Below are 137,469 nucleotides of genomic sequence, written 5' to 3' on the forward strand. Positions count from 1 at the left end.
TCTCCAACTAAATACATAACTTCAGTTTTTCTGGGGGTTTTGTTTTAGAAAAATGGTATCACTTTATATTGTCTCCAATTATATCGTTTTGTTTATCTTAATACCTAGGATCAAGATCGGACTTGTTCAGCTCCATGAACGCTGTTGACTGATTGAAGAAATGAATAAAGGTGGCAGGAAAAGGTTTATGAGAGTGGAAGAGAAAGAAGAGCTTCCAGTCAGTTCAGTACATTCACCAAAAGCTAGCCAGCCAAAGAGATAAGACAAAGCTAAAAGAGTCCCCTCTCTGTTAGGACTTGTGCAGTTAGTCTTCTTGGAAAGCACTTCAAGAACTCATCAAAATATGCACACCTTTGGACGTGATAACCCCATACCTAGGAAATTATCTTAAAAATGAAAAACTGGGGCTCAGTCAGTTAAGTGTCCGACTCTTGATTTCAGCTCAGGTCATGATCTTAGGGTTGTAAGATCGAGCCCCACGTCAGGCTTCATGCTGAGCATGGAACCTGCTTAAGATTCTCTCTCTTCAAAAAAAAAAAGAAAAAAGATTCTCTCTCCCCCTTTCCCTCTGCCCTCCCCTCCAAACGAAAAACCATTGTGCAAATATATGACTAACTAAATAACTTTTGCTTTGTTCCTCTGAAGGCATAGTGGGCATCCATTATAAATTGTGGTTATAACTGGAGAATGGAATTATAAGGTAATTCCTGCTTTTCACCTTATAAGCTTAAAAAAAAATCATACAGCCATGTATTCATTCTGTCAATAGGGAAAAAAAGACGTTTCCCTTTTGAAAAAAATGAATGGTTACAAAGACCATGAAAAGTTACGCGGGATACCAAATTGTGTATCCGGCACAGTTTGCAAGCCCATTTCTCTGCATAGGAAAAAGGACTAGGATAGTCACCAATATATTTACAGAGATTAGTTCCTGTGCTGATTATGGATGTTTTTCTTGCATATTTCCCTCATCTCCCAAACATTTTAAATGTATATAATTTTCATATATATGAAAATATATTATGATTTAACAATAGCAGGGCATCAATTTTGTGTCCATTACAACTGCTTAACTACACCAAAAACCCAACAAACATGCAGAGAAGGAAAAGGAAATGCAAACCATAAGAGAAAAGGAACAGAGCCTAACCCCACAGCCAGGGTCACCAGCTGAGTCCTGCAAGAGGCTGGTCAATCTGATAGCCATTTAGCTTTGAACATGGGTGTGTTAGAGACTCTGACTGGAACATTACAGCATTTCTGTCAAAACACTGAAACCACCATGTGAGTACCTGATTCAAGGTGAACTAGGCTTTCTGTGGAAGGGAAGTATAATTCAAATATTCTCCGGCTACACACTAGAGATATTCAAAAGAGAACACTTATCATTTTTCCTTGAAAAGCTATCTAGGTTGCTGTTCAAATATTCCAAAATATTAAAGTTCATGGAAAAGAGACCAAAGTGAAGAGAGCTGGGGTAAGGGAACCATTTTAAGGCCCACATTTTAACACCCAGCCCCCTGAGGTAAATGACTTCCTCTCCACGCCAGCTGTAAATGGGCTCTCTGATCCCACGGCTCTCAAGCGACGCTCACGTCTTCTCTGTTGACCGTAGCACACCACCACCACCAAAACAGAATGATGTCCACTTGAGGTAGGTAGGATCACGGCCCCCAAGATGTCCATGTCCTAATCCTCAGAGTTTATTGGACATGTTACCTTATGCAGCAAAGAAGACTTTGCAGATATGAATAAGGTTAGGCACCTTGAGCTGAAAAGATCATCCTGGATTATTCAGGCCCAAACTAATCACATGAGTCCTTAAAATCAGAGCACCTTTCCCTGCTGTGTGAACCAGAGACACAGCAGTGTGAGGACTCAGTCAACTGTTGCTGAAGATGGAGGGAGAAGACTATGAGCCACGGAGTGTGAGTGGCTCCTAAAAGCTGGAAAAGGCAGGGAAACAGGGTCTCCCCTAGGGCCTCCAGAAAGAAATGCAACGCTGCTGACATCTTGCTTTCAGCGTGGTGAGACCTGTGTTGGATTTTTGACCTCCAGAAATATGTGCTAAGAAATTTGTGTTGTTTTAAACCACTACGTTTGTGGTAATTTGTTGCAGCAGCCCTAGAAAACTCGCATCTGGATAAAATTACAAGTTTTCCCCTAGAACTTGTCCTTGTACCTCTGATGTTGCTACTGTCCTGTCAGCCAAGGAACGCTGGGGAGCAACAACAGAAAACCAGAGTGGCGTCCTGCTGGGAGCCCCTCCCATTCCTGCCCGATGTTCTGTCAACTGAACAAGTTTGAGAACCACTGACCCAACTACCACAAAGCCTTGGGGAGCAGTTGAAGGTGGTGGCTCTGTTCCGACGGGCTCTGCTGGCAGCTAAAGCTGACTGTCCATTCCCAGGAACCGGAAGTTCTAAAAAGCTTCTACCCTGCTGCTGGCTGCCAGGGATACAAAAGCAGACATGGTCCCAACATCAAGGAGCCCACAGAGTGATCAACACTATGACATCAGGAAGTTCAGGGTGACAGAAAAGCACGGGAAGAGTAAGCATCTAAGCCAGACTTATCTTTTGCGAGACGATTACAGTTATAGAATATATACAATGAGCCTCGTCCACAGGGTGAGTGGGCATACTGAATTCAAGCACTGTCTTCCCAGGAATGGGTTGCCCAGATTTTGCTTTCCCTAACCAGCCCACGGAGTTAGACCTGGCTTTGCACACTCACCTGTTTCCACATCGTTGGCATTGGCCGAGTCCCTCAGCCTCTTCAGAGCTGTAAAGAGAGGAAAAGAGTTCCAGTTAAAAACAAAATAAAACAGTCATGATGAAGCTGAAAGTGGATGGCTGCCTAGTTAATCCACAGTTCACCCACGACAGCATCTAAAGGGAAAGAAAGGCACCAGGATACGAGAGACACTGGGAACAAGGAAAGACCGGAAACGTGGCAGAGCTAGTGAAAAAAGCCACATTCTGTAGCAAATCCTTCAAGGCCTTTGGAGCCAGATCTTGGCTCTGCCACTTATAGTAGCTGGGTGACCTTGAGCAAGTGAGTTAACCCTCCTGGGCCTCAGATTTATCATCTGAAGAAAAAAGAAAAAAAAAAAAAAAAAGCTGAGCCCTGCCCTAAGAGCCCGGAGTTGTAAAAACAAAATGAAATGTTTAGATTGAAGCTCTGTGTGAGTCGGTTACACGGATAATCTTAGATTCTCCAAAAGAGGCCATTCCCAAATAACTTACTTAAATTTGGTAATTCCTAAGCAGAAACGTTTTTCTACTACAATGACACTACCTCTGTATTAGCGGCTAATAGAGAACAATGCCTTTGTCATTGAAGCAATGGTCAAAATTGCAACCCAGATACATTTAATGATTCCTTACTTTTGTATAGCACTTTATGGTTTATATAGCACTTTCAAAGTCTCATTTAATTTCTACAGCATCACTAAGATATGGGTGGAATCACAGATAGTCCTAAAGGGGACACTAAAAGGCCCCATTCTTAAATCTTTCAGGGCCTTGGTTTCCATGTCATCCACAACATGTGAAAAACAGTACAGTGGACATCAAAGAACAGGAGTTTGAGTCTGGCAGAGGTGGGTTCTGATTCCAGCACAGCCACTTACTAGCTCTGTAACCAGGAGCAAGGCAATCTCTCCGAGCCTCAGTTTCCTCTTCCATATAATGGGGACAGTATCTGGATCTCATTGAGTTACTGTGAGGATTAAAAATGATCACATACCACCCAACAGTGTTTGGCACACAACAAAAGCAGAATAATCGCTACGGATTCATCACCTTACTTAACTCTGGCAACATCCCTGTAAAGCAAGTATTGTACTCATGTACAGACGAGAAAACTAAGGCTGAAAGGTTCTACAGTTTGCCTGAGGCTTCAGCGAGGTAGAGGAGTCCAATCCCGGTCTGTGCATTTAAACAAGTTGGTAGAACTTGGCTACAGGCTCTGGCCTCCCTTCTCTGATAATAAAAGCATTCGCCAGTACCCCAACCTTTTTTTTTTTTTTTTAATCTAATAAACGCCTGGAGTCATGAAAAGTTTCTATTCAGGAATTACCAAGTGCTTCAAGACCGTCTCTTTCACATTCACGGTCCTTAGCCGCTCTACATCCTGATTACTACTAAAAGGAGACTCAGGGGTCACTGTGGGCCCGGAGCTCAGTCGTGCGACGACCCCGTCCTGGTCGGGGTCGGGGGAGGTCAGGGCCCCGCCTCCCGCCGCGCTCCTCACCGTGCACCTCCTTGCCCGTGGGCCCGAGCCGCCGGTGGGGCCTGGCGGCGCGCCTCAGCCGCCCGGCGGGAATCTTACAGCGCAGCTCATCGCGGGGCTCCGCGTCCTGCTGCCACAGGACATGGAGGTAGCGCAGCGGGGACTGGGCCCCGCCGGACGCCCGGCCCGGGAGGCCCGCGCCGCCGCCCAGCGCGGATCCGAAGTCCGCGAAGGAGAAGAGGCCCTCGGGGCCCGTCAGCGGCTCCGGCGCCACGGCGCACTCGCCCTCCGAGCTTGAGTGGCCCGAGCGCGGCTCGTCGTCCGCGCCCCCGGCGGCGGCTGCCATGGCAACGGCTCTGCGCGGGCCTGGCCGCGGGAGCCTCGTTCCCGACCGACCAACCGACCCGCTTCCTCCGCCCAAAGCCTCGCTGTCAGCGGGCGAGCGGGCGGGTCCGGCCTGCAACCACGGCAACCGAGCGAGGGGCGGGCTCCCGTCTCCAACAGCCAACCGGGCGTAGTTCGGGCGAGAGACTTGAGTTCCGGCAGCATGATTGACGGACATAAGAACCAATCACAAATTTGAACCGCCCACGCCCTCGCCGTACGTCCCCACCGGAGCCAATAAAACAGCTAAGTTTATGACACTCTCTCTCTCTTCCCCCCACCATTTCCCCCACCGGGTCCTGGGAAAGATAACGGGCAGATACTTTAACCAATAACGTTAAGATGATCTGCAGCCAATCACTAAGGAAAATGAAGAAGCCGCACTATAGGGGTAAATACAGATACATTTTAAAGCAATGAACGTAAAAAAAGGACTTCCTGATGGGACGTGCATAGTGTGACCAGGAAAGTGAGGGTCAGACTCGACGCTCGCTGAGGTGCTCACAGCCCTATGGGAGAGGACGGAGCCGCAAACACGGAAGGGTTCCGTGCGCAGTGGATGAGCTTCGCAACCCCTCTGACAGCCAGGACCCCATAAACACTTCTCTAAGGTGGACAAGGAGGACCATCCCTATTCTACAGATGAGGAGTTGAAGCAAGAGAGACAAGGGACTTGTTATGGATGCCCAGCTCTCTTTGGACCAGGGCTTTTGTCCAGGAGAAGTTCTTCCTTCTCATTCAACCCAGTAAAAATATAATCTTTCTCTGACAGTTGAAAACCACTTTCAAAATTTGTAGTGCTCTCAGAACACCACTGTGAGGTTTCTCATGGTGCTGTATGGAGACAAACGCTGTTTATTTGATCTCCTCTGCCCCGTAACAGGTAAGTACATATATGCCAACTCCACTTGTAGCTACAAGGAAACCGAGGAAAGAAATGAACACTGAATATGTGTCATATTCCATATACCAAGTGCTTGATATATATTACACCATTTATTTCTCCCTTACGAGAACCTTAGCAGGTAGATATATATATATATTTTTAAAGATTTTATTTATTTGACACAGAGCGAGAGCAGGAACACAAGCAGGGGGAGTGGGAGAGGGAGAAGCAGGCTTCCTGCCGAGCGGGGAGCCCGATGTGGGACTCGATCCCAGGACCCTGGGATCATGACCTGAGCCGAAGGCAGACGCTTAACGACTGAGCCACCCAGGCGCCCGCAGGTAGATATTATTATACCCACTTTGCCAATCAGGAAATTGAGGTTCTGAGATGTTATATGTACCCTTGCACGGGGTTAGAAAGTTGAAGAACTAGGATTTGAGCCCCCAAAAGTCCTCTCTTTCCATCACACTATTTTCTTTAATGAAGAGCCTGCTGGAAACCTGGTTCCAGAGAGTTTAAGTGACAATCTGGGTATTTATACTTTACTCCTGCTGAATGTACCTGGAAATAATTTCATTACTCATTCCTCCTCTTTTTCCACGTAATAACCTCCCAAGTAGCCTTCATCCCTCCAGTCTCTCTTTGTAGAATTCAAGGTGCACCTGCTGGCTAAGGCACAATTCTCTTTGTGTCTGTAGGATTTGTCTACCCACTGAGTTCAGGTTTAAAGTGCAAACCCTTTATCCTCGCAGTCAGCCATTGTATTCCTCCTACTAGTGGGGCTGGTCCTCAGTCAATCTAGTCTACTAAATATGTGTGCGTTGGCACAGTCTTTTCATTTGAACAGGATCTCTAAACATTTAGAGGTGATTGTTACTTCTCATTTTTAAATCAACTTTGTTGGGGCGCCTGGGTGGCTCAGTCGACTGTTAAGCGTCTGCCTTCGGCTCAGGTCATGATCCCAGGGTCCTGGAATCGAGCCCCGCATTGGGCTCCCTGCTCTGCGGGAAGCCTGTTTCTCTCTCTCCCACTCCCCCTGCTTGTGTTCCTGCTTTCGCTATCTCTCTCTCTGTCAAATGAATAAATAAAATCTTTAAAAATAAATAAATAAATGAACTTTGTTGAAGTATAAATTACATAGCCCAACCTTCTGTGTGTTTTAAGAGCCACTTGTTATTTGGATTTGAAGAATAGGATGTGCGTTGAATATGAATCCAGTTAGCCTCAGCCTCCGGGCTTTAGACTGGAACTTGAGCCGTATTCCCCCATAATGCCTGGCTTAGCATCTGGCACCACCACATTGTAACTATTTGACTGACTGAGTGACTGACCTATTCATTGAATGAATGAATGAATGAATGAGTTAACGATAGTATAGCCCAGTGGTTAAAACCATCAACTTTGGAGCCATAAATATGGGGGGCTATGGCTTTGAGCAAGTGACTTTACTTTTCTTTTCTTTTTTTTTTTTAATGTTTTATTTATTTATTCATGAGAGTCAGAGAGAGAGAGAGAGAGAGGCAGAGGCAGAGGGAGAAGCAGGCTCCCCGCCGAGCAGGGAGCCCGATGCGGGACTCGATCCCAGGACCCTGGGATCATGACCTGAGCCGAAGGCAGACGCTTAACCATCTGAGCCACCCAGGCGCCCCGTGACTTTACTTTTCTGAGCCTCAATGGAGGTAATAGTAGTACCTATATCATATGGTTATCACAAGACTAAATGATATGATGTGAGTAAAACACAGAGCTTGGCACAGAACTAGTGCTCAAAAAATGGTAGCTAGTGCTATTATTATAATAAATAAGGGTAGAATGCAGGCTAGGGCCCATGCAAATCCTATGCAACAGTGGGCCCATCACACTGGCTTGAACTTTTACTTAAGGGTACTACAAGCATTCATACTAGTCATTTTTATTTGGTTAGTCAGCAAATAAAACATGAAGCACTTGGTGGGAGACAAAGGAAATACTTAAAATGTTTGCCTTTCGGAAAAACCTTCTACCTGGGAATCCAGGGACTTGGGCTCAAAGTCCCATCTGGCCCAAACTCACCTCATGGTGTGAGGTTAAGTGTTTCCCTTCTTGAGGCCTCAGTCTTCCTGTAAGAAGGTGTTGTTCTAGGTCAGATAGTGACACTGGCTCAGGCTAGATTCAGTAGGACTTTCCTTTCATTCTTTCCCTCATTCTGTTGGCCTTCACAGTATTTTAGAGCAATTTGAACTGATTGCCAACATTTAAAAATTGAGAGCTTTCACAGACATTTTTTAAATGTCCAGATGCTTTTTCTTTTTTTTTAAGATTTTATTTATTTATTTGACAGAGAGAGACACAGCGAGAGAGGGAACACAAGCAGGGGGAGCAGGAGAGGGAGAAGCAGGCTTCCCGCCAAGCAGGGAGCCCAATGCGGGGCTCGATCCCAGGACCCCGGGACCACGACCCGAGCCAAAGGCAGACGCCCAACGACTGAGCCACCCAGGCGCCCCTAAATGTCCAGATTCTTTTAAAAATGGGGAGATATGGCAATACAGGACCAGCCCTCCCACATGGCAACAGATGGCTGGAGCTGCACAGCAACTTTCCCCTTTAGATGGGACATGGTGTTGTGGCTTGCCACAGTCCCCACCACTCCCTGTTGAGGCTTAAAGGCAGTTGGCATTTATTGCCATATTGTGCTGTTGTTTTTCTTAGGCAGAGTTAACAGGAAATGAATATATTTCTTGTCTTCATTAAACATGGAATATGAAAACTAGTGTGGAGGGAAATGATCTAGTATCTGAAAATATGTCATATGGTGATTGCGTGGCTTTTTAATATCATGCTAGAGAATTGCTCGTAAACCCACATAAGAGCCATCTGACTCTCTGGGGAAATTTAACTTTGACTAACAATTGATTAGCATCCAGTGATGTTTTCTAACTCTGTAAAGTTAGAAGTTAGCTTGTAGGAAACTAATATGATGCAATAATTTTTGCGTGTCTGATGAAGGAAATAATCCCAAAGATTACAGTTGTATTATCCTATAGGGCATGAAATATGATCAGCAATCATAACTCAGTATTCTTTACTCTTCCCAAATTCATTCCAAACCAGCTCTGTCATGCTGTTGGTTCCTTCATTAACAATTAAATAAGCTTGCTGTTTATTGGTATGAGAATTATTTCTTTAATTTCTTAAAGGTATTAATCTTTTGACAATGACATTTTTAACAATGTGAGAATTGTTCTTTTAGGCTAGAGACAGCCCTGTGTTTTCAGAAATGTAAGTGATCATTGGGGTGCCTGGGTGGCTCAGTCAGCCAAGGGTCTGACTCTTTTTTTTTTTTTTTTTTTAAGGAGAGAGAGAATGAGAGAGAGAGTACATGAGAGGGGGGAGGGTCAGAGGGAGAAGCAGGCTCCTCGCTGAGCAGGGAGCCCGATGCGGGACTTGATCCCAGGACCCCGGGATCATGACCTGAGCTGAAGGCAGTCGCTTAACCAACTGAGCCACCCAGGCGCCCCTGACTCTTTTTTTTTTTTTAAAGATTTTATTTATTTATTTGACAGAGAGACACAGCGAGAGAGGGAACACAAGCAGGGGGAGTGGGAGAGGGAGAAGCAGGCTTCCCGCCGAGCAGGGAGCCTGATTCGGGGCTTGATCCCAGGACCCAGGGATCGTGACCTGAGCCAAAGGCAGATGCTTAACGACTGAGCCACCCAGGCGCCCCAAGGGTCTGACTCTTGATTTGGGCTCAGGTCATGATCTTGGGGTCCTGGGATCAAGCCCCATGTCAAGCTCCAAGCTCAGTGGGGAGCCTGCTTGGGGATTTTCTTTCCTTCTCCCTCTGCCCCTTCCCCCCCACCCCGCTCATGGTCTCTCTTTCTCTCTCTCAAATAAATACATCTAAAAAAAAAAAAGTGATTATTTATTGTGTTAAAAAAGAGACAACAGGGGCGCCTGGGTGGCTCAGTCGGTTAAGCATCTGCCTTTGGCTCAGGTCATGATCCCAGGGTCCTGGGATCAAGTCCCACATCGGGCTCTCTGCTCACTGGGGAGCCTGCATCTCCCTCTCTCTCTGCCTGCCACTCTGCCTACTTGTGCTCTCTCTAATAAATAAATAAAATCTTAAAAAAAGAGAGAGACAACAGGTTCCAAAGGGAGTCACTTGTGCTAAGCCCTACATCAGCAAACCAAAACTTAATACCTAACCTAATTGCAGCTTCAAACCCGCCCCCCACCCCCCAGAATGTAGCCTTTAACCAGTCACCATAGGGTTACCTGGTCAGCACTAGTGAAATAATCTGCCGGATAGAGCCCTTCTGTTCTCCTTAGGGAGGAGACCTTGCCTGCAAGTATACATTCTTTGCAAATAATTTATTTTTACTGTCCCCTTTCTGCTTTAAAAAAAAAAATTTTTTTTAATTTACATTATTTCTCTTAAAGTTGTAAATCTTACTTTTTTAAAAAAGATTTTATTTGAGAGAGGAGAGAGAACACAAGTGGGGGGAGGGCCAGAGGAGTGGAGCTGACACAGGGCCCAATCCCAGGACCCCGAGATAATGATCTGAACAGAAATCCAGAGTCAGACAGTTAACCGAGCCACCCAGGCAACCCCCACCTTCTGCCTTTTAAAACTTTTCCTTTTCTTTTTTTTTTTTTTTTTTTTAAGATTTTATTTATTTATTTGACAGAGAGAGAGAGACACAGCGAGAGAGGGAACACAAGCAGGGGGAGTGGGAGAGGGAGAAGCAGGCTTCCCGCTGAGCAGGGAGCCCGACGTGGGGCTCGATCCCAGGACGCTGGGATCATGACCTGAGCCAAGGCAGACACTTAACGACTGAGCCACCCAGGTGCCCCAAAACTTTTCCTTTTCTACAGCTCAGCAGAACTCTTTTCTATTGCTAGATGGGCTACTGCCCCATACATGAGTTGTTGAATAAAGCCAACTTGATCCTTAAATTTACTCAGTTCAATTTGTGTTGTGAACAGTGGGCAAGAACAATAGTCTTAATGTCCGCAGTGAAAGAAGAGATACAACTTAGCATGTCAGGAAACAGCCTGCTACTTCACTGTTTCTGTTTTTTGTTTTTTTTTGTTTTTTGTTTTTTTGGTCTAGTGGATTCCTTGTACCAGATGACCCCTAAGGAACCTCTAGTTCTGCCTTGTAGAGACTGAGCTACTGCTCTCCCAGGGCCCACATAATACTGCAGTAAAGGAGAGTGGCAGGAGTTTGTGAGACCATGCTCAAGAGATCGAAATAAGCAGGACAGTAAGTGAACTATAGACAAATGCAGGTTTCTTGGGAAGAGGAGCTTGAAATGAACCCTGTTGAAGAGATCAGGCAGACTGTAAAATGTAATGGTTTTTCTGAGTTAGAGAGTTTCCTGCCTCGAATCCCAGGCAAAAGAAGATCAAGAGAATCAGGGCAGCTTTTCAGCTGCTGAATCCTCTCAACGACTCCCCCAGGTAAAATTATTCCAGGAGCTTTGGTCTGTCCACAGTTTCTTTGCTTTTGAACTACTGCTTTTCCATTAACAAGGGAGCCTTGCAAAATCAAACACTCTGTGATCAGACCTTTCATAGTCTGTAATGGGGTTCTGGCTGCTTTCAGGTCAGGTTGCGTTTCTTTCTTCCTTCCTTCCTTCCATTATTTATTTTTTTCAAAGTTGTGTTTCTAAGCAGGCTTAAGGTGCTGCCAAGCAATGGCCTAAGTTTCATTTCAAATGCAGTTCTACAAATATGGATTGAGAATTGCAAGCAGGAAGTGTGAAGTAGTATTACAATACTAATGAGATGATAGTGGTTTGGACAAGAATGATGGAAACAAGGTGGTAAGAATTGAGAGGGAATATTTTGAAGGCAGAGCCAGCAAAATGCAGATGCACTGAAATGTGTGGTATGAGAGTCAAGTCCATGGTGGTTCTGAAGGCTTTGGCCTGAGCAACTGAACGAATTGAAGTTGCCCTTGACTAAGATGGGGAATACTGTGGGAGGAACAAGGGTGAGGTAGAAAACCAGAAGCTCCATTGGGACATGTTAAGTTTGAAGTGCCTTCAGACATGCAGGTACTTACATGGGCCATTGAGCCCACTTCTAGGGTGGGATCTGGGATGGAGATATAAATGTGGGGAGTCAACAGCATATGAGTGATATTTAAACCTACTGGACCAGACAACCCACCCAGAGAGTAAAGGGAGATAGAGAAGAGACCAAGCCCAGGGAGAAGAAGCAGTCCACTAGTTAGTGATTGGAGAGGTGAGGAGAAATCAACAAAAGAAAGTGAGAAAGAGGGGCGCCTGGGTGGCTCAGATGGTTGGGGCAGTTGCCTTCGACTCAGGTCATGATCTCTAGGTCCTGGGATCGAGTCCTACGTCTGGCTCCTGGCTTGGCGGGGAGTCTGCTTCTCCCTCTCCCTCTGCCTCTCCCTCTCCCTCTGCTCATGCTCTCTCTCTCTGTATCTCAATGAATCTCTGTCTCAAATGAATAACTAAAATCTTAAAAAAAAAAAAAAAGTGAGAAAGAGTAGCCAGTGAGGAAGGTCCTCTCAGAGCCTTACTATTCTTTAAGTTAGAGTGTACATCCTGGAAGAGGTAGAAAGTAACAAATACATACATGTACATGAATATACACACACACATACACATAATTAGATGGTTATAAACAAGGGATCCAAGTTTCTGGTGACTGAAGCTTACCCGAGGAATAATAAAGAATAAGAAATTACAGGCGCCTGTGTGGCTCAGTTGTTAAGCGTCTGCCTTTGGCTCGGGTCATGATCCCAGGGTCCTGGGATCGAGCCCCACATCGGGCTCCCCGCTCAGTGGGAAGCCTGCTTCTCCCTCTCCCGCTCCCCCTGCTTGTGTTCCCTTTTTTGCTGTGTCTCTCTCTGTCAAATAAATAAATAAAATATTTTTTTTAATTTTTTTTAAAGATTTTATTATTTATTTGAGAGAGAGAGAGGGATAGAGCACAAGCAGGGGGAGCAGCAGAGAGAGAGGGAGAAGCAGGCTCCCCGCCGAGCAGGGAGCCCGATGCGGGGCTCGATCCCAGGACCCTGGGACCATGACCTGAGCCGAAGGCAGACGCTTAACTGACTGAGCCACCCAGGCGCCCCTAAATAAAATCTTTTTAAAAAAAGAATAAGAAATTACAAAAACCAAACTAGGTAAGAAAGAGAATGTTTATTTAGTACAAGAAATCACAACACAAATTGTGGGAGAAATCAGCCCATTACAAATTGCAATTTGTAACTTCACCCAAAAAGCTGACAAATGACACAAACATCACAAAGTCCAGAAAAGAAACATGTTTGTTAGTTTTCTTAAACACCTCCATAATACTTTTTCTTTTTCAGGCTGAATATGCTTTGATCACCTCTTTATATGACAACAATTTTGATCATTTTCCATAATGAGAATGGAAAAATAATTTCTTCTAGCATGTTAGATCAACATTTTTTATTTTTATTTTAAATTCCAGTATAGTTAACATACAATGTTAGATTAGGTTCAGGTGTAAAAAGCAAAGCAAAAAAGCGACCCAAGAGGCGGGGCAGGGCATCGCAATTCTAAACAGGATGCTCAGAGAACTGAAGGTGACAGAGCCAGCCTTGCAGATATCTGGGAGGAATGCATTGTATAATCTACACCAGTAAATGTGAATGCGAAAGACCACAGGCTGACTGTGCCTCACAGGGAAAAGAAGGAAGAGCTGTTTTGACAAGAAGCAGCGGAGGCTGGGTCCTAAGATGGGTTATACAAATTCCTTGGTCACACAGCAAATCAGTAGCAGAGCAGGGACTGGAATCCAGATTTCTATCAGGTGTTGTGGATGGGCAGACGACCGTACGAACGCCCTTGATTCACATGCTGGTTTCTGCTGGTTTTAAAACCCCATCCCTAACTCGAGGGTTCTCTGGGCTGCGAACCTACCCCACCTCCCGATGGGAAAAGGACCTCAGCCTGAGCGTGGATGCTGCGGGGGTGGGTCCCAGGACTGCCTCCTGGGCCCCACACCACAGCTGGCCTCACACTGCCTGCTCCAACCTTATTGTCCAAAGTCGGCAGGCGCCTTTTCTCAATGACCTCTCGCTGCATGGGACCAGTTCTCAACTTTTACACCAGTAAGTTTAAGTTTACCCTTCTGAGGCCGAATATTTCAAGACATGTCTTGCCGCAGGCAAACTTAACTTACACCTAAAACCAACAATAGGCCCCCATACCCGAATTTCCCTTCTCGCGAGAAATCGCCTGAGGAGGCTGTCAGCCATCTTTTGTGTGGCATTATTTCTGGTGTCTCTTACTTTGCCCATTTGTTATGCCGAAGTAGTTCAACCTTGTTTCTGTATTTACGCAAGCGCTAAAGAGTTACGCTCCTTTGTAGAGCCCCTGTTTGAAGAAAGAAGAAAAATTCAGGGGTTTGTCGTCTTCGTCCTTCTTAATGTGGCGGTCTCATATCGCTAGCTGCTTCCTAAGGACTTCCGGCTTCCCGGCGGGCCCAGGAGGGCTAAACTTCCGGCCTCACGACGCAGGCGCGGGCCGCACTTTTCGTTTTTTCCGGCGGTGTTCGTGAGCCCCGCAGCCATGTCTTATCCGGCTGATGATTACGAGTCCGAGGTAAGCGGGCCCTGCGCGTGTACTGGGCTCCGCCACGGAGGCAGGGTTCTCTGAATGCGGGGCCCCGCGGTGAGACGGTGTCCGGGCCTCTGTGCCAGGCTCCACGGGCCGCGACCAGCTGCGGTCTGCCTTCCGGCGTGCGCGGCCCTCACGCTGTTTCCACTGCTTGCGGCTCCTCACCGGCCGGGTCTCTGCCCGCCCACTTCGCAAGCCCGGTCTCCTCGTCCTCTCGTTTTCCGAGATCGGAGACGGAGGCTGGTTATGGGGTTGTTTCTGTAACTTAGCTCCTGTGGGCTTGGCTCACTTTTGTCAATCCCCGTTGGTTCCCACAGCCTCTTGTGCTTTGCTTTGCTTTGTTGCACGCGTAACGTTGTATTTTCTGCTAATTCTCCTTTCTCTCACGGGCATGTGAGTTTCTCAAAGGTCGGGATTGTGTTTTATCCACTTTTGAATCCTTAGTACTTGGCACATAGGTCCTCGAACGAGCATTTTGGATTCATGAATTGGTGACTGTTCCTATCTCTCTTTCGTTAATAGACTGCTTATGATCCCTATGCATACCCAGGCGACTATGATATGCACACAGGTGAGACTACGGGCTTGTCTGGCTAGCTGGGTACTTCTAGGGTTTGGCACCTTTTTGAATGTCTCAGAACAGCTCTGACGGGCATCTGTGAAACACTGCTTCTCCATGGTCCAGGTTTGGAGTCAGTTATTAGTTCTTAGAAGGAGGGTGGGATAGAGCCTAATAAATCAGGCCTTTTTCATGGTCCATCTCAAAGTCTCAGAAGGGAAGGCTTACTATCCTGGCTGTGGTTTCCTTATTAAACTACTTGCTGAAGAAGAAAATCTTGTGAAAAATTAGTGATTCATACCAAGCCCAGATGAAATCTTTTTGGAAGGTTTTGAGGTTTCCTGAAATATTATAATGAGTTGGCTTGGCTTAGCATTTTGTAAGTGCCATGCATTTTTACAGGTATTTTGTGCGAAGTGTTTCGTTTAGTCCTTATGACAAGTACCTAAATTAACGTTGTCTCCATTTTCTCAGATGAGAAAACTGAGCAGAGAAGTTTAGTAACTTGCACTGTTGTATAGGTAGAAAATAGCAGTCATTCATTCAATGAATATTAAGTGCTGGGACACTGGGTGGCTCAGTTGGTTAAGCGTCCAACTCTTGATCTCAGCTCAGGTCTTGATCTCAGGGTCTTGAGTTCAAGCCCTCTGTTGGGCTCTATGCTGGGCATGGAGCCTACTTAAAAAATATATAATTTATATATTTAAAATGTATGTGTATAAGGTGTCTCCTACTTACTTCCCCTTCCCACAGTTTTCCCCTCTCTTCCAACACACATATAACTGTTTTAGGTGCGAGGGTATACCTGAGTACGAGGCAGACAAGGTTCTTGCCCTCATAGGATTTAGGTTCTAGTGGAAGTAACAGATAATAAGCAAATATGTAATTGTAAATAGTGGTAAATGTTCTGAAGAAACAGGACGATGGGATTGAGAGTGAGTTGGGGACAATTATATATCTTTGAATGTTTAAAAGGGAATTGTACCTGATTTTATAGACTTGAGTTTTGTTTGGGGGATGGTATTGCCCTTTTGTTTTGTAACATATGTGGGTTTGAAAACACTTGGTAAAGTATTTATTATATCCAACCTCTAGGAGATCCAAAGCAGGATCTGGCTTATGAACGTCAGTATGAACAGCAGACCTATCAGGTGATCCCCGAAGTGATCAAAAACTTCATCCAATATTTCCACAAAACCGTCTCAGATTTGATTGACCAGAAGGTGTATGAGCTGCAGGCCAGTCGTGTATCCAGCGATGTCATTGATCAGAAGGTATATGAGATCCAGGACATCTATGAGAACAGGTACAGAGTGCTGACTGAAATGACCCTCTTTCTGGGTGGGACTGGTTTACTGATACAGCCCCTAAGGGGGGGGGGGTGCTGTTTAGTCATTTCTCTGTAAAGAGAGTGCCCAAGGAGTTTCTGTAATTCCTTGTGAGGAGACATGTTATTTTGTTGGACTGTATTGCTAGAACTTGTATAGGGCCTAAAATAATAACATCATTATCAGTAATCGTAGCAGCAATTAGTATGTCTGACCAGTATAGATCAGGCAGTGTTCAGAAAGCTTTTCCTGTATTTACTCATTACTCTTCACAGTAACCCCATGGAGTAGGTAGTATTATTTTCTTTATCTTACAGCTCATCTGTAAGCATAGAAAGGGTAAGTCATATAGCTAGTTGAGTGCATATGTTGAGTTTTGAACCTGCATAGCCTGACATCAGAGCCTAATTTTTTTAAAGATTTTATTTATTTATCTGAGAGAGAGAGAAGGAGCAGGGAGAGGGGCAGAGGGAGAGGGAGAAAGCAGACTTCCCGCTGAGCAGAGACCTGGAGACCTGGGGTTGGATACAGGGACTCCAGGATCATGACCTGAGCCAAAGGCAGACACTTAACTGACTGAGCTGCCCAGGTGCCCCCAGAGTCTAATTTTTAAGTTACTGTACAAGTTAATGCATAACAGGGTGAGCCAAACTTTGAGTGGTTGCTTCTGTTTTGAGGGGATTGCCCTTGTGTAATTGCATTAGAGATGAGACAGGTTAGTTAGGGTTGAGATAGTCAGAAAAGACTTCACCAGGGATATAGAATTTAAACCATTCCTGGGAGGGGTGCCTTGCTGGCTCAGTTGGAAGAGCACGTGACTCTTGATCTCAGGGTCGTGAGTTTGAGCTCCATGTTGCGTGTAGTGATTACTTAAAAATAAGTAAATAAATTTAAAATAATTAATTAATTCTTGGGAGGGTGCGTGGACAAAATGAATAGCCAAAGGCTTTTTGGATTAATGAATAGAATTAATCCCTGAACTGTTTTTTCCTTCATCTCCAGGTCTTTCTAGTTGAAGTATGTAGATCAGTGCTGTCCCATAGAAATAATAACACTAGCCACAGGTGTGATTTAATTTTTTTCATCAGCTACGTTTAAAAAATGTAGAAAGAGGGGTGCCTGGCTGTCTCAAATCAGTGGAGTGTACCACTCGGTCTCAGGGTTGTGAGTTTGAGCACCACATTGGGTATAGAGATTACTTAAAAAAAAAAAAGGTGAAATTAATTTTCATAACTTCTTTCTTTTTTTTTTTTTTAAGATTTATTTATTCGAGAGAGAGAGAGAATGAGAGAGCACATGAGAGGGGGGAGGGTCAGAGGGAGGAGGGTCAGAGGGAGAAGCAGACTCCCCGCCGAGCAGGGAGCCCGATGCGGGACTCGATCCAGGGACTCCAGGATCATGACCTGAGCCGAAGGCAGTCGCCTAACCAACTGAGCCACCCAGGCGCCCCAACTTATTTCGACATCTAAAATATTACCACACGTAATCAGTATTAAACTGTTAGTGAGTTATTTTACTTTTTTTTCACGCTAAGTCTTCTAAACCCTGTCTTTTGTATTTATACCACATCTCAGTTCGTGTATGTTGGAAATACGTGATCTCTGTTTAGATTTCATAGCATTTACAATAGAAAAAGCAGATTCACATACCCAGGTAACTTAAATTTACTTGAATGTTTTCCAGTAACTAAGTATTGGTTTTTTGGTTAAAATTAACAAAAATGTGAAATTCAGTTCTTTAGTCACAATAATCACATGTGGCAAATAATTACTGTATTGGACAGTACAGGCAGATATAGACTAGTTGAAGCCAAGCATGTGGTAGATCTTTCTGTAGGAGAATGTGTGGTGAGAAGAATGGCTGGTGCCTTGGAAAATACAGTGTTACTGAGATGCTTTGTGTTTTTTTATATATTTTGAAGTGGGGACTTGAATATGTTTCTATGCTAAACTGAAAGATCTGGAGAAGAGGAGAGGTGGGGCTTAAGGAGAGTGGGAGAAAGCTGAAGTCGCTCCTGAGGGGATCAGGGCTGTGAGGCATCTTGGGCACCAGTGTTTGGGTTGGGTGCTGTGGGTCTGTTGTGGCATCAGACTGCAACAAACAGACTGATTTTCTTCCAAGTTTGGATAGGGGGAGGAGGCACAGTGCTCTGGGAAAGTAGGGAAAATATTGCTAAGGGGGGAAGGGTGGGAGTGTCTAAAAAGTAGTTACCAGATCAGGGAACAGTAAGCTGTTTTGTATGAGTAGAGTTCATGATACAGAGGCAGGAAATGATCCTGAAGAGCATGGTGGTTGCATAACTGATAAAAAGGAGAGTGTTCACCGTATTAAGAAAAGTTGAGGTGTAGCTTTGGGTTGAGGAAAGTTGTAAACTTGGAGGGCTCTGGCCCTGACTTTGTTTCTGTGACATCTTCCTCTTTATGAGCCTGGGACCTTATCCATAAAATGTGTGGGTTGCCTCTTTGGTGCTTCCTGTTTTGGGGTTCTAGAATTTTTCTGCTTGATTTTCAGCTGGACCAAGTTGACTGAAAGATTCTTCAAGAATACACCTTGGCCTGAGGCTGAAGCCATTGCTCCACAGGTTGGCAATGGTAGGTATGCGTTCTTTGCGTTCTGTATGCTGGATGGGATTCTGTGACTGAGGGGTCATGAGGAAGCTCAGAATAGTATGTCTGTTTTGCTCACTGTTTTGTTTCCTCAGGGCTTGGTACATAGTAGACCCTTAGTAAAGAACTTGTTGAGTGAAGGCGGAATAAACAAAGGGGACAGAGACCTCTCACATGTGATGAAGCTGAAATTGAGATCTTTGTCCTGACTTGTTTCCATTTCCCCCTATGATTTTGGGGGTCATTACATTCACTTGGGAATGGGCTGTCTGGCTTCCTCCCACCTTTCACTTTATGATGGTGTTTGTTATATATGGTGTAAAATAGGAAGATCCAGCTTCATGCTTTTGCATGTACATATCTAGTTGTCCCAGACCAGTTTTTGGAAAGACTATTCTTTTTCCACTGGATTGTCTTGGCACCTTTGTTGAAATTGGTTATCACGTAAATGTAAGGATTTATGTCTGGACTCTCAGTTTAACTCCACTGATATGTGTCTATCCTGATGCCTGTGCCATACTGTCTGGATTATTGTAGCTTTGTGGTAAGTTTTGAAACCGGGAGGTGTTAAGTTCTCCAACTGTGTTCTTCTTTTTCAAAATTGTTGTTGGTCTTCTGAGTCCCTTGGATTTCCATATGAATTTTAGGATCAGTTTGTCAGTTTCCGCAAAGAAGTTAGTTGGGATTTTGATAGTGATTGTATTGAATCTGAAGATAAATTAGGGGAATATTCCCATCATATTAGGCCCTCTAATTTATGGACATGCGATGTCTTCCCATTTATTTAGGTGTTTGTATTAATGACATTTTATAGTTTTCAGTGTACGAGTCTTGTACTTCTTTGATATAGCTAGCATTTTGGGGGAACACTTTATTTTTAGTATTATTGGTACACAAGTTTAGAACTCATTTTGTAGGAGGTGTTATTTTCTGTGTTGCTCAGACCATAAGCTCTGTTTAATATGTTGTCTATAAAGAATGTAATATTGTGTGTGTTAACAGTAGCAATCTCGAAATACAGTTGACCCTTGAACAGCATGGGTTTGAACTGGGTGAGGCCATGTACACATGGATTTTTTTTGATACAGTCCTCCTTAAGATGTTCTTAACATTTTCTCCTCTTTAGATTACTTACATATTGTATAGCGTGGTAATACAGTATATAATATGTATACCATACAAAATATGTGTTGACTGTTTATGTTTTTGGTAAGGCTCCTGGTCAGCAGTAGGCTGCTAAAGTTAACAGTTAAATATTTGGGGACTCAAAAGGAGTATGTGGGTTTTTGACTGTGCGGGGTGGGGGGGGGTCTGTGGCCCTGACCTCCACATTGTTCAGGGTCAGCTGTGTATAATTTTAAACAGGTAAGTAATCACAGGGCTTAATAGTATAAAAGGAGATTTGATGTAAAAATCCTCCTCCCACTTCCCTCCTCAAGTCTTCAGTTTCTCTAGAGCCATCTAGTGTTAACACTTTCTTTTTTATCCTTTCTGTTATAGTCTATGCATACGTAAGCAAATAGGAATGACTTGTTTCTTTTTTACATAGACCAAATGCCATTTTCTTCCCTTTTTAAAGTTTATTATATTTTTGGAGAGTATTCTGCATCTCCAGGATTCCCAAGACCACCCCCAGGTTTGATGATTTGCCAGGACTCCGGGTATAGCTGTACCCACAGCTACAGAGCAAAGTCAGTAAAGGGAAAGGGCACACAGAGTGGAATCCAAAGGAAACCAGGTGCATGTATGTTATCAACAGTCCTTTCCTGTGGAATCACTTGGGATGTGCTTAATTCCTTGAGCAAAGAATTGTGACGTGTGAAAAGTTGTCTATCAGAGAAGCCTATAACACATTCAGTGTTCGAGGATTTTATTGGGTGCTTGTCTTGTGGGTACACCCTCTGCCTAGCATGTACCAAAATTCCAGGCTCCCAGAAGGAAGGCAGGAGTTCAGCATAAACCATAGTGTTGCACAGTTTAGGCTGAGCAGATTGCCCTTGTTGGGGTACTGGGGACCCTCCTGAAATCCAGGTTCCCAGATGCCAGCCAAGGACCAACTTTACTAGCCAAAGGATAGAAGTCTCAGACCTACTTTGTTAATTCTTTTCTGTACAGCGTCTGTACCCAAAGAACTTTTTTTCCTCCTTTCTTTTTACTGGTTGTATCATGTCAATAGGATAAATTCTTTAGAATTTCTAAGTCAAAGATACCCATGTGTTTGCAATTTTGATAATGTGACATTGCCTTTTTTGGAGCTATTACAATTTATTTATGTGTTGGTTTGGTAAGCAACTGGATAGCAAAAATCTAAGTGGCTAAGGGAAATGGGTCTGAATGAGATTAAGATGAGGTTGAAAGATAAAACGAGGGGCGCCTGGGTGGCTCAGTCGTTAAGCGTTTGCTTTTGGCTCAGGTCGTGGTCCTGGGATTGAGCCCCGCATCGGGCTCCCTGCTCCATGGGAAGCCTGCTTCTCCCTCTCCCACTCCCCTTGCTTGTGTTCCCTCTCTCGCTGTTTCTGTCTGTCAAATAAATAAAATCTTAAAAAAAATGTTTTAAAAAAATGATAAAAACGAGAGCTGAATTTTCCTGTTGCATGTATTCTTGGGGTGTATTAGAATTTAGATTTCATTTTGTGTCTTAAATCATGTTTATCCCTCTATTCCCTTCAAAAGGCTAAAACTGCCTTGTTTTGTGGATTACTAAAGCAGCTCTTTGCCATCTCTTTCAGATGCCGTCTTCCTAATTTTGTACAAAGAATTATACTACAGGCACATATATGCCAAAGTCAGTGTGAGTATCTAACTGTTGTTGGTTCTATGCCATTTTTGCCTTTGGAACACAATCATCAGTTTCTATTGGTTCAGTGTCCAAGAGTGGTTGGCATGTGTTTTGAGTGTTAAGAAATGACAGAGGGAATGATTGAATCCAACAAGCTGGGTGTCTGTCCCAGACAAACTATGGTATGGCATAGCTTGTCTGTCCTTTTCAATTTCTCCATCCCCACAGTTCCTGACTCGGCACTCATCACATTGATTGGGTTGCAGGATGCCATCCTAATGGTGTGTTCCCAAACACCTTCTACTGCCTCAGCTTGTGATGCCCTTGCTTTTTACCTTCAGTGCATGACTGTGAGCCTTCTGCTCTCTGAAACACACATGAAACTGTCGCTGTGTGCCAGGCATAATACTAGGTACTTGGCAGGCATCTATACTCTAATCCTCACAGTAGTCCTGCAAGGCAGGCAAACTGAGGTGCAAAGAGGTTGCTTTTTCTCAAATTCATGCAACGAGTAGGTGGCAAAACACCTTATACCCAGGCCTGGCTTATTGTGATGCCAGTGTTCTTTCTACTGTACTCTCCCAGCTTTGGGCAGTTGTTTGATTCTTCTCTCATTTCTGAATTTTAGAATGCGCAAGTCTCTTAAAATAACTGTACTGTTTATATACACCATGACTGAAAATCTCTATTTTTAGCCCCTGTTTATCCAAATCCATACTTGTATATCCAGCTGCCTATTCCACATCTCCACTTGGCTGTCTGATAGTCATCTCAAATTTGGGTGTTTTGTTTTAAGATTTTATTTTGGGGTGCCTGGGTAGCTCAGTCAGTTAAGCATCTGCCTTTGGCTCAGGTCATGGTCCTGGGGTCGTGGGATTGAACCCCACGTCAGACTCCCTGCTTGTCAGGGAGTCTGCTTCTCCCTCTTCCCCTTCCTACCTTTTGCTCTCTCACTTGCATGTACTCTCTCAAAGTTTTTCTTTTTTTTTTTTTAAGATTTTATTTATTTGACAGAGACCGTGAGAGAGGGAACACAAGCAGGGGGGTAGGAGAGGGAGAAGCAGGCTTCCCGCGGAGCAGGGAGCCCCATGTGGGGCTCGATCTCGGGACCCTGGGATCATGACCTGAGCCGAAGGCAGACGCTTAACGACTGAGCCACCCAGGCGCCCCAATAAAGTCTTTAAAAAGGTTTTATTTATTTGAGAGAGAGAGAGAGAGTACTAGCAGGGGGAGGGGCAGACAGACAAGCACACTCCCCAGTGAGCAGGGAGCCTGACGAGGGTCTCTATCCCAGGGCCTGGAGATCATGACCTGAGTCGAAGGCAGATGCTTAACTGACTGAGCCACCCAGGCACGTCATATCAAGTTTAACAAACCCCAAACGGAAGTCTTATTTTCCCTCTAAGCCTGTTCTTCTCATGTCAACCAACTCAATAAATAATACCACCATCCACCCAAGTGACTTAGAATAAAAACCTTGGTGGTGGTCTTGACTTTTCTCTCACTTCCAGCCTTGTAGCAAATCCTGTTCAATTCTGTCTTCAACATACTTCTTGAAACCACCCACTTCTCACCTCCATCACTGCTGCTACCCTAGTTCAAGGTGTTATGTCATCTCTTGCCTGAACCATGTAGCTGCTTCTGGTATCAGTTTCCACTCTTCACTTGAGTTTATTCTCAGCCTAGTAACCTGCATGATCCCTTTGAAACATAGTGTCGTCAGGTCATGCTCTCCGTCACAATCCTACCATGACTTATCATCACACTTAGAATAAAATCCCAGGTCTTCGTCATAGTCCTGCTTGATCTGGCCCCTGACTCCCTTGCTGGTCTTTCTTAAAACTTTCCCTCCTTTCTTGGGCTCCTGGCCATACTCTGGCCCTGCAGAGCACACATCACTGGCTGACACTGTAGTGTTTGTTTACTTGGGTTTTGTTTGCTACCTGCACTAGAGGGTAAAACACCACCAGGGCATGGACTTCATCTTGTCACTGCTATAATCTGCTGCCTAATCCTTGATGGTGACAGGTTAATTGTTGGAGCTTGTATGTGTACGTGTAAATGAAGGAACCTGGCACCATGATCTCTCCTTAGAGTATTTCCACCTTCTCACAGTCAACTTTCATCTCTCTGAAGACCACCAGACCTGGCTAGAGCTCCTGCCTTGCCACAGGAGCCACCGTCAGTGGTAGCTGGAGGAGTTCCGGTTGTCAAAGTAATGCAGGGGGCCATGTTTTTCTGGCATCCCAGTGAGATTTCTGACTACCTCATCTGATAGAAAGTCAAGGTTCCCTCCTACCGTTGCTGCTCTAGCTCAGGTACTTTGTGGGCTAGGTTGAGAATCTAGCTAACCTGTGTAACATCGCTTCTTTGGGAAGACCATGGCATCAGAACCCACAGTACAGTTGGTTTTACCACCTCTCATCTTCCCTTTGGTCCCTAATGAAGATTCAGCAGAAGTTTATTGACTGTATAACCTCTTTGTTAGGTACCAAAGTACTTTCATATATATGACCCGTTTTAAACCCGGTGCGGGGCAGGGGGGGAGCTTATTGAAAGAGCATTTATTATATTGGGCTCTTTCACTACATAGTCTCATGCTACAGAGGGATTGGATACTGTGTCAGAAGCTCATAGTTAGTAAGCACTGGGGCTAAAACTCCAGGGCTGTGTTCTTTCTAGCTCATCACAAATAGTATCATGTTGTTCCCCAGCTCAGAAATCTTCAGTGGTTTTCAGTTGCCAGCAACATCAAGTCTAGATTGGGGGGTCAACAGCCTTCTGTGTAAAGGGCCAGATAGTTTTTTGGATTTGAGGCCATAGTGGTCTCTGTTGAATCTTCAGCTCTGCCTTTGTAGCAGCCATAGACAGTGAGTGTATATGGCTATATTCCAGCTGAGCTTTTTATTTGCAAGAAGCAGGTGATGGTGGATTTGCTGATCTCCCTGGCCTAGATTCCTGTTTGGCACTGAAAGACCTCTACATTCCTAGCCTGTTGTAGTCTAGTCGAGCATAGTAGCGTTATCTGCGCTTACTCACCATCCTTTGAGCACCATGATTTTAGTTCTTTGCTTTTTTTTTTTAAGATTTTATTTATTTATTTGACATAGAGATAGTACAAGTAGGCAGAGAGGCAGGCAGAGGGAGAGGGAGAAGCAGACTCCCCGCTGAGCAGGGAGCCCGACGTGGGGCTCGATCCCAGGACCCCGGGATCATGACCCGAGCCGAAGGCAGCCGCCTAACCGACTGAGCCACCCAGGCGCCCCAGTTCTTTGCTTTTGTTAGTACTTCTGTCTGCTTCACCAGATCTGCATGCATGTTCTCAAATGGTCAGTTGAGGTTGTTTGCCATAAAGCCTAATCATTGTGGTCAGGTACTCAGTGCCCTTTTGAACTGCTCTAGTACTGCTGTCTTCCCTCTGACTTGAGTGCTCTTTGCGTACTAAGAAGGGGAGATTAGGCCTTGGTTCTCATGTGTGTTCAGCTGTCATGGCAGACCATGAGTAAAACATTTAAATTACATATCTGTCCTGATGTCTCTGTTCTCTTTACAGGGAGGGCCTTCCTTGGAGCAGAGGTTTGAATCCTACTACAACTACTGCAATCTCTTCAACTACATTCTTAGTGAGTTTGAGGTTTGGCCAGGGTGTGAGGCTACGATGAGGCCTAGTGTTAGCCTCGAGCTCTTTTTAGCAGGATTTTAATATGGGAGTGGGAAGGAGGGATGTCGCATGATTCATAGTTCTTTCAAGAGAAAAATTACAAAATGCATTCTGTAGGCTTACTAAGTGAGCATAGTCATTGCTTTGCGTCTGACTTTTCTGTGATCTCCTGCACAGATGCTGATGGTCCTGCTCCCCTTGAACTACCCAACCAGTGGCTCTGGGATATCATTGATGAGTTCATCTATCAGGTATCTGGTCAGCCTTGGTCTAATTTGAAATAACTAGTCCAACAAAAGAGCAGCTGTTATCATTGTTTGCGTTGTTAAAAACATGCTTGGGATAAAAATGTCCCATCACCGTGGGAACTATCCCACTGTGGTGGTCTTTGATGTCATGGTTTTCTGAAGAGCCAGGCCTAAGAGCTCTGGATATGAGCTTGGAAGGCAGCAGAGTTGAGCTGACTTGAGAGTTGATCTGGTTAGAAAAATAAAGGCATCATAAGCTTTGGAGTCAGTTACTTTGTTTTTAAGTCTATATTCTATTTCTGAAGAATAAATGTGAGGGACACCTGGGTTCTTGGTTGAGTGGCCAACTCTTGATTTTGGCTCAGGTCATTATTTCGGGGTCCTGGGATCGAGCCCCGTGTCTGCTGCACGCTCAGAGCGGAGTCTGTGCACCTGAGCCCTCTCTCTCTTAAATAAATAAAATCTTAAAAAAACAAACCCAGAACAATTGAATTTGGAAAAATACTTGTTTTCCATGAGTTTTATGGGGATGGTATAACTCTCATTGGGTATTTCAGGAGAAATGAGTTTCTTAATAAAGCTGTTACTGGAGCTGCACAGACCAAAGAGACTTACAGAGTGCTGGCAGATTGCGATTGGTATGCTGAAAAAGCCCCCCTAAGGCCCATTGAGAGAGAGGCTTATGAGGCTTCGGTGCCTTTGCACAGAGAAGGCCACAAAACCACACTGGCCTTGTTTGCCTTTTCTGGCTCCTTGGTTTGTGTCAGCCCCTTTGGCATAATTTTAGAAGGTTGGCGGTCCTGTTGACTAATAGCAAGTCAAAGGAGGATCATCTGTGCTAAGGTTCTTCATCCTTCTTAAGATTATCATAATCCCTTGGGTTTAGCTGGTGTTCTCTTAAGGGGCTTAAAGTGCTCTCACTCTAACAAAGACTGGCCCTCAAGAGCCAGGTGTGACTCCTCCCGGCCAGGTAGATGTCACACGGGGTAAGTGGCTTTTCCCTGCCACTCCGCTTTCATTTATTTTTATCAGTACAGGTAATGTGTGAATGTGTCATTACTGTTTAAAAACTTTGTGTTTTTCAAACTGCAGATAAAGTATATTTTTATCTTTATTGTTTTTAAGATTATTTTCTTATATGAGAGAGAGCGAGCGCCACAAATGCGCCCGAACCTCTGGGGAGAGAGGCATAGGGAGAGGGAGAAGCAGACTCCCTGCTGAGCAGGGACCCTGATGTGGGGCTTGATCCCAGGACCCTGGGATCATGACCTGACCCGAAGGCAGACGCCCAACCCGCTGAGCCACTCAGGTGGCCCCAAACTGCAGATAAAGTTTAAAGTGTCTTCCTTGGGGCGCCTGGGTGGCTCAGTCGTTGGGCGTCTGCCTTCGGCTCAGGTCATGATCCCAGGGTCCTGGGATCGAGCCCTGCATCGGGCTCCCCGCTCGGTGGGAGGCCTGCTTCTCCCTCTCCCACTCCCCCTGCTTGTGTTTCTGCTCTCGCTACCTCTCTCTCTCTAACAAATAAATAAAATCTTTAAAAAAATAAATAAAGTGTCTTCCTTGCCTTTGCGGAGGCATCGGTTATTGTCTGGAAAGATAGGCATTACATTCATGCTTCTCGGGCATTTTGTATAAATGTACGTTAAAATACACCATTTAAAAATGGTATTATGTTGTGTAATTTGCTGTGATATGGAACACTTAACATGTCTACGTAGAGATGGCTTTATTTTCTGCCGTGTACATGATACAGATATACCACTGTTTTTGTGATGAACCTGTGGGTATTCAGTTTCCACTATTATAAACAGTGAGTCCCTGAATATTCCTGTATGTGTTACACATAGGTCTGTCTGTAGAGATCACCAGAGGTAGAATTGTTGGTTGAAGAATTTTTGCTTTGTACGTTTTTTTTTGTTTGTTTTTGAGAGAGTGAGAGAGTGTCTGCGGGAGGAGGGGGGCAGGGGCAGAGGGAGAGAGAATCCCAAGCAGGTTCCACATCTAGCGCAGAACCGACACTGGGCTTGATCTGACAACCCTGAGATTGTGACCTGAGCTGAAATCAGGAGTCAGATGTTTGACGGAGCCACCCGTAGGTGCCCCGCTTTTTAAGTTTTTTAAAATCAGCTTTATAGAGTCAAAATTTGCATACAGTGAAATACTGATTTTAAGTGTGCTGTTGATGAGATATAACAAATGTGTATACACCACCACAGTCAAGATGCAGAACACTTCAATCACTTTGGACTTTAATAAATAGTAATACCTTGTCCTCTCCAAGGGCTGTATCAAATTACATTGCTATCTGCAGCATTTGAGAGTTTTTCTCTGCTATGGATGTTATTGGCCTAATTTTTGTCTGTTTGATGGGAAAGAAATGGTAATCTCATTTTAATATGCATTTCTCTGATATGTGAAGAGATTAGGTATTTTCCCTGTTAATTAACCAATTTTGGTTTTCTTTGAAGTGATCCTCAGTATCCTTTGTTCATTTTTCTATCGGATTATCTTGTTCTTACTGAATTATGAGAATTCCTTCTGTATTCTGGATACTCTTCTGTTTATTATAAATCTGGAAACTTTTCTGTGTTCTTAGAGGAAGGTGCTAATTTGGACTTAATTTGAAGAGCATTTTTGGGTCAGGTCGTCTAGGACCTTGATTCTGGGTCACTGGTTTCCAAACTTGGTGTGCACCAAAATCGACCAAGGAACTTTTAAAAACTGGTCGAGAGGTGCCTGGGTGGCTCAGTCAGTTAAGCGGCTGCCTTCGGCTCGGGTCATGATCCCGGCGTCCTGAGATCGAGTCCCACATCGGGCTCCTTGCTCGGCGGGGAGCCTGCTTCCTCCTCTCCTTCTGCCCCTCTCCCTGCTCATGCTCACTCTCTCTCTGTCTGTCAAATAAGTAAATAAAGTCTTAAAAAAAAAAAAAAAACTGGTTGAGTGGGTAGGTCTTTTGTGCTGTTCTCTGGGTGACTGAAGGAACCAGCCCATTCCTGGTCCCAGATAGAACCACTGCCTTAAGGAATACCTGTGGTGTGGGCCCTACATGTGCCTTCCACTTGGTGAGGCCCTGTGGTCGGTACAGAGGTGACTCACCCTGGGTTCCTGTCCCTGGTGAATGGATGGTCAGCTCCAGTAGGCAAGACTCACACATACAGACACCTAACCCTGTCTCCACCATGTTGTCATTCGTAATCCTGACTCGGGCATGGCACAGCCTAAGAGAAAAAGATCTATTACAAGCCACCCGGTTCTGACAGCCAGATTGACTGCATTGTGAAGCCCAGAGACATTAAATGACTCTAGGCTGTGTTTGACTCCAAATCGAATGTTTTTTCATAAACTACCTTTCATCTTAGAGATTTTTATTTAGCTGTGGAAGAAGTGACATACTCAGTAATGAACACAATTCAGTGTAATCAAAGATGGGTTTGCAAAAACAAGTAGCATACAGAACAGTTTAGCATGAGATGCGGTGCTGTGCCCTCCCCCTCGGACCCCAGGCACTGTCCCCCCATTTCAACATCGTGCGCCACTCCTGCCTCTCTCCCTTCTTCCCCACAGTTCCAGTCATTCAGTCAGTACCGCTGCAAGACTGCCAAGAAGTCGGAGGAGGAGATCGACTTCCTTCGCTCCAATCCCAAAATCTGGAATGTTCACAGTGTCCTCAATGTCCTTCACTCCCTGGTAGACAAGTCCAACATTAACCGGCAGCTGGAGGTGTATACAAGTGGAGGTGAGTGCTGCTTGCCATCTGTTCCAGAGGAAGAGCGGCCGTGGGGAGCGCGGGGGAGCGCGGGGGAGCCACGGCGGATTAGGTAAGGGGCTGCGTGTCTTTGGTATTGGCTGTGAACAGCAGCCAAGGGCGGGTGCTGAGGGCTGTCGGGCTTGGCCGTCTCTTGGCCAGCACACTGAACCAGCCGGCACTCACGAGGTCTGATTTGCAGACACTTCTGAATCTCCAGGGCCTTCGTGTAGGTAAGCGCTTCTCACACTTTTTGGTGTCAGGACCGCTTTACGGTCTTTAAAGACTGAGAATCACAGAGTTTATCCATATACATTTTTTTCCCTGTGAGAAGAGTGCCATTTTTGCAAATCTCCTTAGCGCCTGGCATAGTAAGAGAGCTGGATTCTCATTCTGCCCCTGCCTTCAGTCTGTTAGAATTACAATACGCGGTTTGGGTTGAAGTATATGAGGGAGACCTGGCCTCACCCAGACATGGAGTTGGGAAAGGGAGGAGTATCTTAACAGCCTTTTCAGGTAGTTCTGATGTTCTTTGCTACTGCATCCAAACTTGACAATGGGGGTTTCATACTGGTAAATTGCAGTGAGGAATCCGAAAACTTAGCAATGAACTTCTACTTGGTTATGTTAAGGTTTACTGGTTTATCCTGCAGCTTGAATGGATCTTTTTACTCGGGCACAATTTTGTAAAATACTGGTTCATTGAGTTATAAAGATTTTCTAAATGTTGACATATTTTATTATACAACCTAGAAAAACCACTTTCATCATCAGCCTCATCAGATAAGTCTTTATTTAGGAGCTGTTGGGCTCATAGTGGCAGATACACGTTTTAAAATTAGAATTTGCCTAAAAGCTCACATTTTCATTGGCAGTGAGCACTCTCCGTTGTTTTTATTGAAGTGTAACAGGCTCACCTCATTCATTTTTTTTTTTTTTAGAATAACAAAAAATATTTTACTAAAACGTAAGATTTACAGAAGTTTCCAGATAAGCCATACAAAATGGTCACAAGCTTTTTCTTGAAGGAAGGATTCTACACTTGACAGCAAAGTCACAATGTTGTTAGTGAGGGCTGTGATGTTTGTTTAATGTTCCCATTTTGGTTCAAACAATCAAGCTTGTCCATCTACAGCGTCTAAATAAAGTTAGACTTGGCTAGAGAGCATATTCTAAAGAACTGGTTAGCTGCTTTTAACCAATGCAATTAGATCACCATAAAAAGGGGGAAAGGAGCCCATAAAATTAAAATAAAACTACCTCTCCCCCTCAAAAAAAGTAATAAAGAAAAACACTCACAGCCCTGCAGCTAACCCTGACAGCTACCTTCATTCACAGTGCTTTATACTCAAACCATGAGGGGGGAAATGAATAAAAGCAGAGAAGGGCCACTGCTTTTAAACATTTCACAACAATTCAGATGGTACTTCTAGCCTCTGCTCATGCTTTACAACAATGAATCAGGACAAGACATAGATTTGCTAACGTGCATTTAATCACCAAAGGACTGAAGATGTCTGGGCTTTTATTCTGTAATGTTTCTAAGACTGTGTCCATTAAATGCAAACAAAAAAGGAAGAAGTCTTGGCAGAACAGGAGAAGTGATGCACACTTGATGATCAGATCGATTTTATATATTATTCATGGTATACAGCCTAGTCCACGCTCTAGCTGTTTCTATGCCTTGGGCTTCGTTGGTCTTCCACTGCTCCGCTACATCATTTGCTAATGGATCATCTGGATTGGGAGCACTTAACGAAGCCTGGATCGATAGCAGAACTGTGCGGATCTGCAGTGCTGGGGACCACTTACCTTTCAAAATATCTAAACATATTCTTCCCAACTTGTCTACATTAGGATGATAAATTTTGGTCATGAAACGTACTTTAGGGGCTGCCATCGGGTATTCTTCTGGTAGGAATAGTTCAGGCTTAAAAGTCCCTCCCTCAAAGGGGGAATCCTGGGGGCCAGCAATGACCACATGAAAATAATGGGCGTTGCTCTCATCTGGTTCTGCTTTAATGCCAGGAACTGGTTCTGCCAGCAAACGGTGGGTTTCCTTGATAATCCTGCGGGGCAGCCCGGCCATCTTGTCAGATCCCGAGTTCGGCCTCTGGTCTCGACTCCGCTCACCTCATTCATTTTTGAAAAAACGTCTGCTAAATACCCAAATCTAAGTAACCGTAATTTGTGTGTCAATCATTCAAGTAAAAATGGTGTTTTGTGGAAAAGTGGCTGGTTCTTTTACCACATATAGTGGGAAAGAACACAGTAATTACTGATAGAGTTTGCTGCCACTGCCTGGTTTATGCTAGGTTGTCCGTGGTTTTACCCACTGTTGTTTCTGCACCATCAGTGCAAATGGCATTTCAGTGAGAAAGACAAATAGCATCTAAGTGTTATTAGGAAAGTAGCTTTGACCTTATGAACTTCCTGAAAGTAGTGGCCTTGATGAGTAACTGCTCCTGATAAAAGGGGCCATTTCAGTAATCTCAGGTGTCTTGGAACCAACCAAACAAACAAAAACCTGGCCCCTCGCCCCCACAACTCTCCTTGGTAAATTTAAGGTTAGTATAAGGCCAAGGACACTTGGCCGGTCAGTCGGTATAGAGTATGTGACTCTTGATCTTGGGGTCATGAGTGAGTTTGAGCCTCACGTTGGGTGTAGATTACCTTTAAAAAGAAAAAAAAAAGATGCAGGTCAGGCATGCTGCTTCTGGGTATTCCTTTGAAGGCAGTTATTCCCTATTGTCCCTATTGCAGGAAGCTTTAGAGGCCAGTAGTAGGTGAAGAGTCGACTGAGTGACACTCAAGGCTTAGGTTTACCTTCCTTCACCTGCCCCTATGGTCACAGTGTCTGTTTCTTTCAGGTGATCCCGAGAGTGTGGCTGGCGAGTATGGACGGCACTCCCTTTACAAGATGCTTGGGTATTTCAGCCTGGTGGGGCTTCTGCGTCTGCACTCTCTATTGGGGGATTACTACCAGGCCATCAAGGTGCTGGAGAATATCGAACTGAATAAGAAGGTGATTACCTGTTTCCCCCTGCCCCCCTACCCAGAGCCAGAGTCTGCTTTCAGAGACTCTGATCTATAAGGACAAATTTCAGGGATCAAAAAGAGGATTCTTCCCCAGGCTAGTTGAAAATTGAGACGTGGGGGAAGCACTGTAGTGAACATCTGCACGTAGACAAGGTGCTTTCTTTTTGTTGCTTAGTAACACTCAAAATGTTCAGTCTTTGATTCTACTTTCAGAACAATGATAATGGCAGATTTTTACTTTTCATATTTTTACTATTCAAATTTCACTAGTAAAGGGATTAGTAAGAGACTTAGTTCTAAGATGGTATAGACAATGATGATTAGCTGTGGTGGTTTTTCTTAGCCACAGAAAAATCAGTACTTTTTTGTTTGTGTGTGTCTTTGTCTTTGTCTTCCTTGTTTATCTGTCTTTATCGGGTTTATCTGGAAAAGCAAGGAGGAATACACACCTGAGGTGTGGAGGGATTTGGAGCTGAAAGAAATGTTAGGGTCACCTGATCCAGTGCTTTTCTGTTACATCTAACAATATGGAGTTCTCAGGTCATATAACTTGATCAGTAAATGGTATGGTCTGCACTCAGAGCCTCTAACTCCGGAGCCAGGGCTTCCCTGGGTAGTTCAGGGCCTCTGTAAGGGGCTTCCACCTCAGCTGACACTGGGCCCTGCCAGCTTCCAGACTCTCTCTGGGATGAATTGGTTTTAGGACTCATGGGTGCTTTTCCCTCCCTGCACAGAGCATGTATTCTCGGGTGCCTGAGTGCCAGGTCACCACATACTACTACGTCGGTTTTGCATATTTGATGATGCGTCGCTACCAGGATGCCATCCGGGTCTTTGCCAACATCCTCCTCTACATCCAGAGGACCAAGAGCATGTTCCAGAGGACCACCTACAAGTATGAGATGGTAAGGAAGCCTCTGACCAGCTTGACCCCTTGGCACCTAATCCCGACAGTTTTTGGTAAACACTATCCAAAATTTTGCTTTTTGTATGTCTTTTCAATAGGATGATTTCTTAATGGCTGGCCTACTCTTAAGTTTCTTTTGTTGTACCTATTATTTCAGATCATTAACTCCTTGACGATAAGGACAGTATCTTTTGTTTTACTTTTGTCCCCCAGCATTTATTCAGCAACAATTTGAGTGTTCACTGGGCTCTGGGTATTTAAAAAGGAGTTAGATGTAGGTACCATCCTCAAGCAGTTTGCCATGGAGGAGGGAGGGTCCAAGACGTGCATAGAATTGGGAGGTTTCTTTTCTTTTTTTAAGATTTTATTTATTTGACAGAAGGAGATATCGAGAGCAGGAACACAAGCAGAGGGAGTGGGAGAGGGAGAAGCAGGCTTCCCGCCGAGCAGGGAGCCCGACACAGGGCTCGATCCCAGGACCCTGGGATCATGACCTGAGGCGAAGGCAGACGCTTAACAACTGAGCCACCCAGGCGCCCCAAATTGGGAGGTTTCTAGGCAGAGCAAAAGTGTTGAGACTTGGAAGTATGGTGATGTAGCAGGACAATGAACAGTTTTGTTGGAGGGTTGTAGAGTAGTCAAATTGGGGTGTTAGGTTCTGGGGTAACCTTCATTACCTAGCTGAAGTATTTAATTTTTATAGGCATTATGGTGCCATCAAAATTTCTGGATGACTCAGTCATAATAGTGTGGGAGGATTGATCTGCTGGTGAAGGATGGGGTGGACCAGGGAGAATTAGAAGGAGGCCCCAGTGAAGAATCCAGGAGCCAGCTGAGGAGGCCCCAGAAGTGGGCTGGAAGTTCAATAGAGCTAGAGGGCGGATTAGGAGAGACTTCGGGAAAGTTAACTGACCAGTGCAAGACCAGGGAGAAATCAGAGGTCTGTGCAGCGTGTACTTGGGAGAGTGGTAGGGCCACGTTGGCAGTGGGGACCTCAGAAAGTCCATCTCATTTGATCCTGCACCAATTTCTCGCACCCCCAGATTAACAAGCAGAATGAGCAGATGCACGCGCTGCTGGCCATCGCCCTCACCATGTACCCCATGCGAATCGATGAAAGCATTCACCTGCAGCTGCGGGAGAAATACGGGGACAAGATGCTCCGCATGCAAAAGGGTGACCCACAGGTCTATGAGGAACTTTTCAGCTACTCATGCCCCAAATTCCTGTCGCCTGTGGTCCCCAACTATGACAACGTGCACCCCAACTACCACAAGGAGCCCTTCCTGCAGCAGCTGAAGGTGTTTTCCGATGAAGTGCAGCAGCAGGCCCAGCTCTCCACCATCCGCAGCTTCCTCAAGCTCTACACCACCATGCCTGTGGCCAAGCTGGCTGGCTTCCTGGACCTCACAGAGCAGGAGTTCCGGATCCAGCTCCTTGTCTTCAAGCACAAGATGAAGAACCTGGTGTGGACCAGTGGCATCTCTGCCCTCGATGGCGAATTTCAGTCGGCCTCTGAGGTTGACTTCTACATTGATAAGGTATGGCTGCCTTCCATCCTAGGCCTCTGGGGCCCTCTCTCTTCATCTGTTCAGCAGTCAGTGTTTACTAAGCGCCCACTCTTCTGAGCATTTGGGACTTAGCAGTGAACAAAATCAGCAAAGGTTTCTGTCCTCACACTGACATTCTAATGTAAAAAAGTGGACAATAAACATTATAATGAAGCAGACCCTGTAGTAGGTGTCAATGCAAAATGAACAAACCTTTTAAAAATTTTTTAAAGAAAAGGGCACCTGGGTGGCTCAGTCGGTTAAGCATCTGCCTTTGGTTTGGGTCATGATCCCAGAGTCCTAGGATCAAGCCCCACATTGGGCTCCCTGCTCAGTGGGGAATGTGCACCTCTCTCCCTCCCTTTCCCGCTCGTGCTCGCTCGCTCTCAAAATCTTTAAAAAAATTTTTTTAAAGATTTATTTCATTTTTGAGAGAGAACGAGCCGGGGGAGGGGCAGAGGGAGAAGCAGCAGGGAGCTCGATGTGGGACTCGACCCCAGGACCTGGGATCGTGACCCGAAGGCAGACCCTTCACCGACTGAGCCACCCAGGCACTCCAACATTTTTTTTGAAGAAAAAAAAAGTTTCATTCTAGTCCAAGTTAAGATAGCTGCCTGGGATACAGTCTTCACAAAGAGGAGAGTGCTCCAGGGAAGGAATAGTTGGTGCAAGAGTCATATATGGTTTTGTTTTTGTTTTCGTTCTTGTTTTACATAGAGTTAGAAGTTGTGATGAAAGACTTTCCAGAAAGGCTGTAAAACTGGAATCTTATGGGAATCAGCAAGTTGTTTTTTATCTTTATGTTTGGAATGTTCCTTTTTGGTGGGTTTTTGTTTTTTTTAATGAAGCAGATGTACAGTGTGTATTTGGGACAGGAATAGAGCCCATGTTTTGAGGTTTTGCCAAGTCATTTTGACCTTGGGTAAATGTTTTACCAGGAGCAGGGCCTACAAACATGAAAAATTAAAAGTTTCCTTTATTTTATCACAGGTTAGAAATTGCCAAGTGCCGTGCAGTTAAGGGTAGTGGTAGTGGAAGGCAGAGGTTGCAGTATTACATAAGGTGCTCAGGGTAGCCTTTGTCGAGGAAGTGAAATTGCAGCTAAGACTTGAAGGAGGTGAAGAAATTCGCCAAACACATATCTGAGGGAGCAGCATTCCAAGTAGCGGGAGTGGTAAGGGCAAAGGCCCTGGGGCAGGAGTGGATCCAGTATGTTTGAGGGACAGCTTCATTGTGGCTGCAGCGACCTGGGAGAAGAGGCTGTGGCAGAAGAGAAGATCAGAGAAGAAAGCGGGAAGGTGAGGTTAGACTTTCAGAAGTAGTTTAGCGAGTGGGAGCCATTGTCCTGACTTGTCCACCCTAGATTAGTGCTGTCTAGTTTTGAACTTCATGTAATGGACTGACAACAGCATGTGCTCTTTTTTTGTGTCTGGCTTCTTTTCCTCAGTGTTAGATTTGAGAGCATTGCCGTCCAGCGTTGCCGTGCCCAGCAATAGTCCGTTGGTGCTTCCTGTTCTGCGCTTGGCCCCCTGCTGTTGCAGGAGTCGGCTGCGATTTTCCCATTCTAACGCGGATGGACTTTTGAGTGGTTTTGGTTATTACAGAAAGCGTACATGGTTTTAGAAAGTGGCTGTCAGTGGTGGTTCATTGAAGGTGTTTTTTTAAGTGATTCATTTATATCTGCTTGGGAATGCAGAGTTATTTCTGGAAGGAGGCACAAGCAACGTCCTAGGCTCCTCTCAGGGGGAGGGGCAGGTTGAGGGGCAGTGTGAGTTTTCACTGTTGGATTTTAAGTTCAAGGTAACATCTTAATGTCCTAATGAGGTTTTTAAAAGAACTAAGTTCTGTTTTGTTTTCCTAGGTGAGTCTTTTTTCTGACTTAAAATATGCTAGACTCCTAGAATTGTTCTTTCCATGAAGTAACACCCTCCCCTCTTTGTTAACCCATGTGCGTACACTCAGAAGTAAAGAAGATGTACTACTCAGACACATGTGGAACCCCAATATGGACTTAAAACAGTCTGCTGAAATGAGTAGGCTGGTGTCTTTCATCTCTTCTAGAATATTTTTAGCTAATATCTCTTATTGACTCTGCTCTGTTTTCTTCTGGAGTTCTTACTTGATATATGTTAGACCTCATTCTGTCTTCCGTGTTGCTTAAACCCTTCTTCCATCTTTTTTTTGTCTCTGTTCTGGATAATATTCTTTTGATTGATTACTGTATCCTTTTTGATCTCTACAGCTCTGTTTTTGCTTTCTCTAATTTTTTAAAAATTCATGATCAAGTGTTTCCTTAATGTGCTTGGTTATTTATTTTTTTTACTACATACAGTTCATTGTTCTTGAAAAACTTTGTTGGCATTTTTTGAAGTGTGGGATGAAGATGAACATTCATTCTTCTAGAAGGGATTTGCTTTTGCTTCTTCAAAGTGCCTGGGAATAAGCCCAGGCTACAGATTGTCAGAAGAATCACCTTGTGTTTATAATGTCCCGGGAATGGGTCTCTCTCTTTCCTTTTTTATGTTCCTCCGCCAACTTCGTGAGTGTTGCTTGGTGTCTGGAGTGGGATGGCTGCCCAGTCCTGGTCTGCCTTTAGCTTGAGGGTGTAGCCCTGTAGGGACCCAGCAGTGCACACAGGGTCTTCTGTAAGACTGGCCCTGGCCTTGGTTTGTCCCTCTGCTCAAGTCTTCTGGGATTGATGAGCAAATGCCCTCTGCGCAGAGCAGGCTTCTTTGTTTTGCTTAGAATGGTTTATTTTCTCTTAAGTAGCTCTTTACTGTCAGCTCTTCGATGCTGTGAGGAGATTTTTAAAAATTATTTATTCTGTATTTTTAGTTGTTTTGAGAAAAGTGTTGGTCTAAACATACTATTTTTTTGGGCAGTTTTTTTTTTTTTTTAAAGATTTTATTTATTTATTTATTTGACAGAGAGAGACACAGCGAGAGAGGGAACACAAGCAGGGGGAGTGGGAGAGGGAGAAGCAGGCTTCCTGTGGAGCAGGGAGCCCGATGCGGGGCTTGATCCCAGGACCCCGGGATCATGACCTGAGCCGAAGGCAGACGCTTAACGACTGAGCCACCCAGGTGCCCCTGGGCAGTTTTTTAAAGGTATAACTTGTATAGCATAAACTTCACCATTTTATTTTATTTATTTATTTATTTTTAAAGATTTTATTTATTTATTCATAAGAGGCAGAGGCAGAGGGAGAAGCAGGCACCCCGCTGAGCAGGGAGCCCGATGCGGGACTCGATCCCAGGACTCTGGGATCGTGACCTGAGCTGAAGGCAGACGCTGAACCATCTGAGCCACCCAGGTGCCCTAAACTTCACCATTTTAAAGGATGTAATTCTGTGGTTAGTAATATATTCACAATGTGACACAACCATTTCCACTGTCTAATTCCACATGTGCACAACTGCCTACTCATTAGCAGTCATGCTCAAGTCCCCTTGTCCCCTAATCCTTGGCAAACCAGTAATCTGCTTTCTGTCTCTCTGGATTTGTCTGTTTTTGATATTTGGTATGATAAAATATGTGGCCTTTTCAAGTTTGACTTCTTTCATTGGGCACGTTTTCGGGTCTAATCCAGGTTGTGGTGCATATCAGTACTTTATTCCTTTTTATGGCCAGGAAATACTCCACTGTATGGATACACCACTTTATCCATTCATTAGTTGATGGACAGTTGAGTTGTTTTCACCTTTTGACTATTGTGGATAACACCGCTATGAATTTTTATGTACAAGTTTTTGTGTGAACATATTCTCTTGGGTGTATACCTACTTGGGGAATTGCTGGGTCAGTTTGGGTAGTTTATTTTGAAAACTCATCTTGCTAAACCAAACCCTCTCATTTAGAGTTTATGGCTTTTGGAAGACTTGATGTTTGGCAGAACTTAGCTATCTCTGACATGAACAGTCTCACTGAAAGTAGAAACATGTCAATAGGGAAGTTTTCCAGTGTTTTATTCATGCTTTTAAAAATCAAAACTATCCCTTGTAGTATCACATCAACTAGCTAAAGTCCTTTTAGAATTTATTCTCAGTGCCTAACATACATTCTTTGGCAGTATCGGTAATCTGCTCCATTCCCCTGTCATCACTTTGTAACCCCGCTGAAGTAGACCCAATTATCTGGATGGTCTTTAACAAAACACTTCTCGGGGCGCCTGGGTGGCTCAGTTGTTAAGCGTCTGCCTTCGGCTCAGGCCATGATCCCAGGGTCCTGGGATCAAGCCCCGCATCAGGCTCCCTGCTCGGCAGGAGGCCTGCTTCTCCCTCTCCCACTCCCCTTGTTTGTGTTCCTTCTCACGCTGGGTCTCTCTGTCAAATAAATAAATAAAAATCTTAAAAAAACCAAAAAACAAAAAATACCCACTTCTCCTGGGATGCCTGGTGGGTGCAGTTGGTAGAACATGTGATTCTTGATCCTCAGCGTCATGAGTTCAAGCTCCACCTTGTGTAAAGCTTTGCTTCAAAATAAATAAATAAAATACTTCTCCCAAGAATTAACAATTTGGTTATTACAAATAAAATTTTTATGAGGTTGTATTCATGTATGTATTAAATTACAAAATAATTAAATATTAATAATGTGATTCAAAAGTCCACACGTGAAAAAGTATTGTTTTTTTTTAAGATTTTATTTATTCGTTTGAGAGAAAGAGAGCCACAGCAGGGGCAGAAGGAGAGGAGGAGGGAGAAGCAGGCTCCTCCCTGAGCAGGGAGCCCAAAGTAGGGCTTGATCCCAGGACCCTGGGATCATGACCTGAGCCGAAGGCAGACGCTTAACTGACTGAGCCACCCAGGCGCCCCATGAAAATGTTTTTGATTGCATGTTTTTGGGGTTTTTTATTATTCCTCTTAACTGGTTCACGTTTGTCTTTGGCAAAATGCTGCTTTCTGGGTTGTTGTTGTTGTTGTTTTGGTAAAGATTTTATTTTTATGTAACTCATGACCCAAGATCAAGAGTTGCATGCTCTGCTGACTGAGCCAGCCGGGCATCCCTGCTTTCTTTCTGGCTTTTCTTTTTTCATCCTTGATTTAAAAAAATCCAGTCAGGGGCACCTGGGTGTCTCAGTCGTTAAGCGTCTGCCTTTAGCTCAGGTCATGATCCCAGGGTCCTGGGATCGAGGCCTGGCATTGGGCTCCCTGCTCAGCAGGAGGCCTGCTTCTCCCTCTCCCAGTCCCCCTGCTTGTGTTCCCTCTCTCACTGTGTCTCTCTCTGTCAAATAAATAAATAAAATCTTAAAAAAAAAAAAAATCCAAAGAGATTCAGAGAGTTCTTGGGCCTTAACCTAGATTATGCAGGAATTTACAAGTAAAATGGTGTTCAACCACATTTGAGCTAAAAAACAAAATTTAGAATCTGGACTCATTTGCATCCTTACACCCCTAAACAGTATATGAGAATAAAATGCTGTCTTAAATGTTTTTATTGCTGAAAGATTTGTGTTCATTAAAAAAGACTTGAAAATAAAAATAGGGGCGCCTCGGTGGCTCAGTAGGTTAAGCACCTGCCTTCAGGTCATGATCTCCAGGTCCTGGGATCAAGCCCCGAGCTGGGCTCCCTGCTGGGGATGGGGGTCTGTTTGTCCATCCCCCGCCAAATAAATAAAATAAATGGGTTAACAAGAAAATAAAAATCAAGCATCTGGAAAGAAAGAGCTGCTATCAACTGGTAATGCTCACAGGGTTCCCCCCCCCCCCCCCCCCCCCGTTTGCTTTTGAAAAGCACTGTAGGGGTTTATGTAGCACTTAGCAGCATGGTTACTTGCAAGTCTTAAGTGGCTGTACCTCACTGCTCGCCTCTGACTCTGCTTTGCTCTTCCCATAGGACATGATCCACATCGCAGACACCAAGGTCGCCAGGCGCTATGGGGATTTCTTTATCCGGCAGATTCACAAATTTGAGGAGGTGAGAAGTCAGAGAGTGGTGTGTGGGTTGGAGACAGAGGTTAGGAACTAGTGGGGAGTTTTGAAATTTTTTATTTTTCACTTCAAGAAAGCCTCGAGTTGGCCCTTTAAAAAGTTTCTGAGCGAGGCTGGCTGGCTGCTTGGGGTTTGGGGAGTGGGGCTGGGCCTGTAGCATTTGCTGTGTCAGCCTTCTCTAGAGCATCTCTTTCCAAGATCTCTCTCTGCGGGTGGCCAGCTCTCCTCTCCCTCCCTGGTATTTCCTAATATGGGTGGATTCCCTGCCTGCTCTTACCCATCCCTCCCCATTTGGCAGTTATTCTCCGACCTAGACAGGTCTGGCCAGTTCTTGCAGGCAGAGGACTGGAAAGCTGTGTTTTGACAGACTTCATGCGTTTCACGTCTTGCCCTAGGAGAGGTCTTGTGGGTCAGGCCAACGCTCCGAGGATGCAGGGTGTGTGCGTGTGGGTCTCCCTGTGGCCATAGTTGGAGCCACTTCATCCTGGTGTTCTGAGTTCTCCAGCAGAGGTCACTGCTATGCTCTGGTCCAGCCACGAGGCTCCTTCTGCAGGAATAATGCAGCCCTGGCAAGTTCAGCCTCTCTGAGCCTCGTGTCTTATAAAATGGACAGAGCAGTGTAGGGGGGTGGTGTGTGTGTGTGTGTGTGTGTGTGTGTGTGTGTGTGTGTGTGTCAGGTAGAAGAACGGTCTGCATGAATTGTGTAGGGCCATAGGAGTGTCAGGAGTGGAGCACCTGACTGGGGCTTTATGCACCCAAGGTGGACACCCGTGCCCACATCAGAGACACCCCTTCCTGACTTCAGAGGGGCGGCCCAGGGGTCTGTCCTGGTGATTGTGCACACTGGAGGAAAAGGGTTGGTGAAATCTCCATATTTAATTTTGCTTTTCTTTTTCTTCTAGCTCAACCGAACCCTGAAGAAGATGGGACAGAGACCCTGAGTACATTCACACTCTCGTTAGGAACTTATTTTGAGGTCTTTGTAGGTGGGCATATTTTTGTCACCGTGAAGCCTTTACCTAGATCAGCCATGAGCCATTCAGCTGAATTGAAGTTTATTTGAATTAAGGACTGAAATGCTTTAAATAGGTCTCAGTAAAAGATCTTTGGAGCCAGATTTGTCATCTCATCATTGTTGGGGGGAATCTGTGGTCGAGGGCGACAATATGTGATTTCCTGTGACACTTTTCTCCTGATGCGTCAGTTGTTGGTGTTTCAGTTGAATTTGCAGTTCGCAGGACATTCTCACATTCAGTATCTTATTTGCACCTCACAAGAATCCTGTGAGCATTAAGTGACCTGCTATGATATGCACGCATGTTAGCAGAGGTGCTGGGTCTTAGGCAGAAACGTGAACACCTCCTGCGGCCATGAACCGAGCTGAGAGGAAGCCAGGTACGCTGCTGACACCTCACGGCGCAGGCTTAGCAGTCGTAGGCCCACTTCGCTGATGAGGAATCGCACTCAGGTTGTAAAGTGACTGCTCAAGGCTGTGTAGTTCTTTTTTTTTTTTTTTTAAGATTTTATTTATTTGTTAGAACGAGAGAGAGGGAGATAGTTCTAAAAAAGCTCCCAGCGACTAATTTTTTCTACCATTTTCTGCTGCCCATGTCTTTGATGCCTCACACTGAAAACCGTGACTTATGTTGCGTGCAGCCTCTCCCACCCTCAGTGAGTTTGATAACAGCTGCTTGTCAGCACCTTCACGGCCAGTCACAACTGAGTTGTGTGCTTTTCACTCTCTGCAACTCCTTCCTTAAACGCCCAGAGGGTGTCTGCCATCTTGGGAACTTCCCTGGGAAGAGCCACCTCAAAACCTGGCAGCCCACACTATTTACTATCAGAGCCAATTTCTAACCTTCTTTTTTTTTTTTTTTAAAGATTTTATTTATTTATTTGACAGAGACACACAGTGAGAGGGAACACAAGCAGGGGGAGTGGGAGAGGGAGAAGCAGGCTCCCCGCGGAGCAGGAAGCCCGATGCGGGGCTTGATCCCAGGACCCTGGGATCATGACCTGAGCTGAAGGCAGACGCTTAACGACTGGGCCACCCAGGTGCCCCAATTTCTAACCTTTTAACAAAACACAGACACAAATCTATCATTGTTGAAAATTTAGATCGTTGAAAACTTCACTGAAGCTGGTTGCCTCAGGCATCTCACCGGACCTACTCAACAACGTTTACACGTTCTTGTTCTTGTCGCTGCAGAAGCTTTGTATTCAGGAGTAAATCCTTGGGGAGGTCTGCATAAAGTTTATGCATCATCTCATTTATTCTGCAGCCAGGTAGACTTGGTATCCTGATTTTATTAATGAGGAAATTGAGGTTTGTGATAATCACATAGTTTGTCCAAGATCAAGGTAATAGTGAAAACAGGTCTTTTGTTTCCCCAATCTACTTTTACTTTACAAAGTCCTGCCCTAAGACTGGTAGGAAGAGATGAAGGAGCAATAGCCCGTAAAAATCTGCATGGTCTATAAGCCCTAAAGCGAAGGCGTATTTCCTGGAACTTGGCAGGACAGGACTGGCGAGGCTGCTCTGTGTGTCCTGGTAACAGGGTTGCTAGGAATTCTTGAGCTAGACTTTGTGCTCACCTGGTATGCAGTGGGTTTTGTTTGAGTTTTCGGATTACGAGCTTAAGAACGTGGAAAGAGCCGCTGACACCTGGATTCGAGTCTGAATCGTGTCACTCATGCCATGTAGCCCCTCTGGGCTGGTAGCCTAGTCTGAAAATGAAGGTGCTTCCCCAGGTTGTGAGGGGTGAATGTGGAAGTGCGATGTTGCCTGCTGATGTGCAGTGCCCTTGAGGGGTCTTCATGCCCGCCCCCAGGCAGAGCTGGGCCTGCTGCAGGGGCTGTCGTGGGGATTTGGATGGTAGGCATTTGCTGGAGTGAGCTGCATGGCTTCCTCCTTACCCTCGGTGTTAGCGCGGTCCCTACCACCCTGAGGTGGGTGCCAGTATGGCTCTCGGTGGAAGGCCCTCCTTGTAAGTCAAGGGTAGGAGTTAGCATTTTGAATAGGGTAGCAAAGACCACACTGATGGGTGTCATTTGGGCAGAGACCTGAAGGGGGCGAGGAGGCAACCGTTGAGCTACCTGGGGGAAGTGTTCCAGAAAGAGGAAACTGCAAGTGCGGGCCATGAGGCCAGAGCATGTTTTGTGTGTTGAGAGAACGTAGCGAAGGGGCCAGTTGGAGCGGAGTGAGCCAGGGAGGGAGGGAGAAAGGGGCCAGAGACGGGGGAAGCTTCCCAGTCATCTCTAGGCTACAAGGACTGTGACTGAGTCTGAGTGAGGTGGGAGGTTTTCACCAGGCAGGTCACGGAACTTGGCCAAGAGCTAGAGTGGAGCCAGGATTTGAACCCGGGTCAGCCCAGTGTTCGAGCCTGTGCTGTCTCTAGGACAACCATCCTACCACTCCGCCCCACCCCCCAAAGGGGGAAAAAACAAAAGCAGCCTGTGTTAATGTGTAGTAAGTCCAAACATTCATGGAGCTCTTGGTAGCCTTCCAAGCACTTACTCATCTGTTACCTTGCTGGATCCTGACAAGTGGCAGAGTCTGGATCCTGCCATGCGTTTTGATTGCCAGGCCAGTGCCAGCCAGACCTTACCCCTGCGGTGCCAGTCTGTGGTTCCCCGGCCTCCTAAAGGATGGCCTATCCAGCACCGGCCCTTAGGCTCTTCCCCCACCGTGAGTACTGAAGTTCGGCTCTGATGGCTCAGGAATTTAGACCCACCTGAGCAGCCCCCTGGGCTTAACTTGTTTTACATTCAACTCCAGAGTCTCGTAGTTCATGTCAGTCTCTTGTCTCCATCATTAAAACTACGCCAGGTCAAGGTGTGTGGTGTCTGACACAGCCTTTCAGCACTCTCCTTACTGTGCCCGGGACAGGCCATTTCAGGAGCTCAAGGTCACACAGACCCAGTGTGTGAGCGCCTGGCTTGGGGCCACTTCCCAGTAGCTTGGTCCGGGCCCAGCAGCAGTGCTGGGCACCCAGCAGCCCTCGGGGGCGGGGGGGGGGAGGCACAGCTGAACTCTGCCTGGTACCGCTCGAGGAATGCAGGGCATTCAGCAGCTGCGGCCAGCTTGCAGCAGTTTTATTCCAGCTTGCCCAGAATGGAAGAAGCAGGGTTATGGGCCTCCCACACATATAGGGAGTGCGGGTTTTGTGAGGGAATGGGGAGCCCCGGGTGGTGCCCATTACCAAAGTTCTGCACCAACAAGACAAGGCGGCATAGCAAAGTGCGTGGGGTTGGGCTTGGGCCAATCTGGGTTTGAATCCCAACTCCATATATATGGGCCTGTGTAATCTTGGGCCAAGTTACTTAGCACCTCACTGTCTCACACACCTGCCTTAGAACTGTTCTGTTGATTAAATTATGCAAAGTACTTAGCCCAGCACCTGGCCATAGTGTGTTTAGGGATTAGCTGGCCGTGACCTTGGAAGTCAGAGTGCTAGATTACAGGGGCAGAAAGGTCTTGTGTAGATTCGCGTGGCTAGTTCGGGGTGGAGCTGGGACTCCCAGCCTCCAGATGCACCCAGGGGCTTTCTCCACTCCCTGTTCTCGGTGCCCTCAGCGGCAGGCCTGTGTAAAGGCACTGAAGAGACCGGTTCACAGAAAGGCTGAGGCACCTGTCTAGAGAGCCCAGCCACAGAGGAATGGGCCCTCATGCAGTGGCAGCTGCAGGCATGGGGGGAAGTGGGAGACTTCGAGAGTGATTTGGGGAAGTCACAGAGGACGGGACTTGGTAGTTGGCTGGAGGTGGAGGCGGAGGGGAGAGAGCTGGCCAGTCCTCTGGCTTTTGCAGCTGGGGAGATAGTGAACTCTGAGATGGGGGAGTAGGTGGAGCAGGTTTGGAACAGGAGGCATGTGCAGGTGGGTAGAGAACTGGGTTCGGGCCTGAGTTTGAGGGTCCTGTGGGGCATCCAGGTGGAGATGCCCAGGGTGTAAGAATTTAGGCAGAGGCAGTGAACAGCTGGGGCTGGAACCCTGATCTTCAGACGCCAAGGCTAGAGCTGGTTCCTCGGTACATAGACCAGCCTCTGGCGGCCTTGGCTACCATTCCACGGTGTCTCTGTTTGGCTTCCTATACACTGGGCTGCAAACCGAAGATGGGGTTTGACCGGCCTTGACCTTGGGTGGCTACTGATCACCTCCTCATCTGCCTAATGAGGTAGTGAGCCCAGCTGTTCGAGGGCTGCAGCATTCTGCGTAACATCCTAGGACTCAAAGGGGCCGGGAGTCCCTCGAACACTAGAGGCAAGAGAAGCAGGACTTAGGAGCCGTGTCCTTTGCAGTAGAGAGAATAAGCTGAGTGAATGATGAGTGCCTGAAGTGAGTGAAAGAGCATTGAATGAAACAATGTAAGTGTATGAATAAGTGATGGGAGTGTGCTTTACATCCTTTCTGGAACGGAGAGGCAGAGAATGAATAAATGATGAATGTGCGTACTATCTGGCAGGCTTCAGCCGGTGGGAGCTGTGTGCCCGTGCTGACTCCTCACAGCGGCCTTTCCTCCCCACCCCCAGCCTGCCTGCAGCCTGCGGAGCTGGGGGTCTGGGTCCGGATGGCTCTGGGTCCGGAGCCGCGCTGGTGTCGGGGGGAGGGCGTCAGGAAGAGGCTGCGGGGGAGGGGCACTCTGAAGGTCCAAAGCCTAACCAGCAATTTCCTGATGTTTTCCGGAGGGCAGGGGCTATGGGAAGCTGCAAATCATCCTGGTTCCTGTGGCTCCACATTCCTGTCCAGCCGGCAGCTGAAAATCCCAGCTTTTCCTTATTTCTGGCCCCACCCTGTCCCTATCGAGCCACTTGACCAAGATCAAGGTACCTCCCTTCTGCCCCCACCCCCACCCCCTTATGTTCCCCTGGGGCCAGTGGACATGGGATGGTGGCCGCCTCTCTGGTCATGGTTAGGAAGTGGCAGGGAGCCTAGGTCCCAGTCCTGACACCGCCCCCCCTCACAAGCAGGGACATACCTGGCGCGTCAGTTAACTTGTCTGAGCCTCGGCTTCCTCTTCGGTCAAATCCCCCACCTGCCTCCTGTGTCCTCTTAGTCTTAGCATATAAAGCTGGGGAGTGTGCTGCGAGTGTTGGGTTTACATCCGTCCCCAGGCGTGTTGTGTTGTGTCACCTGGAGGAGAGGCGTACCCTCTCTAACCTCTGTTCTATTTAGAGGAAAAAGCAACTCCCTCTCAGAGCTTCCACAGCAAAGTCTCACTTTCTGTTTCAGACAGGAAGAGCTGCCTTGCTCACAGTTCCGTGTAGATAGGTAAGTGGGAGACCAGCAGTCCTTTTCTGGCGTCTGACAGCCTTGTCAAGTGGTCTGACCTCTGGCTAACCGAACTCTCGCCAGCCTGATAGCCCCTCCCTTGTCACTCGGTCCTCAGAGGAGAGGTGACCGTCCAGTGTCGGAAAGGCTCTGAGTCCATTTTCTGCTCTGCCTGCTTTTCATCTGCAGAGCTGGCCAGGTAGATAAAGAGGTGTCACGGGGAGGGCTCCAGCATTCCTCATCTCCACCAGAACCCCCGGTCACCCCTGAAGAGTCAGAGCATAAGCAGGGCGGGCTTTGCAGACTCAACTCTGAGTCAGGCCTTCCAGTCTCCCTCCTGCTCCTTCCTGTGCACTTTCAGCCCTGAGCCCCTCCTGTGGACTGTTAGGATCTTGAATACCATATCAGCACCCAAGCACGAACCCTGCTAGAAGAATCCTAGTACCAGTCATGTTGACTGCAGTTGGAAGTGAGATGGAAAGTCACAAGCACAGCAAGGCTGGAGGCCTTGGGGGCTCCCTGTCCAGGGTTGGTCTCCAGCCTTGTGGACAGGGCCTCCGGAGGCTCCGGGGAGGGTTCTTGCTCACCAAGCTCACAGGTAGATAAGAAGGAGTGAATCCGTAGTACAAACGAGGTGTGCGGTGGTGAACTGGACACAGAGCCTGCCTCAATACACCAGTGACACATCTTTGTGGTGAAAGTTCTTGGTGAAGTCAGAGCTAGGCAGAATGGCTTCAAACAGGCTTTAACCTCTCAAAGCCTTCTCTTTATCAGCAAATGGGGATCCTGTGATAGGCCCTAGCCCATAGATAGAGGTGCTGTGAGGAGTCAAAGAGGTAATGCACTTTAACAACAAAAACACGTGCGTTACGGATCTCACAGTCCACTGGGGAGAGACATATATGCCCAAATAAATGCCACACAATGTGAGCAACTGTTCAAATGCCACCTCCTCCATGTGGCCCTTGGGGATGTACCCTGAGTCCCCAGGCAGGAGATGAGAGGTTCCTTCTGGAAGCCCTGTTGCCCTTTGCTCATTTCTCCATCGCATCCCTTGTCTTTCTGTGAATGTTTATTGCAGTTGTTTACATATCTGTCTTCTACACGGTCTGCCAGTCCCTCCAGGGGAGGCATGTGGAAATTCCTTCCTGAAATCGGCAAGGATAGCCCCTCTAGGTTCCATCTAATAGCAAGGTTGGGATTCTGTGAGAAGGCCTGGAGTTGTGGTTTCTGTCTGGGCCTATCATGGAAGGCTTCAGGGAGGAGGTGATGTCTGCACTGGGCCTTGAAGCCTGTGCAGGATTTAGAACAACAGCCATAGGCATTTCAGGGGCAGCCGAAAGGGATGAGGGATCGGGTGACAGCCTGTAGCACAGAGAGTGAGGGTCAGGGGGATGGGGTTCAGTCCCAGTTTCCCCTCCAAGTACCTCTACCACCCTGGGCAAACACCTCCCCTCCCTGGGCTCTAGTCTCCTCTGTCAGTATAATGAGGGGGCTTTGCTAACTAGCCCCTAGTAGTCCTTGCCAGCTTGGATATTTAGTGGCTTCTTTGACCCGCCTCCCCTCCTGGGATAGACCCAGATGGCAAAGTAGGAGTATTTCCTGGCTCAGAGAGCACCCTCCCAGTGACAGGCAGCATGTGGTCCTCTCTGTTCAGGAGAGTTTAGTGGGAAGGTTGTTTGGTTTTAGGGTAAGGATAGAAGCCCTCATGCCTAGTCCCAGATGGATTTTGCCGAATGTGTGTATGTGGGGAGAGGCATGGCCTTTGAAGAAAGGTCTGGGATAGCTGCCTATCCTCAGACATAGCTGGGATTCCAGGGGACCGAGCTCACCCTGGCAGGCCGGGGTCAGGGCTCAGGATGCTGTCCTGGCTTGCTCAGGGCATGCTTCTGGCCCAGTGAGGACGAAGAGCAATGAGCAATGAAGCACCTGCCGCTTCTGCCACCCGAGCCTCCCACACACCTCCTGCTGCTCCCAGGCCCCAGCTCTGAGGTCCCACAATACTCCCATTGTCCACCAGCTCTGCCAGGCCGCCCCAGGGAGCAGCTCGGAGCCAAGGGCCTGGGCAGGGCCCTGATTCCTGGGGGCACAGCCTGGGCAGAAACGCACAGCCGTCACACCTACATGGAACTTGGAGAATCGTAGAATCTGGCAGAGAAGCTTAGAAGAAGGAAATCTTAGAATGAGAACAGCACGGGTGCTGAGGCTCCAGGCTCAGGGAGGGATGGCCCAGTTCCATGGCCCCACTCCCTTGTGTTATTTTAGTTGTTAATCTATAAATTTATACTTGCCCCACCTGACCTACCCAGATTTCTCGTCTTTCCTGTGATCTGCCCCGTGGTCCTGGCGTCATGTGGACAAATTTCGTCTTGCTGAGGTGGGGCTGGTTTTGCTTGAAAATCAGAGCCCTGTTTTCTTCTAGCAGTGTTGATTACATTGCAAACAATGTTGTGTTGGTATGAGAAAGTTAAAGTGAGTGTTTTCAAGTGATTGGTTAATACCGTGACCAGAACAAGAGTTTAAAAATTAACCAGTATTGCATGACCCACTTATAGGAGGTAACTAGTGTGGTCAAATACACAGAAAGTAAAATGGTGCTCGAGCGCCAGTGGGTACAGAGTTTGGGGCATGATGAAAATGTTCTAAATAGGGGCACCCGGGTGGCTCAGTCGGTTAAGTGTCTGCCTTCAGCTCAGGTCATGATCCCAGGGTCCTGGGATCGAGCCCCACGTCAGGCTCCCTGCTCAGCAGAGAGCCTGCTTCTCTCTCTCCCTCTGCCTGCCGCTCTGCCTACTTGTACTCACTGTCTGTCAAATAAATAAATAAAATCTTTTAAAAAAAATGTTCTAAATAGTGGTGATGGCTGCACAACTCTGTGAATATATTAAAAACCACTGAACTGTACACTTGAAAAGAATGATTTTATGGTATGTGAATTATATCTCAAAGCTGTTATTTTAAAAAGTTATACCTCCTATTGTCATAAATTCAAAGCATAATGACTTTTTTTTTAAGAGTTGACTCCATTTTTTGCTCTGATACGGAGTTCAAGTTTTTTTTTTTTTTTTTTTTTAAGATTTTATTTATTTGACAGACAGAGACAGCGAGAGAGGGAACACAAGCAGGGGGAGTGGGATAGGGAGAAGCAGGCTCCCCGCAGAGCAGGGAGCCTGATGTGGGACTCGATCCCAGGACCCTGGGATCATGACCTGAGCTGAAGGCAGACACTTAATGACTGAGCCACCCAGGCACCCCTCTTCCTGATGTTTAAAAATTCCATATGTATGCTCATGGAAATGTTTAGATACATAAATATATATGATATGAAATATCTATCACATACATATAAGTTTTGTTTTGCAAAAATGGGATCCTTTTATACCTATTATTCTGCAGCTTGCTTTTTTCACTTCTTTCGAGGATGTATTTCCATGACATTCTTTTTAACAGTTGTGTGGTTTTCTGTCATGTAGCTGTGCTGAATCGTAATTACCCAGTCCCTTACTAATGAATATTTAGGATGTTTCCAGTGCTTTGCTGTTAGCAAACAAAGACCATATTTGTGTGTGCATCTCAAGGCCCCTGGGATAGTATTTTGGAGGACAGAATCCTCCACCTTTTATAGATGTTGACGTTGAACTTGGGCAGATGACATCTTTGTCCAGGATCTTCAGGCAAGTGTGTGGCAGAGAGGGGTGGTGGGTGAAATGGGGCCAACCAGGCCTCCCCTCCCACCCCCAGGAACTGCACATACATACATGGAGTTCTCTGGCTCTGAGAGAGAAGCAATCCACCAGCCTCTGAGCAGGTGCAGAATCAGATGAACTCAACAGCTAGAGGTGCCTAGTGGCATCCCCTCTAAGGCTGTCTTTTTTTTTTTATTTCCAATCTCTCTGCCCAACATGGGGCTCAAACTCAACCAAAGATCAAGAGTCACATGCTCTACCGACTGAGCCAGCCAGGCGCCCCCAATCCCTCTCCCTTTTATCTTTCTGAAAGTGACCGTGAGATCTGCATGGGAAGACAAATGTAAACCTTAGGCCCTGGTCATTCCCTCACTCTTCGTTCCCACCAGTGTTCATCCTATATTAGCTTCTCCTACCCCAGTGGGTTCTGGTTTTTCATCCTGTCTTTGCCTCTGTCTCCTCCACAGCCCTCCTGCAAAACAGGTTGGTAGAAAGAATGGCCAGTGGAGAAAGCAAGGTGCTCTTTCCCGAAGTAGTCCGGGAGCTCCCCTGGACACCTTCCTTTCCCTTGCCGTTTATCATGCTGGACAAAGATCACCCAGTAGTCTGTCTCACTCACCAGACTAGTCCTGCCCCACCACTGGGACCCCTGCAGCTGTTAGCCTGGATTAAACCAGAAAAGATTCAAACTCTACCTGCAAGGACATCTCTCACTGGCTTGCATTCAATGTGCTTTTTTGTGGGATGGGTGTTCTTCAGCTCAAATGTCCCCACCTCAAAGATGCCTTCCCTGATGGCCCTGTCTGTCTCCACGCCTCTCTCACAGCGTCTTTTCTATTTTTTGCCCCAGCACCACTCACCATCTGAAATTATCTTCGTTGATTTGTTTTCTTGTTCCCTGCCTGTCTTCCCTGCTAGAAAGTTAATTCCATGAGGGAAGGAACCCTGTCTTGTTTACTCTTCTTTCCCCTTGAATGCCCAAGCTGGGAAGCGGGTGCTCAGGAAATCTGTGTTGAATCCATGTGTGAATACAAATGCATGTACAAGGTCCAAAAGGATAAGTTTCAAACTGACAACTGTGCCTACCTCTTAGAAGGGGACTGGGACTGAGGGAGGCAACTAGGAACTTTAGCTTTTATTTTTCAATTTTTGATGAGGAGAATGGGATCCCTTAATTGGTAGTTAAAAAAATAAAGAAAAACACTGAATTAAGGGCCCAGATCCCTCAGTCCTAATCCTGAAATTATGGTATAATTTGGGGCCAGTGACTTGACTTGCCTAGCCGTCTGTGGCTTCTGACCTCACCTGTAAACGCAGTCCCAACACTCACCTGAACCCTAGATTTAGTCTGCCCAGCACTTTTCCTTTTTTTTTAAAGCAAGTTCTATGCCCAGTGTGCGGCTTGTACATACCACCCTGAAGATCAAGAGTCGAGCGCTCTACCGACTGAGCCAGTCAGGTGCCCCGTGTGCAAGTTTGTCGTCCATTATCTCAGCTGATGACCCACACCCCTGGGTTGCAGGCAAGGCAAAGATTATTATCCCCATGTTATAAGGTAGGAAATTGGGGTTCCTAGGGGCGAGCTGTCTGGCCTGCAGACACAGCTGTGCTCATGCAGGTCCTTATTTCCTATCGCGGTGAGCTGACTCAGATAATGAGTTTATAAAGCCCACAGATGGGTTAACGGGGACCCAGAGGGCTGTACCATATAAGTTATTATTACGGCAATGGGATTAAGGTCTGCTCCGGAGCTGTCTTCGGGGACCTGGAGGGAGCCCCTTAGGCTGGTGAGGACAGGGATATAATCCCTCCTGGGTTTTAAGGAAAGAGTCCTGGTGGTCTTTGAAGGCCAAAGTGGGTCCTGAGGACGAGTCTCTGATTTAATGAAAGGAACCTTCCTTTCCTGGAGTTGCTTTCTCAAAGGGGACAGGGCAGGAGGTGGCAAGCACAGGCTGGTGAGGGGCCAAGAGGGTTCGCTAGGCCACCTGGCCCACGGCAGCCACTTCCTAGGTGGCCTGAGAGAGTCCACATTCTGGGCCAAGAATGGGCCTTCCAGCCTTGAACAGATCTAAGATGGCAGGCTGGCCCAGTTGGGGTCATAACGGCATTCTGGACTTGGGGCTTAGGAAGTCCTTGAGGAGGTAGCAATCCCCAAGTGGGCTTCTCTCCTCCATAATTTCCTCAAAAGGCCCACGTGAGAAGCTGGGTACAAAATGTTTTCAGGGGTGCCTGAGTGGCTAAAGTCGTTAGGCGTCTGCCTTTGGTTCAGGTCCCAGGGTCCTGGAATCGAGCCCCACATCGGGCTCCCTGCTCCGCGGGAAGCCTGCCTCTCCCACTCCCGCTCCCCCTGCTTGTGTTCCCTCTCTCGCTGTGTCTCTCCCTGTCAAGTAAATAAATAAAATCTTTTAAAAAAATGTTTTCAATCCATTTTGCCACACGTTTAAATACCGGGTTACCAGGTAACAAGAATTAGAATTTATGAGTGATGACTGAAAGGTCAGGCACGTTATATCTTAATCCTCTCAGCCACTTTGTAAAGCTAGAGTTATGCCTATTTTTTTTTTATTGGAGAATAATTAACATGCAGTGTTATATTACTTTCAGGTGTACAATATAATGATTCAACAATTCTATACATTACTCAGGAATTATCCCTATTTTTAAGGTATGGAAACAGGTTCAGGGAGGCACAAGATCACACGGCTGAGGGAGTGGGGAAAGACAGGATTCCAGCCTGGGTGCCTAGGACTCCCAAAGCCCTGCTCTTTCCAACCTCCGAGGGCTGAGGGGTGACAGAGGTGACTAAGACCCTGCTCCTTCCCATTGGGGGTGGAGCGACAGACCCACCCCAGCTCACTATTATACTGGTCAGAGTGATGTCACCACCAGCGCAGCCAGAGTGGAAGGCTGATTCATCTGAGGTCAGGAGGGACCTCTGGGGAGAAGCGGCTGAGCCAGGTCTTGGGGAGGGAAGCAGAACGAGGCTTGGGGTTCCAACGCCTGAGACCCAGAGCCCCACCGGACAAGAGCCTGCTTCCTATGGGTTCTGCCCACAGGGGCCCCACCCACCACCCTTCTAATGGGGCGGGAGGAGATCCCTGAGCCTACACAGAGGCAGAGGAGAACTCTGAAGGACCAGTCGACAGGCTCACTACATCGCGGAGTGCACACCTGGACTGATGGGGGTGGGGTGGGAGCATGAAGTCTCCCTGGCAGGCGATGGGGGAAGGGGATAGTGGCAGATAGAACTACGGAGCTCAGGGGCGTTTTGGAGTGGTGAGACTGCGTCAGGGAAGGGCCCTGGATCAGGCCATCTGGGGTGCTTTGGGGTCAGCGGGGGAACTGCCCGATTGGCCTGAGGTGGGGGGGAATGCCTGCCCAAAGTTTCAGGCAGGAGAGGTGAGTGGGTTTAGGGAAGTCAGTGTGGGGGATCTGCACGTCCTTAGGCCAAAGAGTGGGAAGAGGGCAGGCTGGGAGAAAGAATTCCAGGTGGGCAGCGTGGTGGAGGTAGTCGGGTGGAAGACGTCATTGTGGGACGGGCGAGTTCGCAGTGGGTGAGGGGTCCAGGGGCTGTCCCGGAGTTCTTTGAGGGGTTCCCGAGGAAAAGCGGTAACCGCGATCGCCCAGCAGAGGGGCTGCGGGGTGTCCGGCCCTCGCGTGGGCGGGGGCGCGTCTGGGGGCGGAGCCGCCGCTGGGTGGGGCGCCAGGCCCCCGGGGCTCCCGGCGGCGGCGGGCGGGGACCGAAGCCAGCGGGACGCCCGCGCTCGCGGCCGGCCCACAGCGAGGGGGGCGGGCGGCGGTGAGTAGGCGGCGGCCGGCCGGGCCGGGCCACGCGGGCGGCGGCTGCTCGGGCAGGTCCGGGCAGGGCCGGGCGGGGAGCAGCGAGCCCAGCCGGGACCCCGCGCCGGAGCCCGAGCGCGGACACCGAGGCCGCGGCCCCGCCTCCTCCCCGCCCTGCGCCCGCCGCCCGCGGGTCGGCGCCCGCAGCTCGGAGCGCCGCCGGAGTCGGAGCTGGAGCCGCCGCCGGAAACCGGCCGGAGTCGGGCCCGGGGGTGAAGCCTGATCCCAGAGGCGCCCGGAGCCTGTCCCGAGCCCCGCGCGGCTCATGGCGGGGCCGCGGGGCGCGCTGCTGGCCTGGTGCCGCCGCCAGTGCGAGGGCTACGGCGGCGTGGACATCCGCGACCTGAGCAGCTCCTTCCGGGACGGCCTGGCCTTCTGCGCCATCCTGCACCGGCACCGGCCCGACCTGCTGTGAGTGCTGGGGGCGGGGGGAGGGGCGGCGGGCGGGCCGGGGCGCAGGGCGGCGCGGGCCCGAGCTGGGGACCCCCGCCCCCCTCAGTGACGCGGAGCTCGGGCGGTGGCAGGCGCCGCCCCCACGGAGACCGAGACGCCGACCCTACCGACGGGCCCTCAACGACTCGCGGGTCACCGAGCACCCGTTCCCCCCCCGGGGGACCCCTTCCTCACGAGGCCCCGCCCCCGCCCACTGGGACACTGAACCTGCCCCCCATACTGGTCCCTGCACCGAGGGCCCTGGCCCCGCCCACAGGGCACTGATTTCCGCCAAAGAGACACCTTAGCCCGCCTTGGGGACCCTGGGCCTTTCCCGCACCACTCAAACAGGCGCACTGAGCAACCCCGTCTCCGCGAGGCATTGAGGCTCGGCCCTCTGGGAGGGGGGTCCTCTGGCTCACTTCTCTGATCCCCCCCGTGCCATCTTGTGTCCAGGGCACTAGCATAGTGCCTGGCACAGAGGAGACCCTAGGTTAATAGTGGTTGGATGAATGGATCCACACCCCCTACCTCCCACCCCAGTTAGGACACAGATCTGCCTCCCAAGTGTGTACCCACAGCCCTACGGTCCTCAATGGGGCAGGGAGGCTGAGGGAAGATTCCCAAGGTCTGACTGACAGCCCCCGCGGCGCTGCTCCAGGGTGTGAAATGGCCCCTTCTTGCCCCCAGCTGCCAGGTGAGGTTCTCATGGAGATATTTATTCAGACCCCCAGAGCAGTCCACTTGGGGCTTCTCTCTCAGCTCCCCCTGCCTTGAACTCTGGAACCTCTTCATTTATTCACTCATTCACTCATTCATCAAACACGGAGTGAAAATTAAGCTGGGGCCCACCATTCCTTGGGCTTCCTGTCTCATCTGCAACTTGAGACCCAGAGACCTGGTCTTTGCCTCTTTTGCCAACAGTGCCCCCGACAGGGCTCCCCGAGCCTGGCCGGGTCTGGGGTCTTTGGGTGTCTGTCCCACTGCAGACCTGTGCTCCCGCTAATGGCACCTGGCAGGGCCCTGATGGAGGCAACAAGGGAGGAGAGAATGGCCTCAAGGATCCCATCTGTGTGCTACCGTGTCTGGGTGCTGGGGCGGGCCCTGTGTTGGGCCATGGAGGAGAGGGTTTTGGGGGGGTGCGGCTGCAGAAGCGAAGGAAGACGAGGTGGAGACGTCCATGGGCGCCTGCCCGCTGTGGGGTGGGTGGCAGCCGCTCTAACACAACCATGGGCTGGGGGCGGGGGAGCTCAGGAGCGGGAGTTGGAAGGCTGGAGGAAGGGCGCCCAGATTGGACCCCTGTGTTGGAGCAGAGGGCTCAAGGGGCCTTCGGTTGCGGCTGGGGAGCAGACAGTGAGGCAGGAGGCAAGGGACAGGGCCAGTGTGTGAAGGGACCTCAGGGTCAGGCTAAGGTGATCGGTGGACCTGAGCTGGCCAGCATTAAAGAGCAGGCTGTTTGGCTTCGTTCAGCCACTCCGTGTTCTAGATGTGCGAGCTGGGGTAAATCACTGGACCCCTCCAGACATCAGTTTCCTCATCTGTACAGTGGGGTTGATAATAGGATCTATGTCACAGAATTGTTGTGAGGATTATATGAGGTAATGAGCATTCAATTAACATGAGTTATTACAAGTTGTGTGATTAGACAGTAGGGTGTGATGAGGCTATGTTACTCCTTCGTTTGTGCTGGGCCCTGCCTGGTAATGGAGATAGCAGGAGCCAGGGGCTCCCCCTACGAGGGAAGGGTGTTCCCGCGGCCAGAGGGGGCCACCTGAGCAGAGCCCCGTGGGGAGGGGTGGAGCACTGCTGGGGCCAGCAATACATCGATACAAGGGGGCAGGCAAGCATGCCTCCCTCCTCCTGCCCCCAAACTGCTCCAGGCAGGAACCAACAATGAACCAGGCTCGGCCCTCTGGGAGGGGGGTCCTCTGGCTCACTTCTCTGATCCCCCCCGTGCCATCTTGTGTCCAGGGCACTCTGGGAGGGGGGTCCTCTGGCTCACTTCTCTGCTTGCCCCCAGCTGCCAGGTGAGGTTCAGGGAGGACCCTGAGATGCAGCTGGCCTGGAACGCCAGGGCCTCTTGCTGGCGAAGGAGGGTGGATGGAGCCATGCGGAGCTTTGTGAGTTTTAAGCAGGGGAGGGCAGCTCCCCTCCTGAGAAGAGATTCAGAATCATGTGTAGACATTCATTTGTGGAGCGGTCCAGTTGCCTGGCTACCAGCCCATTGTGCAGAAGAAAAACTGAGGCCCAGCTGCCACAGGAGGCATAGGAAGGCTCTCCATGAGAGTAGGGGTAGGGTAGGGGCTGGGGGCAAGTCATCTGAAGGGGTTCAAGCTCTTGGAGCTGTGGGCCCTGCTGCTGCTGGGGGGCGGGGTTTGTCATGCTGGGGGGCCTGGTTCATTGTTGGCCACCCCTCCGACCCCCAATCCAGGCATCTTTAAGCTCCCTTGAGGGCAGAGACCATGTGGGTTTCATTTTTGTGTACTTCATCTCCCCCAGAGCCAAAGAGAACTTCCCCAGCTTTTGAAAACTCTCAGAAAACACCTCAGATGTTGATTAGGGACAGAGATGGGAGTGGGGAAGAAGCTGCAGGAAAAACCAGTGTCTCCGGGGTTTTTACAGTTTTCACAGAATTTATTTTCCAGAATTTATTCATTTAATAAATATTTGTTGAGCACTTACTGAGTACCAGGAACTACATAGGGTGTTGGGGCACAGGGTGAACAAAACGTGAGCCCAGCCTTCTAGGAACACTGTGGGGGAGACTGAAGTTAACTGCCAAGGCAAGTTGCTTTTGTGTCCTTTGGTCTCTGAACAAGCCTTTGTTGCGGCTGGGCTGGTGTCCCCTCACCTGTTCACAGGGTCACAGACTAGGAGGCTGAGGTTTAGAGACTTTAAATAGCTTGCTTATGGTCACACTCTTAGGCAGTGGCAAAGCAAGTGTGCCTAGGGACCCAGCTTCGGCTCGGGTCGGGTGGGGGGTAGGGGCAGGGGTGGGGGGTGGGGGGAGGGGGGAGGGAAGCGGCCTGGCCAGAGGTGGCAAAAGGGCTGAGGCTCATTCTTAGTTAGCTCCCCTGTCATAGTCCACCCAACCTTGGGGCACCTCCCTCTGGGGTTCTCAGGCTACCCTTTCCCGCCTCGGCCCACCGTTCATCTGTTCGCTCATCGCTCATCATACCTGGACTCTGCCTGGAGCAGTTTGGGGGCAGGAGGAGGGAGGCATGCTTGCCTGCCCCCTTGTATCGATGAGACCTGCCTTTCCCCAAGCCCAGACTCATCCAGCCCTCCCCACCAACCTGGGAGGGGGTGCTAGAGCTTCCCCCAACTTACAGATGGGAGAATGAAGGCCGAGAAGACTGCTGACCTGCCCCAGGTCGCACAGCCAGGCCTGGAAGAGCCTGGGACCCTGAGCTTGGAGGTGGTGCTAGCCTGTTCTGGTCTCTGGGCCCACCATGTGGGAGAGTCAAGGCTGCAGTTTTCAGCCTTAGAAGGGCAAGACGTTGGGCGGGTGCCCCCAGGAGGCTGCCGAGCCAGAAGCCTGTGGTGCCTTTGCCAGTTTTCAGCCACTTGAGCAGCCTGGGGCGCTGAATGGGAGGAAGGGGACAGATAGAGGCGGCAGGCTGGCCAGGTGTCTCCCGCCAGGGTCCCCAGGGCAGGCCCCGCTGCCTCTCACCTGTCCCAGCTTAGAAACTGGGAAACCCTTTACTGCTCCCCCAAGGGAAGGGGTCCCCAGGAGTGGCCCAGCGGGTCGGCCAGACGTTCTCAGTAGCTCTGAAGTATGTACAGTTTCCAGTCGGATTCAGACTTGTTCTTCTATTCCTGGCCCCATTAAAAAACATTCGTCTCTGAGCCGGGTCGGGGATTCGGCAAGTCGGTGTGGCTCCTCTGGGTTTGTGATAGCCGGTGGAAGGTCCAGAACTGTGGATCCTCAGGGCTGGGTGGCTTCCCCTCTCTGGGTCTCAGTGTCCTCATTGGTAAAATGGGGTCAGTACCTGCCAAGAGAGTTGCTATGAAAATAAACTCCCGACAGGAGCTCAGCACAGTGCCTGGCGTGAGGTCAGCAATCCGTGGCCGTCCCTGTCATTACATTAGTCCTGGTCTCGGTTTTGTCTTTGCCACTGACTCAGGACATGGCTTACCGGCATAGTGAGAGATCTTAGACTTGAAAGGTTGGACTTAAAAAAAAAAAAAAAAAAAAAAAAAGCTTGGACTTGAGCCCCGCCCCTTCAGAGTGATTTCCAGGCTCTGCTTGGATGCTTGGGGCGGGGGGGCCATGAGCTCCTGCTCTGCGCCCACCCGGCAGGCCTGGCTCTGTTAGCCTGTGCTTGTTGCCTCAGTTTCCTCGTTGGCCATCCACAGACCCCTCCCCCAACCCTGCTGAGGCCCACGCTGGCTGGGATGAGGTCACCTCCATTCCTGCCAGACCCACAGCCCTGCCCCTGTCACCTCCTCAATGCTCCTCCTCCCCTTTACCTCTTGCAGAGATTTTGATTCGCTTTCCAAGGACAATGTCTTCGAGAATAACCGTTTGGTGAGTCCCCAAACAGATGGAAGGCTTAGAGGCTGTGAGTGTGTGGAGGGGGGCGGGGTGGGCAGGGGTTCTGCAGAGTAGGAGCTGAGGCGAGGGGCTCCTGGACCGGCTCTCTGAGAAGCTGCTTTGCACTGGGGCCCTTGCTGCTCCTCTCCCCACCCCCCTTCTTCCTTCTGGCCCATGTATGCCTGGGGCACCCTGTGTGGCCAGAGCTGAGGGGAGCCCGTAGCCCTGGACCCTTCATCCCACTGAGGGAAGCTGGGCCTAGGCTGCAGGGCACTAACCCTAACCCTGCCTCCTCCTCTTCCTGTTGTGGCCGCTTTCGCCCCCCCCCCCCCCCCCCCCCCCCCCCCCCCGCCCCCTGCACCTGCCCCCACTCCCACCCCTGCCTCTATCCCCCCACCTTCCCCCACTCTACCCTTGCCCCCCCCAACTCCCACTCCCCTCACCCCACCCCCTGCACCTGCCCTCACCCCAGGCCTTTGAAGTGGCTGAGAAGGAGCTGGGGATTCCCGCTCTCCTGGACCCCAATGACATGGTCTCCATGAGTGTCCCTGACTGCCTCAGCATCATGACCTACGTGTCCCAGTATTACAACCACTTCGCCAGCCCTGGCCAAGGTGAGAGGGAGGCTGGCCCTGGGCGTGGGGCTGGGGAGGTGCCGGGCTGCGGAGCTCAGAAAACAGTACATCATTTATTCACTAGATCATTCATTCGGTCGTTGAAATAGGGATTGAGTAAGACAGCACTGTGCTGGGCCCTGGGGGTGCTGGCTGTCCTCGTGCAGCCCACAGTCTTCTGGGCAGCAAACCCCTAAACCAATCACTGAACGAGAGTAAAGGTAGACAAAGCAGGGTGCGCGTTCGTTCATTCGCTGTGAGTTCCCCTCTCTGGCGCCCACCCCCCCTCACTTCCTGTTTGCAGACACTTCCCTGGGGCTTTTCCTCCAAAGCCAGCAAGTGGCCCTGTGGGGCTGTGGTGCAGCGTTGTCCCCTTGAAATGACCTTCAAGGTCTGAGAACTGAGAGGCTGGGGACCTGGGGTGGGGGTTGAGGGAACCACAGGGTGCTTCTCTGAGTCATCACTGGGCGGCTCCTGAGCCTCCCACCTGGGGCATCCTCCTGCAGGAATCTCTCCTGGGGACAGCTGGGCCTCTCCTTGTGCAGAGAAGAAATGGGCCCAGAGAGGAAGCAAGGAGGTCAAGGTCACACCACAGGAAAGCTAAATGGTGGGACTAGAATCCAGGTGTCCTGACACCTGTGCTGGGTCCCTGGGAGCCTTGCCCCTCCCCTGTCCCGTTTTGGTCCTCCCCCTTGCCTTGGCTCTCCATGTGGATAATCTGAGCCTGTCTCTTTAAGAAAAAGTGTTCTACTAAGTCAGGGTTTTTATTTTTATTTTTTATTTTTTTTCTTACTAAGAGCAAAACATGCTTACTGTAGAAAATTGAGAACATAGCAAAGAGCATAAAAATTAAGATAACCTGTTACCTGCCCCCCCAACGATAGAGATCAGTATTATAGTTGAACAAATAACATTATGTGTGTTTTAGTAGAAATCAAAATGAAAGTATTTCCCGGCCACTGAGTCTTTGGTGAGAGGCAGTAGGGTGGAAATTAAGAGCATGGGCGTCGTTGACTATCTGGATGACAATGGGCCACCATGGTCACCTGTCTGCCTCAGTTTCTCCTTTGAAAGGCAGGTAAGAACAGTGCCCCATCTCTTAGGGTTGATGTGAAGAGTAAGTGAGGAAGTGTGCACCTGTGTCTGGCCCTTATTTAGGGCTCAAGGTTCACATTATTATGACTCCTTTATTTCACTGGTTAGAGTGTAGCTTGCTTACCTAGAATCACAGTTCAGTCTCACCCTCTGGAAGGTTCCCTGTCTCCAAACCCTAATCTCTTTCAACTAAGCTCTTTTCTGGAGGGCCACCCTTCCGGGGACCTGCGAGGCGGGACGGGCGGGCAGGGGCTCCCCACAGTACTGTTGGTGGTGCCCGCTGGGTTCCTGGGTCCTCACGGGGCACCCCGGGCTGAGGGCAGCCCTGGTGGGCCCAGCTCCCCTAGCCGTGCCTGGGAGGGGGCACCCCCCCTGGCCTTGCGGGGGTTCTTATTGATAAAGGTACAGTTTGTGCTTCTCATACAACTTGGCCTCTAAACGCAAACTGTTTGTATCCCACCCACTGCTCCGCCAGAGGAAACAGCAGTGTGTTCCCACCCTGGAGGCAGAGCTGGCTGTGAGACTCCCCCAGATGGTCCTGGGCTGTACTTTCTGGGTGACTAGAAGGATTTCAGGGGCAATCTGGACCAGACTTGACTTTCCCTGGACCAGGTCGCTCTGAAACCTGGCCCTGGCTAAGACACAGCACCATGCTGAGTGTTCGCTGGTGCCAGGCTCCATGGTGCCGGTGACCCTGGGCCCAGCCACTGACCCTTCCTTCCAGGAGCCACGGTGTGGTCTGGGACCAGAGTGTGAGTGAAGGACACCCAGCGGCTGTGTGAAATTGCAGTCACGGGGGGCAGGGCGAGTGTTATCCAGATAAAATCCAGCTTCTTTTGTTTTGTTTTTTGAGTAGGCCCCATGTTGGGCTCCACGCTGGGCATGGGGCCTACTTAGAAACCCCAAGATCGAATCCTGAGCTGAGATCAAGAGTCGGATGCTTAACCCCCAGTGCAGCTTCTTAGTGGGGCCTCTGAGGGTCTCTCCCCACTTACCTTGAGTCACTCACTGCCCCAGCCGTAGGCATACTAAATTTTTTGTGTTTTGAATACATCATATTCCTTCTCTGCTCAGCCTTTCTTCCTGGTGATCCTCCAGCCCCGAACTCCATTTTCTGTTCCACGTCTCCCACCCACAAACATTTCTTTCCTACCCATCCTCTGATCTTCACATTTTGCCTCCTCTAAGCAGCCTGCCCTGATTTACCACAGGTCCTCTTGTGGCCCCCAGCCTTGTGGTGAACACATAAGACTCTGGTCAAAATATTTGGATCTCCCCTCCCTCTTCCCCTGCAGACCATCTGTGTTTGGTTCCCAGCTACGTAGCCCCCAGCACCTGGTACTTACTCATTCATTTAACAAATATTTATTGAGCCCCTACGGTGTGCCGGGAACTGTGCTAGGTGCTGGGGAGAGAGCTGAGAATAGGAGGGAGAGAGAGAGAGAGAGCACAAATGAAGAGGTAGTATAATTTCACGGGAGTCCAATGAAGGAGACAAAACGATGGGATAAAAAGCAGTGGGAGATGGGGCGCCTGGGTGGCTCAGTTGGGTAAGCAACTGTCTTCGGCTCAGGTCATGATCCTGGAGTCCCGGGATCGAGTCCCGCATCGGACTCCCTGCTCAGTGGGGAGTCTGCTTCTCCCTCTGATCCTCCCCCTCTCATGCTCTCTGTCTCCCATTCTCTCTCTCAGATAAATAAATAAAAAATCTTTAAAAAAAAAAAAAAAAGCAGTGGGAGGATGAAGTGGCTATTCTAGATGAGTGGTCACGGAGGACCTCTCTGAGGAGGTGACATTTGAGCTAAACCTTGAACAAGGAGAAGAAGGAGGCCATTTAAAGATCTGGGGAGGAATGTTCCAGGCTAGGGGCAGCAGGGGGGGCTTGTGTGCTTCAAGGGACTGAGCAGGAAGGAGGGGCTGAGGACAGAGGGGTGGTGGGGAGTGGTACTTGGTGAGACTGCGGGCTTCCAAAATTTCTGGCTATGACTCATCACACACATTCCCATCACAGTCCAAGTTCATGCACACATGTGTCACTGAAACAAGTTGCAGGAAACGGTTCTTCCCCTTACCACACGTGATACAAGCAGGGGCGCCTGGCTGGCTCAGTAGGTAGAGCATGCGACTCGGGGTCGTGAGTTCAAGCCCCACGTTGGGCGTGGGGCTTACTTAAAAAAAAAACAACACAGCAACATGTGATGTGTGGAGATATTTTCTATTTCACCTTTTAAATGTGTTGGTTGTAACCACTAAGTTGATTTCTGGGTCTGCTAACGGATTGTGATCTAGTTTGGTAAATGATATTTTAAATTTTTTTTTTTTTTAAGATCTTATTTATTTATTTGACACACAGAGAGAGAGAGAGACGCACTGAGAGAGGGAACACAAGCAGGAGGAGTGGGAGAGGGAGAAGCAGGCTTCCCGCTGAGCGGGGAGCCCGATGCGGGGCTCGATCCCAGGACCCTGGGATCATGACCTGAGCCGAAGGCAGATGCTTAACGACTGAGCCACCCAGGCGCCCTGGTAAATGATATTTTAGACGACAGTAAGGAACTTGGATTTTATTCCTAAAATCATCAAATGGTAAAATTGATGTTTTGGGGTATAGAGCTTTCTGAATTTTCATTTTTTATTTTCATCACTGGGGACAGAGTAGGTGCTGCGTGAATATTTGCTGAAGTAAGAAAGGAGTGGAGTCTCCGAGGGGGCTGGTGGGCTGGGGTGGGTGGGTTTCTTCTGCCGTGAGGGCGTGCGGCCACACCAGCCCATTTTCCTGAACCTTGCAGCCAGCACCACGTGGTTCCTCTCTTTGCCTTCCCTCCCATCCCCTTACCCTGCTGGGACGGAAGCTCCTGGTCCTGCCGCGTGCTGGGCACCTGCCCATTCTGTGATTTTACTGTTGCCCTAGCGTTTCCACTGATCCCGTGTGGTCAGTCACTGTCCTACTCTGTGGTGGCTCGGGGAGGTTAAGCAGCCTGCCCTTGGCCCTTGGCTTGGAAGAGGAGGTGTCTCCCGGCCCGTGTGAAGTGGGAGCCTGCTCTGGTCTGGCGGTGTTGGGTGGTCTTCCCAAAGGCCATAGCTGGGGAGTTCAAGTTGTAGGCCGGCTGGGGGCCTCCTGGGCCCCAGGGTCTCCACCTTCCTCAGGGTCTCTTTCCTGTCTCTTGGCAGCTGGTGTCTCATCACCTAGAAAGGCCCAGGCACCCTCCTCCCCGCCATCCGAAGCACCTACTGCAGCAGAACGAGAAGACAGAGCTCAGGTAGGCGGGTGCCTGGCGGGGGGGAGGCTGAGTGGGTACCATTGCAGTGTTGATTCTTGGTCCTTTCCCCACTGGCTTTGGAAGTAGAGCCTCAGGCTGAGGGGACATGGGCCAGATTCCGGTCCCATTCTGTGGGCAGGGAGCTCCATTCTTTCTCGAGGGCTTGGGGCAGGATCAGGAGACACCAGGCCTAGGAAGGGGGCATCAGACAGTCTGCCACACTGACTTTGTCATCCTGGCACTGACAGGATTTACACATGTAATGTAGCAGATATTCTCCTTGATTCCTGTCAAGACAGAGCTTTTAGCTTCCTAGCATGATTCCGTTTTGTCCTCTCACCAACCCTGGGAGGTGGGTGGTATGAGTCCTGTTAGATGAGAACCCTGAGGCTCAGAGAGGTTTGGTCATTTGTCTAAGGTCAGTGCCCCGCTCCAAGATGCTTAGAGTGACACCAGCCCTTCACATCTGGATAGCACTTCCCGGGGTGCAAAGGGCTTTTCCCACCTGCTCCCCGACTTGTCCTTGCTGGAGGGAGGAGCTCCTGAGGGCCGGGGAGCCTGGCCCGGCGTGGGTGCCCAGTGAGGTGGGGCTGAGACAGGCAGGGGTTATAGGATTCCACTGGCAGCTGGGAACCCAAGGCCCAGGGACATGAGCAGCTTGCTCGGGTCACAGTGCTTGGAAGTGGAGACACTGGGATTTAAACCCTGCTGCAGCTGTAGGACGGGAGGCAGAGAAGGCAGATGAGGTGGGCCTAAGACGAGGTCAGGCGTCAGGGGCCACCCTGCAGGGATGGGACGGGGTCAGAGCAGCCGAGGGGAAGGGAGGTTACACAGGCAGCAGCCGTCTTTCTGGCAGAGAGGGCCCCAGAAACTGGAAGTCAGGATTTCTGTTTCCATTCTGACTCAGTGACCTTGAGCAAGTCTTTCCCCCGCTCTGGGCTTTAGTTTCCTCATCCGCAAAGTGGCGACTGTGTCCCTCCCTCTGTTCCTCCGGGGCTCTGATGATGTGCATTAGCACCGGGAAGCTCATGTGCACTTGGGGGACAGCGGCTGCTGGGAGGGGAAGGGGGCTGTTCTAGAACAGGGAGGCTGGTGACCACGGCCCCGCGCCCCTCTGCCCGCCCCGTTCCCTGCAGGGTGAGGAGCTGTCGTCGGGCAGCCTGTCAGAGCGGGGCGCCCAGCGGACCCCCAGTAGCACGTGCGCTGCCTGCCAGCAGCACGTGCACCTGGTCCAGCGCTACCTGGCCGAGGGCAAGCTCTACCACCGCCACTGCTTCCGGTGAGTGGCCGTGGGAGCCGGGGGGCGGGGGGGGGCGAGCCCCCCAGCACCCCATTTCCAAGGAGGGGAGCTTCTGTGGATCCAGCATCACAGTGTGCCAGGCACACTGCGGGGCCCTTCATGCCGGAGCATCTTGCTTATCAATCCATTTTACTGATGAGCCAACTAAGGCTTAGTGAGGGGAGAAGCCTTGTCAGTCACAGAATCAGAGGAGCTGAGCTCAGGGGTTCTGCCTCCCACGCCGGACCTCTCTGAGGCCAACGACCTGATGACGATTGAGGAGCTGCTTTAGAAGCCCTTGAAAAAAGAAAGGATTTTTAAAAAAATCACAATAACAACTTGCTTTCAATGTGTGGCTCCCGGAAGAAGCCAAGTTTAAAGAAAATGGAATAAGAGACAGGGAAAAGACAAATAACTTAGAACATGTATGAAAACATTTTTTTTTTTTTTTTTAAAGATTTTATTTATTTATTTGAGAGAGAGAATGAGATAGAGAGAGCATGAGAGGGGGGAGGGTCAGAGGGAGAAGCAGACTCCCTGCTGAGCAGGGAGCCCGATGCGGGACTCGATCCCGGGACTCCAGGATCATGACCTGAGCCGAAGGCAGTCGCTTAACCAACTGAGCCACCCAGGCGCCCTGAAAACATTTTTTAAAAAATATTTTATTTATTTATTTGAGAGAGAGCGTGAGCGAGAGAGAGAAATCAGGAGCAGGGTGGCAGCGACAGAGGGAGAAGGAGAAGCAGACTCCCCGCTGAGCAGGGAGCCCCGTGCAGGGAGCCCGGGATCATGACCTGAGCCGAAGGCAGACACTGAACTGACTGATGCGCCCCTGAAAACATTTTATACGTTGCAAAAAAGCAAGCAGAAAATAGTCAAGGGTGGGTGCCTGGGTGGCTCAGTCGTTAAGCATCTGCCTTTGGCTCAGGTCATGATCCCAGGGTCCTGGGATCGAGCCCGGCATTGGGCTCCCTGCTCAGCGGGGAGTCTGCTTCTCCCTCTCCCTCTCCCCCTGCTTGTGGTCCCTCTCTTACTGTCTCTCTCTCTGTCAAAAGATAAATAAAATCTTAAAAAAAAAAAAAAGAAAAAAAAATAGTCAAGGGAAGCCAGCGACTGAGTTCCAACATGCATTCGACTGTGGGTTAGTGTGTGTCCGTGTGTCTGTGTATGTGTGTGTGTGGGTGTGTGTGTCTGTATATGTCTGTGAGGGTGTGTGGGGGTGTGGTGGCCAGGCCTGGAACCCCAGGGGCCTGACTGCAGAACTGAGGCGTCACGAGGGCAAAGCTCAAGCAGGGGCACCGTTATACTAACACATTCACATCTGGCCATGAGGACAGCATTTTAAGGACTTTTTCCAGGGACCCCCAGTAAGAAATGCATTTGACACTGTGACCAGTTGTGAATACACACCTGAATAAGACCCCGCGTAAATAGACGCACAACTGGAATCAGAATTTCCTCAAACAGTATATTCTTACTTGTGCGGTACACTCCGATATGTTGTATTTTATTCTATTTCATAAAAAACAAAACCAAAAAAACCTTGCTTGGTTGACAACGACTCAGTCGGTTTCCTGAGCCGCTGGTGACCGACGGCCCCGGCGCTGGCTGGTACCTCCGCGCGGGGGCAAACCTTTGCTTCCTCTTGCAGCACAAACTGAAGGCATGTTTCACAATTTATGTTGCTTGATTTCATGTGATTTTATTGTTCTGTGCTTCTGGCGGTTACCACTCGCCTCCTCCTGTGGGAAGTCCGGGGTACAAGATCCAGGCTGGCATACACGAGGAGGGAGGGCAGGAACAGCGGGGGCTCCTGGGGGAGGAGGAGCCGGTGCCCCAGGCCGGGTGCCGGCTCCGTTGAAGCCCGCTCCCCACCTTCTCCCTGGCAGGTGTCGGCAGTGCTCCAGCACCCTGCTCCCCGGAGCTTACAGAAGTGGGCCTGAGGAAGGCACCTTCGTGTGCGCGGAGCACTGTGCCAGGCTGGGCCCGGGGGGGCGGTCGGGGGCCAAGGCCGGGCCCCATCTGCAGCCAAAGCAGCAGCAGCTTGCAGAAGAAGTCAGGGATGTGGACGGAGGCGGCACGGGTGCTAATGCGCCCGCAGGGGCTGAGGTGGCTGTCCCCAAGGCCAGCCCCGAGGCCCGGCCCCAGATCCCCACCAAGCCCCGGCTTCCAAGCAAACCACAGGAACTGGGCAGCTCCCCGGCCGGCCGCCCCACGCCTGCCCCGAGGAAGGCCCCCGAGAGCCCAGCCCTGACACCCCCCACGCCCCGGCCCCGGTCCAGTCTGCAGCACGAGAACTTGGCCGAGCAGGGTGGCAACAGTGGCCTAGTAAATGGTGAGCAAGGGTCCAGCGGGGGCCGGGCACTTGCAGGGGTGCGTCTGGTGTTTAAATGTACGTGTGCATCGGGAGTATTCGTGTGTCCACATTCTCTGGGCCTTGTTCAGCTCCACATCCACGGGTGGGGGGGCCCGCTCTGAGCCCAGGCCCTGGGGACAGTCCTGTTCAGGCCTATTTGTGCCTTCGAGGCCCTGCCAGGCTCAGCGGGGAGACAAGCACAGATAATAGAGATTTCTATAGAATGTGGAAGGCTGTTAAGACAGGGGAAGCAGAGGCTACTGTGGGTTTCATGGGGGACACTCGGGGGTCAGGGGAGGCTTCTAGGCTGAGTTAAGGCAGTGTTTCCTGTCCACATTGGGAAGTATCCGAGGGACACTTGGGTCCCCCCTTCTCGGCTGAAATGCCGATGGGGTTTCCAGGAATCCTGGCCTTGCCCCCATGACCATTCTTTACCTGTTACCTTTGGTGCTTATCTAATCTCCCCGAGTGCTGGGTGGTGCCAGGTGGGAGGTAAGGTGGCCCTGGCCACCTGGAGTCCCGGCTCTGCCAGGTAGAAAAGGAGGGCACACCGTGGCTCCCCAGTGCCCGGCTCTGCTGCCCAGCCCACAGCCGCCCATGAAGAAGGCCTGTCTGACTCTCCTTTCCCATCTAGGAAGGCTGCACGAGCCCCCTGTCCCCAAGCCGAGAGGGACGCCCAAGCTGTCAGAGAGGTACGCTGGCTCGGAGAGGCTTTCCCATGTTGGAGGCCCTCGTGCTGGGAATGGGGGTGCCCCTGGGGTCTGGGGGGTGGGCAAGGCTTCCGTGGGCATGAGTCACCAGCAGAGCCTCCCGAGGACGTGCAAGGCTCATTCTGGGTGGGTGACACTGGGGCTGAGTGTTGGGCCCACAGCTCCTTCCCCAGGGCTCCCCTGGGGTCCCCACTCCTGTGGGGAGGACTCCTGGTAGAGACAGTGCCTCTGGAGGCCCTGGACCTCTCTATGCCCCTGCTGCTCTGTGACGTGGGAGACGTAGGCCTCACTCACAGAGCTGTTGTGAAAAGTGGCAGCTGGGTCTAGAAAGACCCAGAAAAGCTCCGCTGTGTACCTGGCTCAGGCCCTCCAGCCTGGGACTCTGCGTCCTGTGTGAGGACAGCTATTTCCAGCCGTTCTTTGGAGCTGTGCGTCCCCTGGGAGAGCGGGCCCCAGCTGTAATAGTAGTTAATGCTCAAAGAGCACTTGCTGTACGCGAGGCCCTGTGCCCATTGGAGCCTTAGAATGCCCTTGTGAAGGTTACTGTCCCCATTTCATAGGTGGGCGACTATGGAGAGGGGCCAGGTGACTTTCTCAGCCTCACACAGAGAGCCCCTGTGGGTCCTTTCCTGGGCCGGGCTGACGGAGGCTATGATGTGAAGGTTCACTCTCCCCATTTCAGCTTTGGGCCCAGACTAACCCCACGGGGCTGGGGGAGAAGGGTGCAGTTTCTCATCCACTCCCTTTGAAATGGACTTAAAACTCTCCAGAGAGAGGAGGATGCTGCCTCCCTCCCCCACCCAGTGGTTTCTGCCTCTTCCCACCTCCCTCCAGGACACCAGCCCCCAGGAAAGACCCCCCATGGATCACACTGGTGCAGGCAGAGCCAAAGAAGAAGCCAGCCCCCCTCCCCCCGAGCAGCAGCCCCGGACCTCCGAGCCGGGACGGCAGGCAGGTGGAGAATGGAGGCGGGGAGGAGGCAGCCCAGCAGAGCCAGGTGACAGGTGGCCCGGAGCCCAAGCCCTACAACCCCTTTGAGGAGGAGGAAGAGGAGGACCCCCCAGCTGCACCCAGCCTGGCCGCTGGCCCTGCCCTGGCCCAGTCGGCCGAGTCCACACCCAAGTCCCTGCACCCCTGGTATGGCATCACCCCCACCAGCAGCCCCAAGACGAAGAAGCGCCCTGCCCCCCGCGCGCCCAGTGCATCCCCACTCGGTGAGTGCCATCTCTGGGAGCTTTCCTGACGAAATGCTGGGCTCGGGGGCCGGAGTCAGCCCAGGGCTGGGGAAGGCTGTGTGGTGCAGTGGGGTCCCCGCCAGGCCAGGGGTCACGTGTGTCCTCGCAGCTAATTCGAGAGCACACCTGTGGGGTAGGTAGCATGCGCCCATCTTGCAGGTGAGGAAGGAGGCACAGAGAGGGGTTTGCCCAAGGCCTCATAGCACTGAGCAGTAGAGGCAAGATTTGACAGGCAGGAGGCCAGAGGCTCCACGCTCTCTCCTCCTCACCCTCCGTGACCCGCCTCACGGTAAGGTGTCGTGAGGATGCGATGTGTGCCCCAGTGAGGGGCTCAGCACCGCCTGGCTCCTGGACAGCATGTGGCCGGGGTTCGTTTGAGTCCTGCCTGTCTAGTCACTACCCTCCGGTCGCCGGGCACCTTGGGCCCTGACCTGGCTGTGTGTGACCTTGAGCAGCTCCTTCCCTGTGTCTGCCTACAGTGTCCCCACCTGGAAGACAGTGGTGGCGGGCCAGCCTCGGGGCGCTGTGCCCCCCTCCAACCATGCCCACTCATCCAGCCTCGTTGTAGTTGTTTTTTAAAAAGACTTGTTTATCTATTTGAGAGAGAGAGACCGGGAGAGAAAGAGAGAAAGAAAGAGAGAGAGAAAGAGAGAGAAGTGGGGGGAGGGGCAGAGAGAGAGAGGGAGAGAGAATCTCAAGCAGATTCCCCACTGAGCGTGGAGCCCGACTCGGGGCTCGATCCCAGGACCCTGAGATCATGACCTGAGCTGAAATCAAGAGTCGGACGCTCAGTTGACTGAGCCACCCCCGGCGCCCCCTGTTGCAGTGTTTGTCTGTCACCATCTTGCGGGCTTCTCAGGCCTCACGCCTGGTCACCTGCCATCATGGCTGGGGTGCGGCCGCCTCCAAGACCTCAGCTGGAGCCCCTCGGACAGAGGGGCTGAGAGTGCATGAGAGATGCCGGGAGGCAGGGCTCAGGTGGCCCGGGGCTCCCCACTCCGGCCCCTGCCGGAACCCCGGGACCCTCCCGCTACGGGGGGTGGGCAGCTGCAGGACGCTGAGTGCTGAGTCACACACAGCTGTGTCAGCCCCGGCCCTTCCCGGGCAAGTGCCTTCCCTCTGAGTCTGCCGCCTCATCTGGAAAACACGGATGGCGATGCTTCGGAGCATGGTATCCATCACCCACACGAGGATTAACGCGGCCCGGGGCGGTGCCTGGCCAGGGCCGGCGCTGGGAGGGCTGCTGGTTCCTCCCCTCTCCTGCTGCACAGGATGGGCCAGCCTGGGCTCTCTGCCCTCTCCTCCCCCCGCAGCCTCGCCTCCTCCCCTGGGCTTTGCTTTGGGTCAGATCAGACCTGGGAGGGGAAGTGGAGGCAGCGGGCACGTGCAGGAGGAAGTGAGGGGCAGTGAGGGAACCCAGGACCACAGATGTGCCCTGAGGTGGTGGTGCCCCAGGTCCCGAAGGGTGGGCGCTGAATGCGGACAATTCGGCGGCTACTGACCTTGGTCCTGTCACGCCCTTGCTGTTCTCTGGGCCCCGGCCTTGTCTGCACATGGAAGCACTCTGTGGAGAGGGGACGGTGTTGGGGGGGCTGTGCCTCCTCGCGGGGCGCTCATGTGCTCACTTGTTTGTTCAGCTCTGCACACTGCCCGCCTGTCACACTCAGAGCCGCCCTCGGCAACTCCATCACCAGCCCTCAGTGTGGAGAGCCTGTCCTCCGAGAGCTCCAGCCGGACCCCCTCTGGGGAGCTTCTGGAGCCCCCAGTTGTGCCCAAGAGCTCCTCAGAGCCTGCAGTCCATGCCCCTGGCACCCCTGGGACCTCTGCCAGCCTCTCTGCCGACTCCTCCTCCTTGTCCTCCTCTGGGGAACTGGTGCAGCCCAGCGCGGACCAGACACCTCAGGCCAGCCCTGGCCTTGCCCCCAGTACTAGGGGCAGCCCGGCTCCCCAGCCAGCCAAGCCCTGCAGTGGCGCTGCCCCCACCCCTCTCTTACTGGTTGGAGACAAGAGCCCCGTGCCTTCCCCTGGAACCTCGTCCCCGCAGCTCCAAGTAAAGGTGAGTCCTCCCCCTTGCTAAGAGCTGCTGTCCTGTCTGGTCTCAGGGCGGCAATGTCCAGGGTCTTCCATCTTTGCTGGCCTCTGACTTCTTTTCTGACCTTGCTGTGTCCATCTGCCCATTCCTGACTCAATTCACTGAGGCACAGATTGATCTATCCGTCCTCGCATTCATCTCTTCACCTGTCCACCTGCCTGGCCCTTCATAGAGTGATGCGTCTGGGCACCTGTTTACTTGCCTATCCCGTGTACGTGCCCATCCGGGACCCATTTCCCCAGCCACCATCCATCTTCACATCCTTTCTGTTCACGAGGCCCTGTTTATGCCGAGGCCCCCTCCCAGGCCCTCCTTGCACTCCGTCTCCTCTCGGGGGCACCCATCTCAGGGAGCTCGTTCTCCAGGTGACCTTTGTGGCTGTTCGTGTAATTGTTCCTCAGTCCCATACCGGGAACCGGGGGTCATCAGGGGGCCAGGACACTCCTCTGGGCATCTAGTTCCTGAGGGCGCCTCTCTTGTAGCCATAGTCCTTTTGGGCCACCAGGTTCTGATTGTCCACGGGTAGGGTGGCGGTAGTCATGGTCTGATGGACCTGACAGAGGTTAAGGCTGGGGAGCGGGCTGAGCTGTTGGTCCAGCTCTTACCTGTGCACCTTTCAGACATTTCACCTGCCCTGACCTGGCCAGTAGCCTCCTGTCCAGCTCTGCTACCCACCTGCTGTGTGACCTTGAGAAGGCCCTGCCCCTTCTGTGGGCCTCAGACTGCTCTGAGGAGGCCCAGGGTTCCCTGGTGGTGGCAGGTGGGGGAAGAGGTCAACTTTGGACACCCCGCCCTCCACCTTTAGACGGCGCCTTTTATTTATTTATTTATTTGATTTTTTAAAAGATTTTTATTTATTTGACAGAGAAAGGGAGGAAGAGAGACAGAGAAAGCGAGAGAGCACAAGCAGGGGGCATGGCAGAGGGAGAAGCAGGCTCCCTACTGAGCAGGGAGCCCGGTCCCAGGACTCCGGGATCATGACCCGAGTCCAAGGCAGACGCTTAACAGACTGAGCCACCCAGGCTGAAAGGCTGAGAACCCTTGGGGACTCAGGGGCCTCGGGCTCTTTGACCCTGCTGGGCCCCTCCACTCGTTTGTTCAGCTCTGCACACCACCCACCTGTCACACTTGGAGCCGCCCTCAGCAAGCCTGTCGCTGGGGTTGGGCCCCTCCAGGTGCTGCCCTGTGGAAATCAAACCCTGCCATGCCTGGACTCAGGCCCTGGTACTTTCCCTGCTCCAGAAATCCCAGGGCAACTGCCTGCCTGAAAGAATCTCTCCATGGGCTAATGCGGGTGGGGTGAGCAGGGCTCCCTCCAGCCTCCCCCAGCTGCTGGGAGAAAGTTGGGTAAACACTCCTGGGAGCACTGCAGGCCTCAAGCGAGACCTTTCCATGGGGCCCGTCACGACACCTCTGTGTCGGATGAGCTGGGGAAAGCAGTTGGAGGACATTGGCGTTGCCCGTGGGGCAGGCGAGGCCCCGTCCCGGCGCTGGGGCTGTCTGGCTGTGCTGACCTCAGGGGGCAGGCTCTCCACAGAGGGTCAGACAGATGCAGGGCTGGGGTGCATGGAGCGGGGTGCAGCAGAGGGGAGGGGTCTTTCCTGGACAGGGAGGAAGGAAGCTACTCTTTTCCTCCATCTCCCGGCCAGATGGAAGGTGGGATCCCTGCTTCCTGTCAGGGTGACACGGGCCAGGAGCTTCATTTCCCTCTCTGAGCCTGAGAGTTCCTGCTAGAAAGGGGTGGTTGTGAGGCCTGAGTGAGCGAGCATGGCCGTCTGGCCCTAAACTCCACGTCCTGACCACTGCCCCCGGTGCTAGACGGCTGCCCCAGCCCTAGCTTGGGCCCTTAGGAAGTGCATGACCTTGAGCCAGTTAAGCTCTCTGAATTTGAGTGTACTCAGCTATAAAATGGTATTACAATAAAATGGCATTACAATACCCATTTTGCAGAGAGGTTGGGAGAAAAGCGTGTATAAGGTATCCAGTGCAGGACTGGAGGCGGGAAGCCTGTGGAAAGGAAAATGTTTGTCGAATGCCTCTGTGCACCAGAGCTGGAGTGCTAGGGGAGTCTCTCTCTCTGCCTGGGCTGCCGCCTCCCGGCCTCCAGGCCCTAGTCCCATGTAGTCAGGCTGCTGGGGGTCTTACTGCACCCCCTCCCCAGACTTATCCTCTGCCATTCTCCCTGCCTTTAGTCTTCCTGCAAGGAGAACCCTTTTAACCGGAAGGCGTCACCCACAGCATCCCCAACCACAAAGAAGACCACCAAGGGATCCAAGCCAGCCAGACCACCTGCCCCAGGACACGGCTTCCCGCTCATCAAGCGCAAGGTACCGGCCGGCAGCCCGCAGGCGCTTGGCCGCCTCAGGGGCCCCGGGGACTCTTGAGAGGATGGGCTGTCTGGACAGCTGCTTTCGGGGGTGCCGAGAGGGGCACTTGGGGGGACCCCGATGGGAAGGTTTAACTTGCAGCCAGGGGGATTTTGAGCAGACCAGCTGTTCTCAAGCTGGAGCGTGGCTGGTGCATTTCACTTGTTACTAATAATAGTTCAAGGATGGAAGCACTCACATGATACACTTGGAGTTAAACAGATTAGAGTGTTCTTAAGTTTCTCTCTCCCCTAGGGTCACTCTCTTACATTGTGATATCAGTTCTGGAGTGGCAGAGGAGGCGGGCGGGTTGCCACGAGAGGCAGGAGGTTGTGCGTCCCTCTGGGGGTGCCTTTCAGCGCTGGGGCTGGGGGCACGGAGGGGTTGGGGCCCCTCTCCAGAGCGGCCCTTCCGCACACCGGGCTCCCGCACCCGGCCGCGCTGGGGTGTGGGACAGAGCCCAGGCCCGGGGTCTGTGGAGGCCAGTGCTGGCCCGCGAAATGGCAAAGCGCCCGGCAGCGGGCAGGTGGGACGGGTGGGCTGTCCTTCCGGTGACCGGGGCGTTGTCGGGCAGGTCCAGGCCGACCAGTACATCCCGGAGGAGGACATCCACGGAGAGATGGACACGATCGAGCGCCAGCTGGATGCCCTGGAACACCGTGGGGTCCTGCTGGAGGAGAAGCTGCGGGGCGGAGTGACTGGTGCGGGAGCTGCTGGGAGGGCCTGGTGGGTGGGGCTCAGGGGTGGCGGGAGCCTCCCTCCCCGACGGCTCCTTTGAGGGCTGCAGGTGCTGCCAGCCCTGGCCTCAGTGGGCATCTGGCTTCCAGAGGGCCGTGAGGACGACATGCTGGTGGACTGGTTCAAGCTCATCCACGAGAAGCATCTGCTGGTGCGGCGGGAGTCCGAGCTCATCTATGTGTGAGTCCTCCCCGCTCGGCCCCCTGCTCCGCTCCCCAGAGTCCGTGGAGTTCAGCACGGAGCACCTTCCCTGCCTTCGCTCCTCACTGACGGCCCCGGGGCAGGGCTAAGAGTTGGCTGTTCCCACCCTCTAGTTTCAAGCAGCAGAACCTGGAGCAGCGCCAGGCGGATGTAGAGTACGAGCTCCGCTGTCTTCTCAACAAGCCAGGTGAGCGTGCCCCCCCCCCCCCCGCACTCCTCTGGCACCTGCCCGGGGGCCCGTGACATTCACGAGTGGGCCCAGGTCTTACCCTACTGGCCCTGATGGGGACGCACAGGCAGGCTCTGGGAACAGGGCCCGAGGGGGGAGAGGGCCAGGAGGTGCAGTCTGGGTCCTAGCAGGTGATAAATAGGCTCGAGTGATGGCAGGAGAAGGAACAGCATGGCCAGTGTGGGGGTGTGGCCTCATGTGGCATCAGGGAAGACAGGCTCGCAGAGAGCACCAGGCCCAGGAGCAGGCTGGCCTATCTCCTGGGACTTGGGGGTAGACAGGTCCCCGATGGGGAGAGCCTTCAGGCTCCAGGGCCCGGGGCTGCCCCAGATGAGTGGGTGACAGCAGAGGTAGCTCGGGGCTCATGGCCGTGAGGCCAGAGCACAGCCAGACTTCACCAGCGGTGGGAGGGAAGGTGGAAGGATCCTGTGCACACTGTGGCTCAGAAGGACTCTGGGGGTGCCGGGCGGGATGGGGTCAGAATGGTGGAGGGGCAGCGGGTGGGACTGGGTGTGGAGTTACATAGTCCTACGTAGTCCTGTGTTCTGCCGTGTTCCACCGTGAACATGCTGGAGGCAGGGGCCGGGGCCGGGGAGGGGGGGCTAGGCAGGTTTCTTAGCCTTACTGAGCCTTAGTGGCTTCAAGTATAAGACAGGATGAAGGTACCCACCTTGTAGGGTATTCCTGGGACAGGAGATGGCGGATGTGGAAACACTCCATGCCCCCCAAGTGGCTGGTGGTTAATGGTTATTATGTGGCTGAGTTGGGGTCTGTGGCCCTGATGTGTAGTTGAACCACAGGCAGGCAGAGAGACCACAGGAGCCAGGGCTCTTGGCCACTTCCTCTGGCCCAGACTGTGGGCTTCACTGTTTCCATTTCACAGGTGAGGAGATGGAGAGCCAGAGTTTGAGTCTTGCCCATTGGTGGTGGCGCTGGGCTTCTAATCCCTGTCTCTGACTTGGCCTGTCCCAGCGCACGCAGCCCCTCCTGCCTGCTGGGACAGTGGCCCTGCCTCTCCACTGACTAGGGAACCTGGGAGGCTGGATAAGACGCAGAGGCAGAAGTGTTTCTGGAGGCCACTCCACCGCCCTCTATGAGTCACACCCACATCTCCTGGAGGCTGGGGCACGGCTCCCACCAGAGGGAGCCACAGTGAGGCCCTGTGGCTGGAGTGGGCGCAGTGCGTCCTATGTGTGCGCCCCAGGCCAGCCTGGCCCTGGGCTCACTGTGTTGCTTTTCTAGCCTGTGTGATGGCTGCACGTCTTGGGTTTGTCATCCTGTCCCGGAGGTTGCTTTTGCAGGGTGGGACTGATTTATAAGGCCCCAGGTCGGTTAGGGACCCATAAAACACCATAAGGGCTGAAGCTTGAGGGTGTCAAGCTACCCAGGATCAAAGACTGGCTCTCCCCTTGCTGGGTGACACTGGCCGAGGACCCAACTTCCCTGAGCCTCAGTTTCCCCACATGTAGTGTAGGGACATGACCTCCCCAGGCCCCACATTTGGGAAGTAGCAGAGGGATTTGAATTGGGATGGTGACTCCCATGCTGTCCCCAGAACTATGCTGGGCCACCTGCTCCTGAGCTCTGGCAAGGTGAGGTGTAAGGACATTGGAACATGACCGGGCGGGGGGGGGGGGGGGGTCCTCAGGATGTTTATTTCAAGCTAGGGAGGCCTGTGGTGGCAGATGTGATAGAGGGAAGGCTAGGTGTGGGCACCCTTCCCCTGGGAGCCTGTGGGCTGGATGAAAGGGAAACTAAGTGCAGGTGGGCCCTTGGGTGGTCCTGTGGGATGGCTCGGGTTCTTGAGAGGAGGCTGGTGGGGCAGCAGGTATATGACACTTCAGGGACACCTCCTGGCTGGGCTCACCACCTCCAGGGTCCTGTCCCCTCTAATCTGCCCTCCTTCATGGCATTATATGAAGATCCCAATATGCCACTTGGGTTACATTGTTTCTATTGCATAAGGACCCCTGGGGTCCCCTGTTACCTCCCCAGCCCTGCCCTGCTCTGGCCAGCCCGCCCTTGGAGGCTCTCAGCAAGCCCAGCCTGAATCCTGCCTCCAAGAAACCATCTAGTGAACATTCGTTGAATGAATGAGCAAAAGCAGGAGCCCCTTTGGCAAGAGCTGGTCTCTGTTCTCAGAACATGTGTTGTGCTCGCCGTCCCGGAGCCCCCTTGAGGGGTTTTTTGGTAGGCAGCCTAGTATCCTTGGTCTCTTCCTGAACAACCTTCATTTCCCCCAAAACTTGTCATCCCTCCCCAGGTGGGCCCTCCTTCCTGTCCTCACAGGATCCAGCATGCGGCTAGGCCGCAAACACCTCAGCACTTAGGCGTTGGTCCCTGGCTTCCTGGGAAGGCAGGAGGGCTTCCCCCCACTCAGTTCCCCAACTTTTCTCCTTGGGCAGAAAAGGACTGGACAGAGGAGGACCGGGGCCGAGAGAAGGTGCTGATGCGGGAGCTCATGACCCTCATTGAGCAGCGCAACGCCATCGTCAACTGCCTGGATGAGGACCGGCAGAGGTGAGGTGGCTGGGGAGGGGGGAGGTCCCTGCAGGAGGGGCCCAGAGCGGGCCAGGCCGGCTCTGCCCTCACAGCAAGCGATTCCAGCACACCCTCCCTCAACTTGTGGGAGGGACTCAGGCTGGAAGGGACTGAGAGAATATGTGTCCTTCTTCCTGTGGGACACTCGACTTCCCTTTCTCATTTTAGGGAGGAGGAGGAAGACAAGATGTTGGAAGCCATGATCAGGAGGAAAGGTGAGGCCCCTCCCAGGGCTCTGGTCCACCCGAACTGTGGGAGGGCAGGGGGCAGGTTGAACAGAGGGTCGGAGCGGGCGCTCCAGGGATGGTGTGTGCAAACTCTTAGCCTCTCTCTTGAAGGGAGGGCCATGTGTGCCGAGGCAGGCTAGCCTAGAGGCAGGAAGGCTGTGGCCTGGGCTCAGAGGGTGGGCTACAGGGAGGGCTGGGGTGGGCAAGGAGCACCTTCCCAGGGCGGCTGCCTGAAGTCAGGAGTTCCTCCTCAATATCTGCAGCTGATCTTGGAGAAGTTTGTGGGCTAGGGGCGCCTGGGTGGCTCAGTCAGTTAAACCCCTGACTCTTGATTTCGGCTGTGGTCACGATCTCATGGTGGTGGATGGAGCCCTGCGTCTGGCTCTGTGCTTAGTGGGGATTCTCTCCCTCTGTCCCTCCCCTCACCCGGGTGCTTGCACATGCACTCTCTCTCTCAATAAATAAATCTTAAAAAAAAAAAAAAGAAGTTTGTGGGCTCAAACAGATGTGCCTTCTGGAGATAAGATGGTGCCCGGAACAGCTAAAAGAGCACTGGCCTGGGAGTCAGGAGACCTGGTTTCATCTTGGTTCCACCAGTGACTCATTTTGTGGCCTTGTGGTTAGGTCTGGACTCTAGTCAGGCTGCTTGGCTTCCAGGCCCAGCTCTGGAACTTAACTATCTGGGTGACTTGGAGCCTGTCATTTCAGCCATGCAGGCCTCCCCCTCCTCGGCTGCAGCATGGGGGTGCAGAGCGTTCCCGGGATGGTGCACAGAAAGCGCTTCGCCCTGGGCCTGGCGCCCATATAGAGCTCAGCGGGTGTTAGTCCATTTCAAAGGCCCACAGTTGCCTTGTGAAAAGTGAGGGTGAGGCGGATGATTTTTGACGTTCCTTCTAGCTCTGTCAGTGTCCGTGTCGATAAATCCATGCCATGCTTCCGAGCTCCAGATTGCTTTCACAGTTGTTTATTTCTGGATCCTTGCCAAATCACTGGGACAGGGGCACAGTCCCCATCCTGCGGGCTCACAAAGGTGAAGTGACATGCCCAAGACTCCAGATGAGCTGGAGGAGAGGAGCTGGGCCTTCGTCACTGCCCCTGGCCCGCCCCAACGTACCCCCCCCTTCCCCACGTGCTAAGCGCTCCCCTTTCTCTTCTGCAGAGTTCCAGAAGGAGGCTGAACCCGAGGGCAAGAAGAAGGGGAAGTTCAAGACCATGAAGGTGCTGAAGCTGCTAGGAAACAAGCGGGATACCAAGAGCAAGTCCCCAGGGGACAAGAGCTAACAGCGAGGGCAACCAGCTGGGACTTCCACCCCCCCGGAGCACGCAGCCCCTGGGCTGTGCTCTGCTGGGGGGCACCCTGCTTCCCATCAGGATCAGTCCTGGGGAAAGATGACGTCATGGGAGGGGGCCTCTGGGTGACAGCCTCTCCCTCCTCAGGGTCCTCTGGCTGGTCTGGGCCAAAGAATTTTCTTCCCTCTTCTTGGGGCCGCACGCAGCTGTGGCTCAGCCCTGCCCGGTCTGGTTCTCGTGACTCCAGATGCTGTGACTGACCCAAGGAGCAAGCAGGGCCCTGGGTCCAGGGAGCGGCGGGGGCTGAGCACCCCTGCCTTGCGTCCCACCCACCGCCTGCCGTGACGGGCAGCCCCTGGGTCCCTCTTCCCTTCTGTACCATGTCCAGATGGGATTGTTAGCTGGCAAAGTTCTGACCCGAAGGTCCTTCCACTCACGCGGTCTGCCCGTGGTGGACCTCTGGCCCGGGTCTCCTGCCTTCAGGGCTCTGCTGCTCTTGGCAGGCCGCGAGCCTGGCTTGGCCGCCCTGGCTTCTTCCCGCCCCAGCCCTGGCTCCGAGTCCCCGTTTTTCTTCCAGTGCAGGTGGCCCTGAATCTGTTTCTCCTCACTCAGGAGCTCTATTTATGAAGTCTAATTAGGTTTGAGCTTGTTACTGTGTTCTCAGACACGAATGGGCCTGATGGACAAATGCCTCCCTCTGTCCCTCAAAGCTCTAGGAGGTGCTTCTCTTGTCCCCCCTCATTCCATCGGAAACCTCAGCTCCCAGGACTCGGGGCTGGGTGGCCGTGCTGGGCTGGGTGGGTGCCCTAGAGCTGAGTCCCCAGGGAGGGCCTCTGGGAGACAGGCCCCAGGGGCAGTTCTGGTCCCCGAGCATCAGCGGAGGGAGCTGTGCTTCACGGAGGTGCTAATCCTGGTTCCTTACCACGCTGTAGTCTGACCCCTCATTTAGACTTGCCCCCCGCCACCCCAGGGTTGGGGGATGGTGGGCCCGTCCCTGGGTATGGTCATCACCAGTCTGTCTTCTCACACTTCACTGTTGTCCGCTCTCTCCCGACCTGTCCCCCCGAAGGACTGATGGCCACTCACCCCTCTGATGGCCACGGGAGAGGAGGAGCCGATGGGGACATTTGCCTTTTCCCCAGGGAATGTGTCCAGCAGCCCCCGGTCAAAGCACTGTTGGTATAAGCTATCTCTGGGGCGCTCTAGGGCCCCCTCCCTCAGCACACCTCTGGGGAGCGTACGCACTGTATTAACTCGCGAGGATTTTCCTCACCAACAATAAATGGAGACAACCTCAGTTGCTGGTGCCCCGGAGCCTCGGGCGCTTTGCCCTCAGCCGGGTCCGCCTTCTTCCCTGCCTCCGCCATGCCCCGTGGCCGGGCCGCTCTGGTCGCCCGGGAGGGCGAGTGGGGCTGTCCACGGCCAGGGGCCTTGGCCTCCAGGGCCTGCCAGTGGGCAGGACTCCTCCTCTGCCGGGAGGGGCAGCTCCCGCCCCTGCACAGCCCCTGGTGGTCTCCTTCCAAACATGCCTGTTGACCTGGAGCTGGTCACCAACTCCAAAGGCTTTCAGGGCCAGGCAGGTCACACACCTGACCAGGCGGGGTGTAACCTGAGGGGTGGCTCTGGCAGGCTGTCTTGTGTCTGGAGACTCAGGTAGCAGGGACTGAGGTGAACTGGGGTGTCTATGCCCCAACTCAAGGGGGCAGTTCTTCCTTCCTTAAGTCACTGTAGCCTGTGGGAATGCGGGCCCAGTGTGGCCAGACCTTTCCATTTTTCAAAAGAAGCTAGAAATCCAGATTGTGTGTGTGATTTGTAGATGTTGGCAACTAATCTGAATTTAAGTCAAGGGTAGGCTGTCTTGTCACGGGCGGGCCCAAGGTGTACTGGGGTTCTCCAGTTTGCTGCCTCGGAGCTACATGAGGGGGCCTTTGAGGTGGAGGAGAGCTGTCCTTACCACGGTATACCCTCTGCCCTCAGGTTCTGGAGGGTATGTGACACAGGCTTCCCATGGAAATGTTCCTGAACCAGCCCTTGATCTGGCCCCTTCCATTACCTGTTCGAGGCTGTGGGGCCGTGTTTGCTCTGCAGCCCCAAACTTGGGTCATGTGGCCTGTAGGATTACACGAATCCCTCCAGGTGGGAGTGTTGGTTGAATTTTCCAAACTGTTTTGATGTATGGGGATAGGAAAGTGAGAGACTCCTGGAGAGTGCAGGGCTCGTGGTTGCCAGAAGACATGGGGACTTCCGTGTGGTCCCAGGGCTGCCTCCCTAGCCCTCTGAGGCAGGGCCTCGCCCATGAGCAGTCGGAGCTGAGGCTGTGGTGCTGCTCAGCCTCCCAGGGTACAGGCTGGGATTGGAGCTCCAAAGCCACGCTCTTTTGGTCTAACTCTCTCCCGCCTTTGTGTTTCTGTGGGCTGGGGGGTTCGTGGAAAGCCCGAGAACTAACTTTTAACCCTGAGTGGGCTCCTTGCCAGTTGAATGACCTTAGTGACAGTGTCTTGGGGAGCCTCAGATTTCACACAGGAGAGCGAACCGTCATCGGAGGGTTTTATTGAGAGAATGAACCAAGTGAAATTCAGCCCGACACAGTGCCCGGCCTTGGGGTGTTCAAGAAGTGTTGGTTCTCATTTCCACTTGAGATATGCAAACAGCTAAAAAACATCTGTGCTTGAAAAATTCTAACTCCTTGAACAAATAAGTCTATCCTTCTGAAAACAAAACAGTGTATGTAATGACCTATGTTAAATGTGTCTTACTGGCCAATTAATCATGTGGTTAAACATTTGCCTAAGGCTGTAAGAAGTCAAATAAGTAGGTCCTAAGGCAAGTAGGAAGGAAGAGTTCTGAAACATGTAGGACACACAGTGGGTGTTGGGGGCGGGGGGAGGAAGAGGCCCATTGGATGCCCTCGGACACACACCCAAAATGGTGAGATTGGGCCTTGCCTTCACTGTGTATGGGCTTTTTCCCCAAGAAAAGACGAAGTCGTGTGTGTGATTGTGTGTGTGTGTGGTGTGCGTGTCTGTGTCTGTGACTGTGGGTCTCAGCAGCTCAGCTGACCCAGGCTCCCTGGGCGGAGTCTTGAGGAGAACCAGCTCATTCCCTGAGATTGGCCCATTTTCTAGGGTGCCGTGTGTGCCCAGGGTCCCCTAGGCCAGGGCAGTGCTGCATGACCATTTGATGTGGCTGAAGGCCAGGGTAGGTGGGCTGACCGGGGGGTGACTCTGCTTGGCCAGGGGGTGGGCTCCAGTGGTCCAGGATGAGCTACTCTGCCCCTGTCTCTGGAGACAGATCAAGGGGTGGCAAGAGCCTTCCCAAGGTCCTCACTCCTCTTGCGGTCAATGTCTTCCATTTCCCGTAGCTTCTGCAAAAGGCATCAGGGAAAGCTGGGGCTCAGGAGGGGAACTTGAGGAGCCGCCGCTGATGTGAGGCTAGAGTGGACTCCCAGACCTGGGCCGCAGCTGCCCTGTCCACTCAGTCTCCGCTGCGCACTCATGGCCGACCCTCCCCCGCCCCTTCCCTGTTGCTTCTCCTACCTGGGAGATCTCAGCAAGGATGATCCCTCGGTACTGTCTGCCCTGCCCCAGTGCCTCCATGCCAGCCAGGAATTCTTTCCTCTCCTGGATTTCCATTACCACTAGACGGGGGGAGAAGGGCCGTCCGTGTACAGGGCAGTAGGGGGCCAGCAGGCTCCTGGGATGGGTGGTGGGGGCAACAGGTTGCCTCTCGTGGGGAGAGGAAGCAGTTCTGTGGCCAGTGTTTCTCACTCTGGCCGCAGGTTGTGGGCCCCTCCACACCCCCCACCCCAGCATAAGTGGCCCTTCAGTGGCTTACATTCTTCAAAGCGGTCCGGGTCAGGGGCCGAGTCCTCCTGTTGCACCGGAGGGGGCTTTCTTTTCCGTTCCTCTGAGTCCTTCCCAGTGGCAAAAATATTTTGGAGTCTTCGCTTCTCTTTCTCCAGATCTCCTGTAGGGCCCAGAAACGGCCTCATTAAGGCAGGCAGGGCTCCCCCTTCATTGCATGCTTGCTCCAGGGCCCCCGGGCCACACGGAGCGGGCTTCTGCAAACCGGGCGCCTTCTACCCTGGGCGCCCCTGAGCTTGTGTCAAGACAGGCAGGAAGGGGAAGGGCTGGGGGAATGGAAGTCAGAATCCACACGCGGCTCGGGTGCAGAGCGAGGCTAAGAAAACGTGACTGCCGTGATGGCAGCCTGGGTACCGAGGCTGCAGGGAGCTGTCGGCGGGTCGGGGCTGAGTCACATCGGACGCCCAGTAGGGAGGGGGACAAAGGCTCCGTGGAGGAGGCTGGCATGCAGAGGAGCTCTGGATTGGAGCGACTGTGTGACCTTAAAAGAGCAGTGGCCGTGAGACCTGACAGCCAAACGTTCCTCAGGGACGGATGGACTCCAGTTAATCATTACTGAGTTCTAAAAAAACAAAAAAGGATCACCTGACTGGTTTCCCCCGTACCCTGAACACCCCAAGCTAACAAGTGCCAAGGTTCAAGCACATGAGTATACACAGCATGAGAATTCACTGGCCCCCTCGGGGAGGGAGGGGGAATCGGGGCTCTCGAGGCCCTCTCACTTACGGGGGGCTTGAGGCCTGAATGGTTCCCGGCTGTAGGCCCCGCGGGCTTGGCACAAGCTGGCAGGCCGGAGGTGGGGCCGGGCCGCCAGGATGGGAGGCAGGTAGACGGCTGAGGCTGGCTGTTTGGAAGGCAAGACCCTCTGGCTGGATGTTGGGCTGCACCGTAGGGGCAGAGTGTCTCCTCCTGGGGCAGGAAGGTTCGGGTGAGGCGCGGTTGGGGGTGGGAAGCCACCTGGGTTGTGTTGTCTTTTGTTAATTTATAAAAGTGATACTGCCTTGCTACAACAAGTCAAAGAGTATAGAAGTCTTCCCTTCTGCCCTCTGATCCCCCACCCCCACCCCCACCCCACAACGAGCAATTGGTAGAATTTGGTGGTCTTGTTCCAGACTCTCTGATGTTAATACAAACATGTTCAAAGATATATGTGCGTATATGACCTTCGTGTTTCAAACACTGGATCATACTGTATTATATTCAGTAATAGACCCTTCACTTAACAATTTATCATGGACAACCTTCCAGATCACTCCATTTATATATAACTTATTTTTTATAGCTATATACTAGTTCTTAGAATGGACACATTATTTATTTTATTCAACTAGTCTCCTAATCTCAGAAATTCAAGCTGTTTCCTTCTTCTTTTTTTTTTTTTTTACTACTTCAAACAATGCTGCAATAAACATTCTTGTGCATCAACCCTCTATACTGGTGCTTTTATTTCTATAGATGGATTCCTAAAACCTGCTTGGTCCACAGGCAGGGAGGGATGGTTTGGATGGTAATACACACCAGTCCCTCTCAATCGCCCCAAGCCCAGCTCAGAGCAGGCCCCACCCATTGTTTTGATCTGGTTCCCATCTACCTCTTCTACTTTTCCGACCTTGTATCATCCACTCAGCAAAGACATACTGAGCATCTGCTCTGTGCCAGGCCCCGGACACTGGGGGTAAAGTAGTAAAGTAAGACAAAGTCCTGCCCTCAGGGAACTTACATTTGGGGTTGGAGGGGTGTGCATGATGATTATGTAAAATACATAGATTGTGACAGTACAGGGATGGAACAGAGTATGTCAGAGCAGGATTTACAATTTGACATAGGATAGGCAGGGAAGGCCTCATGAAGAGGGTAACCTTGGAGAGAAGACCCCAAAGGTGAGGAGCTCTGCTGTGCAGATACTTTGGGGAAGAGCATCCCAGGCAGAAGGAACAGCTAGAGCAAAGGCTGTGAGGTGGTAATGTGCCTTGAGGGTCTGAGCAACAGCCAGGAGGCTAGGGTGCCGGGAATGGGGTGAGCAAGACGGGGGATAGTGGGAGTAGAAGTCAGAGGTCAGGGAGGGCAAGAGAAGTATAGGGCCTTGTAGGCCTCTGGAAAGACTGACTTTTACTTTGAGGTGGGAAGCCATCAGAGGGTTCTGAGCAGAGAAGTTACATGGTCCTTTGGCTGCTGATGAAAATACGGTGTGGGGGCCAAGGGCAGAGGTGGTCAGAGTCAGGATATGGTTTGAAGGGCAAGCCGACCCACGCAGATGGGTTGGATGTGGGGTCTGGGAGAAAGAGAGGAGTCGGGCACCTGGGTGGCTCAGATGGTTGAGCGTCTGCCTTCGGCTCAGGTCATGATCCCAGGGTCCTGGGATCGAGTCCCACATCGGGCTCCCTGCTCAGCGGGGAGCCTGCTTCTCCCTCTCCCTTTCTTTTTTTTTTTTTTTAAGATTTTATTTATTTATTCATGAGAGACAGAGAGAGAGAGAGAGGCAGAGGGAGAATCAGGCTCCCAAGGAGCAGGGAGCCCGATGTGGGACTCGATCCCAGGACCCTGGGATCATGACCTGAGCCGAAGGCAGACGCTCAACCATCTGAGCCACCCAGGTGCCCCTCTCTCTCTGTCTCTTATGAATAAATAAATAAAATCTTAAAAAAAAAAAAAAAGAAAGAAAGAGAGGAGTCAAGGATGGTTCCGAGGTGTCTGTCCTGAGGGCCTGGAAGCATGGAGTCACCGTTACATCCCACTAACCCTCCCCTTCCCAGAGCCTCTACCTAGAGCCCCACCACACCTTTCCTGCTCTTCTTTGAAGAGATGTTATACTTCCTAGAATGTCCCTCCCGCTCCCTCCACGCCCTATGTCCGCCTGCCCAGGGCCAAGTGCTACCTCCTCTGGCCCATCCTCAGCAGATGATTACAGCCCAAGTAATTCTGGGAGTTCAGGTGAAGGAGAGGCATTTGTGGCTTGCAACGGAATCCAAATGAAGCCGCAAAGCAACAAGTAGCATTTGGTTAAGAGGAGAAAAAAAGAGAGGGGATTCTAGAAGAAAGCTGTCTCAACACCAATGCTTGGAGGCAAGTTTTTAAAAAAGAAAACTAAAGGGGCACCTGGGTGGTGCAGTTGCCTAAGAGTCTGACGCTCGGTTTTGGCTCAGGTCGTGATCTCAGGGTCTTGGGATTGAGCCCCGTGTGGGGCTCTGTTCTGAGCATGGAGATTCCTCCCTCTCCCTCTGCCCCTCCTCCCATTCTCTCTAAAATAAATAAATAAATCTTTATAAATAAATAAATAAGAAAAAGTAAACTTAGGAGAGTAAAACTGTCCAGCAAACCCGTTCCTTACCTTGGTTTCCCCACTAATCAAATCAGTCCTTTAGTAAATATCCAGCACCTGGGCACTGGGGGTACTGGGGTGAACAAGGCAGACATAGTCCTTGGTCTCCTGGAATTTACTTTTATTGGAATTTCTAGCACCTTCTCTTTGTAGTCATGCAGCAGTGGGCACCAGATTATTTGTGGACTGCTGAGTGCAGAGATGGAGTGATGGGATGGGGATGTGCTACGGCTCCGGGCTCTGACAGCCTGAGTTGTCCTTGTCCCCAACGAGGAGGATCTGACCCCTGTGCTGGCATGGCAGAGCCTGCCCTGGCTACTGCTGGACACGTACTGCCCATCTTTGCCTCTCTGGTTCTCCCTCCCCTTGGCTCCTGTGGCTGCTCAGGGTGTCCTCCCATAAGCACATCCTTCGGCACCTAAGGCCATCACTTCTGGTAGACTCAGTAGAGAAGATTCTGACATTCTCTTCAAGGCCACTTCCCAGGTCTCTGTTCTGATCCATTAAGTGCGGATTCAGTTACATCTCAGGAAGGTAGTGTTCAAGATCTCGGAGAGCACCTTCCTCTCGCACTCACGTCCTTCCACTTTTTGGATTTTCTTCAAAATAACTAATACGGTGGGTGGCCAGAGGTGAGCTGTGGGAAGCCTTTGCACGCTCTTCCTATGTTGGAATTCTGCCAATTGTTTTGTTTCTGCTAGTTAAGCTGTGACTGAATCAAAATATGAGTAAGACACACACACAGTCCTTTCCTCCAGAGACCTCATGTGGTATGTGTATAACAGGAAGGGACAGATGGCAGACATGACCATGTGGAGACTATTTTGGCTGGGCAGGATGTCTCGATTGGGCTGTGATCTCTCGGAAGGCTGGCCAGAGATAGACTGCAAGAGGCTTGTTGTTGTGCTAGGACCCATGTCCTGGAAAGAAGCAAAAGCCCTAAAAGGTCAATTCCCCAGGAGCAGGGATCAGAAATACTTCTCAATTTTTTTTTTTTGGTATTTTAATTTTTTATTGTTTTTTTTAAAGATTTATTTATTTTTAGAGAGAGAATGGGAGAGAGAGAGAGAGCATAGGAGAAGGGGCAGAGGGAGAGAATCCTTCAAGCTGACTCCCCGTTGGGTGGGAGCCCTCATGGGCTCAATCTCACAGTCTATGAGATCACGACCTGAGCCTAAACCAAGAGTCAGACACTCAACCAACTGAGCCACCCAGGTGCCCCTTCTTTGGTCTTTTTAAATGAGGTCCCTTCCCTACCCCTTAATATGGAAGAGGATTAAAAGTGTGGTCCAGAGTCCCTCTGCCCAGAAAGCCTCTGTGGACTGCCTCTTACTTTTCATGGTGTCCATGATGTGGCGCTGTTGGAAGTTAGTCAGCTTGGATTCCTTCATCATCACTGCAAAGATAAAGCACCTCTATGAGGTCTCCTGGGTGGCAGGCAGAGCCCTTCATCTCACCCTATTCCAGCGTAAAACTGTATCACCCCCAACCCCATTCTGCACCTGAGTACTCCTTCTCTCCTTGTTTTTTTCTGGAGCACTTACTACCATCAAAATTCTATATATTTTACTTATTTATTGTCCCCTTCCTACTAGAATATTAGCTCCACGAGACAGAAAGAATTTTTGCTGTTTTCCTTTTTTTTTTTTAACTGCTGTGTCCTCAGCACTTAGAACAATGTCTAAAGCACATGAAGTAGGTTTAAAATTTTTGCTGTTGTTGAGTGAATGAATGAATGGACTGAGTGAATGAATGAATGGACAGTATTTATTAAGCATGTGCCAGGGGCTGGAGCTACAGCTGTGAGTCCAAACAGGCAAAATCCCTGCCCTGATGGAGTTCATGGTCTAGAGGGGTAGATGAATATTAATCCAATGGGAGACAACTAAATATCTGACTACAGGTTGTGTTGTCCATTGAAGGAAAAGGTATTTGGTGGTGTGAAAGGGCGGAACCGTTGGTTCCACTGTGGTGGTGGTGGGTGGGGAGGAGATAAGGCTTCCTGGGGGAATTGAAAGTGTGGTCTAAGGGATGCACAGGAGCCCATCTCTTTAAAATTCTAATTTCTTTGACTTTTGGCCACTTGCAAGTTGTAGGATCCCTGAACTTTTCTGAACCCCAGGCTTTTTATCTATAAAATGACAATAGCAATTGCTAAGCCACAGGTCATGTAGGGGAGAACAGAGGGTAACTGTTACCACCACTCTTCTCCTGTCCTTTAAACACACTGACCTCTGAGCAGCTCGCAGGTCCCCGGGGTGTAAGTGGCCGGCTTGGGGCAGCGCCAGAACTCTGTTCCTTTGGTCACTGCCTCCACCCTTTCCTGGGAAGCCATGGGAAGGCTCTGAGGAGGGAAAAACGCAATGGCACAACCCCCGTCTCCCAGGTCCAATCTCTGCTCGCGCACCCCACAACGCCACCCAAAGTCTGGGAGCGGGGTTGGAGCCACAGGAGAATCGTGACGTCGCCGTCAATTTCGCGACAGTGCCCTATCCTCCTACCCCGAACAGATACACAGGCAGACCCACACACACGAACGGAGACCTCATCCTGTCCCGACGCCTGCGGCAGGGAAGCGTCTCTGGAGGAAGGGGGCGTTAGGATAGCAGTGGTCCGGACAGGGCCCGTTGGGGGATACGCCAAAATTGAAACCTCACCCTAAAGTAGGACCCCGGCTGGCTGTCCCCCGCCACCGAGAGCGGCTGGGCTCGGGAGACCGTAACCACAGCTCCGCAGCGGCACCGCGCCTGGGCCCCGCACAAATACTGGCAGATCTCGGCGACCAGAGCCGCCGCCAGCTGCTCTGGCTACCATGGTAACGGGCACACGCCTCTCGGCGCGTGCGCACAGTTAGGGCTCCGGCCTGCCTCCCGGAGGTACTTGCCTCTGGGTCACGGCGCAGGCGCAGAGTACGCGAGGCGCCGCGCGGGGCGCAGGCACGCTGTTTGCGGGTCTCCGCGCGGGTCTTGGGCTCAGAGCCGCGTCGCGTCGGTGCGGGCGTCATGTCAGACAACGAGGACAAGTGAGTGCGGTGGCTTCGGAAAGAGCGGGTGAAGCGGGAGCCTGGGCCGAAGCAGGCTGCGGAGCCAGGCTCGAGGGGCAGTGTCTGAGGGGACTGTGGGTGCTGAGGGGGCTCGGGGGGACTGGAGAGGGAAGGGCGGGGAGCCAGGAGCAGAGACCCGCAGGAGGCTGGGCACGGAAAGGCCCGACTCGAGGGTCCAGAGAGGAGCAGTGAAAAAGGTCTTTCAGCAGACTTCGAGCGGGCCGGGCTGTGTGTTTTGTAATGGGAGTACTGAGGTGAATCCGGCATAGTCCCTGCTCACCGGAGAGGGGACAGGCCCAGAAACAGATAGTACGGGCTCGTGTGAGAGTACGCGGTAGAAGTGTGTAGTATCGAAGTCATCCAGGGGAGAGTGTGGTGAGACCCGGAGGTGGTAAAGGCCTGGAAGGGTTGCAGTAATCTCGGTGAAAGAAGGTAGTGGCTTGGACTGGGGTGACGCTAGTAGCCGTGGTGACAAGTGGTTTTGAATTCTGGATTGATTTCGAAGCTAGGGCGCGAAGATTTCCGGATGTGCGGGATCGCAGGAGAGTCTCTTCTGAAGGTAAAAATAGTGGAATCATCAGCATAAGCATATTAGTCAAAACTAAGAATCAGGTGAGATCACCAGGGGAGTGTTAGTAGGGAAGAGTAGATGGCTGGTGATCGAGTTGTTAGAGCATTCTAGCATTGAGTACTCGTGGGAAAAGAGGGGAAACCAGCAGAGGAGACCGAGATGGAGCAGCCAGTGAGGTGGGGAACCCCAAGAGAGAGGAGGCCTTGCACTCAAGTGAGGAGAGTATATTGAGTGGGGGGGGGGAGTGGGGGAGTGGTCTAGTGTGCCAATTGATAGATCAAGCTAAATGAGAACAAGAATTGTCGATTGGATTTAGCAACGTGGCAGTCGTGAATGAACTTGAGAAGAGTGGTTTTGCAGGAACTGTGGAGGTGAAGGTCTTACTGGAGTGAGATTATGACAGAATGGGAAGAGAGGAATTGGAGACAGGAAGATGGGCATCTCTCATGAATTTTGCTTCTAAGAGAAGGATGGAACTAGGGCCCTGGGAGGTATAAGAGAAGTAAATTTTGTTTGTTTGCTTGTTTTTAAAGATTATTTGAGAGAGAGCGAGAGAGAGGTGGGGAAGGGCAGAGAGAGAGAGAGGGAGAGAGAATCTTAAGCAGACTCTGTGTTGAGCGCAGAGCTCCACATAGGGTTCCATCCCTCGACCCTGAGATCATGACCTGAACCGAAACCAAGAGTCAAACGCTTAACCGACTGAGCCAGCCAGGCACCCCTGTTTTTTTTTTAAGATGGTGAAATAACTACATGTTTATACGTTGATGGGAATGATCCACTAGAGAGGGAAACAGTGACGGTGAATGAATGAGTCCTAGCAAAATTTGTGGGCTGATGGGGTATGGATGAAGGAGTAAAATGGAACAGAAGTTTGATTCGCTCATTAACTAGTTATTTATTATTGAGCCCTTTCTACATATCGGATGAGACAGAGATCTCTTCTTTCTTTGATTCTAGTGTGATGCTCCAACTAACTGATCCCTTCTTCTTATACAGTTTTGATGGTGATGACTTTGATGATGTGGAGGAGGATGAAGGGCTAGGTGACTTGGAGAATGCCGAGGAGGTGAGTATTTAGCTGTGGGCTCCCTTCCTCTGCAGCCCAAGCTGCCAAATAAGCGTCGGTGATAATTGCCTGAATGAGTGAGCAGTGTTCCAGTACTGAGTAGTGAAAAAGTCCTACAGGGTGGGCCATAACCTGTGGCTTTTGGGGCAGTTGGTTTGCTGATGGGTGAAATATTATCATTCATTTAGCAAGCATATGTTGAATGTTTATTATGTACTAGGTGCCCAGTGGGCAGGGTTTATGTAAGGAGCCAAGCGGGGGAGTGACCTGGGATAAAGCTGGAGAGGTAAGGGCCCACATCAGGCAGGATTTTCTAGCCTAAAGGCACTGGAAGCCACCAGCAAGTGTTGAGGCAGAGAGTGGCACGATACAGTTTACACTTTAGAAAGGGCATTCTGGCCCCAGCGTGACGAGTGAGTTGGGACGGAGCAGGAGTAAAAGAGACCATTAGAGTCTCTCCATCCAGGTGAGAGACCTGTGGCTTGGACTTGGGTGCTCATAATGTAGGTGATGAGAAAATGGATGAAACATATTTTGGTGGATTGGATAGGGAGCTAAGAAAGTGGGAAATGACAAAGGCGACCCCCAGGTTTCTGGCTTGTGTAACCAGGTGGATGGGTTGCTAACTTCATGAAAGACATAGAGCTTTCTGTCCTGTGACTGATGGAGGAAGAACTGCTTTATGGCTCCCATAAAGTGAACGATCCCTCAATTTTTTTAGGCTTGGAAGCCAAAGCCGCCCTTTTTGGTTTTTCTCTTTCTGCATGGCATTCTCAGGTACCTATTCACTGAGTCAGAAACCTCCTCCCCATCCTCCTGGTGCCCTACCATCCCTATTCTGTTGATTCTGCTTCCCACACATGGTCCGGCCCTGGTTCTGTTTCTCCATTCTTAGTGCTTCAGCCTGCTTTAGGTCTTCATTGCTTTTCACTCACTTTGTTGTGGAAATGTGTTACTGGTTTTCCTGCCTTCATTCTCCTGCTACGCTGCTTGATTTGCCATTCTGCTGCCAGAGTGGTCTCTCTTACCTGATGGATTACTACTGGTCTTCCTAGAGGGTTTGCTTCTGCCCTTGCGCTCTGCAGAATATTCTCAACAGAACATCCATAGGGATACCTACTTTTTTTTAAAGATTTTATTTATTTGAGAGAGAGAGAGCGCATGTGCACGAGCAGGGGGGAGAGGCAGAGGGAGAGGGAGAAGCAGGCTCCCCGCTGAGCAGGGAGCCTGATGCAGGACTCTATCCCAGGATCCTGAGATCATGACCTGAGCTTAAGGCAAATGCTTAACCGACTGAGCCACCCAGGTGTCGGGATACCTTTAAATCTTAAGTCAAATTGTGTCTCTCCTCTATTTAGAACCCTCATCCAGGGGTTTCCCATCTTATACAGAGTAAGTGCCAAACAGAAGTACAAGGTTCTCCATGCTCTGGCCACCTGCTTTCTCATCTCTCCTTGCTGTCCCTGCCAGGTCACTCCTGCTCAGGATCTTTGATTACCCGGTTCCCTCTTACAGGAATGCTTTTCCTGTAAATATGCACATCACCTACTGCTCACCTCCTTCAGGCCTTTGTCCAAGTGTCCCCTCAGTGAGGCTTCCCTGACCATCTTATTTAAAGTGGCAATGTGCTCCCCCTCCTCCAACACACCCATCCTGGCACTCCCTGTCTTTTTTTCTGTTTGTTTTTAATTTTACTTATTTTTTATTTTGTTTTTATACTACATATTTTACTTGTTAATTTTGTTTGTTATCTCTTCTCATAACATCAGCTCTATAGGGGAAAGAATTTTTATTTGTCTTACTCTTCTATTTCAAGCACTTAGAACACTATCTGACATGCAGTAAGCACTCAATATTTGTTGACTTAATTCTTTGTTGTTTTTAAAAGTTTATCTATTTATTTTAGTAATCTCTACACCCAACGTGGGGCTCTAACTCACGACCCCAGGATCAAAAGTCACATGCTCTACCCACCAAACCAGCCAAGTGCCCCTAATTATTTATTATAGAATTTACTCTCCTGCCTAAAACGCTATGCTCACCTTTTGCTCTAATCATACTTCACAACTAGTACATTCTCTCCCACCCCTGTGCTTTTATGCATGCAACTTGGCCTGCCAAGAATGCCCTTCTCTTCCTCATTGGCTTGGCAGCTCCTACTCATTCTTCTTAAGTAGCTCAAGTCTCATCTCTGGATTGTCTTTCTAACCCCCAGCTTCTTGTTAATTTTGTTGCACACTTGCATCCCTTTGTGTAGTACCTGCTGTTTTGTTTACGCACGTCTCCTCTCCTGACTGAATTCTTTTTTTTTTTTTTTAAAGATTTTATTTATTTAATTGACAGAGAGGGAGAGACAGTGAGAGAGGTAACACAAACAGGGGGAGTGGGAGAGGGAGAAGCAGGCCTCCCGCCGAGCAGGGAGCCCGATTGATCCCAGGACCCCGGGATCATGACCTGAGCTGAAGGCAGTCACCTAACCAACTGAGCCACCCAGGCGCCCCTCTGACTGAATTCTTTGAGAGCAGAAATGCTTAGCTTGCTGTCTTATCACCCATTATGATGATGTTTGGCACATGACAAATGCTTGATAGGTAATTGTTGAATGCATGTGAATGTGTGTATATTTCTGCCGTCACTTTGACTTTTTAGCCACTTGACCTATTGATTCAGTTACCTGTCTGAAAGATGGAGTGCTTTCTCCTTGCCTCCTGCTTAGAGAGATTTGTTGTCTGTGCTCAAGGACTTTGCATACAGCTAATGTTCTGGGACCACCCCATCTCCAGGCTGTCTGCTTCTCTCTTCTGGGTGAGGCAGCTGGCTCTGGAATCCCAATCATGGTTCTTCTCTTTCACTAGGTCTGAGACTTTGGCCAAGTTAGCTTCCACTCTGAGCCTCTGAAATGGGCACTGTCACCCGTACCGTGTAACGTTACTGTGAGGACTAAATGAGGTGTCACTAACTACAGCAGCGTGAGCGCTGGCATGTAATAAGCGATCGTGGTAGCGGTGATTGTCATCGTTGTCATCATCATCCTCCCCCTCAACCCAGAACATACTCCCTGAGACTTTCCGTCTTTTCTGTCTTGGTGTCCAGGAGGGCCAGGAGAATGTTGAGATCCTCCCCTCTGGAGAGCGACCACAGGCCAACCAGAAGCGAATCACCACACCGTATATGACGAAGTATGAGCGAGCGCGTGTACTCGGCACCCGTGCCCTCCAGATCGCGTGAGTGTATGCCCCTTCATGATCTTTTCCATCGGTCAGGCCATGGTGAGCTTCCGAGCTATTGATGTGGCCCAGCAGACACCTGAAAACACTCTCCCTGCTCTCACGTGCTAAACAAGGCTGGTGCTGTCTCTGTGTGCCAGGCACTATATTAGACTCCTGCCCTCAGGGAGTTTGTGATCCAGTGGGAGAAATAGAACATGACCATCTGAGAAGCCAAATAACAGTATAGTAGGAACATAAAAATACAGAACTTGAGTGCCTGTCAGGTTAGTGAAGCAAAACAAAGAAAGAAAGAAGTGTGAATACAGGGAGCCGTAGACCCTTGTGGGCTGGTTAGTCAAGGGGGCTGTGGCAGCACCTGTCTGGCTTAAGGTGGTTCTTGACTCGAGGTAGACTGTGGCCAGCCCCGAGGAGTGGGGATCCCCTCCACGTAGAGGCAGATCAGACCTTTCCTTTCTTCCCAAGTTTGGAGCCAGGTGAAGAATAACAAGATTTAGGAACTAGCCAGTAGACAGGTAGAGATCAAAATGTCCGCTGATTGCATATTCACCCTGTCAGCCATAGCCAGTGCAGGCACCCAGGAGCTGTGTCTGCCAGGCCAGGGCTGGGGGTGAACAGACCTGGAAACACCCTCCCTTGTAGGCAGGTGGCTTTGAGAAAGCAGGGACTGTTGACGCTGGGCTACAGGTAACAGCTTTTTATCCCAGAATCTCCTCTTGGGAGTTATTCCTCCTTCCTGGGGAGGAGTGAGTCGGGGGATAGAGAGGGGGCAGAAGTGTTATTGGTTACTCTAATAGAATGTCCTCCCCAGGGAAACACAGGCTAAGGAAATGAACCCCCACCCCAAACATCTTATAAGCTGGTGTGAGAAATGGTGGGTATCTGGAGGAATGGGTGCTTTAAGTAGGGAATAGTGGAAAATTGGCTAGAAAGAAAAGCTGGGGTCAGCTCTGTGGAGTCCTGCATGCTGGAGGAGATTCTAATCTGTGTTCCCTTCTTTGTTTTCAAACAGCATTGGGCTTTATCCTCTCTAGTCCTACGGGGTAAAGATGACCACCGTATCCACTTTGAACAGGATTTTATGGGTGGGCAACACTGTTCCTCATCTTCAAAGTAGTAGACCTCTCTAGCCGGGTGGTACTCCTGGCTGGTCTGGGTGGAATTAGAGCTGCACTCACTATGATAATTTTGATAATTTCTAGGTCAGGATCCTCTGGGTCTGTACCATCAATTATGGTAGCCACTAGCTACATGTGGCCATTTAAGTTAAGTAAAAATTTTTTTTAAGGATTTTATTTATTTATTTGTCAGAGAGAGCGAGAGAGCGAGCATAAGCAGAGGGAACAGCAGGCAGAGGGAGAAGCAGACTCCCCACCGAGCAGGGAGCCTGATGCGGGGCTCGATCCCAGGCCCTGGGATCATGACCCGAGCTTAAGGCAGATGCCCAACCGACTGAGCCACCCAGGCGCCCCTAAAAGTTCAGATTTTCAGTCTAATTAGCCACATTTCAGGTGCTCAGTAGCCACATGTGGCTAGGGGCTCCATAATGGATAGTGCTGATAGAGGACATTTCCATCATTGCAGAACATTCCAGTGGGCAGCGCTTGTCCAGGCTAAAAATGATCCAGCAGAAAGAATAACTTATAAATTATTTTTCAAACAAGTGAATGATTCTCTGCAAGCTTAAAGTCTTTCAGCATTGAGTGAGGTACTGTGCTTGCACCTGTTGCGGAGGTGAAGCTGACTACAGATGGCCCCAGGCCCCCAGGCCTCCAGGTGTTTGCCGCCTGCTGGGGGGAGATGGCTCACAAAGAACCAGAACCCACAGCAGACGGGCGCTGTGCTTTAGAGAAGGCACGAGGAAGGAGGGAAGGGAGTCACTGTAGGGGTGCCTGGGAGAGCCCAGGATGGGTAAAGGCCGGTGGTTTTGAGGGTATACCAGGTGCCAGAGACAGCACAAGGAGGGGCAGGCAAGGCATGGATTGTGGTGGGGGAATGGCAAGTAGCTGGGCTGGAGAAGGCTGGAAAAGATGTCACCGGTGCCTTGAGTGACAAGTTCAGAAGATCAGCGTGCATTTGGTGGGCAGTGTGGGGCACTCAAAAGTTGGGAGGCAGACATTCAGTACACTACCAAGTCCCAGTGTCCTGCTTTGTTTTGAGAGAGAAGCTTGGTTCGACTTAGTTGGGTCTCTTGTGCTCCTTCTATGTAAGGGCTAGGACGCTGTCTGGGTTCCCTGATTGCTGTAGGCCCTCGGACAGCCAGGGCTGTATCTTGTCCCCTAGTACCAGGCATGGGACCCTGCACCTTGTAGGTGCTGAACAAACATTTCTTGGATTTTTTTTGAAGTCTCACTCTGGTTCATTAGCACCACCTGGCGGCTGATGTTTACCACAGCCATTTCCTGAGGATCATTGCCAAGTTTGTGGGGTCCCTGGTGCAGGACAAAATACCCAAGGGCACACTCATGATTCCCACATTGTATGCACAAGGCTGGATGAATGGACTTGAATTATTTATATCTTGAAAGAAATAAGGTGTACGCAGATCAGGAAATTATTTATATCTTGAAAGAAATAAGGTGTACGCAGATGAGGAAAATAAGGTGTACGCTACATTCTTTAAAGCTTTAAATTTTGGGGAAATTTAAATACTTGAGAGGGGATATGGGGGAAGTTAAACATTTGGTCTCTGCCCCTGGGAAATTTTCAGGCTTTTGGGAGTAACAGAAATCAAAATAATAATAAAATTAGTAAATTACATTGTGTAAACAGGTGGCTTTCAGACTGGCTATGATCACAATCACCTGGTGAGCTTTCAAATGCAGGTTCTCAGGCTTCACTAGAATTTCTATTCAGAGAGTCTGGAGCAGGACCTGAGAGCCTGTATTTTTAGCATGTTCTCCTAGTAATTCTGATGATTGTCGGGTTTGGGATCCATTTGTGTAAACTTGTGTTGAAATCATGAATGGTGGCTTCCTAGAGGAGGTAGGCCTAGAATTGGCATTCCTCCTGTTCATTTTGAGAGCCTCTGCTGCGGGCCGAGTGTTGTATTAGGGTGTGTGGTCCCGGGCCACCAGGTGCTCATGGTCTAATGCAGAAGACTTCAAATAAGCAACTACAGTACAGGGAGATTGAGAAGCTTATGTGAAATGCGTCAGGGCGCTGAGCATTGCCAGAGTAGGGATCTCCAGGGCAGAGATTGCCAGAGTAGAGAAATGTGAGCCTCTCCCAGGCTTGTAAGGAGAGGAAGAGCTTATAAGAGGATGCAGAAGGGAGCCAGCAGGGTGTGTCCGGGGAACCATGGGAGTTTGGTATGGTGGGAACGTGGGATAAGTATAGGCAAGTAGCATGAGAAGGTGCTACTAGAAAGGTGAGCAGACTGGGTTCTGCCTGATGGCCGTGGGGTGTCGTGGAAGGGTTGTAAAGAGGTGAGCACCTGACCACAGGCCCTGTGTGGAGGTTGGAAGACCAAGACCCTGAGGGGTGTTGCCTGGATAGAGGAGGAAAATGAGCTGGCTGGGCCCTGAGGCAGGCCTGAGGAGTTGGGTTAGAGCTAGCCTCTGCATGGCCAATCCTTTGTGCTGGAATACTCTGCTGTGGGGGCCAGGCTCAGGAGTCTGTGGAAGGCCCTTGGCAAGCAAGGGAGCTGACAAGAAGAATGTCATATGGCCCAGCGTCGAAAGCCTACATGCGTCCTGTTCACAGTACCTTTCTTAAGTTTATGGATCTTTATTTTTATTTTCTAAAGATTTTATTTATTTATTTGACAGAGAGAGAGTGCACGCACAAGCAGGGGGAGTGGCAGAGGGAGAGGGAGAAGCAGGCCCCCTGATGAGCAGGGAGCCCCATGCGGGACTCGATCCCAGGACCCTGGGATCATGACCTGAGCTGAAGGCAGACGCTTAACGACTGAGCCCCCCAGGCGCCCCCAAGTTGATGGATCTTTAGTTTATTAATGGGAGGTGTTACAGCATAGTGGGTAGGAGCATATGGGATTCCAGTCTGGGCTCTGCCACTTACTGGCTCTGTGAGCTTGGGCAAATCACTGATCTCTCTGTTCCTTAGTTTCCTCCTCAGTAAAATGGAAATTACAGCAGTCCTCACCTCAAATGAGATCCTCTATGGAAAGAGCTGAGAACAGCATATGGGACTAGGTTAGTCGGTAGTGTTTTCATGTCATTGTAGGCAAGTCAGGGCTCTTTGTCTCCCATTTTTGAGTGAGGATACTGAGATTTGGAGAGAAGTTCAGTGTCTCTGGAGGCAAAATTTAAATCCAGTATTCTGGCTCCCACTTGCTTATAGTCACTACGGCAGTGCCCCCGAACCCCTTCCCACCCCCCACGCTTGCCTGCCTCCCTAGAAGGTGACCTTTCTCAGGGAGGACTGGGGTGCTGATCTGATCCTATTTGTGAAGTGAGCACCCCCGCCCCGTCTTCCTGCTGGGCCCTTCTCCCCCAACACGTGTCCCTATACCTACAGGATGTGTGCCCCTGTGATGGTGGAGCTGGAGGGGGAGACAGATCCCTTGCTCATCGCCATGAAAGAGCTCAAGTAAGTCGCCCAGACCGTGGTTCACTGCTTCAGAGCCCTGGGAGGCATCCCTTGGCCTCTCTGCTGCACACCCCCACCCCCACATCCCTGGCTGGGGAGGTGTGATTCTTGTTCCTGTCGGTCCTTAGTTTGTTCAGGAGGCCCGCTACGAAGAGGGGTGGGAGGGGCAGGTGAAGGGGGAGGGCTTTAATGAGACATGGTCCTCTCCTGTCTGTCGAAATCTCCCTCTTCCTGCTGCCCTTGGCTTTACCAGTATCCCTCCCCGCTTCCTCTTTCTCCCTTAAGCCATAGGATGGCAGAGCCTTTCTGGACCCACTGTCCCACACTCAGGGATGCAGGAACTTTCTTTTTATTGTAATTTCTTGCCCACAGAGTGCCCTCATAGTCCCAAAAGGATGCTGCTAGGACTTCTCTTTCTTGGCATTGTGCACACAGTCTGTCGTAGAACTGGGGTCATCAACCCTCATATACTTGTGACTTCTCCCCGCCACAGGGCCCGAAAGATCCCCATCATCATTCGCCGCTACCTGCCAGATGGGAGCTATGAAGACTGGGGGGTAGACGAGCTCATCATCACCGACTGAGCTGGAATCATCTTCCTGCCTGTGCCTCATCCTAGTTTCTATTTTCACATTCTTTATACATGTAAATAATAAACTGTTCAACCTTTCACCCCGCTCTGCCTCCAGCTCTCTGTGATGCCCACTCGTTCCTTCCCTGTTACTGCCCCGCTGCCTGCCATTTGCGTGGCGCTGTGACCGTCGGCACTGAGGAGCACCAGGGGCCTTACTCCTTGTGGATCCCCCGCATCCCTCCCTCCATCTCCCCGCTCACCAGCGCAAAGGCTGCTGCAGGGAGACACCTCAGCTGCCTTCCCAGCAGACAGACGAGTCTTTGTGCCCAGGGAGCTGGTTGCCACGGAAACCCCCAATTTCCTTTCCAGTGGGGACTGGCTGCAGGGGCTTCTCCCTTCTCAGGAGTATCACAGAGCAGGTCTCATCAAGCCACCCATTGTTTCCTGAGGACCTGCCTCGAGCCTCTTATCGTGGGCTCGGATCCCCTTTCAGGAGCTAGTGCCCCAGCAGGAAGCTTGGGGATGCAGTGATCTCCCGCCCTCCCCAGGCAGAGCCCTGCTGGGCAAAGAAGCAGCTGTAGCAAGGACCGAACACCTGTCCTCACTCTGTCCCCACTCCTAGGCCGCTGTCCTCCATGGTCTTCTGGTCTGCCACACCCATCCCGTCTCCTTCCCCACCTCTGCAGGATGTCCTTTCCCTTCTGTGTAGGGCCCGTGCCCCTCCAAGGCCTTGACTGGGATGACGGTGGGCAGGGAAACAGGGCTCCCGGGTTCCAGGTGTGACATGAAGTTGAGACTGGCGCTTCCTCTGCCCTAGGTTCTGGGTCCTGCTCTCTTCACCCTGCTTTACCCAACCCTCAGTAAGACCAATCCCATTGCTTCCTCCCTCCCTTGGGGGACAGGGAGAGGGTGTATATTGATACCAACAGAGATAGAGGCAAAGTTGGCTCCCTGAATATTCCAGCCTTGACCTCCATTCTGCTGCCGGCTTCCCTTCCAGGAAGAAGAGGAGTGGGCTTGCCTGACCTCTGCAAGAGGCAGGGCCTCCGGGGTGGGTGCACCATGGACAGAGTGGGAGTGACGAGTGTCCCCAGGAGTGGGAGGGGTGTCTGCAGCTCTGGAGAAGGGTTAATCCAGGGAGCAGTGGACTCTGCACCCCCTTCCTCCCTCCTCCAAGCCTGTGGAGTCCTTTAATCAAGTAGGGTGCTGAAATTCCAGCTCTGAAATGCCGCCTTTGTGCTGGCGTCCAGGCGGCCGCCCCGGAGTGCGGGGTCACTTTCTCGGCCCCGATTCTCTAAATGGTCTCTTTGTTCCTGCTGGGCCGCTCAGTATCAGATGTGATTAAAGGGAGATGGGGTTTGGGCGGGGGAAGAGAGAAGGGGCTGAGAGAGGGAGTAGGGGGTTAACCCTTAGGGGATAGGGTGTGGGGGAGATGGAGAAAGGGGTGGCTTTCCTCCCATCTCTCCCTTCCCATCCTGCTCCTCTTTCATGGAGTCAGTCCCTTGCTGCTCAGCTGGCTAGGCCTGGGCACAGCCTCTTTAATCCTTTCCAGAAACACCTGGCCCCATCTCTCCACACATGGAACCACTGCCTTACTGAGGCCCAAGCACATCCAGAACCTTAGGTCTAAAGGGGTCAGCACAAGCCAGGTCTTCCGACTTCTCCAAGGTCATTTGTCCTCTCTGGGGCCATTTTACCTCCTCCCATATCCCCATCTCCATCTCTTGAGAGGCAGGGTCCTGGAGGTGTTGGTTTCATCTTGATGTAGCCCCTCCCTTCTGCCCTGCTGGCTCTGTGTCCACAACCCCACTGAGAGCAGGAGCGGTGAACACCTGGAAATGGACTAACAACCTGCTTTGCAATAGAGGGGAATGGGTGGGTCGTAAAAATTAGGAGCACCTAAGGTTAGTACTCCTTGATCCCTAACAAAATTCTAGAATAGGTTGTTGCGTATTTGAGAACACATAGGTAAATAAAGAGGAGATCCAGGAGCTAGCAGAGTTTCTAAGAATATTGCCACATGAATCAAATTTCCTTTTCTCAAAGGTTAGTAGTCTGGTAGGTCTGGTCTGGTAGGTTGGAGGAATGTGACAGATGCAGCGAATCTTGATTTTAGCAAGTCATCAGGCAGTCTTTCCATGTAGCTATGACGGAGAAGTTTGTACTTGTGGCGATATAGTTAGATTCAAAATTGATTGGACAGTCTTTCCCTAAGAGTGTAGGTAATAGAATTGATGATGGAGAAGTACTTAGTTGTGGATGTGGGCCTGTCTCTTTTCATTTCAACCTTTTTTATTAGTGACTTGAATAAGGTTATTCAAGTTTGCAGATATTTAAAGCTCAGAAGGAGCGCCAGTAAGTTGGATTCAGAATTCCAAGAGTGAGTATAGGTGGGAAAATGGTCAAATGCAACAAGATGAAATCTGTTAAAAATCAGTATAAAATCCTGCGTTTATCCACAACACAACGAAAGAAAACACCAGAAAATAGTTTCTATACAGTTTGGGGTGATCTGACTTGGCAGCAGATATATCTATAAGAACAGGGGTTTGTAGTTACCACTAAGCTTCATGGGAGCCAGTGGTTGTGGCTGAAGTTGGCAGAAGAGCCCACATGACGCAGCTTCCAGATGGGAGTGTGGCCAGCCTGAGGGACTGGGCTAGTTCTTGGTGCTCCCTGCCCCACCGCAGGTCCTGACTAGGCGGTGAGGGGCTGGAGCCCACGGATGGAAGAAATGGATAAGGGAGCTGGGGATGCTGGTCTGGAGCAGTGGAAGAAGCATCACTCCCGATGACAAGCAGAAGTGAGGCCTGCAAGCCATGGGCAGGGTGAAAGAGGTGACAAGCTTTGGAGTCAGCTGGCTGCAGATTCTGGTACCAGTGCTTCTTAGCATCAACCTCTCAGTTTTAGCTGCCCATTTGGAAAATAGGGATGAGTGGACCCACTCTCTCCTGGGCCTGAATGATAATAAAGCGCTCGACAGAGCATTTGGTCAGGGAGCACTCAGGGCACGGGAGCTGTTACTGTCATTAGGAGCCTGGTCTAAGGGAGACTTCCAACCCCAGAGCCATCCATGAGTGCAGCATGACGCTAAAGAGGTTTCCCTTGCCCCTGAGGAGTGGCCTCTGCCCCCGAGCACAGGTTGGAATTCCACCGAGGGGAGAGCTCTTAGGGAATGAGCACTGAAGGATGAGGTTGCGTGTCTGCCATCCTGGGTTCACACCCAGACACAGGCAACTGCCAGGAAGACTTGGCTAGATCCCGGAGCAGACCAAGGGGTGTATATGTGCTGGGGGAGGGGAGGCACAGAGAGGGGGGCAGTGAGAGTCCACACATCCTAACGGACAGGCCTGCTGGCTGCAGACAGCCAGACGTCAGGCTTGACCCACCTCTTTCAAATACGTGTGCCTTGAGTTCTTTCAAGCCCCACCCCTCTGCTGGACAAGTGAAAGGGGCTACTCGGAAGGTGCTCTTGCTGAGCTCCAGCTGGAACGGCAAGTGATCCACCTACAGTATGGGCACAGCTGGGCTGGGAGAGAGCTCCCAGCGGAGGCCTCAACCCTGGGCACCCACTGACCCCATTGGGATGCTAGTTGTCCCAACACACTGCAGGGCCCCCACCTTCTCACGGGAGAGAGGAGACCTTTGCATTATCTGTCCTTTGCATTCTACCCCCTTGCTGTTTCCAGAAAGAGATTCTGAGGAAGCACAGGTGCAGGGATAAGAGACCAAGAGACAGGCCAGGTCAGGCCCACCAAGCAGGTAACCGGAACCTTTAATTTTATTATGTGGAATGCTTAATGCAGAGTTAATAGGGGCTGGAGTACCTAGGAGGAGGGGAGAGGGGAGAGGGTTCTACTGAGATAAATAAGGGGGGCAGTAATGAGTTACATGTGGACTGTGGGGGCTGCAGAACAGGAAAATAGGGGCAGACAGAGCTACATACTTTATTCAAATACCACTGGGAGGCAAAGGGCAAAAGGCCAGGGCAGAACGTACATGTCAGGAGTTTAGTGTCTTCAGCCTGCTGCCAGCAACCTGGGTGCCAGGCCCTGTGTCTCCTCCTGGAGCTGAGGGCTGGGGCCCGAGCAGCTATGACGCTCTGGGAAGCCCGAGGAGTTGGGGCTGACAGAGCAGGGACCGCAGAGCCTGGTGAGGGGAGAGGGAGTTGGCGGGGAGCCTGGGAGGAAGGCTCTGTGAATTGTCTCTGAATCCTTTCCTGGAGCCCCTGCCTCCTCATCCGGGAGGTGCCTCAAGGTCTGGGAGGTTGTAGCGGAGTAGGGCCGGGGTGCTCTTTCTCCGTTAGACAAAGAATGAAGTGATTGGCACAGAATTGCATCTGGAGGCCTCTGTGCCAGTTCCTCCCTGTGTTCAGAAAGGGAGGGGGCCCTGAGGGGATGAGGAGCCCTCCCTCTGAGATCCCCCCCAAAGCTGTTCAAAGCTGTCCTCAGCCCCCGAGGGGCAGTTGTAGCCCACTGTGGGCACTGATGCAGGTCTCTGGCCGGCTTTGATCTTAGGCACGTGGCCCAGGTGGCACGGATTATGTCAGACCCCTCATTCTCCACGAGAGCGCGAACACGGGCACAGGTGTGGCAGGGCCTCCGATTCCCATCTGACCCTGGATGCCTCCCCTACTCCCAGAGGAGGGTGAGGGGGTCTTTCTCAGGTCCTGGGATGAGGGTCATTCCTGGGGGGAAGGTGCAGCCCCTCATCGTTCATTCTAGGGGCGACAGTCAACCTCCTTCTCCTCTGCCCAGCCTGGTAGCCCAGGGCTTTGCCTGGGCTGGAGCCTGGATAGGACGGGGTGGGGTCATCAAAGGTGGTGAGCCAGACAGAAAGCCTTCCCTCAGCTGTCAGCCTCTGCAGCCTCCTCCACAGCCACCAGCAGGCCTGAGATGGGTGAGGAACAGGGCACGAGGGCTGGGGGAAGGGGCGTGCTACCCAGAGGGGCTGGGCAGGGTGGTGATGACGGGGCTCCCTCTAAGGCCGGGACAGCGTCGTATATACCGGCTGCTCCCAGTGTGTGGGGCTGTGGGACTGGGGCCCTGAGGGGCTGGGGTCAGAGATGGCCGTGTAGAGGGGCCGCTGCGAGGGCCCCATGTAGGAGAAGGCCGAATAGAGGCCAGAGGCCTGGCCTGAATGGCCATAATAGGGTCCTGAGGGCTGATGGTCAGAGTAGTCAAACTGGGGGCGGGAGATGGAGGGAAAGGCGGAGCCGTAGTGGGGCAGGCTGAGGGAGGTGTAGGCGATCTGCGAGGTGGATGGCTGGTCGGTGTAGTGTGGGGGGCCCTGGGGCCCCGCGGTCTCCGTCTTCACCTGGGCTTTGGCATCCACACCGGGTGGCGAGACCGTGGGCAGAGCCACACCTGGTGGCTTGGAGATCCAGGCGGAGTGTCCACTGGCCACAGCCAGGGCGCTGCCCAGCCCGTAGCCGGCTGCCGAGTAGCTGCTCACGTGGCCCGGGTGCCCGTTGGGTGGCAGGTACTGGTCCAACTCAGCCACATCAAAGGTCTCCATGTTGGACATTACCTCGTGGCTGATCTCACCGATGTCCACGTTGCCGAAGTCGATGTGAGGCTTCCCGCCCTCCCCCATGGAGCGCCCATCCCGCTTGGGGTCTGCCTTGCCCGACTGCAGCTCTGTCTTTGGGGTGGTCGGAGGGGTAGGTGGGCCATGGCTCTGGCCTGGGTGAAAGGGAGACAGAAAGAAAGTGGGAAGCGAGGTCAGAGGCTTCTGGATTCTGATGGTTCACCGTCAGAAAAGATGCCTCCAGGAGGCCGAGGATGGATCACTGCATGACCTTGTAAGCTTTACGTGTTTGGGCAGCCCGAGTTGGCACTTAATTCTGTAACGGTCTAGGGCTGGTCTCCAGTTGTTTCTGAAATTCCCCATTCTGAGGGGTGCGTCTCCCTCTCCCCCCAGAGCAGGACTCCCTCTGTCACCCACCTCCTAGACAGGCGTGCTGCATTTTGAAAAACCTTCCCTGTTGGGAAGTTGTTCCTCATATCAGCTGAAGTCGGCTTCCTTCCCTGCTCCCACTGCCCCTTAGCTGTCGGCCGTGACGGGGCTGGCGCATCGCTCTGTGCGTGCCTGTTCTCTTGAGTGCTTGGCTTCTGCCCGCTGCTCTCCTTGCTGCTGACCTCGTCTGCCCGCATCACTACTGACTGCTTCACTTTGGCTAGCTTGCCTGTACCTCCTCCCCCACCCCCTCCGCCCTTGGCCCCCAAACAGCCATGTGTCCCCTCTAGCCCCGTCTGTCCTCCCAAAGCCCGCTCAAGGGCCCCTCACTCCGGGAAGCCTTCCCTCTGACTCTGCCCCACCGGCCTCTCGCTCAGCTGTGCTGCCCCTCGTCCCTCCAGCTGCTTTTCCTTGCTTGATCAGGAGGACACTTAGATAGCTGACCTGCTCCACCCCTGTTCCTCTATTTTCTCGTTCACATATTCATTCAGCAAATGCTTAGGGGGCACGGTGCCAGGTGCAGGGCATACAAACATAAATAAGATGGGTCCTATCTTTACAAGCTCAAGAGTCTTGGTGGAGGATCCAGAGACTCACACAGAACTGGAGGGCAGCATCAGAAGTGACAGGATATGCAGAGGGCTCAGGAGACCAGAGGAGGAAGCCACCCACCCTGTCCTGGGGACCTGGGGAAGGTCTCCCTGAGGAGAGGAAGCTGAGCTGGCCTTGAAGGCTGAGAAAAAGCCCATGCCCACAGTTATATTCTGAGGTGGCTGTTTGGTATGTGGTCTGGGGTCTTCTGCTCTGTGTGTATGTGTGTGTGGTGTGTCCCTGAATCTCTGAAGATGAGGTATGTAAGTGTGTGGGAGAGACAGCCGGACTGGGGATCCCATCGGGGAGAGAACATGTCCATGGTCTGTGAGACTGGGGGCTCCTTGAGGGCCGGCCCGTGTCTCCCTCATCAGACCAGAGGCAATGCCAGGTCCTGCACTGGCCAAGTGCTCTGGATTTTGAGAGCCGCCTGGGCTTGAATCCTGGTTCTATCACTTACTGTGTGATCCTGGGAAAATGCCCATCTTCTCTAACCTGTCTCCGTATCAGTAAAACAGAGATGATACCGAGCGGCTCAGACATGGCCTCCTTCTGGAGGTACAGGCTTCATGCACACTTGTTTCTTCTTCATTCGTGTTCATACCTGCTCCTCCCTCTAGACTGTGGACCTCCGAGACCAGGGAGCTTCTCTTGTTGGTGCCCCTGGTGTCTGCTCCCAGGTCTGGCACAAAGGAGGGCTCGGGCGTGTCTCCTGAGGGCAGAGCTGTGCTTACGGAGACTTCCTGTGTGCCCGAGCCCACATATGGCATATTCTATACGCTGTATGAGCGTAAGCGGGGCAGCAGTGGTGCTGGCAGGGGCCCCAGAGTCCAGCTGCCTGGGCTCAGACTCAGCTGTGCCCGTTTTCTCATCCAGGACATGGGAGTCACTTGTCACACAGCTGAAGTCTGAGCCCAGGCAGTGTGGCTGCCTCATCACAGCTCAGAGTGATTGAATGAGTTAATACACCTAAGGCAATTAGGGTGCCTGGTACACAGTAGGTGCTCAATTAATGTTAGCTGCTCTTTTCATAAATGCAAATGCAACGAGATGCCCTGTGTCTGGCCCCTCCGTGGCACTTGCTCAACATCACATGCCGTGGCTCCCGGCAGTGATCTCTCCTGCATCTGATCTCCCATTTCTCAAAATCATTCTGTCTCTGCTTTTCCGGTTGTAACTCACCCCTTGGCCTCCACGGCCTCCTTAACTGGCCTCTTCACTCAGCAGCGGCACCCTCTTCCATCAGCTGGAGCCATCGTGCCCAGCCACTTCCTTTGGCGTCTGAGTTCCCACTGAGCTCCCTCCGGGACCCTGCACCCCAGCTAGGGCTACTTGCAGCCTGGCAGCCTCCCCAGCCCCCAGGCCGGTTGTGGGTCCGGGTCTCACAGCAGCCAGCCCTCGCCTCTCCCCAGTGCCCAGGCTCTCCCCACCCACAGCTCGTCATCAGCCCAGCCCTCACCTGAGGGGTGCTCGGGGTTCCCGTCTGACATGGGGGAGCCCTCTCCCGGGTGCCGGTGGTCCAGGTGGGCGCTCTTGTAGTGGGCTTGGATGGCGGCAGCCCCGCCCTGCTCCGCCTCCCCGCCAGGACACTCTGACTCCCCCTGGGCCGCCTTCCCATTCTTCCGCCGCCGGGGCTGGTACTTGTAGTCCGGGTGGTCCTTCTTGTGCTGCATCCGGAGCCGCTCAGCCTCCTCAATGAAGGGGCGCTTGTCACTCTCGTTCAGCAGCCTGGGGTGGTATAGTTGGGGGAGATAGTAGAGGGGCCAGCGTGAGTCTCTGCCCTCAAACAAATGAGGTCCGGGGATGGCAAGCCCACAGGGCAGGCAGGGCCCAGGGCAGGGGCTTGCTCTTTGATTTACAAACTAGGAAGTGAGGCCCAAGGAACCACAGGCTCAGAAGGCTGTGATCTCTCTCCCTAAACTCTCAGGGGCTGGGGTGTGAGAGCGATCAGCCTGCTGCTCCTGGCAACCCTGCGGATGGAGTTAGAAGTAGGAATAGAGCTTTTGCTTTTTCTTCTTCTTCTTTTTTTTTTTTTTTAAGATTTATTCATTTATCCTAGAGAGAGAGTGCGCGAGTGCAAGCACGCGAGGGGGGGGGGGGGGGGGGGGGGGTGAGGGGGGGATGGGGAGGGACAAGCAGACTCTGCTTGAGGAGCCCAAGATTGGGGCTCGATCCCAGGAGTCAGGAGAAGCTCACAACCTGAGACGAAACCAAGGGTCAGATGCTCAACTGACTGAACCACCCAGGTGCCCCAGGAATAGAGCTTTTGAGGGACACAGAGCTTCAGTTCAAGGAAAGAAAAAATTTTTTCAGCATCAAAGCTGTCTGCAGGTAGAGCTGGCTGCCTCCTTAGGGGGTGAGCTCCCTGGGGCTGGAGGTATGCAAACTGAGCAACAGTGTAGTGAGGGGGAAGAGTCCAGTCTCTGCTACTGGCTAGCTGTGTGACCATGGGCAAATCACTTCTATGAGCCTTAGTTTCTTTCTTTGCTTATCAAATGAGGATGATAATGCTTACTTCAGTGGGTGTGGGATTGGCCAAGGTCCTGGGTGTGAAGCACTTTGCACAAGGCCTGGGGATGGAGGGCGGGCACCTTGAGAAACAGGTGCTGTTCTACTACTGCTGGGGGGCTTGGGCAGGAGGACCTGGGGTGGGCCCTCTCAACTCTGGAATGCTCATTTTGTGAATTCCAGTGTGGTGTGGCCGAAGGGGCAGGATGTAAGTCCCCTTCGCTATGCGGGGTCACGGCATCCTGGGGGAGATCATATCTCCTTGTCCAGGGGGTGACAGAGGCTAGAGGAAGCTAGACTTTCTTCCCAGACCCTGGGACAGAGGCCCACAGACCCTCTCCCCCTGCCCCTAGGTGAGGAGGGCGGAATAGGGTACCTTGCAGAGGGCCTGAGGGGAAAGAACAAACTCATAGAATCCTAGACGTGAGGGACAGTGTGGGTGCGACTCTGTCCTGCCCAAAGGGCCTCTCTCTCCAGCTGCCCACCCCCTCCCCAGTGGGTGCCCTCTTCCCCCAGTCAGGAAGGCCTAGCCCTCCTGCCCAGGATGGGAGGGGGTGGTCATACCAGGCACCTCCTAGCCGGCAGCAGCATTCCTGTGCAGCTTAGCCTCCCCCCCCACCCCGCCACCCCCTCCCCCCAGGCTGCCAGAACCCAGCCCTAAGGCAGCTTTCTCCAAGGGTCCCTCTAGCTGAGTGATGGCATGAAGACCCCAGACCAGCGCCTCCTCCGGGGTGAGGAAGTGGGCTGCAGCCTTCCTCCCCCCGCCATGCAGACCAACCTCCCACCCCAACCCCCACCCCAGCCAGGCCTCAGGGAGGCTGGCCAGCAGAGAGGGGCGGGCCCTGAAGGTGTGTGTGTGTGTGTGTGTGTGTGTGTGTGTGTGTGTGTGTGTTGGGGGGCGGGGAGAGAGCTGCACTAGAGGGCGCAGAGCAGGCTCAGCCCACAGCCAAGGGCCCCAGCACAGAGGCTCTGGAATGGCTGGGGACACTGAGCTTCCTCTCCTACCCCAAACCTTCCTTGTGCCCTCTGTCCAGCTGGCAACTGGGTGTGAATCAGCCAGAAAACAGTAGGGGGCATGGAGAGAGGGAAGATTCAAACACAGCACACCCTGTCGCCTCCCTTGCTAGTTCCCAGCAATACCCTAACCTTGACAGAATCCTGACCCCCGGCCCTCCCAACCCCCAGCCCTCAGCCCCCACCCCAGCCCGGTCCCTCAACTGTCCTTCAGCAGCTATAGTTGGCTAACGAGCCTCCAAGCCCCGACCCCAACCTCAGCTCTGTTCATTCTCTCCTAACCCCAGACCCATCCTGCCCCCACCAAGTAAACCACCTCAAATCTAATCTTGACCCCAGCACCAGCCTCGCTCAGCATTGCCCTCCAGGCCCCCACGTCACCCAAAGCTCTAACTGCAAACCTGATCTTCATTTGCTCTCCACCTGGCCTCTGTCCTCTAGGTCTCCAAGGTTTGGAATAGGGGCCAGGAGAGGGTAGGCTGGTTACCCCTGCAAATGGGAAATCCTGACTGGGGTGGGGGTTCCCAAGGTGGGGCACCGGCTGCTGTTCCATCTGCTCTTCCTGTCAGGGAAGGCACCTGTGGACTTGGGGGTCAGGAGAGGCTCCAGCCTGTGACCCCCTTTCTAGTCTCTGGGGTCTAATTACTCTCTCCAGGCACGTCAACCTATGTACAAGCGTCAGCATGTGATCAGCATCCAACAGTCTTTTCCCAGGCGGGCCCTGAAGGTTAGCCTGACTGTCAGAGCTCACATAGCCACTTAGGAGCCAGGACCTGGACGCCGGTGTGTCCGACCCCAACCTACTTCCAGCACCCCAAGCAGTCTGTCCTCATGTCTTTCTCTTTTTGGGTTTAGGGCCCTGTTTTCCAGTTCTGCCTGTCTAGCCCATCCCCCTTCCTGGAGGCCTGGGAGTCATGAGCCTGGGAGGGATTTCAGGAGGGGTCCCCACCCAGGATCCAGGTGTCCCCCCCACCTGTGGGCATAGCCTTTCATCCTTGTCATTGTCCTGCCACCCTCCTACCCCTGGACTTGGGTCCTGAGCAAGCAGCATCCGCTTTCCTGATGGCCCTATGCTAGACTGGCCCTTGGGGCCAATCAGTGATGGCCAGAAACTAGTCCCCTGAGAGAGCCCAAGCCCAGGGTTCTGGGCTGGGGGAACAGGGACAGGGACAGTGGAGGGTCCAGTCTTAAATCCTTCAGAGTGGGTTGAGGGAGAAGTGGGGGTCCATCCTTGCTTTCATGCTGTCACTGGGCTGGTGCTGGGGTCTGTTCCTGATCCCCCAGGTCTGCTCGATCTGCCTGTCTGTCTCCCTCCTGGTTGTCTGTCTCTCGTTTGCTCTTCTCTGTCCCACAGCACCAAGGGTACTGGCCTGGGCTGTGCCCTACGCAGGTGCAGATGGACCTTGGGCAGAGGAGCTAGTTTTGACCTCTGCTCTTGGGCAGAGCTGGAGCCTCTGAGTTGACACAGCAGACTGGCCACTAAGCCCCGAGCCTGCCTGCCCAGGATGAGCAGAGCGCTGAGGGCTGGGTTGGGGAGGTGAAGGGGCACCATGCCATCAGCAAACTCATGGGGCCACGGAGCTGGATGTGAATCCCTCTTGGGTCTCTTGGGGGACCTTCTTGCTTCTACTACCCTAAACCGTTGGCCTTCTAGGCCCAATCTCCATTATGCTGGGGCCCACAAGGGGTGGGCAGCAGCAGGAGGGAGGCAGGCTCCTCTGAGAAGCCCCAACTTTCTGAAACTCAGGTATGCCTCACTCCTGCTCTCCCCTTCTCTGCCCTACCCCCCCATCACGCTTTAGAGCGAAGGGGTGACCCACCACTGTCACCGAGGACAGTGTGGGGGAAAACCACTAGACGAAGAGTTAGGAGACCTGGGTTGTGGCCCTGCTCTGCCACCAGCTGTGTTGTGGCCTTTGAGGTCCCTTTGCCTTTCTGGGCCTGTCTCTTGGGCAGTCTAGTGGGGAATCAGGTGGTCTCTGCAGGCTTGCATCTCTTGGAACCCCTGTTCTTTTTCTGAGCTGCCCAGGACGCCTGAGGTGGGAGGTTGTTACCCTACTCAACACAACCCAAGGTTGTTACCCTGCTCAACATAACCCAAGGGGCCAGGCTGAGCCCCAGACCTGAGGTGAGGGGTGGCAGACTTCCTCTTTGGGGGGCATGTTTTTCCCCAGAGCTTTGGGCTGGACCCAGGGAACCAAGGACTCTGAGGCACCCTGGGTAGGAAGAGGGGCCAAGGTTTCCTCCTGGCCAGGGCTCTCAGCTCCAGCTCTGGGGCTGGAGGGGTAGGAGGTTACTCAACGCTGGGTGGGGCCCTGGAAAAGAAGATGGCGCCGGATGGGGGAGGAAGGGAGAGAGAGGCAGGCCTGGCAGCTCTGGGACAGGGTGGGAGGGGAGACTTCTTTCTGTGTCCCCTTCCCTAGAGGATAACGAGAAGAGCCCCCTCCCCCCCCAAAGGAGGGGAGGATAAGGAAGGCACGATGAAGGTAGCTGGGACAGGACAGGATCCTGCAGTGATAGATTTGCCCTTGGCAGTTCTCCATCCCTCACTCTTTCAAAGACTCCTGTCTGAATTCCTTATTTTCCTTGAACTACCCCCCAGTTCTCCATCTGGCTGCCTTAGTTTCCCTGCCTCTCCAGCCAGGCCTTCCGTTCTTTCCCAAACATTTCTCGGGCATCCCCCTGACCACTGGGGCCAGTGGCGGTGGCACCCGCCAGTGTGCTGTGCCGGCGGGAAAGCCGTTGGTGAAGACCTTTGGAGTGGGGCCCTCGGGATCCTCCCCTCCCTCTCGCCTTCACCCCCCCCAGCAAGAAGCTCAGGCCCTTCGCCTGCCACCGACAGAATTCCAACCACGAGGGGGCGCCCTCCGGTCCGCTGCCCCGGGTGGGGAGCCTTGCCTAGGCCGCTGTAGTTCTAAGCCAGTGCAACCTCAAGGGGGTACTCATGGGGGGAAGGGCGGGTCCAGTGCCCACACCTGGTCTTCCAGTCCCATCAAAGCGGTGGCTGCCCCCGCGAGAAGGGCCCGGGCAGTGCCCGTCTAGCCTGAATCCACCCGCAGCTAGGGGGCCCGCGGGAGCTCCCCGGAGGCGAGTCGGGGGCGCTCACCTCCAGAGCTTGCCTAGCGTCTTGCTGAGCTCGGCGTTGTGCAGGTGCGGGTACTGGTCGGCCAGCTTCCTGCGCGCCGCCTGCGCCCACACCATGAAGGCGTTCATGGGCCGCTTGACGTGCGGTTTGCTCTTGCTGGCGCCGTTGACGCGCACGGGCATGGGCACCAGCGTCCAGTCGTAGCCGCTCAGCACCTGGCTGACGGCCTCGCGGATGCACACGGGGAACTTGTCATCGTCCGCCTCGCCGTCCTGCTGCTCCTTCTTGACCTTGCCCAGCTCGCCGGGCCCCGGGCTGGCTCGCAGGCCCGATCCGCCGCCGCCGCCACCGCCGTCGGGCCCCAGCGAGGTCGCGCTCCCTGGGGACAGGCAGCGGGGCTCCTCGGAGCCCACGGGGCTCAGCTCCACCTCGGATAGGTCCTGCTCCTCCGCCATGTCGCCCCCGGCCGCCGCCGCCTCGGCCGCGTCCCCGGGGCCCGCCGCCGGGGTCCTTGCGAAGAGTCCAACGCCCACCTGGACGGGAAGGAGGGCGCGATGGAGCGGCCGAGCGCGCAGCCCCGACGGCAGCCCGAGACGCGACGCGGGCACAGCCCCGATGTGGCGCCCGCTCGGCTCCCCCTAAACTCGCTAGAGCCCCTGGGGCCCGCGCACATGCCAGACCCGGGCTCGGCCTCCTAGCGCCCGCCTCCGCGTCTTCCCACCACCTGGTCCCAACCGTCTCTTGGTGTGGGTGGGTTTGGGTTTTTTTAAACCTCTTTTTGGGTGGAGGTTTGTTGATGGAAAGGAAGAAAAACGGACTCTTTATTCTGCTCTAATCCTGGCTCCTGGAATTTCCCACCTTTTCTCTCACCTTTCCGTCTTCCCTTCTGCCTGCCCCCCGATGGGGTCTAGAGGAGCTGGGTGGGGGGCAGATGCGGGTGTCAGTCTCTCTCCACCCACGCCCCACCGCAGGGTCCCAGGCCAGGGCCCACGAAGGCAGGAGCCGAGGAGCGGTCTGCGCACTCACTCACCTCCTCGGACCTCTCCTCCAGTCTGGGGCTCGTCCTTAGGAAGTGGAAAACCGTGTCCCAAGGTGTGCGGTCCAGCTCGGGGCTTGGGGGTGACGCTGGTGGGCTGGGAGGGAGGGGCTGGGGGGCCCTGAGCCTCAGGCCACGGCCTCGTCAGGACGGAGCCTGAAACCTCACCACCAACCACCCTGGCCGGACAGCCCGAGACTGACTGAGCACTGAGCTGCTGCGGAGGGCTGGGAAGGAAGGAGGGGGAGAGGGGGAGGGGGAGGGGAGGGAGGGAAGGGCAGAAGGTGGAGCCTCCAGCGCTGTCCTTCATCCCCAACACTCAGGGCTCCTCCGCCAGGCCCCCCCACCCCAGCTCCAGGCGCTGCTGTCCCAGGCCTGTCTTGGGGCCTGGGCTTAGTCAGAGAGGTGTAGGAGTGGGGGTGGTTAGGCCAGGCAAGCCAAGGGATGCAGGTGGGCAGGGTCAGAACCTGTTACTTGCAGGAAAATTGGGCCCAACTGGGACCCCCAACCTCTGGCTCAGGTGGTGGGATGGGCAGGTGGCAAAGGATTGGGGCTGGATGAGGAGAACACGGGTGAAGTTTCTGTGGACATCTGAGGGCGGCTGGCCTGCATCGCTGGTTTAAGACTCTTAGGGAGTGCCTACTGTGGTCGGAGGGATGCTGCTTCTCAGCCTGCCTCGCCTGCCTCCCACCCTGACCCAGGCTACCCTCTGCCTCTGCTCATATGGCGAGAGAGCACACGCGGGTCCATACCTGGTGAGGCAGGGGCAGCTAGATACCCCCTGCCCAGGGCAGAGGCCCTAGCTGCCCCCCTGGGCCCTTCTCACCAGATGCACAGCACTTGTAAGGGCTGGGCTTGTTCAAGGTAGAGAGGCAGGACTGAAGTTCCTAGGGGGCTGGCCATGGGCCTGGGCTGGGGGATCCTCTTCAAGTAGGTCCAAAAGGCTTCTGGGGCCGCAGCTCCCTCCACACTGGGTTCATGCTCTCTTGGTGTGTGTGGGGTCTCAGGCCAGGTTGTCATGAAGTCCTGCACTCCCCTACCCCCCTCTCCCGCCTCTCTGCCCACTTCTGTCCTCAGCCACCTCCCTAGTGGGGTGATCGCTCTCCTTTTTCTTTCCCGCCCATCACCCAAGGCTCCTTTTCCTCTCCCCTTTCCCAGGTCTCTCCCCCAAAGGTCACAGCCCCTCTCTCTTCCCAGAGGGTGGGTGTCGAGGCAGAGGTGTGGGTGGGCATGGAGGGGGCAGATGGAGCCCGGGCCGCGCTGGCGACCATGTACGGTTCTGAACTCAGCGGCTGGGCAAGGCCCTAGGCCCACCCCAAGGGAGTCTTGTCTGGAGTGGGGCTGCAAAGGGGGTCTAGGCAAGGCCTCATGCTTGGGAAAGGCCAAGGGGGTGGAGGGGGGTGGGTAATGGGACACAATGAGGTAGTCACACGAGGCAAAGGCATGTTGGGGGTGGGGGGAACGGACATTGGAGCACACACACACACATGCTCGCACACACAACCAGCCAGACAATCGGGCCAGTGTGTCTGGGGCCTCGGAGCCCAGTGAATTAGGAGTTTGATAAGGGTTTTCTCTTTCTCTCGCTTGCCGGCCTTGGACAATCTCCCCCCAGTTTTCCTCGACGCCACCCCCGGCGCTGCCAACCCTCCTCCCCCCGCCTCCCTTCTCTTCCCTGTGCCCAGACTCTTGTTCGGGGCCTTGAAACAGTGAGCTGTCTTTGTTCGAAATACAGGTGAACGGCAATCATGTGATTAACACACACACACATAAAAAGCTTTTTAACAGCGCCCGCCCGGCCTCAGAACCGCCCAGAGAGGAGCCGCCCTGGGTGGACAGAGGGACGGAGGGACGCGCATCCAGCCGGTCGCGTCCAGCTGCTGCAGCAGTCTCCAGCACTCGCTGCTGCCGGCCCGCTGCCCGCCTGCCTGGCATCTCTCGATCCCGGTGGGTCCCCACTCGTCCTCCCGTCCCCTTGGTTCCTCCTCTTCAAGGGAAGGACTTCCCTGCTCCCCGTGGTGTCTGAGACCCCCTAGGCCGGGAGGGGTGGCTGTGGGGGGAGAGGGCCCAGGGTAAGAAGCCGGGGCGTGGGGTCCCACAGCGCCCCTCTCCGGCTCCCCGCCTTCTCCCTCACCCTCCTTGGCCCAGCTGTGCCAGGATGGGGGTGGGGGTGGCAGTGGGCGCTCTGGGTCTGCAGAGAAGCCACGCTGGACAGAGGGGGCCTCTCTCTTCCCCTCCCTCTGTCTCTCTCTCTCTCTCCCTCTCTCCTGTTTCCTCATTGCTGTGCTTGGGCTTTCTGCTGAGAGGTGCTGAATAAGGCAGGTGGGCCTTCAGGGGTGCAGGGAGGGGCTGCCAGATGCCCAGAGCTGTGGGCATGGAGGGGGGTGAAGGGGAGGGGGAACCCCTGCCGTGACCACCCCCATGCTGACAACTGTAATCCTCTCCATCCCATCCCAGGCCCTGGGGGCCCCAGCTTCCTCCAGCAGAGAGGGCAAAGGCCCCAGCCATCCCTGGAGAGCAGTGAGTTTGGAGAGGGGGCACTGGTGCTGGGTGAAGATACCCTGGCTTCTGCCCTCGGCAGAACAGCCACACCCCCAACCAGTCTGCCCATCCTCACTGAGGTGTGGCGGCCGGTGGACTCTGTGGCCTGCCCTCTCTCCCCAGCAGAGACGGGGGCCCACAGTGTGAGCGTAATGGTGCAGAGTTAGGTTTCCTTCCCTGGGTGGAGAGGCCTTTCAGGAGCTGCAGGCTTTTCCTGGGACCCCGCCTGGGTTCTGTTGCCGCCAGCCCCAGCCTTACTGCTCAGACAGCCCTGACAGTGAATGACGGCCCCTGGCAGTCAGACGGAAAGCCCACTGAGGACCCCGCCTGGCAGAGCTGCTTCCGTCAGCAGTGACCCTTAACCCCTTAGCTCCCCGAGTCCTCTTCCTAGGGCATTGGGCCTGCTCTGTGGAAGGCTCTGCCCTGGGCTCCCTGCCCCAGGTCTCAGGCCCTTATCTCTCACCTGGGCAGTGACCCCCAGTGCCTCCCTGCCTCCTCCCAGGACACACTGAGCTGAGATGGGGGAAATCTGCTCTTCAGTGGGGCTGGGGCTGTGTGAGGGCGAGGGTGGTGCTGGTCAAGTTGAGCCTCTGCTCCAGCCTCAGTTTCCCCAGGTGGGCATGAGACTCTCTCCCTGACTGAGGACAGATGAGGGGACACTGGGAAAGCACTTTAGCACCTCCAGGCACCTACCTGGTCTAGGCTGTCACTCCCTCATTCCCTCAGGCCTGTGGCCCCCTCTCTCAGTGCTTCAGATACTCACTATCCACGTCCAGTGTCCTGGGGCCGGGGAGGGGGAGGGGATTCGCCTTCATCCCTCCCTGCTGGTTTGTGTGGAAGCCGGGGGTCGGCCTAGGGCAGTACTTTTCACCATAAAGGTGTGCAGCACACTGGCTCCCATTCTTCAGGTCTGCCCCTGCCATTCTGCATTTCTCACCAGCTCCTAAGCAGGTGTCTGGAGGATTGGTTCTAATTCTTGCTGAACTTTAGAATCATGTGTGAAGTTTTTTAAAAGTACTGAAGCCTGGCTCCCACCACAGACTGGCTGATTCTGAATGGGGGGGGGGGGCAGTCCAGATGTGTTTACTTTTCGAGCTCTCTGGGCCTTGCTCTCCCTCACTGGGTGTCTGGAGCCCCGAGGCTGTGATGACCCCCTGCAGAGCCCCAAATCTCTGGGGAGAGGGCAGGGGGCCAGGGCTCTGGACCCCAGAGCTGGAGGTCAGAATTGCAGTCACACTGGAGTGTGTGGGGATTTGGGGGATGTGGCAGGGGAGGGCCTGCACATTGGGGTGAGGGAGGGCTCAGGGGCACAGGTCAGGGGTCAAGGGTATGGTAGTGACCTTGACAGAAGCTTAGTCTGGGTGAGTGCATGGGGAGTGTGAGAGCTCCCTCGAACATTTCCTAGGCTCCCACTGCCTCTGGACGGGCTGTGTTGTTTGTGGTTTGGAGGGCAGTAGAAAGAGCACTGGACTTGGAGTCAGGAAGTTGTGCCATTAGCATCCACGTGGCCTTGGGCAATTTATGCTGTTAGCTTCATGGGATTTGGTTTTTGCATGTGTAAAATGCTGATAATATTATATATCACTACATGTGGGAGTGGATGGGAGAATTAATTAAGAATATGCACACACACACACACACATGCACGCACGCACGCACACAAGTACCTGGCTCAATGTTTGGTATGTAGTAGTAATTTATGTGCTGGGAGGTGTGAACGGTGCTCACAGCAGTTCAAGTGCACAAGTGTTTACTGAGTAGCCACTGTGGACTTGCCTTCAGGAGTTTATAATCTGCCCATCGAATCCCAGCATCAGACCAGGGTGGTGTGTGATAAGCTCCTCGGGGCCGGGCCTCCCCTACCCTGTGCCCCCTTGACAGCAGAGACCCACACTTCCAGAGCCTCCTGTGGGCCAGCCCGGCTCTGAGCGCTCTGTCCTCTCAGCAATCCAGTGAGTGGGTACTGTTATTATTCTCCTTCTAGGAAAGAAACTGAGGCACAGGAGGTTCAGTGACAGGCCCTAGCTCACCCAGCTAGTGATAGGTGGGAATGCACTGGCACCCGCGGTTTACCTCCTGAGCCCAGCCTCTGACCACTCTGCCCCCCTGCCACTAGACCCCAGGTGCCACCATGGATCAGTCCCCTCCTCCACCCACCCCCCGGGCCTTTGCACTTTCCCTGTGCTCCCCATCCATCATTGCTTACAGCCCAGCTTGGAGGCCCTCCCTTCAGGGATGCACTCCTGGACACGAACTCAGTTGGAATTCTCTTCCTGTATTACTTTCCAGTGGGGGTGGAGATGGCCTTGCACCTCCCCTTACACAGCCTGGCTTCCGGGCCGGTCTCCACCTCCTACCTGGAGCCCCCTGAGGGTAGGGCCATGCCTTCCTTCTTGGTGTTGGCCCCCCCAGGGCCCAGCATGACCTCAGGGAGTCTTTCCTGAGTTGAGCTGCTGTCAGGGTTCCAAGGAGGAACAGATAGGCGAGGCTGGAACAGGCAGGACTGGCTTCCTGGAGGTGGAGGGCCTGAGCTCTTGTGGAGGATGAAGGACGGCAGCGTTCCAGGGCTTGTCCCAACAGGGGCTCTCGCCCGTCCTTGTTTCTTCTGGTCCAAGCTGAGGGTCCCACCCCAAGCCAGGAAGGTAGCTCCTGGGGCCTGAGTCTTCATTTCCTGCCCTGCCCCACCCTCTCTGGCCACAAGGAGGCCGGGCCAGTGCCTAGGGCAGCCTCAGGGCCGCTGGCCTCTGCCCTTTTCTCAGAAGCGCTCCCAGAAGGAGACTGCTTGTTCTTGTTCTTGTTCTCCAGACCCTGCTGCTAGAAAGCCCTTCCTGGTGTCTGCCCCGAATCTCTCACGCTGAGCTGAACTTTCGGGAATGTACTCTGTATGAGACACAGGAGCTCAGAGTTTGAGGGGAGAGGCCTACACAGATACCCAGTGCCTTGGCACGACCCAGGGCCTCCAGGGCTGTGTGGGCCACGGGGACTCCGAGGGCTGGGCTTGAGTCCCGGCTGGGCTGTGGAGGCCCTTTGTTGCCCCGGCCACCTCTACCCTCCCCTGGCCTCAGTTTCCCTATCCATAAAATGAGGGGCAGACTGGGTTATCTCTGAGAGCGTTTCCAGATTTGATAGCACATGAATTATATTTCAAAACGAGAGTCCAATGCCTGAGCTAATGTTTCCAAGCCTTGGTGTTCCTCAGAGATGGATTGGCGTCTCTTGAAAAGGCAGTTTTGTGGGCAAATAAGTTACGGAAACCCTGCTTTCCACTTCCTCTTTTTAGAGGTGCAGGGCCTGTCAAAAGCTCTAAGTTCTGCAGTTAAGAAATGGATCTTTGTTTAAAATACTTATCCCCAACTCCTCCTCAGCCCTGTGTACTCTCCCCACCCCTACTCTGCGGCCCAGGCCCCAGCGGCCAAGCATCGCTCAGGACACCTTGCCTGGTGGCCGGGCCTGGAGCCTCCTCCGACTCCTGCATCCCTCGCCTTTCCAGCGGGACCTTGTCCCTGTAAGCTGGGTCCTTCCCACCTTCCAGCATGATGCCTTGCACTTAGAAGGTGCCCAGCGGTGCGAATGAACGAATGACTCTCGAGGAGTTAAACTTGCCCAGGCAGCAAGGTGTGCTGCTCTTGAGTCAGACAGCTCTGGGTCTGAATCCTGCCACCCCCACTTATTAGCTGTGTGTCCTTGGCAAAGGACGTGACATCTCTGAGTCTCACTTTCCTACTAGGCTGTGCGGAGGATGAAACCGGATGTAGTGTGTAAGCACTTAGGATGGTCCCTGGCACATTACGGGACTCAGTAAATGGCAGCTATTGTTCTCAGCATCTAGGGGTCGGCCCTCGGAAGGTGGCTGTCAGTTGACCTTGGGTTTGATAGTGGTCCTTGCTTCTTTCCCTGTCCAAGTGCTGTTGCTATCACTGGATGTTCTCCCATCAGCCCCTAGTAGCTGGGGGCTGGCAGAACAAGGGCAGGGCCATCGTCCCGTTGAACAAGAGCAGAAAGGGAAGCGATTGACTGACTAAGGTCACATGACTGTTTAGTCTTGGAACTTGACCTCTTTGCCCTGACTTTTTGCCCCAGGTTTCCCAAGGACCCACCCCTAGGCAAGGCTCTGCTGTCTGGGGTAATGGAGAGGGGCGAATGGTCAGCTTGTCTTTGAGGAGCTTGTTGATGAATGGGGAGTTGGGTCATTCATTCATACATTCCCACACCTATTAGGGCAACATGGTGCAGACATGCTTGAGGGTGACGAGATCGGGTTGGGGAAGGTGGAGGAAAGAAAGGAAGGGTGGGGGAGGGCCGAGGGTGGCTTTTTTCAGAGGGGACCCTGGTTTTGACCTGGAGGGGGCTGCTGCTGTCATAGCAGGGTGGGCTGAGTGTGGCTAACGAGGGCCTCTGAACCTCCATCACCTGGGCAGCTTGGGGCGAGGGACTCTCCAGGTGGCCCAGTTTAGGGGGTGGCTGGAAAAACCCAGATCTGCCCACACCAGATACCCTGTCATTTCACTCCATCATCCAGGGTATGACCACGGACCAGGGCTGTGGATGCTGAAGGGCAGGGGACCGGGCTGGGCGTGATGGGAGTCAGGATCACCCATTTGAGCTTGGCGTTGTGAGTGCATCTCTGCTCTTGCAAAGTTCCCCTCTCTCCCCTGAAAATGAACACAGGGTGATCTGGTGGGATTTCAGTGTTTGTATGAGCTCAAAGGGGCTCCTCCACAAGAAAGTTACCATATCCTTTGATGATGTCACTTTATAATGACAAAGGAGCTGAGTGATGAGCCTGAGATCCGGAGCCAGAGAGACCAGGGTTCAAATTCGGTCCTGCCCCACTAATCTGCTGTGGGATTGGGCCGCTTACTTATCTTCGTAATGAATTACTTCATCTGTAAGATGAGGATGCCAATACTTGCCTCCTGGGAATGTCTCAAAGATGAAAAAGCAATGAGAAATAGCAAGTGTCCAGCAGATTGCCTGAAACAAAAGGTAGACATGGCCATTCACTTCTCTCGTCGGTGTCCAACGTTTTCCAGGTAGGACGGCTAATGTATCGGATATGATAATGACTTGGATATAATACACTCAGGAAAATCTCTTCCCTTTGTGGGGGGAGGAGACGCACTTACCATGATAAGACCGAGGGACTCAGGCACAACCCTAGGGGTGTGGTCGCGTGTCCGGGTGCTCTGGTGCAAGCAGAAGTGTAATATATCCACGAGGCTGCCAGGCACGGGGATTTTGCATGTCTCACCCCCTTACCAGGTGGCAAGCTGAGAAGTCAGAGAGTTTGAATGTCTTCCGTTTGGGGAAGACAAAGTGGAAGACAAAGCTGAGTGGAAATCTCAGCTTTGGCAGGTACAGTGGGAGGAGCTGCTCCCAACTCTGCCAAGGTCCAGACTCTTGCTGTGTGACCTTGGGGTAGTCAGCTGCCCTGTCTGGGCTTGCTCATCCGTTCCTCTATACAATGAGAGAGTTGGCCTCTGATCTCAGGGGGGCTCTTTCAGATTTACTAGCAGGGGTTTCAGGGTTCTGTAGGAAAAGGCCCACATCTGGTCTTGTCTCCCCCGAGGCAGCTGCTCAGGCCTGGACGCGGGAGTACACAGCAGGTGCTCAACAAGTACTTGTCCAACCTCGTTGACCAGAGAGATAACCCACTAAGAACCTTGTGCTACTTCTCCTCTCCTCAGGCCTGATCACATCATTTCTATCTGACCCTTTGGGGCAAGACCCACGAGTTCACACCACAGTCAGCTGTTTGCTCACTTGGTCTAAAGCGCACAGATGTGGCAGATGCACGTGCACGTAGGGAAATAACACTTCAAATCAGAGATGGATCAAATACATATTTCCTTCTCATGGCTCTTGGGATCAAAATCCCAAATCTTGGGGCGCCTGGGTGGCTCAGTTGTTAAGCATCTGCCTTCGGCTCAGGTCATGATCCGAGGGTCCTGGGATCGAGCCCCACATCGGGCTCCCTGCTCCGCGGGAAGCCTGCTTCTCCCTCTCCCACTCCCCCTGCTTGTGTTCCCTCTCTCGCTGTGTCTCTCTCTGTCAAATAAATAAATAAAATCTTTAAAAAAAAATCCTAAATCTTCAGCCTGGCCCTCATATCCTGGCCCCACTCTCATCGCTGACACTCCAGCCAGAGTGGCTGCCAAGCCCCACAGATGCCCTCCCCCCACTGAATGCACTCCCACAGTCTCCTCGCCGGCTCCTCCTGTGGGCTCAGCTCGAGGTCGTGTCTAGAGACACCGCCTGATTCTCCAGCATCAGCTATTTCCCTGTGACAGCACTCTGGCCTTTTTCTTTATAGCGCTCACTGCAATTTACGATTTTATGTTTATTGTGAGATTAGTTATTCATTGTCCATCTTCCCACAAGGATGTCAGCTCCACGAATCCTTGGTGATCTGCTGAATGCCTGGCATGCTGGAGGTGTCCAATGAACGAATGGGTGAATGAATGAATGAAGGGGTGAGGACCGGTAGAGGAAGGGGTGGGAGGCCTGGAGAGGGGAAAGGAGCAAGGAGGGAGTCTGAGTCTGAGGACTGGAGGGAGGAGACTGGTCCAAGGTCTCTCACGTGATGGAGGCAGGCGGCTTGATCCCTAGTCCGGTATTCTTCTTTCTTCTGCAGCTGGGGCTCCTGGAGGGACAGGCTGGGTTTAGTGAGACGCCAAACCCCTGAGGACCTAGGGAAGGGGGATCTGAGCCAGCTCCCCAGCCAGCTCCACCCCTTCCCCTAGCAGGCAGGAAGGACAGGGCAGATCTGTCAGCTTCAGACACTACCGCCCCAGGGGACCCAGCCCTGAGTCCCAGGAGGCCAAGGGAAAGAGGGGGGCACAGGAAGCACCCGGGTCTCCCCCTCCTCCCTCCTGCCCCACCCTCCGCCCCCATCTCTGGCTAGAGCTCACAGCCCTAGGCCTTGGCACTAGGGGGACGGGGGTGGGGAAATGGGGGACAGAAATCCTATTCTGGCCCAATGCCTTCCTTTCCCCCATTTGATTTCTGGGCCTCAGGATGGTGACTGACCTGGCAGCCCCCAAAGAACTGGGCCCTGGCCTTGAGGCTAGAGGGACGGAGTGAAAGAGAGGGGGCACTGCCCACTTCGCCCCTTCCCGTGTGCAGCCCCGGGGCTGGGACCTGGGAGGCCTCCCTGGCTTTGCCAGGAAACCTTGCGTGGCCATCAGTGGCCCCCTCATCTGTTCGCCTGGTTAACCCCGGGGCCACGTGGGTCTGCAGGCTTCCCAGTCACAGATTTAGGTGGGAATCTCTTTTTTTTTTTTTTTAAGATTTTATTTATTCATTCGAGACACAGAGATACACACACAGAGAGAGAGAAAGCATTAGCAGGAGAGGCAGAGGGAGAGGGAGAAGCAGAGCCGGACATGGGGCTCAATCCCAGGACCCTGGGATCATGACCTGAGATGAAGGCAGACGCTTAACCGATTGAGCCACCCAGGCGCCCCGGGAATCTCTTTTTAAAAGCTCCGCTGTGACTATGGTGCAGCTGGTCGGGAAACTACTGGAATAGATGGTCTCTAAGTCCCCCTCCCCAGCCTCAAAACGCCCGCCTCTGGGGCAGGTCATCCCTCTGGGCTTCGTGGTGCCCTCCCCGCTGCTGTGTGCTGAGCTCCCGGCCCTCCTTCTGCATGCTGCGGGAGCGCCGTGTGCGCGTGCCTGGCGAGCGGGGTGCTGCGAGGGGGCTGCTGGTACCTGCCTGGCAGGGCCCCCTTCCGCCCTCCTCCTCGGCCCCAGCATCTTCCTCCTGACCTTTGCCTTCGGTCTTCTTTTCCACGCCTGGCTCTGCCTCTTGTCCTCTCCGCCCGATTTCCTTCTCTCTGCCCATTGCTTCCTCTCCCTCCTCTTTCTGTCTGCAGCCTCCTGTCTCCAGGAGGCTTTGTCATTTTGACCCCACAGCCAGTTGCTTCTGTCTCTCAGCGTCCTTCCTTTTCTGGCCCACTCTGCCCCTGGCTGGCTGTCTCTGTCCTTGCTCTCCCTCTGTCTCCAGCCCTGGGCTCTGCTCTCAAGGCCTCCATCTCTCTCGCGCTCTCTCTCTCTCCACAAATTTCTCTGTCTTCGCCCTTCCCCCCTCCCCCCCCCCCCCCCCCCCCCCCCCCCCCCCCCCCCCCCCCCCCCCCCGCCCCGCCCCAGCTCCCCTGGCCATCCTTCACCTGCCCTGGCCCTGTCTACCTGGAAATCTGGGGAGGCTGCCAGGGGGTGGAGGGCCCCAGGAAAGTGAGAGAAATGGCAGAGGTGACAAGTTAGAGCAACCAAGATGTGAGCACGTGATTGCAGAGCAGCTCTTGGGGCTGAGCACCGAGGGCTGCCTGTCCTGACCTTCCAGGCCCCTCCCCTCCCCCCCCAGCCTTGCTCCAGTCCACAGTTCAGCTTGCCGCTCCCCAGGCCGTCCTGCCCTGGCCACCTCCACGTGCTGGCCGCACTGATGCTCCCTCGGGCCTGTGCCCTGCACCCCACCTCCCTCTTCCTCTTCTCAGCTTAACTGCCACTGCCTCTGGGGTCTTCTCCCTGAGTTCCCACAGCACTGTCCGTGATGGGAAGAGGCAAGGTGGGAGGATGGGTTCAAGTCTTTCTGGGGTGGTCCTCACTGAGCTGCAGATGGAAGGATTTGTACCTTGTCCTGGGGCAGGAGGCCGAGGTGGCTGATGCTGACCATAGAGCAGGTGTTTATGTTCCCTTCAAGCACGAGCTCTCCACCACCCAGAGAGCCAAGGTGATGGGCTCAAGGTCACACAGCAGGCTTGCAGAACTGGGTCAGTGGCAGGGAGGGAGAGGGTGGAATATGGAAAAGGAGGGGATGGAGGAGAAAGTGTCTTGATTTAGAAGCTAGGGATCTGGGTCCCAGGCTGTGCCACGGACTTGCGGAGGGATGGAGGCCATGCTGTCCCCCTCTCAGGGCCTCAGTTTCCCCATCTGAGTAGGAAGGGGCTGGCCTAGATGGCCTCTGAAGCTCTTCTCACTCCCATTGTCTAAGTTGGAGGGGCGGGGGCCGGCAAAGAAGGGATGGTGTGCTTTGACTTAACAGACCAGTTCCTCCTCTGTTTCCAGACTCCAAAGGCCATGCACCTCTTGTCTCTCATCAGTGACCTGCCTGGACAGGTGACTGCTGCCTCCAGTCCTGTTAACCCCCTCAGGGCCAGGTAGGGCTGAAAGCCCAAGCCCACCAGCTAGCCCCTGAAGGGTCCTCCCAGGGGGCCAGAGGCCTCAGGCTGGCGAGGCTGTAGGCCCGGGGCCTCCCGCACTTTGGTGGCGAGACCTTCTGGCCACCAGGGCCTGGCTGAGAGCCTCAGGCGAGCAGCCAGGGTCAGAATCCCTGGGGAGTTTTGGGTGGTCCTGCTGTCCCATCCTGGGGATTTCATTCCAGCAGCTCTGGGCTGGAGGAGTCCCTGTTTTTCCCAGACTCCCTCTCTGCATCCCACCTCCTGCTGGCCCCGTGGCCCTGGGTGTGGGGACGTGTGGAGGAGCAGCCGGGAGAAGGGTTAAGTCAGGAACTCTTGGGATGGCTTTGGCCACGGCTATTCCTCCGGGAGAGGAGAACAAGGGGCCCATTCTGTGTGTGGGAATTAATAGCAAAGAGTCATCTGGGGTGTCATTCAAGCCCTGATCAGCTCCCAGAGGAATGCAAGAGAGAGAGAGAGAGAAAGAGTTGCTGGTGGGGGTGGCGCGGGGAGAGGCCCGAGGCAGACATGTCAAAGGAAGGGCATCAGGGTCCGGCTGGTAATGGGAGCCCGCCCTGGTGGGCCCACGGCCCTAAGATTGGAGGTCTGCTTTTTATCACAGATGGACCCCTGTTCCTACTTGGGATGGGGACCCCCTCCTGTCATTCCTTCACCAAGGGTCTCCTCCTTCTGTCTTCCCTCTTTCCCAGGATGGCGACACCCTCCACCACCATGTGACTGTCTCCCCTGAGGCCTGGAGCCCAGCCCAGGCTATGGGCCTGTCGGGGCGGGCCGACGGGCCTGCTCTTCTGGGTGCCCCTAGTCTGTCCCTATCTTTGCTTAGGGGTCCTTGCTGTTCCCTTAGGAACGGCCCTGAGGCTGGCACTGTGGAGTACCAGCTCAGGCTCCTGAGTTGTACCCTCTGTCCCCAGGTCTGTGGCTTGGCTCCAGGTCCAGCTCCGACACACTCCTGCCAAGGGACCATAGACACCATCAGCTGCCGGCACGTGGGAGGCACTGGAGCATGTCGGCCCCCACAGGGGCGCAGCCCCCCACAGGCGTCAGCCTCAGCAGCGGCCTGCTGGGGAGGTCTGCAGGCCTCTGGAGACACAGGAATATCACAGCCTGAGGAAGGGCCTTGGCGAAGCTCTTGGTCAAATTCCTGGTTTTGCAGACGTGCTGGCTGAGGCCCCTGGTGGGCACTCGCCTGCCCCTGGGTCATCTCCCTCTCAGCCCTCTGCCCTGACCCTGGCCCACCGAGGCCCTCCCAGGCCACTGAGCGGCAACACGCCTCCACCTTGGGGGACAGACAGAACCGGGGCGACGGGGTGGGTCGAAGGATGAGGGCTTTGGGGCGGTCAGAGCAGGGTGCCCTACTTCCTGCCTGTGTGAGCTAGGGCAGAGCAAGAGCCAGGGGTTCTCATCTGTAAAATGAGATGAGCAGCTTTGTGGGGAGGGAAGGTAACGGGCACGCGAACCACTGAGTGTGCTGCTATTTTTATTGTGTTGCTCATTGTTACTGGAGGTCTGGGCGCTTCCACCAGCCCTGGGCTGAGAGGCATACCATGCGTACCATTGGGCTGTCTGAATCCGTGCCTGGCAGCCTGTGCCCGCTCAGGTGGATTTTAGGAATCCCATGGCTGGTTTTGGTGGGGGTGAGCCTCCCGGCTCCCAAACCCCCTCGTGCCAGCATTGCTTCCACACCGGGTGGCTCCTCCTGCCGATCCTGGTGGGAGGTGGCGCCTTTCTCCCTGACAGTGCAGTTCCGGGACACTGTGCACACTGTTCGGCCACCGTGCACCACCAGTCGGGGTCCTGGAAACCTCGGGGCCTTAGTGCCCTCCTCTGTCACGGGGCCAGCCTTCCTTTCCATGGTGGACCCTGGGCATATTGAAGCCCAAAGGGATCTCAGGGGTTGTCCAGCTGAACCCCCTTAGAGCACAGATGGGGAGCTGAGTTTTAGGAAGGAGAGGGGCCTTTCTGAGGGACTCCAGGGTCCCAGCCCGAACTCTGCCTCGAGGAGCCAAGTGGACCTGGAGGATTCCTTCCCCATAGGAGGGATGGGGACAGGATCGAAGGAAGGAAAGCAGGTGGAGCCTTTTGCCAATTGAAAAGTGCTCTACCTTTGGGGAGTTTTGAGGACGGTCCATTTGGGGCCCCTCGTGAATGTGCCGATCCTCTGGAGAGGCCCTGGGAAGAGGGTGGCAGGTGGGCCAGGCCTGTCTCTGTGCTCAGGGGAACAGACTCAACATGGGTGAGAGATGGGGCAGCCCAGGGCTTCCCTGGCTGGCTTGAGAGGGGGCGTGTGCACGAAAGCGACATTCTCCACCATCCTCCAGGTAGAGGATGGCTGGTGAGGGCCCCGCTGTCTCTCTGCTCTGGGCTTGGTCCCTGCAGTTCAGGAGCTCGTGGCCAGGTGACCTTGGCATTCTTCGTTTTAGCTCTGGTTCTCTGCACTGGGCTTGGCACATGGTAGGTTGGTGGGACTGAATGGCGTGATGGTGTGGAGACAGCCCTGCTGCTGGCAGGATGGCGCGTTTGGGCGCAGGATAGGTCCACATCTTGCCCGGAAGCCGAGGAATGGGACGAGGAGCAGGCTGGGAGTGATGGCTGGCGGTGGGACCTGTGGGTGGCAGGAGAGGGGTGTTGAGGGGAGCTGGGGGACCGGGAACGGGACAGTCCTTCGTTCACTTCCTCACTCCGCAGTCTCTTACTTGCAGGCTAGTTCTCTACTCTGAGCCTCAGTGTTGTTCTCTGTTAAACGGTGATAACAGGATCTACTTCATGAAGTTGTCATGAGGCTCAGGAGAGGTAACATGTGGGCTCCTGACTGTGTACGCTTTGGACATTTAAACAGTGTGATGTGAGCAGAGATCTTTGGATAAAGTATAGAAATATTTTATAGAGGGGCACCTGGGTGGCTCAGTTGGTTAAGCGTCTGCCTTGGGCTCAGGTCAGGATCCCAGGATCCTGGGATCGCGCCCCGCATCAGGCTCCCTACTCAGCAGGGAGTCTGCTCCCTCCCCCTCTGCCCCTCTGCCCACTTGTGCTCTCTCAAATAAATAAATAAATAAATAAATAAATAAAATCTTTAAAAAAAAAGAAATATTTTATAGAGACACAATTGACAGATACAGAAATAAATACGAGTTGCAATTTATTAGATTCATAGAGAAGAAAGATTTTTAGGGGAAGTCATGAACGTATTCATTCTATGGGCAGTGCCTGAGCGCTACTCTGTGCTGGCTGGCTCTTGGCCACCAGGGGCACAGAGAGGAGGCAGGCTCTGATTCTTGAGGTCCCGTGGTCCCTCAGAGGAGATAGGTGGATAAACGCCTAATTTACTACACCCAACAGTGGTCAGCTCTGGGTGCAGTCTTCTTAACCTTTGGCAGGGGGAGCTCAGGGCTCAGGGCCTAGAGGCTTTTTGTCACCCCACAAATATGTTTGAGAACTAAACACAAAAGCACTAGCTGCAAAATAAGCAAAAAACCCAGCAAAATAGAAATTAAACAAAATTTCAAATGAAAAAAAATCACAAAAATCTTTAAAAATTTGTTTATAGCCAAACAAGTATTTTTAATAAGTGATATAGGTACTTTTTCTTTTTCTTTTTAAGATTTTATTTATTTATTTATTTTAGGGAGAGAGAGAGCAAGATGGCTAGTAGGGGCAGAGGAAATCAAGAGTCGGACACTTAACTGACTGAGCCATCCAGGCACCCCGATATGGGTACTTTTTAATATGATTGATATGATGTGAGGTCAGTCTGGGACTTACAAGGGTCTTAGGAAATGATCCTGTGCACCAAGTGCTGAGGGTGCTCAGCAAAGGGAACTGTGCTGGAGCAATCAAGGAGGGCTTCCCGATGGAGGGGATATTTGGGTCAAACCTTAGAGAGAAGGGTCTGAACAGAGGGAAAAGTGGCCTAATGGTAATTGAGGAAGAAGAAGATATATGAACAAAGGTTCAGGGAAAATAAAGCATATGGGGAATTTGGAAGGAGCGCAAGATATTTGGAATGCAAGCTATTTTGGACTTAGGGTATGGAGAACAGGGGAGGGGTCAGAGTGACACTAGAGAGGTTGGCAGGGGACTTTATCCTAAGGACAATGAGAAGCCATGGAGAAACTTTAAGAAGGAGGAAGTGTGACAACATGATCAGACTTTTTTTTTTTAAGTTCATTCTCGGGGCGACTGGGTGGCTCAGTCCTTAAGTGTCTGCTTTTGGCTTATGTCACGATCCCAGAGTCCTGGGATTGAGTCCTGTGTTGGGCTCCCTGCTCAGCGGGGAGCCTGCTTCTCCCTCTCACACTCCCCCTGCTTGTGTTCCCTCTCTCCCTGTCTCTCTCTCTGTCAAATAAATAAATAAATAAATAAAAACTTAAAAAAAAAATAATGAAGTTCACTCTCAAAACATTATGGGAGATGCATGCTGGCCTTGGAGAGAGGGAGGTGCTGGGAGAGACTGGAGGCAGGGAGGCCAGTTAGGAGGCTGAGATATTAATCCTGGTGAAAGATGGTGGGACCTGGTCTAGGACAGGGTCAGAGGGGAGAAAGGAGGAGGAGAGGCTCAAGAACCAGGCAGTGGCTGGAGTGAAAGACCTGGAGGCGGGTGGGAATACCAACACAGTACAGTTCCCTGAGTGCTCACTGTGGGCTCTGCACATTCCGTGATGTGTCTTCTGGATGAATCTTCATCACCTTCCTCATGCAGGGAGAGATGAAAGGCAGGCTTCCCTGTTCTGAAGTCTGCATCATTTGAACTTCCAACTAACCAGAATCCTCTCTGCTCTGCACTGAAAAAAACAATGTTGGAAAGCATATAAGTGACATACATTTATTGTAGACAAATTAAAAACACAGAGAAACAAAAAGAAGAAAGTAAAACTCCTAATATCATTGTCCAGAGAGTGGTAACAGTTTGGTGAAAATGTTTCAAACTTTTATCCCTAAGCGTGTGCATCTGAATGTGTCTGCCTGAGCCGTGAAATGCATAGTATATGAACTTGTCTCTAGGTGGAGAACAGGATAGATGTTTGGGGTACATCTGAGTACATATCTGAGTATTGGGTTTACGGCAGCTTCACGGTCAGCCAACGATTCTAGATTCTTTTGCTCATTTCATCTGTGAGAAGACGATCCAAGGCTCCTATTCCCCACATGCTTCAATTCTCCTCAAATTTCCTGTGGTTTCTGCCTTATGGTTGTTGATGCTATTATTTGGTGCATAAGTATTTATATTTTAAAATCTCTTTATAATGTTTAGCTTTATAAAGTCCACATTCTCATCATTTTTAATGCTTTTGGCCTAAATGTAATTTTGTTCTATCATAGTCAGCAAGCGCTGACTCTCTGTGTTTGCTCGATGTGCCTTTACCATCAGCAGACAAATATACAGTGTAGCTATTTAAATATTTGAACTCCCGAGGCCAACAGAACTGAGTTAGAATCCCAATTCTGACACTCAGTGGGTGTGTGGCTTTGAGTGAGTCCCTTAATGTTTCAGATCTCCACTGTCGATGAAAGAGGCTAATAGACCACTTCGCAGAGCTGTTGATGATTAAGAGTCTTGCATTAAAAATGGAAGATGGCTATGAGTGGGCACCCACGTCTGCAGGGGAGGATGAAGATGTATGCGCACTCGCTTAGAGGGTCTGTGGGGGGAGAGCACGTTCTTGTGCATAACTGGTAACAGTGCCAGGCGGGGCCCCCACTTTTTCATAAGTGGCTGGGAGAGGGGCTGCTGGAGCATGGAGGATGGAGGTAGGAAGCCTACAGGTCTTCCTGGAAGGCTTCTGAGGGAGGAATAGCTGGGACCGAGAGCGTGGGGAGGACAGAGCTGACTGAAGAGGAGCTGGGGCCAGTGTGTCCCAGCAGGAGACAGTCCTGATGTGCACAGTGTGCAGACCAGTGGTCCGTGTGGATCCCAGGCTTGTGGGGAGGGCGTAGGAAGAGATGGGGTAGGGGTGTGTGTGTGTGTGTGTGCAAGTCCAGCTTATGGAGGCAATGTTAGGTTCCAGAGCCCAAGTCCTAAAGGGGAACCACAAAGGATTTCAGTACATATAAGACACACTTCAGAGCATTTGCAAGCTCACCCTGGATAGGGTTGGGGGCCAAGACCGAAGGTGGGAGAGTGAGATTCTGGCCTGGGGTGCCACAGATGACGGGTCCCACCAGTGAGACATTAGGATGGAAAGAAGTTCATGACCAATTGGTCTGTGTAGGTGGCAGGGTGAGGGGTTGTCAGGCACAGTGGGGATGGGACAGGTGATACTGTCACTGAAATGAGGAAATTCAGAGCAACGTTCCTGCAAGTGAGGTCTACGGGCGGGTGCCTTCCCTGAAGGGATAGGTACAGCCCTTGGACACTCCTGTAACAATCTGCCATAGCTGCAGTTTCCAAGGGAGTGATTGATTTGTAGTCATTTATTTTTATTGTAATTTACAAAAGTATTGGCCCACAAAGGATTGGGTTTATTTTATTTTTAAAAAATATATTTATTTATTTATTTATTTACCAGAGAGAGAGAGTGCAAGAGCGAGAGAGCGCACAAGCAGGGGGAGCATCAGGCAGAGGGAGAAGCAGGCTTTCTGCCAAGCAAGGAGCCCAATGCGGGACTCATTCCCAGGACTCTGGGATCATGACCCGAGTCGAAGGCAGACACCCAACCGACTGAGCTACCCAGGCGTCCTTGGGTTTAAAAAAAAAATAGTTTGTCCTTCCCTCCAGTAAGCTGAAGCACTGGTCTAGATGGACAGGTGGCGTCCAGGGAGGGTAGTGAGCCAGTTAGAGAAGGCAGTGAGTGGGCATGGGGGTGGCTCCACACGCGCCCAAGGGACATTAGGATTATTTGCAGGGTCAGAGGGTCAGAGTGATCAGCGCTAGCTGACCGCAGCCGCCTATCCCTCTTCCAGCTGTACTCCTCTGGCCGTTCATCCAACAACTATTTACAGAGCACAGGACAGGTGCCATGGCATTTGTATACAGAGCAGAGTGAGCCAGATCTGTCCTTGTCCACTTGGAGCTGACGCCCTCTTACTCCAGTCCCAACTTAGGCGCCTTCAACTCAGCGGAGAGGGCAGTGGGCTGACTTGGGATCCCCGTTGGAGCTCCCGGGGTGCACCCTGCACCTGTCTTCCATGTGTTCTGGGAACCTGCAGGCTCACAAAATCTGAAAGGAACCCGATTTTACTGGTTATAAGTGCTCCATTTCTCAGTGAATAAAACCAAAAGGTCCAAAGAGGGTGAAGGCTGTGCCTGAAGTCCCCTGTGGTGAGCCGCAGCATGGAAACTTGACCCTGATTCCTGACTTGAGGTCCTGCACACAGTGCCGGGCACCCTGGGAGCCTGCAGGGAGCTGTAGGAGCCCCTGGAGATCAGGGACTGCGTCTCCGGCACCCCCGGCCCCCTCCTCACTGGGTCTCCTGACAGCAGGACTGCAGCTGGGGAGTGGAGGCTACTGAGGGCAGTGGGCGGGGGAGGAGGGAGCAGACTCAGTGACAGGGCAGAGGGGTGGGCCAGCAGGATGGGGCACCCAGCTGCAGGGAGTTATGTTCAGGGACAGCAGCCCTGACCTGTGAGGATGAGCCAGAAACAGGAAGGCCCCAGCTCAGAGGAGGTGCTGTGGGGTGCAGGAGCCATGGGAGACTGCAGCTCTGGAGGCACCCGAAGTAGGAGGAAGCTGGAGAATCTGGTGGCCAACGGAGGGCGTCAGGCTGGGCTCAAACCAAGGAGCAGCCTCCGAGCCTCCAAGACCTGCTTCCATATCTGCAAGATGAAGGTGGGAGCAATGCTCCCAGGGGTTGTCCTTCCTAGGGAGGTGGGCCCGAGGCACTCTGTCCTGATTGTGCCTGGTGTGGGCCCCATGCAGCAGGCCCTTGTAAACACTTGCTGATCATGGATAGTGAATAAATGAATGCCGGAGGGAGGGAAGGAACTATGACTAGTCATAGCCATGGCCGATTTCCGTCCTGAGGACACTGGGAATCATGGGACCTCGGGCTGCCCTGGGGCCTGTCGGCAGGACTTGAGCTCCACACAGAATGAGTGTGGTCTGTGTATTGTCCACTCTGGGACCCTGCCCATCTTTCCCCTTGTCTTCCCACCTTTAACTCCCCTCCCCCTCCCTTTAAAGATTTTGTTTATTTGAGAAAGACAGAGCACGAGTGGGGAGGGGCAGAGGGAGAGGGAGAAGCAGACTCCCCGCTGAGCAGGGAGCCCAACACAGGGCTCGATCCCAGGACCCCGAGATCATGGCCTGCGCTGAAACCAAGAGTCTAACACTCAGCCGACAGAGCCACCCAGGCGCCCCTCCCCTGCCCCCTTTTGAAAGAAGCCATTTGTATTTTATGTACCCTTCTCTTCCTCACATGCCTTTTGGACCAAGGCGGAGAGAACACCTAGAGGAAACTAGGAAGGGTTATTGTTGCTGTTATAAGATGTAGTTCAACCTCTGGAATCGGGATAGGGGGCCTGCCAGGACCAATCCGGTTGGAGATGCCAGGTGTGATCAGAAGCTGTGATCAGGGGACCCAAGCACTGGGGAGATGACAGAGCATGCTGGTTAAGAGCACAGGGTCTGGAATAACCTTGGGCATGCTTAAATCTCTCCATGTCTCAGTTCTCCCATCTGTAAAGTGGGCAGAATTATAGCACCACTTCTGGGGGCCATTCTGTGATCTATGTAAAGCACTCAGAACAGTGCCTAGTATGAATTAAACATTCCTTTAACAACATTTATGAACACCTACCTAGGGCCCCCGGACTACAATATTGAATTATAACAAAAGTGCAAATTCCAGTTGAGGAAAACGAACAAAACCCAAAGGAAGTTGATTTTATTTGGTGTGATATGGGGGCAGGGGGGAGTTGAGCAGGGAAAGGGGTGTCGGGACTAGAGAGAATCGTGGCTCACAGTTTTAAGTGCAGTGATTAAGGCAGGCCTCACTGAGAAGGTGCCACGGGGTGAATGCCTGAGGTTGCTCAAGCAATGAAGCATAGGAGTATCTGGGAAAGAACATTCCACACAGAAGGAGCCCTAAGGTGGGAGCGTGCCTGGAATGATCAAGGGACAGGAGCAGTGATCAAGGGAGATCAGGGAGGAGAAGCCACTGAGGTAGAGCATAGGTGATGTGGGTGGTGGCCCCAGGTGGCCCCAGTGTGACGGCAAGAAGTACCTGGTTGTGTTGAGTATAGTTGACATACGATAAACCGTGCATATTTAAGATGTGCATTTTGTTGAGTGTTGACACGTCTGTAACCATCACTGCAATCAAGAGAATGAACATATCCATCACCCCCAAAACTTCCCTCCTGCCCTTTGCTCATCCCTCCCTGCGCCCCCACCCCTTCCCCAGGCAACCACTGACCTGCTCTCCGTCGCTGTAGATTAATTCGCATTTTCTGGAGTTGCAGCTAGATGGAATCGTACAGTAGACAGTCCTTTTTGGTTTGTCTTCTTTCATTCAGAAGACTTGTTCTGAGATTGATCCATGTCATTGTGTGTGTTGGTAGTTTATCCTTCTTACTACCGATGAATATTCCATCATACAGATAGACCACAATTTGTTTATCCATTCGCCTGTTGCTGGACGTTTGGGTTGTTTCCAGATTTAGGCTATTCCTAAATAAAGCTGCTGTGAACATTCATGTCCAAGTCGTTGTGTGGACATGTGCTTTCATTTCTGCAGGTCCGTGCTTAGGTGTGCAATGGCTGGGCTGGATGGTAGGTGTGTATTTAACCTTTTAAGAAACCATCACACTCTTCTCCAAAGGGGTTGTACCATTTTCCATTCCCACCAGTAGCGCATGAGAGCCTGCTTCCTCCACAGGCTGGACAACACTTGGTAGGGTCAGTCTTTGGAATGATAGCCGTCTGATAGATGAATAGTGGTTTTAATTTGCATTTCCCCGATGACCAGTCATCCTGAGCATCCTTTCACGGGCTTCTTTGCCATCTGCATATCTTCTTTGGTGAAGTGTCTCTTCACATTTTTTGCCCATTTAAAAAACTGGATTGTGTTCTTACTGAGTATTGAGAATTCTTCATGTATTCTGATTACAGTCCTTTATTAAATAGACACTTGGCAAATATTTTCTCCTAGTCTTTGGCTAGTCTTTTCATTCTCTTACTTGTGTCTTTTGAAGAGCAAATTTTTAAAATTCTGATGAAGTCTGATTTATCAACTTGTTCTTTTATGTTGTGCATTTTATGTTATATCTAGGGAATCCCTGCCTAACTAGGGCCCCCAAGATTTTCTATTTTCTTCTAAAGTTTTTTTTTTTTTTTAAGATTTATTATTTATTTGAGAGAGAGAGGGAGAGAGAGAGAGAGCACAAGCACGGGTTGGGGAAGGGGCAGAGGGAGAGGGAGAAGCAGACTCCGTGCTGAGCAGGGAGCCCTATGTGGGGCTTGACCCTGGGATCATGACTTGAGCTGAAGGCAGACGCTTAACCGACTGAGCCAGTCAGTCACCCCTTAGGTGCCCTTCAGGTGCCCCTCTACTTTTCCATTGATCTATATGTCTGTCTTTATGCCAATAGCATACTGTCTTAATTATTATAGCCTTATCATAAGTCTTGAGATCAGATAGTGTAATTCTTCTGACTTTATTCTTTTTCAAAATTGCTTTGACTATTCTTGATGCTTGGCATTTCCCTGTAAATTTTATTTAAAAAATTTTTTTAAAAAGATTTATTTATTGGGGCACCTGGGTGGCTCAGTCGTTAAGTGGCTGCCTTCGGCTCAGGTCGTGATCCCAGGGTCCTGGGATCGAGCCCCACATCGGGCTCCCTGCTCCGCAGGAAGCCTGCTCCTCCCTCTCCCACTCCCCCTGCTTGTGTTCTCTCTCTCGCTGTGTCTCTCTCTGTCAAATAAATAAATAAAATCTTTAAAAAAAAAAAAAAAAGATTTATTTATTTATTTGAGAGAGAGAGAGTATGTGTGACCAGGATGGGGGGACAGAGGGAGACGGAGAATCTCGAGTAGACTTTGCACTGAGCACGGAGCCTGACAGGGGTTGATCTCACAACCTGAGCTGAAATCAAGAGTTGGATGCTTAACCAACTGAGCTACCCAGGCGCCCCAAATTTTATTTATTTTTATTTTTAAATTTGTTATCGAAGTATAGTTGACATACAATGTTCTATTAGTCTTAGGTGTCCAACATAGTGATGTGATAATTCCATACATTCCTCAATGCTCACCATTCATGTAAATTTTAAAATCAGCTTGTCAATGTCTCCAAAATAGCTTGCTGGAATTCTTATTGGGATAGGATTCAATCCATAGAACAATTTGGGGGAGAACTGATATCTTAACAATATTGCCTTTCAATCAAGAAACGGGTTTCATCTCTCCATTGATTGATGTCTTCCTTAATTTCTCTCAGCAGTGTTTTATGGGTTTCATCTTTTGTCCAATTTATCCCTAAGTATTTGTATTTTTATGCTATATTAAGTGATAGGCCTATTTTTTTTTTTTAGTTTGACATAATTTTAGACTGACAGAAGGGTTGTAAGGACAGTACAAAGAGTCCCTGTATACCCTTCACCCAGCTTCCTCTAATGTTCTTTTTTTGTCCCAGGATCCAAGCCAGGCTCCCGAATTGCACTCATTTGTCATCCTTAGACTCCTCCCATCTGTGACAGTTCCTCAGTCGTCTTTCCTTATGTTTCGTGACCTTGACATTTTTGAAGAGTATGGGTCAGGCATTTTATAGACTGTCCCTCAGTTTGGGTTTTTCTAGTGTTTCCTCATCACTAGACTGAAGGTATGGATTTGGGGAAAGAGCACCACACAGAGGATTTACCCTTCTCACTGCAACATATTAGGGGGTACATGATATTGAGACGCCTTCCTTCTGGCGTCAACCTTGACCACTT

At 52.2% G+C, this 137,469-nt stretch overlaps 7 protein-coding genes across 11 annotated transcripts in view; 3 read left to right on the plus strand and 4 right to left on the minus strand.

The window, feature by feature from the left end:
* ANKRD54 (ankyrin repeat domain 54) overlaps positions 1-4,646 on the minus strand; it is a 10,663-nt gene extending 6,017 nt beyond the window's left edge. For 2 of the 3 annotated variants that reach the window (XM_032416757.1, XM_032416756.1), the window contains exons 1-2: positions 4,258-4,646; positions 2,737-2,784 (exon numbers count right to left, since the gene is read on the minus strand). In XM_032416757.1, the coding sequence (XP_032272648.1) occupies positions 2,737-2,784; positions 4,258-4,582 (373 nt within the window). In that variant the 5' untranslated portion in view covers positions 4,583-4,646. The remainder of the gene's footprint in view (positions 1-2,736; positions 2,785-4,257) is intronic. The other variant, XM_032416758.1, reaches the window with a different exon arrangement.
* Positions 4,647-13,991: 9,345 nt separating this feature from the next.
* EIF3L (eukaryotic translation initiation factor 3 subunit L) lies at positions 13,992-41,584 on the plus strand. 2 transcript variants are annotated; one of them, XM_032416494.1, is made up of 13 exons: positions 13,992-14,100; positions 14,638-14,686; positions 15,770-15,980; positions 18,514-18,593; positions 21,338-21,399; positions 24,941-25,010; positions 25,226-25,299; positions 28,861-29,032; positions 31,912-32,066; positions 32,815-32,985; positions 34,031-34,528; positions 40,373-40,453; positions 41,370-41,584. In XM_032416494.1, the coding sequence occupies exons 1-13, from the start codon at positions 14,068-14,070 to the stop codon at positions 41,406-41,408; spliced, it is 1,695 nt and encodes a 564-aa protein (XP_032272385.1). In that variant the 5' UTR covers positions 13,992-14,067; the 3' UTR covers positions 41,409-41,584. The 2 variants fall into 2 exon arrangements, with proteins under 2 accessions (XP_032272385.1, XP_032272386.1); XM_032416495.1 differs by lacking the exons at positions 13,992-14,100; positions 14,638-14,686; positions 18,514-18,593 and having other exon boundaries at positions 15,902-15,980.
* On the minus strand, positions 29,308-31,902 carry LOC116639832 (ubiquitin-conjugating enzyme E2 N-like). Its single transcript, XM_032416496.1, has one exon. It carries the CDS (start codon positions 31,128-31,130, stop codon positions 30,672-30,674), a length of 459 nt encoding a protein of 152 aa, XP_032272387.1. The 5' UTR covers positions 31,131-31,902; the 3' UTR covers positions 29,308-30,671.
* Positions 41,585-54,410: 12,826 nt separating the features above from the next.
* MICALL1 (MICAL like 1) lies at positions 54,411-82,205 on the plus strand. The gene is made up of 16 exons (XM_032416278.1): positions 54,411-54,671; positions 59,175-59,223; positions 59,702-59,843; positions 64,107-64,195; positions 65,332-65,474; positions 67,364-67,809; positions 68,465-68,522; positions 69,375-69,754; positions 71,413-71,831; positions 74,060-74,194; positions 74,808-74,934; positions 75,061-75,151; positions 75,286-75,359; positions 77,807-77,921; positions 78,111-78,157; positions 79,329-82,205. Exons 1-16 carry the CDS (start codon positions 54,526-54,528, stop codon positions 79,448-79,450), a joined length of 2,583 nt encoding a protein of 860 aa, XP_032272169.1. The 5' UTR covers positions 54,411-54,525; the 3' UTR covers positions 79,451-82,205.
* A 162-nt stretch (positions 82,206-82,367) lies between these two features.
* On the minus strand, positions 82,368-89,385 carry CUNH22orf23 (chromosome unknown C22orf23 homolog). Of its 2 annotated transcripts, XM_032416282.1 has the most exons (7): positions 89,299-89,385; positions 88,874-88,985; positions 87,975-88,037; positions 84,049-84,231; positions 83,294-83,425; positions 82,996-83,096; positions 82,368-82,823 (listed from the first exon to the last, which is right to left on the minus strand). In XM_032416282.1, the coding sequence occupies exons 2-7, from the start codon at positions 88,974-88,976 to the stop codon at positions 82,752-82,754; spliced, it is 654 nt and encodes a 217-aa protein (XP_032272173.1). In that variant the 5' UTR covers positions 88,977-88,985; positions 89,299-89,385; the 3' UTR covers positions 82,368-82,751. The 2 variants fall into 2 exon arrangements, with proteins under 2 accessions (XP_032272173.1, XP_032272172.1); XM_032416281.1 differs by having other exon boundaries at positions 82,368-83,096.
* A 64-nt stretch (positions 89,386-89,449) lies between these two features.
* Positions 89,450-99,791, plus strand: POLR2F (RNA polymerase II subunit F). The gene is made up of 5 exons (XM_032416283.1): positions 89,450-89,663; positions 91,252-91,321; positions 94,415-94,545; positions 99,028-99,099; positions 99,593-99,791. The coding sequence occupies exons 1-5, from the start codon at positions 89,644-89,646 to the stop codon at positions 99,681-99,683; spliced, it is 384 nt and encodes a 127-aa protein (XP_032272174.1). The 5' UTR covers positions 89,450-89,643; the 3' UTR covers positions 99,684-99,791.
* A 3,322-nt stretch (positions 99,792-103,113) lies between these two features.
* Positions 103,114-114,058, minus strand: SOX10 (SRY-box transcription factor 10). Its single transcript, XM_032416279.1, has 4 exons — positions 113,860-114,058; positions 112,851-113,362; positions 107,682-107,950; positions 103,114-105,357 (listed from the first exon to the last, which is right to left on the minus strand). The coding sequence occupies exons 2-4, from the start codon at positions 113,282-113,284 to the stop codon at positions 104,654-104,656; spliced, it is 1,407 nt and encodes a 468-aa protein (XP_032272170.1). The 5' UTR covers positions 113,285-113,362; positions 113,860-114,058; the 3' UTR covers positions 103,114-104,653.
* Positions 114,059-137,469: the final 23,411 nt, after the last annotated feature.

This window comes from Phoca vitulina, unplaced genomic scaffold (genome assembly GCF_004348235.1).
Source record: "Phoca vitulina isolate PV1807 unplaced genomic scaffold, GSC_HSeal_1.0 scaffold19, whole genome shotgun sequence".
NCBI lineage: Eukaryota > Metazoa > Chordata > Mammalia > Carnivora > Phocidae > Phoca > Phoca vitulina.

Bases quoted from the DNA above. Each gene is read 5' to 3' on its own strand.
- EIF3L (XM_032416494.1), top strand. From the start codon at position 14,068: ATGTCTTATCCGGCTGATGATTACGAGTCCGAG. The intron at 14,101-14,637 runs GTAAGCGGGCCC...TTTCGTTAATAG, and splicing joins CTGATGATTACGAGTCCGAG to ACTGCTTATGATCCCTATGC. The intron at 29,033-31,911 runs GTGAGTGCTGCT...TGTTTCTTTCAG, and splicing joins GGAGGTGTATACAAGTGGAG to GTGATCCCGAGAGTGTGGCT.
- LOC116639832 (XM_032416496.1), bottom strand. From the start codon at position 31,130: ATGGCCGGGCTGCCCCGCAGGATTATCAAGGAAACCCACCGTTTGCTG.
- MICALL1 (XM_032416278.1), top strand. From the start codon at position 54,526: ATGGCGGGGCCGCGGGGCGCGCTGCTGGCCTGGTGCCGCCGCCAGTGC. The intron at 67,810-68,464 runs GTGAGCAAGGGT...TTTCCCATCTAG, and splicing joins CAACAGTGGCCTAGTAAATG to GAAGGCTGCACGAGCCCCCT. The intron at 75,152-75,285 runs GTGAGTCCTCCC...CCCACCCTCTAG, and splicing joins GAGTCCGAGCTCATCTATGT to TTTCAAGCAGCAGAACCTGG.
- CUNH22orf23 (XM_032416281.1), bottom strand. From the start codon at position 88,976: ATGGCTTCCCAGGAAAGGGTGGAGGCAGTGACCAAAGGAACAGAGTTC. The intron at 88,038-88,873 runs GTCAGTGTGTTT...TTATCTTTGCAG, and splicing joins GACCTGCGAGCTGCTCAGAG to TGATGATGAAGGAATCCAAG. The intron at 83,426-84,048 runs GTAAGTGAGAGG...TGGGCCCTACAG, and splicing joins ATTCAGGCCTCAAGCCCCCC to GAGATCTGGAGAAAGAGAAG.
- POLR2F (XM_032416283.1), top strand. From the start codon at position 89,644: ATGTCAGACAACGAGGACAA. The intron at 94,546-99,027 runs GTGAGTGTATGC...CTATACCTACAG, and splicing joins ACCCGTGCCCTCCAGATCGC to GATGTGTGCCCCTGTGATGG. The intron at 99,100-99,592 runs GTAAGTCGCCCA...TCCCCGCCACAG, and splicing joins ATCGCCATGAAAGAGCTCAA to GGCCCGAAAGATCCCCATCA.
- SOX10 (XM_032416279.1), bottom strand. From the start codon at position 113,284: ATGGCGGAGGAGCAGGACCTATCCGAGGTGGAGCTGAGCCCCGTGGGC. The intron at 107,951-112,850 runs GTGAGCGCCCCC...ATACCACCCCAG, and splicing joins ACGCTAGGCAAGCTCTGGAG to GCTGCTGAACGAGAGTGACA. The intron at 105,358-107,681 runs GTGAGGGCTGGG...CCTTTCACCCAG, and splicing joins GAACCCCGAGCACCCCTCAG to GCCAGAGCCATGGCCCACCT.